At 47.2% G+C, this 144,179-nt stretch overlaps 1 protein-coding gene across 1 annotated transcript; it reads left to right on the forward strand.

The window, feature by feature from the left end:
- The first annotated feature begins 21,187 nt into the window (after positions 1-21,187).
- On the forward strand, positions 21,188-97,990 carry LOC116878511 (transmembrane protein 132B-like). Its single transcript, XM_032876106.1, is given in 6 exon segments — positions 21,188-21,278; positions 93,418-93,674; positions 95,759-95,954; positions 96,852-97,340; positions 97,343-97,460; positions 97,462-97,990. Coding segments are annotated over 6 exon segments (1,680 nt in total).
- Positions 97,991-144,179: the final 46,189 nt, after the last annotated feature.

Consider the following 144,179-nt stretch of genomic DNA (forward strand, 5'->3'; position numbering starts at 1 on the left):
TCACTGGGCCGCTTGTTCTGTGTCATCAAGAGAGATAAGACACTCCGCCCCATCCCACTCACCTCACACAGGTGAGTCGAAACTGTGAACCGGACACCACAACATCAACGAGGGTCCCTTTCCCTCCTACTGAACACAAAATAAAGATGTCTCCAGGAAGCCCAGGCCCTGCCTGATATCCGACACACGTTCACAGGCCCAGGACTCTAGCACCCACCCCCCGACCTTGGACCTGAGCAGGGCAGGATGGAGAAGAGCGCACAGGAGGCACCGGGAGAGGAGGGCAGGAGCACATGGCCATGCTGACCGAGGGAGCGAGGCAGGAGGCTCGTGGCCCCTCTGGCTCATTCCAAGATTTCTCTGCATTACGTAGAAACAATTCCAGAATGACAGCTCTTAATTGGAGACACCAGAGACAGAAAAGAACAAAAGAGCTGATTCATATTGAAATCACAGGGGTGCTGATGGGAAGAAAGTGCTGGGAAGGCCGCCCTGCCCATCCCCCATCCCCCGGTCAACAGGAAATGCATGCCTCGTCCCCAATTAGGAAGGAACAATAAAAGTCCTAATCTCGGGCATAGAGAAGGACAAAATCGGGCAATAACAGCCAAACTGCCTGACAACTTATTCTTAGCTGCCTGGCTCCTGGTGGTGGGCAAAGGGAAGGAAATTCATGCCCAGAAATAGGATAGCAGTGTTCTCTGTAGGAATTTTTGCCAGGCATTGCTAAGAGAGAAAGAAATGGCCTTAAGCCTCCTTCGGATTTCTCTCTGTGTCTTTCTACATGAAATTAGGATCAGTCAGAGCTTCTTGGAAGCCTGTCATAGCCCAGCACCGACAAGGACCTTTCGCGAGAAGTCAGTGCAGAGAGCCTCGTGAACTCCAATTCATCGACACCTGTGGGGTCCTGACTACGTTCCCCGTCCCACCCCTATCTACGACGCAGAAGAGTCTTCCCTTTCCTGTCCTGCTTCCCAGGGCGGGAAGTTCAGACCGGCAGCCCCAGGCCAGATGTGCTCTGCAGAGATCTTCCAACTGAAGGACTTGCCACCATGTAAAAGTCAAAACTCTTACACAAACATCTGGGTTTCCACAAACATCTGTCTTTATAACGTCTGTCTACAAAAGGAGCGAAGAAATAGAAGAACGGCTTGTCCACTTTTTGGTGTGATGAACTTGGACATGTGGTGCACTAATGGTTACTCAAAACACACTGAGCACAATGACTCAGGTTCCTGAGCCGTATGACATGGTGACACTCGCACGCACCACGTGGGGCCATGTGGGCGGATGGCTGTGCTGTGTCTGAAACAAGCAGAATGGAGTCTGGCACGGTGTCACTGGGTGTGTTAACCTGTGCGGCTGTGACTGCCCACTCCGATAGACCCTGGGGACAGGACCCCCTGTGGGACATGGACCCTGCCCTCAAGCGGCAGACGTGCCACCATGCACAAGGATGGGCTATGTGACGAGCCCCTAATACGTGTATCTACCTGGGGACCCACGGAGGCGAGGACCCATGGGGTGCATAAAGGCAGGAATGAGATGATGCATGGAGTAAAGACCTGAGCAAAGACCAGAGGACAGCGGGACGTCCATAGGTGCAGGCGACAGGGGAGGGGAGCTGGGCGCCGGAAACAGCATGAGCACAGGAAAAAGATGTGCAGAAGCTCCATCCTTCCAGGAACCCACGTGGGGTCCAATGTTCTTGCATACCAAGAGATGGAAATTTCCCTGCAGATCAGCCCTCCCTTTCTCCCCAGCTCCTACACCACGTGTTCCAGGTCTAACTTGTCCCGCCTCCAGCCCCAGCGGTAGGCACATGACCCAGGTGGGACTGACGCTCACATTCCATTCTTTGGTCCCACAACCGCTGGATCCAGAACAGACACCAGACCCGATTCCATTCCAACCTAGGATTCTTCTTGACAATGTTCAGGAAGAGCAGTTTCATTCTCCTGGCTTGAATAGGAAGTGACAGGAACCTCTGAGCGGTTGGGGAAGCCATATAGAAGAAAACTACATATTCTTGTATAGAGTAAACACAAGACAGAGGGGATCACAATGAGGGGACAGAGATAACTGCTGAGTTCTCGTCCAATCTGGCTTGAAGTCATCTTGGATGCTTGCTGTTGCTTGACCCAATCAATACATTTTCTTCACAGGCTTAAGGCGGGAAATCTGGTTTTCCATGACTTGCAAACAAACAAACAAAGTGCCCCAAAAATAACTAATGAGGGATTTCAAGTCATCATATCTGCCAGATCCCACTAGCTACCCAACCCCACCCACCCAAGTGATGGTACCTTTAGTTCAATGATGGTACCCTTAGTTCAACGATGGTACCCTTAGTTCAGTGATGGTACCCTTAGTTCAGTGATGGTACCCTTAGTTCAGTGATGGTACCTTTAGTTCAATGATGGTACCCTTAGTTCAATATGGTACCCTTAGTTCAATGATGGTGTCCTTAGTTCAATGATGGTACCCTTAGTTCAGTGATGGTACCCTTAGTTCAATGATGGTGCCCTTAGTTCAGTGATGGTACCCTTAGTTCAATGATGGTGCCCTTAGTTCAATGACAGCACTTTGATCCTGTCTCCCTAAAGCATTGATTCCAAGAAATACGTTCCCTTCTCAAATTCCCTGGGAGGTTCAAACTTGAGGAAAGTGTAGCCACAGAGCCCTTTTGCAGCTGCCGACCATCAACCCTGGAAATGCAACCGATCTCTCAAAGCTGATGATTTTCTCCCGGGGTGACACAGGGCTCTATGTGTCGGTCTCACCCATCGCTCAGAAGATGCTCTGCTTCCAACACTGGCAGACCAGATTGGAAAGCATGATGCTTCTCTTGGGGATGGGAAGGCTTTAGCATGCCCATGCCCTGTCATTAGCACTTTGGTTTCCTATTATTGCAAGTCCGGCAGATTCTGGATGCTGAGAAACTGAATTACTGCAGGGGTGAGTTAGCGCGCACCAGCCCTGGGGTCAGCGTGGTTCTATCTTTATGCCTCTCCAAGGGCACAGCGGTCCTCCCCTGTTGGATGGAGACTCATGTGGGGCTTCTGGGGTTCTGGGGACCTCAATTAATTGACCAACAACACAAGAATTAATCAAGTTAAGACCATGAGTTCACAGCAGGAGCTGACTGGCGAGACAGACACTGAAAGAGGACAGTGTATAGCCAGTCCTATTTTCTAGTCCTGTGAAGCCTTTCAGAGACTCTGGACAAAACCAGCAGAAGATGTCTTCCTGGAGGGGTGGTGTTTTAAAAATTTGGAAAGGGGCACAGCTAGCTGGTTTCTCTGATGCGTCAAGTGTGGGAATGACCTTTTGCTGCTAGTGTGTAAGAATCCCCCCTCACTGGGGCCCCTGGGTGGCTCAGTCCGTTTAGCATCTGCCTCTTGGTTTTGGCTCAGGTCATGATCTCGGGGTCATGGGATCGAGCCCCACGTCTGGCTCCATGATTAGCAGGAAGCCTGTTTAAGATTCTCTCCCTCTCCTTGTCCCCCTGTGTTCTCTGTCTCTCTTAAATAAATACCTTTTTTTTAAGGGATCCCCCTAACTACATCCTGGGTTGCTACACAGGGTAGAGGTTCAGTAATGCCCGGTGATTAAACTCAGAGGCTCTGAAGTCGGCCGGCCACATGGCAGGTCCGGTCCCTGCACTCACCAGCTGGGTGACCTCATGTCGATAATTAACCCCTCTGGGCCTCTGTTCTCTTGTCTGGAGAGGGTGACTGGTATTACCTAACTTGAGGGCTGGTGAGGATCACACGGGTCAACTCGGGATGCAATTATTGCAAGATGACGTATCACATAATTAACACCCCATACGTGGTATGAATATGCATGAATGCCCGCATGAGCTCCTCCTCAGGGAAGTGACTTCTACCCCATCTTGACACGTGCCACAGCTCTGCACGTTTGCCTCCATGCTGTGTGTGCACAGTGGGTGCTTCTAGAATAACAGCCTTCCCCGTGAATGAGGGGAGACTTCCATCAGGGGATCCAAGGACTTGGGTCCAAGACTCTACCCCAGGTCTGTCCCTTTGACCCAGGTCCTTCACCACTCTTTGAGGATTGTCACAAGAGCAAGTCCAGCAATTTGGGGGGTGCCCTAAGCACCTTATTCCATCTCAGAAACACTGAATCATTCATTCATTCATTCATTCATATATTCAACAAACACTCCTTGAGGACCATACATGTACCGGGCACAATGCTGGCTCATAGAACACCTCATGGGTAAGGGACAGAACCTGGACTCCGTGCGCCCATCCATCAGCTAGAGATTCAACCATGCAGCTATGAAGATAGACATGTGCATTCCGTATAGCTAGAAATATAAACACTCACTGACGTAATGGCGGTCAAGCACGGTGTGACTCCTTTTGAGACATTATCTTACATGACCTTCCCCTCCCAGATTCCTCAGTGGGCTTGTTCCATACGCCATTCTAACTGTAATGAAAATGCAAGTACTCATGCTCAGATTAAGTGCAGATTTCCACCTGACAACAGATCATTAGAAGACACAACATGGGCAAGACTAAAATATAGAGATGGGGTAAATTTAACTAATTTTCAGCTTCTCCCTGATCTTATGGATCTGTGATTCTGCTCAACACACCCTGTAAATCCAGACCTGGACATATATTGCCACAGGAAATTTGCCCATGGCCCAAATGCAAGAAATTAAGGAGAAAACAAAAGTAAAGCAAACAAACCAACTGGGTTCTTTGGGACTTCTAGAAGGTGTTCTTTAAAGGATTTTCAAGGATTACTGGAATTATTGGTAGTTCTGCCTTCTAGTCTGGTGCTAGAACAAATTTCTGCATAGAACCTTTCTGCTGGGCCAGTATCATCCCATTTAATGGATAAGGACCCTGAGTTCAGAGAGAGGAAGTGATTTGTCCAAGGTCCAACATAGAGGGAGGCAGAGTCAGGGTTTGAGCCCGTGTTGACTTTCGGAAATCTGAACCAAAGGGATTCACTAAACATATACATTCTCTTTCTTTATAGTGAGCTAGAGCAGCTCCCTTGTAATTTCCACTCTGGGGATTTAAGTAGCCGAATCTATTATCTCCTGAACGATGGCCCCTGGAGGGCTTACAGAGAGCTGTCCTGTCTCCCCCTCTTCATCTCGCCCCTGGGACTCTTCTCATCACCAGGCTGCACCCTCACATGTCCTGAACCTCACACATCTCTGTGACTGATGTCAAGGACCTTCTGCCCTCCGGACGCCCGTTAGCAGAAGACACTCCAATTTCCAGGGCTGCTCCCATGCCTAGAAAGACACAGAACTCTCGGTCAGGGTGACTGAGAGCTGGCATTTGTTGCTGATTTTTAAGAGAAGCCAGGGTACAAGTCATGCCTCGCTTTCCTCTGAAATCTACTATCAGAAAACCATCAGCAGCAGTGTGACGAGAAGGGACAGATGCCCCACAAGCCTCCGAGGGGGAGCGAGAGGGAGTGGTGGGGAGCACAGAGCTGGCCTCTATCCTCGGCTTTGACTCACCACCAGCCCCAGAGGATTCGGACAGGCAGAAGGATGACCCAGGGTGGCCTAAACCTGTAGTTTTTCAAGAGCAGCTAGAAATCCAGGTTATAAGGTGAAACTGATGATATTTTTACATGGTGGCCGCTGATTCAATTTTTTAAATGCAGAACACACGCACATCCACCTCTGGGTTAGACTTGGCCTGTGGTCTGACTGCATGTGACCTCTGTTCTGGGAGCCCGCACTGACTAACACCGGTGGAGATCCCGTCAACCTCATGGCAACCTCTTCTGACAGCGGACCCGTTGGATCTCACCGCTCTCAAAAACAACAAAGCTTTCTCACATGGATGTTCTTATTAAGCTGGTTCTCCCAAAATCCGTGTTATGGAAGACTTTTTTTTTCTTCTTTTAACACAAAAGTAGGACTTTCCTGACCTTGTTGCATTAGGTTAAGTGTCCAGTCTTTGAAAATCCTTGAATTCTTTCAGATTCTAGATTCTTAGCGATTCCCCACAATGACCCTCCACCCTCAAGGTGCTCCCCGTCCCGAAATCAAAAGCCAATTTTGTTTTCCCGGTATCACAATTTGCCTTTTCCCAAATGAACGCTTTCTCCCTTGGCTAAACCTCCATGCACGAAGTTTCCCTCGGCAGAATTTCCAGGAGATCCCGACGATCCTCTCAAGACTATCCCTGGGAACCGGCCAGCCTTCCCTGTGCTTGCATGGGACTGAGAATCCCACAGACCGGGGGCTTCTCTGCCTGGTGCCAATGAGCGTCTACCGTTGGAGGGCCCCCGGAATCTCCCGCCTTGACAGAAGCAGCTCCCCACTCTGCAGACGCGGCCAGTCCTCTAGGAGCCATGGTGAAATGCTCCATGGCGAGGACGGGCCTGATAGCAACAAAAACCACACTACAGCTAATTCATCAAACCTTCTGCATCTACACGGGCCCAGAGGTTTGGAGCAGAACCTGGCATGGCCCAGACCAGTGGTCGAGCAGCTGGGTTTGGTGACCGACAGACTCAGCATATTTCTATGAAGGTCAGGCTGGACTTTTCTGGAAAGAAAGCCCCACCTTCACCCAAGGACAGGGGTGACCAGGAAGCACGTAGCGACTGTTTTCCAAAGCGGTTTGTCTGGGACACCTGGGTGGCTCAGTTGGTTAAGCGTCTGCCTTCGGCTCAGGTCATGATCCCCGCGTCCTGGGATGGAGTCCCAGGTCAGGCTCTCTGCTCAGTGGGGAGTCTGCTTCTCCCTCTACCTGCTGCTCCCCCTGCTTATACTCACTCCCCCTTTTCCTCTAATGAATAAATAAATAATTTTTTTAAAGTGATTTGTCTAACAAGCCAGCACAGAGATACGTTCAGTCCACGTCCCTGAATACAGCGCAGGAATGGACTCCAGCCCTTCAAGGTCCTGACCCAGAGTACAGTCGTCCGGGGCAGGAGAGCGGGGACCCCACCCCTGGGGGCTCTCAGGAGGGAGTATAGGTTTGGGAACCTGCACCAATGGGCCACTTGTTCAGACCCCAGCAGTCCGAGCACACAGACCCAGCCTCTCTCAAAACACGGCTATCCTTGTCACCCTTCAGTGACAGTGACATGGGAGATCAATCACGTGCGCTGTCGAAGGCGATGGGGAAATGAATCATCAGCCCTTTCGCTGTTGTTCTCGGCGATCAGCAATGACGTGGTACAGATTCCTCTAAACTCGGAATATCCAAAGCCTTGGGTTGGTTCCCTCCCAACACCTGCCCAGAGGACAAGGCCTGCCGCAGCCCCAAGCTTTCAAGCAACATCAACTTCCGTCTCGAGGGAGAATTCACCGTCCGAGACCAGGCATGGGCTGTGCCCAATTTGGGTTTCCTAAGGATTCTTCTTGTTTTTTAAATATGCCTCCTAGAAATCTCGTGGATTCTTTACCAAACGCATCTCCGGCTTAAGGCACGGCCTCCTCCAAAGCCTCCTTGGAGAGCTAGCGTACAACATCTCCTTCAGCCCCTCCCAGACCTTTCCCCCCACAGAACGACTGAGGTGAAGTTCTTGAGCCTGAGATCAAGTCCCCTGACCCTCTCAGCTGGAGGCAGGGGAATGTCAGGACAGACAGCACCCGCTCACTGTTCTGGTTTTTTGTTTTTGTTTTTGTTTTTGTTTTTTTCCCCCTAAAACGAATGAATGGATGGGCCCCGGGGACTCCCTTTAACAACTTGAGGGAGAAAGGACAATTCTGAAGCTTTAAGTCCGTTCTCCATGAGGGTCTGTTGCAAAAGGAAATGGCCAACCAGTGTGTCAAGAAAACACTACATGTTCTTGCAAAGAACATGAAGTAATCCGCGGGCGGGTTCCTGGTCAAATGTGAGGTCATGAACGCAGCTCATCAGAACAAAGACACCGGCAGAAATGCCCCAGGGCCAGACTTCCCAAACTGTGAGCTGGATCACACTGTAAGACCTCCCCACCCCATACGTGGCCCTTCCATAAACATGTTGTCAACAGTCATTGAATTCAAAGAAGCAGATTTTTTTAAAAAAATGAAAAAAACAAAAGGACATCAAGCTCATGATTTTCCTGTCATGGAGTGAGGCTGAAATGGATTTCCAAGTTTAAAAAGCACATCCTTTAAGGAAAGTATGGTAAGAAATACTGTGTGACCTGGGGCACGGTCCAAAGTAGCGAAGATGGTTATTTGGAGAGAGAGAGAGACGGAGAATTATTTCTGCTTAAGTCGTGAGGGGTCTCCACCCTGGGGAGTTTCAGGCACCCTCCAGAAGGGTTGGTCCCCCTCTTCTCAGTGTGGTCACCCTGGCTCCAGCCCCAGGAGACCCTGGGACAGAAGGATGGGCCCCCACAGGACTGGATCCCTGGCAGGCCCGTGGCAAGACCCCTTGTACCTTCACGACGTCTTCATCCGCAGACCTGCACTCCACAGCCTCCAACACATCCACCACGGAGCCGTCCTCCTGAATGCCCACGACCTTGACGGGAACCGAGACAGCCTTCCCGGTGAGGACGGCCGTGTTCAGCACCTCCGTGTCCTTCACAGGAGAGGAGAGGATGCAGGTCACACACAGGGAAGCCCACGAGCAGGCAGGGGCCTGCCAGCCAGATGAATTCCACTTTAGCTCACGCCCTGCCACTAAAACTCCGTCTGTGAAGACCAACTCCCCAGGCCTCAAAACACGGAAATTCCGGAGTCAGGAGCATTCCCTCCCAGACCGACCCTAGGAAGCCTGACCGCTAGACCTCCTTCTCCACCCCCAGGGGCAGGGGCCTTGTCATGTCCCTCTAGGACCCTTCCCACCACCCCCGCACCCCACAGCCTGCAGCAGGGCTCACACGCCGGCCAGGGTGCCTTCCAACATTCGCCAAATCTCGACTCAAGGCTCCCTTGGTAAGTGACTGCCTACGCTCAGAGCTTATTAACACAGTGAACATGACCCCGTGTCGCTTCCAATGAGAAAGACACATAACGGGGCACCTGGGTGGCTTGGTCGGATACGCTTCCAATTCCGGATTTCAGCTCAGGTCATGATCTCAAGGTCATGGATTGAGCCCTACATGGGTTCCACACTCAGCACAGAGTCGGCTTGTCCCTTTCCTCCACTCCCTGCACCCAACCTCCACCCCCGCTCACTTGCTCTCTCAAATAAATAAATAAATAAATAAATAGTTTTTAAAAGAAGAGGACGAACAACAGCACAGGTAACAGAAGAGAACTAGTCCTACAATGTCCACCTCTGCCCTCCGGAGCCCACGGACACCACCCTTCCTCTCCCCCAGGCCCAGCAGTCTGTGAGCGCCGGCTTCATGATCTTTTCTCACTTCCTCTGCTGATTCCCGGGGTCCTGTCGGGTCCACTTTTGCGATTTATGTCCTGCCTCTCACCTTCTTGCCATGTCCATGACCACCCCCCACAGAGCCTGTCTTCATGGGGACAGCCACAACGGCCCCCAAACCATCTCCCACGTCCACGATCCCCACGACAGTTGAAGAGGATCTTTTTTATCTCGACAGGATTCAGATCATTTCTCCCCTAGATTGAAACTCTTTGGAAGTGTGCTCTCTTTGTTCTTTTTTTTTTTTTAATTTCTTTTCAGCATAACAATATTCATTGTTTTTGCACCACACCCAGTGCTCCATGCAATCCGTGCCCTCCCTAATCCCCACCGCCTGGTTCCCCCAACCTCTACCCACCACCCCTTCAAAACCCTCAGATTGTTTTTCAGAGTCCATAGTCTCTCATGGTTCACCTCCCCTTCCAATTTCCCTCAATTCCCTTCTCCTCTCCATCATCTCTTTGTTCTTAAGGTAGAGTCCACGCTCTCCTGCAGCGATGATCTGACCCACCCTCCCGCTCTCGCGCCCTTCTCACGTCCCTCCCCATGGGGAGCCTCACGGACTTCTCTCCCACCACAGGGCACTCGAAGCATGCCTCCAGCTTTTCCCCATGCAGAGTCCTGAACCACACCAGCCTCTGCTCCTGTTCCCCTCCTATCTCAGCCTCCGGGCCCACTAGGAAGAGGAATGGGGCTTTTCTGCCCTCCATGGTGTGAATGAGCACTGTCTAGTGTGCCCTGCATGGGAAGAACCACTAATGCTCCCCTTATGTTTCTCTCGTGTTCATGTTTCCATCTCTAACGACTCATTAGACTGTAAACTCCCCAAGCGTCTCAGCCACCTTTGTTCTGATCTGCCTTGCCTCTGCAGAAGCAGGGACGGGATCTGGTGTGTGAGAAGCAGTGCGGAAGAGAGGTCATAGGCACGGGCTCTGGAACTGGACTGCCTTGTTTTGAAATTGGCTCAGCCTGTGTTTTAGTGACTCCATGAGGTCAGGGTTGCTTTTCTGCAGTTCTCTGGACCAGTCCCTCAAGGCAGCAAGATGGCACCCATCACACCAGCCATCTGTCCACTGTCTCAGTAGGGAAAAGTTGAGATGGGGAGAGAGTGCACCTGCTGCATCTGCCCCTTTTCATCAGGAAGTCCAAAGCTTGTCATATGGCCAGGCACCTGCAGAAAAGCCTGGGACAGCAGGTGTCTGTCATGGACCTGGCAGGATGTAGGGGTGTGTAAATGGCTTTTTATCATCCATTACCAGGTCCACCATAAGTTACTTACTTCTCCCTGTGCCTGAGTTCCCTGATCTGGAATATGGGGATAATAAAACTACGTGCTGTGTGGTGACCTCATGAAGATTTAATGACACTATCTGTGTACAAAGCTGAGAACAGAATTCCTATACAATGAGCAAGAAGAGCTCAGTAAATATGGGTTTTGCCATAGACACTATGAGAGATTGGCTCCATGAGTGAATTAAAGAACTACTGGGTAGGTTCACAAAGGGAATCTGGAAGTTGCTCCTTCCATTCTTGTCCAGAGACAAAGTCAGCTGGAGAAGCCTGTGGGAAACTGGGTGATGGGGCTCAGCAGTGAGATCCCCCAAATGTTCAACACTCAGCTCCACCAGAATCAACCCAACGCATGATTGCTTTGGTGATCCCCTGCCCGCCCGGAGACTGTTCTCCGCACAAGCACGGAGTGGGTCCCCCGTCGGCTTTCTCCATCAGTCCTCACCACCCCCAGACACAGAAGGGGTCAGAGAACGTCCCACAGAAGGTGCAGACAGAGGGCGGACGCCCACCAGCCAGTGGCTGGCCAAGCGCCTTCTCGGCAGATGACTTTACCGTTACTAGACCCATTTTACAGATGATATGTTTTTCGCTGATGATAAACTTACAAACAAAAGCGACCATTTGGGAGTGAATATTTGAAAGGTATTCTCCGTTAAAGCTGGAAAAGATAACGAACTTTTTCAAAACGAAGCGTTCTCTCCTTCGGGTGCGTTCCTGATTTGCTCACGTGTTTATTCCCTCATTCGTTCCTGCATCGTGACCTTGAGAAAGGACATTTTCAGTTTTCCCTGTGTGGGGGTCCTGATCCTAGGCTTCCAGGAATGCTGTATGTTAACCCTCACCAGGGCCAAGATGACTGCTTGAAGCCTCAAAGCCGGGGCTCTATTTCTACCCCGAGCACATATTGTGAATCTGCTACATTTAAAAAAGAAGAAGGAGAAGAAGAAGAAGGAGAAGAAGAAGAAGGAGAAAGAAGAAGAAGAAGAAGAAGAAGAAGAAGAAGAAGCAGCAGCACTCCAAATATAAAGATGAGATAAAAGTCCTATAGATGGGCACATACTCAAAACACAAGATAAGGCCTGTAACTTTCTGGGATGTCCCTGGGCATGACAATTGGTAACTCTTCATGTAAAAACCACCTGTCACTCTCTGCCAGATGTTCCTTGACCATTCTCTTTTGGGGAAGATGTTTATCCCGGGCAGCTGTCCTAACTCGAGCTTGACTAAAACTCTTTTCCTTCTCTTTAAAACTAAAGAAAAAAAAAAAAGGTTTATTCCTTTCACATCAACCACCTGAATGGACTTTTGTAGAAAGACTCAATGGTATATAAGACGTAGCCATGTGCCCAAGAATTCCATTCTTCCCAGGGACAAGAATTCCACTCTTCCCAGCACGAAGAAAAATCACTGTGGGAATCAACATATGAACTTACCAAAGGCAGGCTATCTGTGTGGACGTAGGAATATTCCCATCGTCTACAGAGAACAAGAGGCCACCTTGCTTCTACAAGAAAGGGCCAAATTCAACTTGTTTGCTGACTCAGGAGTTCCAGGGGAGACATCTGAACCCGGCTGCTCCTGGAGGGCACAGAGAGAGGGATGAAGGAGGCAGAACCCTCCAGACAGGCAGGCAGCAGGTGTCACAAACAGGGGAATGTCATTCCAGGCTGGAATCTTGGGGTTCACAGAGAGGCCTCGGCGGGGTCCAAGCACCATCCACACAGTCTCAGAGGCTGCAGCCTGGAGACTGGTTCCCAGGGTGGGAATGGTGGGCAGAGTCCGATCCCAAGGGCGGGAGCGTGGGGGACTCTTCAGGACCAGCTGTGGGCCAGCCAGGGTCATGTCCTCTCCGTGACCTCCTCTGCTGCTATCCCAGCATTCAATGGTGAACACTGCTTGCATGTTTCCTGTGCACCCTGGATAATGATTAGACATCCCTGCTCAGCGTTGATCTCCCTGCAGGACTAGGCCCACCCTGCCTCTCTCCTCCTCCTTCTAGTAGCAGCCTGATGGTTCAAGCTCACTGCCCACTCCCACTGCAGGTATCATGCGCCCAGGGTGAGGGGTGCTGACCCTTTCTGCCCACACGGGCCTGTGACCCAAACCTGGCCTGTTCACTCCCTGGAGTGACTGTTTTAGGTGAAACTGAAGAACGAGCCAGATTCCTGGTTCCAGCTGTACCTGAAGCCCGTCATCCCCAGACATTTCAGCTGTTTACTCAGTGTGACTTTGCTCTTGATTTTTGCATGTTTCATGTTGCTCTGTTTTGATGTTTGGAGCGGAAAGCACTGTTACTAATAAAGAATGCACCCAGGCCCCATCCGGCACCAGAGGAACAGAGAAGTCTAACACCGGTCTCCGCTCACCAGACAAGACGCTCGCTGCCTTCTGAGATCACCTGCAGTGATTTTCCCAGACACCGTTTCAAAGAGAAGTGATACTTTACAAGCAAAAACAAAAAACAAAAAACAAAACCCACAGTGCTTTTCTTACAAATGTCTTTGCAATCGTGTTCACCTCTTTCCACTTTCTCACGGGGACTCAGATGTTTACACCTATTTTTCCAATGTGCACAAAGAGCCTGTCCGGGACCCCCCAGGGAACCCCTGTCTACCTGTGGCGTGGTACTACAGTGCTTCCCCGTGTAAGTATTTCACTTAAGTCATCCCATAGTTCCAGAGACTTCCAACAACGCACCATCCACCCAAAGACTAGTCTTTGACTCTGTTCTTATTTGTGCGAGTTCTGAGGTTTATGCCTTAGAAGCAAATGTATGTTCCTTCATGGGGATCAGTTTCCATTCAGATCACATGACATTCTGAACGGAAGGACGGTAGACATCTTGCCATTTCGTACAATGGAGGCGCATGTGCGGGAGCGGTGGGAAGGCCCGTCATACCTCCATGTCAGTACTGAGTCCACCTGTGTAGGCCGTTGTGAGCTCTGTGCCAAGGAGAAGGCACCTGCCCGTGGCAGAAACCCCAGTGAGTAGCTCTGGCACGAAACACCTTCAACAACTTCTCTCATCACCTGACATTCTTCCAGAGGGGGAAAGGATATCGGCCCGGCTTCCAGGAAGATTGTAAGCTCAGCTCTCAGGGCGAAGACAGCCCCTCCTTCTCTCTTTGTGGTCCCATTCTCCTAAACGACACTGTTGTCTCATCCAAGTGGACAACTGAATCCGAGAGGGAGCTCAGAGCTGGGGAGGACTGCCAGAACATGTTGGCTCTCAACACCTGCTTCAGGAGGGGAAGGGAGCCATGGCTGCTTCTTCTGTGTGTGGAAACCGACACTCCCGTGGATTCACTGAACGACCCAGAGCTGACACAAAAGTCAAGGAGAGCACAAGCACCCTGGGCTTCTGTGTCTCCAAGCCACATACCAGCACCGCAGACTCAAGAGGGGAAAACAAAAACAAAAACAAAAACCCACAGCTCTGACGTGATGAGCATCTGGTATTTGCCAGGTCGTTACAGTGATATTCCATCCCACATAACCGCCAATAACACATGCACGGTGTTGCTTCTATTTCCATCTTCATTTTACACGCAACTCGGGATGGGCTGGAAGCTCGGAATGGTAAAGAAGACGGATGGACTGCCCAGGACCTCAGCTCCTGGGAATTCACTTGGAGAAAAACTGTCGGACACGAAGCCCGTTGAGGATGTTCTCTGGGGCGCTGGTTCTAACAGGGAAAAGTTAGAATGTCCCTGAGTGAGGGAGCCGCCTGGTGACCTGGGGTGTGATGGTGACGGTGGCTGCCAGAGCTGCCTGGGCCCCAGGGACTGGCTGGTGCAGAGTGCAGCGCCCGCTGGTTCGTGTGGGATGGGATGAGTGAGCAAGAATGAGCTTCTGACGCTCCAGCTGTTAAATGCTGGGGATCCCAGATAACATTTGTACACACGACTCTGACTCTGTAATATCAGGTTAAAGACAAAAACAAAAGTAAAATCTGGAACAAATATTAAAGATCATTAGTAGGGTTTTTTCGCGGATAAGAACAAGGAATTCCAAACTTTTTTTTTTTTTAATGTGTTCCAGAGTCGAAGGATTTGGTGGACACAGAGCCCCGAATGAGAGCGGGATTTCTCACCGATGGAGAAGCAGGTGCTAGGCGGACCAGACTGGACAGCCGGGAGCCCAGGCCCCCCAGTGCGGGGTTGGAGCTGGATGGAGAGGGACAGATGGACATCAAGATGCAGACAGACAGTAGGTAAAGAAAACACACTCTTTCTTTGTTTACATTGTTCAATTTTATTTTTTAACAGCTTTATTGGGGTGTAAGTGTTACACATGTGTTTGGACCAAGTCAGACAGACAGACAAAGACACCCATGGAGGAGGCCAGAAAGACAGAATAGTGGAGCCTGGGGGGCACGTAGAAAAATGGAGGGGAAGACAGTCAGGGAAACAAGGGGAAGGATGTCAGAGAGAGAGTATGTACGACGGCAAGTTTTGGGCTGCGACCCCTGCATTCTGGTGTCCTTTGTGACCCCCCTGAGGTGGTGGGGTCCGCGCGTTCCCACCCCAGCTCTGACCGCAAGGATCCTCTCTGATTCCTCTCTCAACGCCTCTCACTTACACGTCGGCAAAGCTCTGCCTAATTACAACCGTTACTCGTGTGCGTGAAAAAAATCTCCCTGTACATCTTGGGCTAAATTAAAATTTAATCAAACTTCAGATTGCCGCAGAACCGGTGAGCCCGTGACAGCTGCTGGGTGAAAACCCAAACCTGATTAGATGTCCATTGAGGGACAATCTCCCGAGGAAAGGTGTGGGGCTATTGAGACTCTAGTCCAGGATAACAACTGTATTTAAATATGAATACAGCCTTCTGTGTAGTTTTCTTAGGGACTGGCTGGAGCCTCTGTGGGTGACTGCCGTGGGCAGGGGGGCCTGGGCTGCGGGCTTGGGCTGATCCCTGGTACCAACAGAGGGATGGAAAGTGGAAGGACAGAAACCACAGGGAGGGAGGGAGAGAGACGGGAGAGGGGGCAGAGGAAAGGATGTCAGTGTAAAGAGATAGAAGCCACACAGGCTTACATGAAGGCAGAAAGGGACAGACACAGGCAGAGAGGAAGGCTTGTTGGCACACCAAGGAAAGACATCAAGGGCATCCGGATGGAGACACCAAGTGAGAAGCAAACTGAGCCAGGCCAGCAGCTCACGAGTCTGCAGCCAGAAGGCAGCCAGACCCAGAGCGGCAGACAGAGAGATCTACAGAGGCAGCAAGAAAGACAGAACAAAGGAACCGACAAATCTTACACCTCCCGAGTCAAGAGCTCTTTGCTCTGAACAAAGTCGACGGCCTTGCCGGTGGCTCCATGGCGGGAATGCGGTGTCGTCAGGGTCATTGACCCCCAGGCTTCTGGACCGTCCAGTCGAGGCTGCATGAACTCTGGCCAGTGGCTTCTATGGAAGGTCAAAGCCAGGAGGCCGGGGAGAGCGTCCCTCAGAGGGTCAGGGACCGTCCACTCGGTCTTATCCACCTGGGCTCCCTGGTGGCCACAGACACCGGAGGAACAGGTGCTGGAGGCCCCTGGAAGGGCAACGGCGAGGACTAGAGGGTGTGGCGGGTGCTTGGGACAGGCAGGCTCTCTTCCCACTTTGCATAGCTTATGGGCTGCCCGCAGCACATTGTCCCTGACATTACAAATGGAGAGAGGCAGAGAGACAGCCTGCCCGAGGTCAAGTCAGGAGATGCTGGACCTGGTTCTCAAACCCAGGAGATCATGCTCCTAAACTCTACACTGTTTGGCTTATCAATAAAATAGGGGCACCTGAGTGGCTCAGTGGGCTCAAGTTTCTGCCTTCGCTCGGGTCATGATCTCAGGGTCCTGGGATCGAGCCCCCATTGGGCTCTCTGCTCAGCAGGAAGCCTGCTTCCCTTCCTTCCTCTCTCTCTGCCTGCCTCTCTGCCTACTTGTGAACTCTGTCAAATAAATAAATTAAAATAAAATAAAATAAAATAAAATAATTTGCTAGCAATGCCTAAAACCCATTTAGTACTTGTTCTGTGGGGCCGCTGAGCCAAGCGCTTTCCACGGACTATCTCATTAGTCTGCAGAGAAAGAGCCCTTCCTGACTCTTTGCTTCCCTCCTTTATCTTTACACGTGACTCGTGCTATGTTTTGTGCACTCACAGCCATTTCAAAATTATTTATTCAGTTACTTGTTCACAATCTGTCTCACCCATTTAAATGAATCCTCTGCTTTCTGCTTTCCCAGGACGCTGATCCCATGAGGGGTTCTCTGCACCCAGATTTTCCCGTCCCCCATCGATAGAAAACAGACGAAATACACGACTTACCTGTACTCACAAAGAGCAGCGTGGGTAGGCACAAGACCGGGGTCATTGAGAGAAAGGGACAGCACAAAGGGAGCCCTACAGTTACCGCAGCTGAGCGTCTGAAGGCAGTTTGCAAGCGGCAGCTCGGGGAAGAAGAAACTGCACAGGACCCAGGAGTCAGGCTGAGCCAAGAGACAGAGAGGAAAGGTGAAAGCAGTTAAGGTAACGGGACTGGAAGAAAGAGGCCTGGGGAGAGTTCCAAACACCTGCAGAGAGGTCCCCTTTCTTCTCTGGCTCCGTGCTGTCTGTGCATGCATGGGCTGCAGTTCCCAAGACCAAGAAAAGCATCACCAAACGCCGGAAGCTGGACTGCTTCCCTGACTCACGTGAGGCTGGGTACAGTCCCCATGGAGGGACTGTATCACACTGTGTGTACTGGGTAGAGTCGTCCTTCACAATAGGACCAAATCAGCCCTACAACAGAGGACGCTCTGCACCCGCCTTCGTGAATCTTAAAAACAAGTTTCCAAAGAATAAATGATCTGCAAGTCATTTAACATCATGCTGGAAAAAAAGGCCAACACGGATTAAAAAAAAAAAAAAAAGTGCAGTGGGATCTGTGTCTCAACAGTGTAGAATTCACAAGGTCCAGGAGCCAATAAAAAACATTAAGCCTGAAAAAAAAAAGCATAAAAATATGAACCGTGGCCAGAAGAGAAAATCAATCAATAGAAACAGATCCAAAGATGAGCGAGATAATCAAATTAGCAAACAAGGACCTTAAAATAGTTAAAATAGCAAATAAGGACCTTAAAACAGTTAAAATAGTTACTGTTAATGTCAACTGTATGTTGGAGAATTTAAAGGAAAATAAAGAAAAGCATGGATATGACGAGGTGAGAAATTAAAGGTATAATAAAAGACTCCAACAGAAATTCAAGAGATGGAAAACACAGTATTTGTGTTGAAAAAATGCACCAGATGGGATTAACAGCAGATTACACACTTCAAGGGAAAATAATTTGACGACACAGCAGTAGAAAAATATTCAGAGTAAATATTCCAATCTGCTGTAGAAGCTCAGAAACAGCTTTTGTGTTAATACACAAACAAACAGGCATGGGTAGATTCCAATAAAACTTTATTTACAAAACCAAGCTGTGGGCCAGATTTAGCCCAACGTCTCCTTCCATGCTCCTCAAAACCGCTTCTCCTCAAAGCTTCCCAGCCTCAATCAGTTGCAACCCCAGCCTTTCTGTTTTCCAAGACAACAATCGTAGTGTCATCCTTCTCTTGTACCCGACGTGGAAATCACAACAAATCTTCTCAGATCTTCTTTCCAGACTGTGGCCGCTCTGTACCAACTGCACCACCAGGGCTAGCCCCTTGGATGAAGCTATCACCAGCTCTTGGCTCTCTGACCACAACCCTCCCCTAAGCAGTCCTGGCTTCTGCTCTAATTCCCTGTCAGGCTTCACTCCACAGAGCGGTCACGGCGAACCCACCAAAACGCCTGTCAGATCTGGCTCTTCTCAAAGCCCATCTCACTTACCCACAATATACGATTCTGGAAGGACTTATCAAAAGGCAAGAGCCTCTAGTATGACTCACCCACGTCCGACATAATCTTTCCCCACTATCTTACTTATTCCCGGCATCTCCCCATTTTCCCTTATCCTCACTGGCCTTTAACGTGTGGTTAGGCCATTGATGTTTTCCATTTACCCCTTCAACACCTGTCTCCTGGGCTCTGACTCAGTGTACCGTCCTATGCAGAGAATTCTGCGGTGAAAGCTCCTTCCCACACACTCTGTGTCCAAGACCCCGATATGTCTTTCCAGGGGAGGTTAACCTTGCGTCTTGACACCCACTGACCAACCCAAAATGCAGCTGTCATAGGAAAGATGGGAGGGCAATAAACATAAAGAAGAGAGGAAAGGGGGGAAAAGTAGAGGAAAAAAGGAGTGCATGAGGCTGAAGGTTCGTTCCTCAGAAGCCTGTGTGCATTTGGAAAGCCAAGTGCTGGGACTTGGTTTTCCCTGTCCATCTTTCTGCTGCTACTTTTTCGACAACTATTGCCTGAATGCCCGCCAGATGTCAAGCGGGCTCCTGGGGTGGTGAGGATGCAGAAGCATCGTGACGAACGTGAACTTCTATCTTGGGCCTAACACACATTCCTGCGAGGAGAGAGAACGTTAGCTGACAGATAAGTATAAGATGGCTGTCGCATGTGCAAAGGACAGGTGTGACCAGGCAGGTGGGGAGACCCCGGCAGCGAGTGCCACCCCACCCCAGCAAGAGATGACGTGGTTGGCTTAGGTGTTGGCGATGTCGAGGAAAGGCAGTGGTTGGATTCTGGACACATTCTGGAGGTCAGAGGCACAACGGCTTCCCGGACGGATGTGGTTAGAATGGTAGAAGCAGCGAGAAGGACTCCTAGATTAGTTTTCCAAGCAGCGGGGAGGACGGCAGCTCTGTCTGCTGAGGCAGGGAAGGGTCTGTCTGCCAACACAAAGAATGGAGCTGGAGGAACCTTCTGAACCCTAAAGTTACCAAAAGCTTAGCTCAGCGGACCCTTTACGAATTAGATTTCCAAAACCCCATGTTGCTGGAAGCGGTGATTAACAGGAATCCCACTGTATTGGAGGCTTGTTCTCGGAGTTACAAATGATGCCCTTTGAACTGGAGCTCGCACTGGAATCACCACGTAATCTGGCAGACTGGGAATGCAACACTTTGTTAATTGGCCAAGGAAGAAAGGGCGTCTGGAGCAACGCAGACGGCCTCTTTCCAAATGACTGTTGGGTGGATCATTACTCGAGAGGCACTTGCTGGTCTGATGCTACTGAAGGTCTGTGTGGCCCCCTGGGGGTGTGGTGACATCCAGGAGCCACGTCCCTGAAAGCAGTGGTGGACACCTAATGGAGACCATGGTCATCTTCATAGTGGGGTCAAGTTGTTCCTCATCACAGGAGAGAGCTGGGACTCAAGAGAGGTGGGGTTCTGACCAGCGCAGCCTCTACCTGGCCAGGTGTCCTCGACGCATTGTCTCTGAATCCGGAGAGCAAAAATATGACCTGGAAAACGTGCCCCCCCCCCATGCCTCAGTTTCCCTCGGGGGTGGAGTTTGACTGGATGATCTCCTGTGTTGCCATCCAAATCAAGTATCGTCTGCGAACTCTGTGCTATCGATACGTGCTGCATTGAGACAGGGACACACAGCCCAGTGTCGACAAGAGGCAGGAGGGTAAGTGAGTGATGCAGGGTGGAGGGGCAGGTGTAGACAGAGAGGGAACCATACAATCGGGGTAGCAGTTGTGGAGTCTGGGGCCAAGCTGCCTCTGGGGAGCATCGCCATCCCCATTTGGCAGATGGGGTCCATTTCAGGGGTGTCCAGAGTCTCGCCCCAGCTCACAGTCACCCATTCCTGGAGCCAACACAGAAGCTGTTGTCACCCCAGATGGCTTGGAGGACCCTAGGGCAACACTAAGTCCCTCGAGGTCCTTGGGAAGGCCGTCCGGAGCAGTAGAAATGGCACCTGGCAGGCCTGGCTCAGGTCATCCTTCTGCCTCCTGGAGTCTTAGGAAGACTTAGGAAAGCCTGGTGCGTGATGAGTTGGTTTGTTTCGCTTTTACAGAATAATTTTAATATGTGTCCTTATGGCTTTAAAAAAAATGTAAACACTTCTTTTGAAAATGACATAAAAGAAGGAAAAATGAAAGAAACAATGCTCAAAGAACACCAAAAAATATCATGATCATGGGCTCTTCTTAAGCTTCCTAACGACAGACAACGTGTCCCTTACGATTACATATCGATGGACGCGAGCCCTGACATCAGTATCCGCAGGTTCCTTATTTCCACGCGGAATGTTAAGTTCATGTTGGTACCGTCCGCCCAGCAACGTGGAGGCAGATGAGGCATCTTTCCTTCCTTAGCCTTCCTTCACGGCACTCAGGGCAGCCCCTTTTGGGATCTAGAGAGCTGGGCTAAGGGGTTAAAAACATGAACTGTTTAATTTAGGGCCGAATGGTTCTCCGATAGCTTTGGTTCTGAAAAGCATATGTTCTGTCCATGCTTTCCCCTGGAGGATGGTGGGCGTGGTTGTAGGAGGAGAAGGAGACATAGCAGGCATCGTAGAAACTCTGGCCGGAGGTCACAATCTTCCTCGGGAGATTCTGGCAGAATGTAGCTGGCCTGCCCCATGCTAAACTGCGGGGACAGGCAAAAGTCCGTCTCCATCCAGGAGATTGCACTGGAAGGGCTCGATGGCCTGCCTGGTGTTCCCTGGCCCCATGCACTGTCTGCTGCTCCACACGGGCTTAGAGGGCACAGCTGAGCTCCAGCTGTCGATGCCAAGTACTCATCTCCAAGCAGGACGCCGTTGAGCCGCGTTTCCCAGGTGCAAAGGGGGCCAAGGGAACCAAGCAGGCTGGCCAGGGGGTGCTGGCTGGGGGAGGGGGGGCGTGTTTTTGCCGTCTGTCTGATCACAAGCCTCCTGGGAACAGGACCCCACACCCTGTTTAAAAAACTCCCCTGGTGCCCACAGTGGTGCTGTGGACACCACAGAATAGGGTCAAATTTCTCCAGGAACCAGCCTTGGACCGGGATGAGCAAAGGATGGGGTAGGAGAAAAGTGAGTGATGGAGGCCCGTACCCTGGGCTCATTCCCACCTGAAGGGGGCACCACTGGGCTCTGCTCCACTGTCTGCCTGGGAGAGTCCCAGCCCAGGATTGCTCAACGTCCCATGCGTTCGCGACACGCCCTACATTTTAAGATAAAATATTCCCCCTGGTTTTCAATTGTCATCTCAAATCTTTAAAAGGAAGCAAAGCACAGCAAGGCCAACCGGCACCATCTCCCACCCTGTTTCTTGCTGCCCACGACTCCTAGTGCTACTTCCCCCACCTCCGGGCTCCCCTGCAGGGAGGGTGGGAATACCTGACTGTCACCAGCCAAGGTGACATTTTCCAGGGTGGCAGATCCCACCCCACCCCCAGGCCCACGGCGCCCCCTCCCTGGGTCTTTTCTAAAGGCCCAACTCCTTCTCTCAGGAAAGAACCAGCAGCTTCTTCAGCTGGGTCTCGATAAAGAAATGAAGGCACGACTACTCCACTCAAGGATGTGAGTGGTTTCGTCTGGTCTCTAATTGTGGGACAGAATACTTCCTCCGCCACCAAAGAAACCTCCCCCCAAAAGGCAGGAGACTTCTGTCTCTGGGTGGAATGCCCCTGCTGCCCTCACCAATGCCAAGAAATGAGGTTCCCTCATGCGTCCCGGCTCCCACCCTGGAGCCTGGCACACAGGCCCTCGGTCAGGTGTGTGGAAAGAATGACGGGCCAAATTTAATGGGACTTAACGTTAGATCAGTTTTCGTTTAAATGACCACATGCAACCAAGGGCCGCCCTATTGCGGAGCTCGGACGCTGTGGTCTCTCGGGCGGCACCTGCACACGCGTGTTCACGGCAGCATTGCTCACAGGTGGGGAGACAACCTAAAGGCAGATGTATGAGGGGATAAAAGATGGGACATATGGGAACAACATGTCCACGGAAGTTGTTCATCCCTAAGGAAAGGAAACCCTGCCCCCTTTGACAGCGTGGAAGGACCTGGAGGGCGTCCGCTCAGTGAAATAAGCCAGACACAGAAGGACAAGCGCCGCGTGCTCTCATTCACATGCAGAACCGAAATCAGTCGAACGCACAAAAGCAGAGAGTACACGGCGGTCGCTGGGGGCTGGAGGCTGGGGGCAATGGGAGATGCTGGTCAAGGGTACGAAGCTGCAGTTATGAATAAGACGGATACGTCCTGGGGCTCTAACGGACAGCGTGGCCAGGACAGTCAGCAACACTGTGCCGCACCCCGGAAAGCGGCTTAGAGAACAGACCTGAAGTGTTCCCACCACACGCACCTGTGAAACGGGACCTACGTGAGGTGATGTCAACTAGTTTATCCACAGCTCTGTGTGTCCTCACACCCCGATAAATCGGAAAACAGTATTTTTGCACAAATACATACATAAAGACCTAAAATGAGAAGAAAACCTGCTGCGTGGGAACCAAAAGCTGGCCTCTCGAAGCGTGGAAACAAGGTTCGGGGGAGCCTGCGGTGAGAGTAAGAAGAGAAGGAAGAGGGCTCGGGTCCTGACTTGTTTCCCTGAAGCTCCCCCCGTCACAGTGTTTTGTGATCAGCATCTCTTGCAGCGATTGGTTTTCGAAGCTCAGAAATTCCGCGTCAGATTCTTTGTCTTCTGTTAAATACAAGTAAAAAGGGGAATGTGGCGCTTAACAAGCTGGCAGCACAGTTCGACCTCCTTGCTGTAAAGTAGGGCGTCCCTGCTGTCCACTTCCCCGTGCACGACCCCCGTCTGAGCATGAGCGTGCACGTGGCTGTGTCCAGTAACGGACCTATAATCTCACCCATGGCCCCGCTGGGGGTGCCGCGGTTCTGACTTTTCCTTAGGTGGTTCAGAAGTTTAGCATGAGCGTGCATCGTTTCCCATAAAAACAACGAGGCCTTTCCAGAAAAAAAGCCGCCCATGGGTGTCCATCCAGCGGCAGGGCCGCGGCAGTGCTGGTGGAAAAAGGCTACGACTTTCCAGGCTGTGACAGGTGCGGCGCGGAGCGCAGGGTGGGGCTGACACCGCAGGGCACCTTCGTTCCTCACACTTGGGGAAACCGGGGCTCCCCGGGGAGTGAAGGGCTTGAGAAGGCAGGTGCACAGGGACCTTCCGAGGGAGGGGAGCGCGGGGCAGGGGTGGCCACAAGCTGGTCTGCGCGCGCCATCTAGTGGGCGCCCCGGGAATCTCCGCCCTGGGGCCCTCCTCAGGGCCGGGAGAAGCTCCGGCCCCTCAAAAGTGCGGTTGGTAAAGTGAAGCCGCTTAGGAAAAGGTGTCCTGGGCTCTGCACTAACCTATGCAAAAAAAAAAAAAAAATGGTGCCTTGTCATATGTCCTGCCGGCTCCCCCCAGGGGGCGGAGGGCACGATCATTTACCAGCTGCATCTAATCCTACTGGTCCGTGACCACAGCCCCCCGTTATGAAGTATTTCTGCTCTCACCGTGGCTCTCAAGTGTGTCCCCTTGGAGCACGCTGGTGCGCAGGGGAGAAGGAGCTGTTAACCTTTACCGGGCGCACGTCATGGGATAAGCACTGGGCAATGTTGTTGTCTCACCGTTGATCCTCCAAGGAACCCAGATCATTGTAGGGAATGCAGATTTCTCTCTACAGAGAAAGAAACTGAAGTTCCTCTGGTCCAAGAATGCCTCCTAGACCATGGGGCTCCAGGAGCAGGGCAGAAAGGGAGGATCTTAGCCCGTGTTCCCTGGTGCCGGGAAGGGCTTTCTCCTCCAGCACACCAGTACCCGGGAAGCCGGGCGGGAAGCCGGGTGCAGACTTTAAGCAGAATCCCAGAATTAAAGGAGATGGAGGTGGGATTTCAGAGCAGGTTGGGGTCGGTCTGTGCTCATGAACACCTGCACGTTTAGGCACCGCTTTGAGATAAATAATCTAGTTCACCTGGTACAAATAAAGGTGACTTTTCCTTTTCAAAAAGAAAATTACGTTCTCGGAGTGCAGCCTCTCTACTATTTTACCACCTTTAAGGGTGTGTGTAAAACAGAAGCAAATAAAAGTCTTCATGTAATGACTCTCCATTTTGCCATTCAGGGCTCATCAGCCAGTGAAAACAATTCCCGAGCAGAAGTCGTTGATGGATGTGTCCGTGAGATTGGTCATAAATATTAATGGTATTGACAGAGCCCTAAAAATGTGTCCCGTCACATTCCGGCGGCAACAGAAACACTCAGAATATTACACCGTTGTGTTTCGATGACTGACAGTCAACAGTTTCTTTCATTGACCTGCTTAGTGGTGTCTACGCTTTTCCTTTGTCTTCAGAAATTATCCATCGGTAAAGGTTTTCCCGAGTACACTCGGGTCAACTGAACAGAACTGAACGTCTCGGTGGGTTTTCCCTTCGCTTTCTCTACCCACTTGCACTCTGGCATGAATCCTTTCCCTTCCTCGATTTTCACTGTGCGCCAGGAAATGGCGTCACCTCAAAACGCCAAGCGAACATTTGTGGTACCGAGTTGGCCCAACGTCTTCGCGGGTGTTCACGTGCTGGGTTATTGGCTATGAGTGGCTGGATGGCCACAAAGATGGTTACCGCTGGTCGCTTGCACTGCACATTGACTGGGTGGCCTGAGGCCGAGGAGGGAAGCGAAGGAGCCGGTGTCAGTATGGCCGCGGAAGGCCTACCATGAGTTTGTAGATGAAAAAAACCACAAGGTGGTGCATGGCAAAACTACAGGCCCCACCTACAGGTTGTCCTCCATGTTTTACTCAGGACTTCTCCTTGAGTGCTGTCTGGGTTTTCTCGGTTCTTCTGGGGGGGCCGTGTGTGTGTGCATGTGTCTCACACACTGCATTTTTGTCCTGTTAAGGGGCACTCTTGCGGGGGGCGGGGCGATAGGAATTGTATATGCTTTTAACTACCCCGCTGCTAGAGCCAGCAAGGCTGATGGTCCAGTGGCATTGTGTGCTGCAGTGCCTCTCTTGCTCATGGGAAAATGTGCTCAGAAATGACAACCATCAGTGAGAGCTCCGAGACGGAGTGAGACCAACGCAGACAGTCTCTCTTTTTAATGCGTTCAGTTTTTAGCCTTTGTTTAGCCAGTTTTAGTTGGCCATGTGGCGGTATCTAAATCCCCTCCCCTGCCGAAAGGTGGTCTTTCTGGAATACCCTGCCTCCTGCTCTTAGAGTTCAGTAGCAGCTCTACACTTACTTTATTTTTCCCACATATGCTTTTTCTTTTGGGCTTGTGGGACGTTGCAAAAACAGGACAAAGAATCTCACGTATGCACCTCCAATGGTGGCATCTTCTGCGGCTGAAATACATTAAAACCGAGGAATTAATGGTGGTACCTGACAACTCCGCTACAGCCCTTACTCGGTCGGTTTTTGACTTTTTTTTTTAAACCCAAATTCATGTGTGTGGGGTTCTATACAGTTTAACCCCATACATAGATTCGTGTAAGCACTAGGAAACCAGATGCAGAATTCCCCCGCAGGTGGGAAAGATCATCCTGGTAGCACCCTTCTGCCCCTTCCCCTCCCCCCCATCTGTGCTCCTTCTCTGTGGTTCTCTCGTTGCAAAAATGGAATCTGAATGGAATCTTAGAGGATGCAACCTTTTCAGGTCAGTATTGACTTTTCAGTAAGCACACTGCCCTTCGTGCCCAGCCAGGTGGTTTCCTGCATCCGACCATTCCTTTGTATCACTGAGTGGTACCCCGCGGCATGGCCGTACCAGCGTCCACTCACCCATCCACCTGCTGAAGGACGCGTGGAAGGTTTCCAGTATTTTGCCAGTACCAATAAAGCTCCTCTAAGCATTGATATTCCTGCTTTTGTGGGAACACGTCTTTTCCTTTCTCGGGGGTACATGTCAAAGAGTGTGATGATTACCGGGTTGTAGGGTGAAGGAGGGTGGAGTTTCAGAAGAAACTTTGCAGAATGTTATCGACAAGAGCAATACCATTTACTTTCCCTTTAGCAGCCTAAGGGAGATCCAGTTTCTCTCCGTCCTTACCAGCCTTTGGCGATGTCCCAATTTTTAATTTTACGCATTCTAACAGGTGTACAGTTGTATCTCATTGTGGTTTGGGTTGACATTTCCCTGATGGGTAATGATGCTGGACATCTTTTCACGTGCTTGTCATCCATGTATCCTCCTTGATGAAATATCTGTGTTCACCCACGTTTTCTTGTAGGATTTACTGTTGTTGTTGCTGTTGTTTTCTGTTGAGTTTTGTGAGTTCTTTATCTATAAGGTCTCTTGCCCCAGAATGCTCCTCTTGGCTGATTTTTTTTTTTGGGGGGGGGTGTCTTTTTGCCATAAAGACTAACTTGTAGAGAGGCCTGACCTGCTTACCCTGCCTAAGTTGGTCCCCTCCTTTCTATTCTCACTCACTTCTTTTGGTATGGTTTTGGTTTGGTTTTGTGTCTAGTTTCTTCCGTTCAACACCAGTACAGTACTCATTGGAAATACTGTTGGGTTCATTTGTTCATCTTACGCTTAGACTTGTGATTTTTAGTCCTTTCTCAGCGTGTTGACATTTTTCCGGCATCCACAAGTGAAGACAATTCGAGAAGATGCGGAATTGTCACTCCTCATCCCACATGCCACGCCCCCAGCCCCACCCACTACAGGGAAATAGCACCGTGTCTGCTGCCTTATTGGTCCTTGTTGTCCTTCATGGCACAAAATCCAGCATTCACTTCATAATGGAATAATCTCAGGGCAAACCAGAAGAAATAAAACCACATCAATATTACCACATAAGCAGGGGCTTACATTAGGATGTTCTGGTCTTCAAGGAAGAGAATATAAAATGTGGCATTCAAACAATAAAGAATGTTACTATGTTTTGTGACAAGAAGACTGGAGATCAGGGGACTCAAATAGGGCATATGTGCATGAAACAAAGACACAGAACGGGAGAAGAACAAAATAGTAATAGTAGTTCTTTGTAGTGTATGCTTTCCAAGTTGTCAACAAGGACCTTGTATTTCTTTTCTAAGTTATTATTTTTTTTTCGTTTTGCAGTTATCATGGATTGACCTGCAGGTGTAGGAAATACAGCAGAGCGACCTCAAATACCATTCACCACGCTCCCGCCAATGGTACCATCTTATATAAATATTGCACAATATCACAACCAGGAAGTGGTTATTATTATTATTTATTAATATTAATAATTATTATTACATACTGACATTATTCAAATTTGGGTAGTTTCACATACATTCATGTGTGTGTTTTTGTGTATTTCGTTCTACATAATTTTTTCACCTGTACACATGTGTCTCATCGCCACCCCATGGAAGAACAGCCCATCTTTCCAACGCTCCCTCTGCCCTCCCATGTCCCTAACGCCTGGCCACCACCAATGTCTTCTCTTTCTCTGTAATTTTGTACCTTCAAAATGTTATATAAAGGGAATTATATAGAATGAGATATTTTGGGATCCCCATTGGGATTTGGGATGTGCCACTGATTACTCAACTCTTTCCCACTGAAGACATTTGAGTCATTTCCAGTTTTCGCGTTACAAATAAAGTCACTGTGAGTGTTCACAGGCAGGTTTTTGTATGTACGTTTGCATTTCCCTGGAACAAATGACCAAAAGTGCCATGTTGGATCCCATGGTGACTTGTATTACTTTTTGAACTGCACAACTAAAGTTAAAGAAAAAAAATTCCAAATATAAAGCAGGCATAAAAGTGAGGCATTATTCCGAGGATTGGGATCTATGGATCTAGTTGATCCAGATCCCAAGATTTTAGATGCAAATGAGGGTAATAACCGAATTTCATCTGTAAGGGAAATGGTCAGGAGGATTCATACTGAAGGAATGATATTTCCCCCAAACCAGCAAACACCATAAATAGAGGAAACTTTTCTCAACTCGTGAAAAGACAATTCAGGGGGGAAGAATGATTTTCATGAACCCTTCACTTCCCCATTCAGCTCAATTTCACGGCATTCAGCTGTCTTCTCTGCTGCCGTGAAGACTCCCAGGAAAACAAACAGAGTCACAACGGCCGTTATTACCAGGTTATAGATATTGCTCTCACAGTTTCCGTGGTATATTTAGCTTCAGTGGTATCTGTTCAAAATGAAGACGTGACCACCTTAGCAGTAAATGTGCTTTAACTGCACATGTTTAATTATAAGTTGTCTCCATTTCCATTTAAAATAACTTCACTTCTTATCTTAAGAAAGAACTGTTACCCAGAAAACAGAGAAAAATATCCCCAGCGATGATCGTTACTCAGCTTGCTGAAAGGCTCTAAAAGCAGAGGATCCAGGCGGGTCTTCCCAGCAGGGGCCCCACCACTGCCACTCAGCCATCTTTCAGGGAAGACAGGAGTCACAGCCGAGGTCCCATCAGTGCCCCCGCCCCGTCCTCATAAAGCTGTCTGGCTCCATGGTGTCCTCAGAGGAAGAGGACACCTCCAGCCCCTGCTGGCTCCAAATCAAGGAAGTTTACAACCACAGCAGCCACAGGAATGTTTCCCTCACAGACCCGGACCTCACAACCAGCCCCTTCTCCCCACCGGTGGGATGGCGGTGGGCTCTTCTTGAAGCTCAGGCTCCAGCCTCCACTGTGCACCTGGGTCTCCTGCTGTGGATGGGGAAATGGAAAACCAGCAGAGGCCCACCCTCTACCCTGACAAAGGAACATAATAGAAGGAACTCGGGGGGCTTCAGCCAAGGCAGACACAGGCCCCTGGAATGCCGTTCAGACTCTAGTTCCCTACATGACCTCTCACTCCAGCAAGAAAGGCCCCCTGTGGTGTGAGGTACTGATCCATGTGACAGAGACTCACCATCATAAGTGAAAATCTGCTTGTACCCCAGGATACAGGAAACCAGAGTGTGACACCCACCATGTGGCCTTCAGGGTGAGGCAAACTGCAAAATGTAAACTCAACAGTCAAGTTTAGGGGGCCCATAACCCTTTAGAGGACCACCCTCACTTCTGACCCCAGCAGGACATTCAGAGGGTTGTCCCAGTCACCCTCCAACTCAACAGTTTGCTCAAAGGATTTGCAAAATTCACGGATGCTCTTGCATTCATGGGGATGGCTCTATGACAGGGAAAGTGTACAGATCAAAATTAAGCAAAGGAGAGATACATAGGACATAGACTGGGTGGGTAAACTCCATTGTCCTTTACACGGAAGTCTTATTTACACGGAATTTTGGAATTCTGTATAAATTCCATATTGGAATATTGAAATATATCCCAATATTGGAATATTCTTCTTTGTTACAAAGAAATGTGCTTTCACACTTACCTCAAAACTCTTCCCTTTCGCTTTTGATACACATGTGGATGATGAAAATACTTAGCCAATACTTACTGGTCACTTTCTCAGATACCATTGCAAGTGCTTCAGAGGAATAAACCAATTTCAGCCCCACAATGCCCCCACCAGGTGATGTGATGATGGCTGGCAATGGCCCTCAAAGCCATGTCCGTAGCTAACTCTAATAAGTCGCAAATGTGACCTTCTTTGGAATTAGAGTCCTTGCAAGGGTAATCAGGCTGAAGATCTCGAGATGAGATCACCCTCGACTCTCTGGATGGGTCCTGTAGTGGGCTGAGTGGTGGCTTTTCCAAAAGATACGTCCATTTGGACTCTATCCATGTGATTTTGGAAAGACTCTTTGCAGGAGTGACTAAGTGAGTGATCTTGAGAGGCACTCATCCTGGATTAGCCAGGAGGGCCTTAAATCCCTCAGCGAGTGTCCTTGTCAGAAGAAGTGAAAACACAGAGAAGAGGCCAAGTCCATGTGGAGACGCGGGCAGAGACTGACCAGAGTCTTCCACAGCCAAGGAACACCAGGAGCCACCTTCTTCAAAGGCATGTGTCTTCCCATGGTCTTCCCTCTTCTTCCAAAATCATCAGTCATATGGGATTAGGGCCAAGCCCCATGCCTTCATTTTACCTTAATTACTCCTTTAAAACCCCTTTGTCCAAACACAGACACACTCTCTGGTCCTGGAGGTTAAGACCTCAACATGGGAATTTAAAAGGATGGATGTCATCCTGTAACTGTCAACTTCGCAATTGCTTAAACCCTCTGGGAGACCCTGCGTGCTCTTGAAAACAATGACTTTTCTCTAAGCTTTGTACTTTTTAGTCCTCCTGCTAACTGGGAAATAACAGCGTGCTGTCATGAGTCACTCAGAGTCAAAGTACACCAAATCCCTCAACACTGTTTTTGTTTTTTTTCCCAAATGATTAAATATTACTTTCTTTTGGTTTATAGCATAATCTAAGTGACAGCCGATCCATCAGCTTATCTGCCGATATTTAACTACAGTATTTTGCATTCATCATTCCCTACTTATATCAGTCTTTTAAGAAGAGGAATAACTTAATTCTGCCTCTTGACAGCAGGGAAATTAAATGGTGAGCCATAAAGATGAGTGTTTCTCTGGAAAACAAAACACCAACTGCAGATCTATAAAACCACACCAGAAGTATGTCACCCCAAAATGAGATAAACAAAGACAAGCTTCTGGAAAATCCTCTCATCATACCAGAAAGTAAAGAAACTTTCAGACCTCAAACACAACCTGCCAACGGGTACAACCATTTTGGGGAGGAATCTGGTAACTTGGAAAGTAAGACACATATCCCCAGGAACAGAGGGATTCTACTACTATGTATAGACTTTAAATGTTTGGCATCATATTTTTTACCACAACCCACACTATTAATTAGATTTTGCGGGGCAACTCAGAACACACACATGTGTACATATCCATGCACACACGCAAATCTTTGCAAGCTTGCAGATGGACAGTGTTGGGGAGGAAGAATTTTCTCTGCCCTTCAAGGTCCTTCCAGATGCATTAAGAATCACATGGACATGAGACAGACAAACAAGAGAAAAGGAAATTTAGTCTTATTCCTATGGGAAGCCAGAGACTTGAAACTCCAAAGAAGCAACAGGAGTCTAATGTGAGCCAAAGGAGAGGGGTAGGGCCTGAGGATACAAAGGGAAGACAAACTATTTTCAGGAAGGCAGAGGAGATATTTGGAAAACAAAGTTTGCCTTACCATGCAGATAAGTTTCTTGTAAAGCAGAATCTCTATTAATAGCTCTTTTCCTGGTGCAGGTGGGCATTTGAGGGGGAGGTAAATGAGCTTTTACTTTGATCTGCTTAGTTTTCATTGCTTTCAACGCAAAATAGGCTTTCTGTCAAAGTGGCCCATCTTGGGGCTGCTTGCTCTTATCCCCTACAACAATATTAACTTATCGTGTGGTCTCAGAACTGGACCAACTCCTCATGGTGGAAGCGTAATTCACTGACATCTGGCCTGCAGGGACATCGTGCCCGAGATCACCCTGATGTACTACATCAGTAACACGGTGCTGGTTGGACAGTACAAGTAAAAGATGCCTAGTCAGTGGAGGTCTTGGAAAGACACATATGCTCCCGAGGACAGGAAGCTTTGGGCAGTGGGCGCAGGTGGACAGGACAGCCTCTGGGAAATGGAAGGCAGACAATGGAAGGGTTCATTTCCATCTTGGTTACTGTGATGAAGTTCTAGAACATAGGTGAGGTTCGGTGGGGTGAAGTCCAGAGCCAATGATCAGGAAAGAATTCTTGAGACATCTTTGGTGCAAAATGGTGGTTTATGAAAGCACAGGGACAGGAACCCTGGTCAGGAAGAGCTGCTGCCCCCGGGATGTGAGGAGTGGTCTATTAAATACTTGTAAGTTTGGGGGGGGTAGGGATGGCGTAAGTCTCTAAGGAATTTTGGAAGCAAGGTTTCTAGGACCTTGAGGGGCTAGCTATTGTCTGGGGAAAAGGTTATTCATTACCAGTAATAAAACCTTTTCGTGAGACCCTTTAGATGTATATCAGTGGGTCATAGGCTTGGGAATGATTGTTGACACTATCTTGGAGGCTTAGAGATAAAGTTTCCAAAGGAAGTATTAAAGTAGACTTACAGGATCCTGGCTGGGGGTAGGGGGTCGGTCAGGGTAGGATTGTCCTTTGCCCTTAGCAAAGCCTTAAGGTGGGGGTAGTTGAGTCCCTAGAGGAGAGTCACTCTGCCTGTTTTAAGGGCTTGTCAATAGGTAAGGAAATTTAATTATTTTTCCTCTGCCTCTGTTTCCCACATCAACTGGGCATCTGGGCCAAATTTTCTAGGGCTGCGAGGCAGTGTGCGAGGAAAGGAGTTGGCCACGGAGAATCCCACACCAGATCCCTCAGGAGGTGGTGCGTCCTCCCCTCCTGGTCTTCCTCCCGCGCCCCTGCCAGTGATGCTGGAAGGGCGCTCCCCCCTGCCAGTTCTCCTCCCCGCTCCCAGAGCTCACCACCCAACTGGGTGGCGCAGCGGGTCCTGGGCGCCAGGCCCAGGACGTTGGCAAAGGAAGACGGCCAATTGGGGAGAGGCGGTTCTGGATAGGAAAGGGCACCTAAGGAGTGGGGTGTTGTCGGGAGATGGCGGGGGCGAGGAGCAGCTGGTGGGGTGGGCCTGGGCCAAAGGCGAGGCCCGGAGCCTAACTCAGGAGGGCTGGGTGGGACTGGGGCCGGGCCTGGGAGATGCTTCCGGTGACCATGGGCCTGGAGCCAGCTGGGAGCGAAGTTCAGGTGGTCCAAGCAAGCCAGGGTTGGGGGCAGAGCCAGGGGCTGAATGAGGGTGAGATGGGGCTGTGGGCGGAGCTTACGTGGGCAGGGCGGAGCTGGGTCGGGAGGCAGGGGTGGTTAGTGTACACCTGGGGTAGGGCAGGGCTGGGACCGAACTGTGGAGGGACTGGGCTGGATCAGCCTGGAATCCCGCTGGAGGCGGGGCGTCCCCTTGCGAGGCCCAGGGACTGAAGCGGTGGAGTTAATCCTAGAGGAGCGCGGGCCAAGGTGGCTCCGGAGCCACGTCAGCGTGGACACTGGGGACCTGGGGACGTAGTGTGCGCTCCTAGCGCGTCGCTGGGTCGAGGTGAGGCAGGCGCGGGTGGCTTGCGCTCAGGCTCTCGGGCTAGGGAAATTGCCTCGGATCTCGGGGTGTTTCCAGGAGTAGGGAGCCTGACCTGGAGTTTGGCGAGGGGCGAGAAGGCTGGCGGCCCCCGGAGCGCTGGGGCTCTCGGAGCAAGCCTAGATGGACGGGAGGCTCCCGGGTGCTGCCCCAGAGTTGGGAAGGGGCGGGACCCAGGGGAAAGTTCCGTTGATTGTCCCCCAGCTTTCTACCCCAGGTCCTGCTTAGGTACTGCTGACCGGAGCTCCAGCCCTAAACGTGAGGTCCCTGCCCTGTCCCCGGCTCCGTCCCTCCGTGAGGACAGAGGGTGGAGAGAAGCGTCCACAACTGGGGCTCCACCGCCCCTCTCCTCGCACTGGGGGGCTGGCGATGCAGGACCAAGAAACCCCGGATTTTGCACTTCCTTCTCCCCAACCGAGGGGTCCCAAGAGCCCATCTTGGCCCACGGAGCAAGTAACCCCCTCAGCACTTGTTTCTTGCCAGAAATCTAGGCTCTCCCCCGCCGGCAGCTGAGGTTGATTTCAAAACAATTTGGGGGTGCTGGTGGAGATTGTGGGGTTCAGAGGAGATGGCGTCTGGGGGAGGTGGGTGCGAATCTGCTGAGTAGACCTGGGCTTCCCCCTCCACAGCAGAAATGCGCAGACTCTCTGAGTGCGGGACTTTAATGGGCCCCTAACACAGCACCTAGAGCATTCCAGAGGAGATCGGCTGGTATTGCCTGTTTGCTTCTGCGCATGTTTTATGGGGTGGCCGCAGGGCTTTGGCCAAGGCAGGGCTGGCGGTGGGGAGGATGGAGGGTAGGCCCAGCCTCTGGGTCCTAGGAGCTGTCATCATAGGGACCCCTTCCTGCAGGACACAGGCCCCAGGAGTGTCAGGGTCCGGTCAAGGGTAAGGGAAAATGCTGCCCACACCAGAGTTGAAGGATCCGCAGCTCACAGGTCTGAGCCCTGCGGCCCTGGTGGTTATAATCCACAGGTGTGCAGTGTCTGCTCCTCCTACCCTGTCCCTGGGCGCTGCAGGTTTCCCTGTCCCAGAATGGGCTGACTTCTGAAAGCCAAGAGCTCATCATGAAAATCGCTTCTTGGGGCATCTGGATGACTCAGCTGGTTAAGCCATGGAGTCTTGATTTTGGCTCAGGTCAAGATCTCAGGGTTGTGAGATCGAATCCCAGTCCGGCTCCCTGCTCCTTGGCAGTCTGCTTCTCTCCCTCTCCCCCTACCAGTATGTGCTCTCCCTCCCTCTCTCTCTCAAATAAATAAATAGGTCTTTAAAAAATAAGAGTCACTTCTCTCTGCCAGGAACCTTTCTCCCTAAAGCTGGCCTATACACAGTGAAAGGGACACTGCTAAGTGACATTTAAATGTGGGCTTTGCTTACCCGAAGTCACTAAGCATAGCTGGAAATTCCCTGGGAATCCCCCTTCTTTGAAGCTGAAGATTCTCAGACAGACCAACTACACCCTGTTTTCCCTGCAAATACTCCTCTACTGTTTAAAAATAGTTCTCCTTTTTTCCTGGAACTCCAGGTACACGGGAGTGGGATGGTGGTGTGGGTGAAGGCATTTTTCTTTTTTGTTGGCTTGAAAAGGAAATAGATCTCCAGGGTCCATGCAGAAGGAAGCTGGGTGTGTGAATAAGGAAGGGCCTTGGACTATTTTAGGTGGAGTCGTCCTGAAGGTCCTTGAGGAGGCTGACCTTGGAATAGGGATAGGAATGAGGAAAAAGAATGGGTACCTGGAGGACCCTCCCAGCCAGAGAAATAAAAAATTTTTTGATGTGTTTTTAATGGAAGGAGGTGTGCCTTCCTATTGTCTGGTGGCTGGGACATGGGTGTAATGACTGGAGCCCCACCCTCTATCTTGGACCATGATGTTACCTCAGGAATGGAGGCTTCACACAGTGGAGCACAGAGAGAGCGGTATCTGGGTCTCTGATGCTAGCCCTGGATGATAGCCTCTAGATTTCACTGTCGTGAGGGAGAAATAAATTTCTTTCTGATTAAGGCTCTGCACTGTGGGGTCCTTCTGTGATTCACCACTGAAACTAATCTTGTTGGGTAAACCCGGGAAAAAACCTTCAAATTTTATTCTAACCTAGAGGAAGTGTTTGGAGGGTTTGAAGCCAAGGAATGACCTGACTTATTTCATTCTTTCTAAGGCTTGCTCTGGCTGCTAGCAGAGATTAGGCACTAAGGTTCCAAGATGAGAAGTAGGGCAGTTGGTTGAGGGCTCTATGGCTGTCCAGCAGAAGACAGTGGTTGCATTAATTGATGCAAAAGTGCTACAGGTAATGATGGATGGTCTAACTTGGGATGGATTTATGTGCTGTGTACTTTGGCTTATCAAATGTTTGGATTTTTTAAAATTTGCTTTCTGGAGGAATAATTTAGATGCAGTAAAGCATACCCATATTCAATGTATAGTTAGAGTCATTTAGACAAATACACATATCTAAGGAACTAGCATCAGAATCAAGATCTAGAACATTCACACACAAAAAAAGATGTAGAACATTCCACCACCCCCAAAAGTTCCCTATTCCTTCATGGTCAGTACATGCAGGAACTCTGTCCCCAGGCAAACTCTAGTTTTCTTTTGTCACTACAAACTCCCTTCTTGAGCATCACATCATCATTTTCATGCAGTGTGATATGTCTGGCTTCTTTGAGTCTGTAAATGCATATAAGATTCATGCACATTGCTATGTGACCCTAGTTTACTCCTTTTTATGGCTGAATAGTATTTTATTGCTGGTGATAGATACACCTCCACTTGTTGACCTCTCACATGTTGATGGACACTGGGATTGCTTGCAGGCTTTGACTATTTAAACCAAGCCACTACCAACATTCACGTGCAAGTCTCTTTGCTAGGAGCAGAATTGCTGGGTCTTGAATTAGTGTTGGCTTAGGCTTTAAAGGAGCGACCAAGCTTTATCCCAAGGGGTCTTACTGCTTTTTACATTGCTGCTAATGATCATTGAGAGGTCAGCTTGCCCCTCATCTTCACCCAACCCTTGGTATTATCTGTCTTTTCAATTTTATTCCTTGCTTATGGACCCCTGATTGTTTTCCCCCTGCTGATGTGCCTAGCTGAAAAGCCACATTTGCTAGGAGAGAGGGAGGCCCTGTGACAAGGTCTGAGATGTGAGGAGGGGTTCTTGGGCAGGACTTATGGGGAAACCTTTATGCTGGGATGGTCTTCTCACTCCAAGATGGCAGCACAGAAGAGCTTCCCCTGGGAGAGTCATCCTCTCCACTACACACCCTGTGAGCAGCCCCCAGATCTGGAATGGGCTTCCCAACATCTTGTAGTTTGAGGACCTCTGTAGACATCTCGGGTAGGTCCTGAGCTCTTGGTCCTCTCGACTTTGTGGTTCATTTTCAGAGAACATTCTTGGTTTTTGAAGCTCTGCATGAGAGTCTGGAAATGAATTCCTCTGGGAAAGGTAGCCTATCTTTCTGAAAGCTTCTTTGTAGTTGGGTGTTGGTAGATCTGCATCCACAGCCTATGGCCGAGAGGCCCAAGTCGGGCCGAGATTCAGATTCCTTGGCCTGATTTCTCCAACCATGGAGACAAAGACATGAGAACATAAACATCCCATGTGATCCCTGAGTCATAGCTGTTCAGAAAACACAAAGTCTGAGTGGGAGAGGAGGAAAGAAAAGTCCATGTAAATACACCACAAATTATCATCAAGCAAATAACACCTTAAACTCATTTGTGACTTGCCAACTTTCCAGAGATAATTACATATGGATCTTATACAGTAATTTGTTGGCACTTCCCAGAAGGAATGTGACATTTCAAACGAAATTAAGTTCAGAATTTAAACATCTCGTTTGTAAACTGCTTGTTGACCTAACTCGGTTTCCAAGCCTTCCATGAATGATTTTGTCTTTGTCTTTTTCTTCCTTTCCTCTTTTTTTTTTTTAAAGTAGCTCTACACCCAATGTGGGGCTCGAACTCATGGCCCTGAATTCAAGAGTCACATGGTCCATCAACTGAGCCCCTCTTCCTTCTCTGCTTTAGTGATAGAGAACCAAGGGGTCACCATCGATAGAGACTTTCCTCACCACAACCATATCTTCCTGAGAACCTTCGTGTAAAACATGCAGAAACCTCCTTTTCCTTAGATCAGGTGTCATGAAACTACAGGCATTGCCCAAGTCTGGCCCATCTTCTGTTTTGCAAATGACATTTTATTGAAACACAGTCCCACATTTTCATTTCGCATCTTCTATGGCTGCTTTCCTGCTGCGTTGTTGTGACGGCGTTTTCAAGTTCTCTACTTCTTCAATCCTTAAAGGATTTGGGTTCTATAGTGGGAAGCACAGAGTAGGTGCTGGAAAGTACTTGTTTAATGAGAGAGTTAGAGAGTGTGAGTGCAGGAGGCATTGGCTGGTACATCCATGGAATTGTGCCGTGAAGGCTCTGCTCTGTTCTTGCCGACCCCAGCAAATCTCATCTGGGACTGTCTTCTGTCTGCTTTAGAAGATCTCTTCCCAGAGTAAGTGACTGAGGTCGAGTGGACAAAACTAAGTAGATAGACATTGGTCAAGATATCCAAGAACCTGGGTGATTGTAAACTCAACATTCTCGTTCTCAAACCCAACACTCCATCACAACCTCTGAGACAGGCTTTCCTTATGCAACCTTGTTGGACCATGGGTTTTGGGAACCCTGGCATACCTGAGGAACATCCCCTAAGCCTCAGTTGCAAAAACATGGGGAAGGCATGAGATTTGTGTGTTATTTAAGATGCTGTCCATCAGCTGCAGTTAGTAAAATGTCACCGGAAAGTGGCTGAAATGAGAGGACTTAATTCTAGGATTATTTCATAACAAGAATTTCAGAGGTGATTGGTACCTTGGTTTGTTCATCCAGTGGCCCGGCAGTGGCATCCAGATGTTTGTGGTTTTCCACTCCACAACACCCAAGACACTGGCTGTCACTCATCCACACGTGTCCTCATGATCACAAGATAGCTGCAGCTCTTCCGAATATCACAGACTCACACTGCTCATCCAAAGGCAGGAAGAATGAAGTTTCTTCACAGGTCTGTCTCTTTACCAGGGGAAAACACCTTTCCCCAAACCCTGCATTGGTCTTCCCCTCAGATGCCACAGATTCACAGTGAGTCCTGGATTCAGATGAGTTTGGTAAGGCACATATTTGACATTTTTAGGATTCATAGTTGGGAGCAGGCCCTGTTGCCAAGGATGTAGTCAATAGGTTTCCTTGTTCTCCAAAGGCCATATTTGTTTGGTTCTCTGTTTTGTGCTGCGGCCCAGACCCCCTCTGGTTTGCTGGGGGTGTTGGTCAGGTGAGCTTGGTCTGGTGGCTGCCGTTGGGTCCCACACCAGTGAAGCCCAAGAAGAAAGGGATCTTGGGCTCCTTGTGCCAATGGAGACACACAGGGAGCTGCCACCAGGGACATCTAGATCCAGCTGTCCAGTGGCATCTTTCGTGACGTGTCTGTCCCCTGTCTTTCCTTTGGTTGGTGGCATCTCCAGCAGGATCTTCCCTCCTGGTGGCAGGTAGGCCACCAGCAGCTCCCAGTGTCCATCCTGCTGGAGTGGTCTCTTTAGGGTTTAGGGAGGATGGTGCTCTTCCCTCTCAGGTCTTCTGGCTCTGTTTGGCCCAGCATGGATCATGGACCCACCAGAACCAGTCACTCTGGCCAGCCCACCTGAACGACATGGGCTTAGAGGATGAGTGAAGTTCTCAGGGATGGCTGCTAGGGACGGGGGCAGGCAGAAACGAGAGGGGCCAAGCTGTCACCAGAGTCTTTCCTACCCAGATATTGTGCCTGAGATGTCCACATGGGATTTTCCACTCTACGCCCTCAGGAAATACTGCCTGGGTACAAAATAGTAATATCTGTGGATTTTGTACAGGGCATATCTTTTTTAAAACTATTTGATCAGTAGTGATGTTTTCAAACCCAAAGAACAACACAGATGGTGTTTACCACATTTGTGGGAATAAATTTTGCATTCTTTTTTAGAAGAGATTGGAAAGATTGCATTAGAAAAAGGCATTATGCAACCAAAGTTACATCATTAGGAGAAGTTCTCAGGCGTCCCACATCCTTCTCCTTTCCTCCCTTCCTACCCTTTTCCTCTCTGTCTTGCTGGCGGCGCTAGAAATGCAGAAATGTTTGCTTTGGGATGACAGTGTATGCCTATCTAATACCCCTGTAAAATCCATTCCACAATATTAATAAATATTGCTTCTTTTATCCCTTTTGTCGAATTATGCTATCAAATGAGATGTTAAATGCAGGCTCATGGGATGTGTTCAATGGCTGACAAAGTGAATATATGAATATATTCCTAAAAAAAAAACATTCTGCAGAAGCTGTAATCTCTGAATTGTGACAACCTTGGGTAGAATCGTTTTAATAGAAGGTAACACACAAACTGCCTGAAAAACTGTGATAAGAATTTTAGGAGCTGGTAAATGCAAAGACCCAATGCACTAGGTTAGAAAGGCAGAAAAAGTCTTAACTTAAAATATTTTAATGAACACTCACAGTGAGGAAATGTGAGTCAATGAAGATGAAAACCACGTGATTATAAAGGACAGAAGACTTTAGAAAAATAAGCAAATCTGACAAGTATTCTTTTTTTAAGAGTTTATTTATTGGTTGGAGACAGTGCATGAGAGAAAGAGAGAACCTGAGGAGGGAGAAGGGGCAGAGAGAGAGGGAGAAGCAGACTCCCCAGTGAGCAGGAACCCCCCCCCCCATGGTGGAATTGATTCCAGGACCCTTGGGATCTGAAATTGTTCTAACAGCTAATGCCAAGCCAAGAGAAATGGAAGTCAGCCAACAGATTCCTTGCATGGGAGCTACATACATCCAGATAGCTTGGCAATGGAGTTTTTCCTTAAGTGAACATTGTTGTACCTGTTTCCTGTGTGCTTGGGTAGAACTAGGGGTGCATGTCTGGGTCTAAGTGTGTGTGTGTTTCCAGGTGACCCGCAGGTGCCTAGACCTACAGGCTCAAGAGCTGCTCTAACAGATGCACAGACCTGCAAGTGTTACAAGAGGGGCTCCTTATTTATGCCACCTGCTGGGGCAATTTGTTATTCAGCAAGAGCTAACTGACACACCTGCCGAGATCCCTACCTTCTCAGTTGTTTGATCTTATCAGTATGAATGCAAGACGTTCTAGAAACTATTCACATGTTACTTCATTGGATTATCTAGCTTCATTGGTCTATGATTTAAAGTCCTCATCCCTAATGACTTGGAGGATACAAAGTCTCAAACTTCTAAGAATGAAAGCTATAATGATCTGGATGAAAAATACACCGGATGGCTTTAGTGGCAAATAGATACTAGCAAATTTGAACATATGGTGATAGCAAGTGTCAATAATAAAACAGAAAGGATGTATATGCATAAAATGTTTATATATATATATATATTTTATATACATATTTTATCCACACACACTTTTTCTGTTTTATTTTGAAGATCTGTGTATATATATTTTAACGTCTTATATATAAATGAAGTCACACGACTCTGGAGAACTTCCTGAATATGATTACCGCCAGGACGGTCCTGCTTTCTTTTTCTGCATGAAAGGCGTGAATAACGACTTCACCGTCCACAGCTTGTATCACTCAAACTGGGTGTCCCGTGGTGGTTGTGATGCTTCATGGAGCTGTCTGTGTGTTCTTGTCCAAGACCCAGTGCTTCTTGTTCTTTTTAACTAACCAGTCAAGGTTAGGAGTAGAATTTATGTTTTAGAATTGGGACTTTCCTCTCTAAAGCTAATTCCCCTCCCCGCACACCATGTTGATTGAAATTTTAAACCTTGATCTAAGGAGTGTTGTGCTCCTCCTGCCTTAAAGATAATAAGAATTTAGCCTTTCCATATTGAGTATGGCAAAAAGTAACTGGATTAAAGAAAGCATTCATTTGATTGTTCTTCCAAACCTACGCTGACCCAGAATGTTCAACTCACATCTCACTTGGCTAACAGGTAGGTTTCCATCAGTGGAAGAATACCTTTGAAGTAGTCATAATCTGCCAATATTCATGACACTTGCAATCCGAGTTGTCATGTTCGCTCATCGATATTATCATCGTAAGAATAGATGGGAGTAAGATGTATTTCTAACATGATGAGCATCTCAGAACTCTGTTTCCCCTCACTTTTTAAAAAGCTAGAACTCTCCTCACTGTTTGTTTATCCATGGCCCTTTCTTCCATGTGAGTATGTTTCACATTTCTGATAATCAATCTTCTTGTTATGGAGTTGGGATTATCTAGTCTGGGGGGAACCCATAACTGTGCCTTCATAGGGTCACTAATAGGATAAACAACCCGTTGAGATCTCAATTATTCCTCATTGGAAAGAGCCTACCTAAAACTTCTGGAGGGATGTAATTAGCAGGGATAGTGAATGCAGAGCTGTTTGTCTCTTTCCCCTTGAGTCACAGATAAACACTTGTAATACCCGTTCATTGAAATGTCTCAATGTTAATGGTAACTCATATTAACCAGAAAGACAGTGAACTCCCTCTGCCCCCAGAGATCATCTCTACTGGGACGTGAGACATCAGAAAATCTTGGACAGAAGAGAGACCAGAGCTGGTAGTATTAGCTTTGCTTCTAAAATTTTCTTTGACTGGTCCAGCAGGCCAACTGTCCTCTCACACCTGCATCTTTTAAAAAAAAATATGTATTTATTTTTAAAGATTCTATTTATTTATTTGACAGAGAGAGACACAGCAATAAAGGGAGCACAAGCAGGGGGAGTGGGAGAGGGAGAAGCAGGCTTCCTGCTGAGCAGAGAGCCTGACTTGGGACTCGATCCCAGGACCCTGAGATCATGACCTGAGCCAGAGGCAGACGCTTAACGACTGAGGGGGCCCGCATCTTTTTTTTTTTAAATAAAAAAAATGTATATATTTAAGTTGTACAACATGATTTTATGTATATATATATATCTATATATAGAGATATATATAGATATATAGATATATAGATATAGAGAGAGAGAGAGAGAGAGACAGAGATACATTTTATATGTAGTGAAATATTACAGTCAAGCTAACGGACACATGCCCTGATCTGATTATCAGTTCGGGGTGTATGCTGAGACCGTCTGTGACCTACCCTCTTAGAAAACATCCCGTATTCAATGCCATATTACCACTTGCATTCATCCTGCTACACGTTAGATCTCCAGGCTTACTACTCTTTGAGGTACTGATTGGGTAAGCAGCTGGATTTGACTTCCCTTGTGTGTGCTGTGTGTGCTTTAAATATTGGAGTCCAGGGGCACCTGGGTGGCTCAGTAGGTTAAAGCCTCTGCCTTCGGCTCAGGTCATGATCCCAGGGTCCTGGGATCGAGCCCCGAATCGGGCTCTCTGCTCAGCGGGGAGCCTGCTTCCCCCCCTCTCTCTGCCTGCCTCTCTGCCTGCTTGTGATCTTTCTCTGTCAAACAAATGAATAAAATCTTTAAAAAAATAAATATTGGAGTCCAATGATCTTTTAGGCTCAGATACCATATTTTGTGACAGTAATACATCTTTGAGATGTGGGCTCTTCATAATACCCTCATGCAGTGAGCTCTGGCCTGTTGGACCCATGCCACCTGGACGGCTGATGTTCCTCACGGGCTGGGATGTCCGTGTTCATTCGGTCCCTGTGGAGTTAAAAAGCACTGTGCCTTTCCTAATCTGGGACAGCTGGAGAATACATCAGATGTCGGTTTGCTATGTGTTGCTGGGGCCCTGCCCTGTTCTTGCAGGAGGTGGTCAGTTGCCCTGAGCACGGTCCTGGACATGAGACGATCAAATTCAGTTCCAGGCAAGACCGCGAGAGTGTTCGCTCACTGTGACCAATTAGCGAGACGTCTCAAGGGCATAGCGTAATTACTTATTTTCCTAAATAACCCAGACACGCTCGGACTTAATTACAATAGTTTCACTGGGAAATAGAATCATGGTAATTTCCAGGTTCGTATATCTCATTAATGAGATTTGCTAACTCTTATTGGCATTTCTGTGAGATGCCTTTATGTTTCAAATCATTTCCTAAATTGCTCGTGTCATCTATGGAAGCAAAACATGTCCAGATTTTCTTCTGGAGGGGAAGTCTGTGTGTGGCGGGGACGTTTCAGGGCTGAGCTGTCCAGGTGACAAAGCTTGTGTGAGCGAGCAAAAAAAACCAGGAAATAAGTATGCCCTTTCCCATGAGTGTGTCTATACAACAACAGCATTCAGCTTGTTAACTACCCTTTAAACATCCATATAGTAGGACTTTTTTCACCAGGAGTCTGAAAAGCAGAACCAACCAGCAGCCAAGGGTCTTAAATTTGAGACCAGGCTCTGCCCCTGGGAATCTCCATGACCTCGTCTTAGAGGAGTTATTTTGTTTTGCATTTCTCCGTCTTGTTCGCTTGTAAAAATAAGTGGGCCGTTCATTTATTGAGTAATGACCAGGGGCTGAGCACAGTGCTCATTATTAAGAGAACAGTGGCTCATGTGGGTAGATGAGGCTTCTAAGTTCCTTTATATTTGAGCAGAAAAGGCAACAGACACATAGATGAATAAATGAACGAGTAACGAATCTCGGGTTATTTTTGCATAATTTGATGATGCCAAATGATCAGGCAATGTAATCGAAGTCGACTGTAGGAAGGTGAAGGGGTGGCTTTGGGAGGAAGGTGAGGGAAAGCATCTCTGAGAAAGGTAACATTTCAGTAGCAGTTTGAAGAACAAGCAGTCAGCTATAGAAATTTTGGAGTAAGAACATGGCAGGGAGACAGAAGGGCAGAATTCCTTGAGGTGGAAACTTATTGATTTCTTAAAATATCTCCAGCCATAAATTTCAATATTTTCTGCTCTTTACACTTCCACACAGTGACCCACATGTGGCCCTGAGGTTCTTTATTGTCACTGGCTGGATTTTATTTAATTGAGCTTTACCTTTCCTTCAAGGTATCTTGTCATTCGCTGAATGTGTCTAACTAATTAACCGTGTCTCCGATCCCTCCCCGGATTCTTGGAATTTATTTCCACCATTCTCCATCTGGCATATCCCTTCCCCTTCCTTGCTAGCTTCCTAGTGTGACCAGCCAGTTGATGGGAAAGCACAGAGGGACAGACCTCATGGACACCTGTCAGTAGATACATTCCAGGTCACCAGCACATGTCTAGAAAACATCCAGTTGAAATTTTGTCATTCATCTAGTATTTGCAGCAAGCTAGGACCGTGAGTTGCTCCTGCATTTCTAGAGAGTGTTGGTAAGATCAACCTTGATGAAGATGAGAACAAGGCAGATGATACCTGTCTCACACGCTGGTCCGAGGAAGCATTGCCCCCAGTGGAATGCAAGAAGTGATGGTGGGTCTACCTGGGATCTAGAAATACATCCATCGGTGATTATGCCCTTTTCAACACCATGCACCATCAACGAGAAAGCCATAGTGTCTGGTTGCCATTACGCCATACCTGCTGGCAAAAGATGAGTTCCTTCTCTTTGGTCCACGATTCAAAATCCTTCAGTGGCAACACAGCAGCCAGGTACCAGGTACCCTGAAAAAAGTAATTCAACTTTGTATTCCCCTTAACATAGGAGTTAGTAGCAGAATCTGCTCACAGGGTTGTAAGAGACGATGCATGCCAAGTGCTGACCACAGCCCCAACAGAGGACACCCGTGGTCATCACCCCTGTCATTGTCTTTGTCTTGTCACCATCATTCCCAGTCGTCACATCAACTGGAGCCTCTTCAGTAAAGCATTCTGTGACCCTCCCCCCCATTTAAAATAACAACCCTTGTCTTCCCTCTTCATCCCCTTCTTCTTTATGTGACTTCTTCCCATTTGTTACCAATGACATGTTATGTATTTATTTGATCAGCTGTCTATTTCACAAGATGGGATTGGGAGGGAGACAAACCATAAGTGACTCTTAATCTCACAAAACAAACTGAGGGTTGATGGGGAGAGGGGAGTTGGGAGGGGGGGTGGGGTTATGGACATTGGGGAGGGTATGTGCTATGGTGAGTGCTGTGAAGTGTGTAAACCTGGCGATTCACAGACCTGTACCCCTGGGGCTAAAAATATATTATATGTTTATAAAAAATAAAATTTAAAAAAAAAAAGATAATAAGCTCCATGGTCTTAGGGACCTCATTTTCCTCTCTGTGGGGTCGTCAGTGTTCGGATAAGCGCTTGGCATATTGTTGGTGTTCAGTAAATGCTCGCTGATTAAGCAAAGCAATATTATCCCAGGGTATTATGCCCTCTTGTGGTGTGCCTATGGTTGAGCTGGGGACTGGCCATGGGTTGGGTCAATAATGCAGATAATTTTTAGCTCTTCTCAGCATGTCCCCAGTTGCAGAATGAGCTGAAAAGGAATTGGGATCACTATTGTAGACTGCCATCTCATGGACAAGCCAGTTTCAGCTCTCTAAAGACAATGTCTTTCTGATATGCTAAGCACTCTGTAGAGAGATGGAATTACGCTACTATGGGACGAGATCTGGAGGGCTATTCTGTGAGGTCAGGACCCTCTCCCACCTCCTGGTTCTCTGCTGAGCTCAGATGAAACAAAACCCCAGTCGACACAGGCAGGAGAGATGCAGGCTTGGTGAGACGATGAATCTTGTCTTCTCCATGAAGAGGGAGATATTAGGAAACATGCAGGATCTTTTATTCTGTTCAAGGGCTGATAAATCAACATTGAAAGTAGGAAAAAGAACAGGCAAATGATGAATTGAGGTAGCATTCAGGTGTTTTGGAAGCGTGGGTATGCGGATCACTAATCTGTGTCCTAAAGAGGGTGATTAATCAAAATCCAAAGCAATTAAAAATAATAATACGTTTCTGGATTTAATTTAATAATAATTTGTTGGATTTTGCCTGACCATAGATTCTAATTTGGAAGCCTTTTGTTTTTCTTATTTCAATCTGTGAAATCTCCTGTCTTCTTCAGACTGAGTTTGTTTTCTTAATAAATAAATTTATTAAGATGCAACAAAAATTAAATAAACCTAATTCATTTAACTTTTAAAAAAGTAATATTTTTAGGGAACAACTGAAGGGAGTATTATCTTACACATTCACACTAATTTATTTCTGTTTTGCGCATCGGGAAGTATTAAGTGACTAGGTTCACGTTCCCTCAGTGGATTAATACTTGTGTTCTAATGGAAAACGGAGTTAATCAGAAAACCCCCTCTAGAAGCACAGGATGAGTAGGTCCCAGGAGACTGTCTTTGTAGATTATTAAAGTTTGGGTTTAGATTTTTTTCCCACAAATATCTGATTGGATCATTCTTAATTTCCAGTAAATAATCAGAGTATTTAGCAAGTGGATCCCCCCCTTTTTCCCCCCTATCCCCTTTGCATGGGGGGCTCAGGGGCTTGTGGTTTTCTTAGGCTACCTGAGGAATGCTAGCAAGAATGATACTAGTAACTCTACAGAAGCCTTATGCTGTTCTGTATGTCAGGAAATTCATACTGATACATTGCTAATGCTTATGTATTTTGATACATTGTTAATATTTAAAAATCAAACCTCATTCCACTTTTTCCTAATGCCCCAATCATGTGAACATTTGTGAACATGTCACATCATGGAACATTCATGGTGGATTGGACACTGTGTGTGATCGTGCCGGCCTTTCAGAACCCATTCAATGGATGAGGAAACTGAGGCACTGAAAGATGGAGTTACATAGGCTGAGAGCAAGGAAGTGACTGAGCTACAGTTCATATTCCAAATAATAAACCATATTCCAAATGATAAACCATTGTAAACATTTCCTGCTAGGTATGTGGGTAGGCACCCTAGGGCCAGAGAGAGAATGGCTCTTTGATAAAGCCGCAAGCAGCAAAATTCAGACTCCCTGACTGAAAGAAAAGAACACCTTCTTTCTTTCCAGGTGACTGCTCTGGGGTTCCAGGGAGAAGCTGGAGTTGGCGTCTTGTGGCCTTTGGAGCTGCTGGGAGAGATGCATGGGAAGGATGGCATCTCCAGCAGGAGCTCGGCCCCACCTCACAGATGTTGGAGGGAAAATAAATGAGTGATTTCTTTATAGCTCTGCTCTCTGTGGTGCCATGCGTGGAGCGTTTCCCCATGTGCTAGCAGACACGGCCATTAGCATGTGACGTTTACCTTCTACAGCACAGTAATCCCAGTAGAAAGAGAAGGTTCAGGGACGCCTGGGAGGCTCAACTGGTTAAGCATTGGCCTTCGGCTCAGGTCTTGATCTCAGGGTCCTGGGATTGAGCTCTGCATTGGGCTCCCTGTTGAGCAGGAAACCTACCTCTCCCTCTCCCTCTGCCCCTCCTCCCCCTACTCATCCTCTCTCTTGCAGGCTCTCTCTTTCTCTCTCCAATAAATAAATAAAATGTTAAAAAAAAGAACAACAAAGAAAGAGAAGGTTCAGATGGTTCCTGTTAACAGCCCATAATGCAGGATTTGAGCCTTCACTGTAAGCACATGGTTGGGAGATTTGGAAAAAGTGGAATGAGGTTTGTTTTTTAAATATTAACAATGTATCAAAATGCATAAATGTTAGCAATGTATCAGTGTGAATTTCCTGATTATGATGGTTGTGTGGAGGGTTTGGTAGTATGGTTCTTGCTATAGGAGATATACAAGTAACTCAAAGGGGTCAACCATTAATTTAAATGGATTGGCTATTTGTTTTTAAACAGTTTTTTTTTAAGATTTTATTTATTTATTTGACAGAGGGAGAGATCACAAGTAGGCAGAGAGGCAGGCAGGGGGAGAGGAGGAAGCAGGCTCCCTGCTGAGCAGAGAGCCCGATGTGGGGCTCGATCCAGGACCCTGAGATCATGACCTGAGCCGAAGGCAGAGGCTTAACACACTGAGCCACCCAGGCGCCCCTGGCCATTTATTTTCATTTAGTTCAAGGGAAACATAATTCCTTATACTATACTTACAACTGTTGTATAGTTTTGTGATTATTTCAAATGAAAGAAATATATTAAAGTTACTCACTTATTTTCCCTCCAACATCCATGAGGAAGCTGAGGTCCTGCTGGAGATGCTGTCCTTCATGTGTGTCCTTCCTGGTCATCCTGATGCCAGCAGGCTGGCCCGGCCATGTTCTTCCTGAGGCAATGGCAAACCCCCAGAAGGGCAGTAAGAATGCCCACAGCCTTTTTCTTTTTTCCCCAGACGAAGCAATACAGAATAGAAACCAGCATGGATGTCCTGAAGACTCTTGCTCAGATGTGGTTCGCCAACAGCCTGTCTTTTTGCTTTTGCCAAAGCAAGGCTCCTTGTTGAATCCCAAAACAACGGGGCCTTTTAATGGGATAAATTGGCACCATCTCATGACGGCAGGTGTAAAAGTTGACACTAATGATGCAATCCATCATCGTGCTCTAAGTAGAAAAAGATGGGGTGCATGGGGATGCTGGGGGGATGACATTCACATGCATCTAATATATCCAGAGGAAAAGCTCAGGAAATGAGCAAAGTGTGCAGAGTACCCAGCACAATATTCAACCCATACTTGGCAACTAATATGTTACTGCCTTTATTTTATAATTTCCCATCACCAAAATACATATTTCTTTAAATAGATGTTGGGCCAAGAAGAAAAGGCTGAAGGCAAATCTTAATTCTCCCTATACCTTTGTGATGATGAGAAGAAATTAATTTGTGTGTGTGTGTGCGTCTGTGCCAAGTAGATGGTGGGAGTTAAAAGTCTCCAGAGCATTATGGTGTTGTTTGCATCATTAATTAAACTTTACACAATATTGCTTTCATAAATCTTGAGTAGAGAGTACCTGCAAATTGACTTGAGCCTGATTTTGAGGTGCGGTTGTGTACAAATGGCCTGTATCTGCCTACCTCCTAATCCCGCCACCAGGCATTTGGGTTAAGATTTGGATAGAATGGGTAATAGAAATGGATAAAGGAATATAAGAAGGGCGCCTGGGTGGCTCAGTTGTTAAGCATCTGCCTTTGGCTCAGATGATTCCAGGGTTCTGGGATCAAGCCCCGCATCGGGCTCCCTGCTCCTCGGGAAGCCTGCTTCTCCCTCTCCCTCTGCCCCTGCTTGTGTTCCCTCTCTCGCTGTGTCTCCCTCTGTCAAGACTATTTCTTTTTAAAGAAACGACTAGTATTTGAAAATAGTTAGAAAAATGGAGAGCTTAATAATGGAGGCCAAAATGCCAGTTAACACATCTCCCTTCCCAGATCATCGGCTGTTTACAGCTGTTTTCTCACAGGGTCCCAGTTGGTAGAGAGGAATCTGAGAATTCATTCGGTCTAATTGCATGCATCGTTTTAGGACTCAGGAATGATTTGTACGGAACATAATAAAACCTAATCTTCTTCTTCACCCAAATTTATAGTTGTTGGTGGATGAGAACTTATCACATGTGGAAGGCTCGGTATATTTCAGAACACAAGAACTGCCCACTCATAATCATGCTCAAGAAGCCGTGACTCTTCACTCCAATTTTCTGCCTGCTACCTTAACCACGTGTCTTCAGCCCCACGAACGTGCTAATTTATGGCCTAAAGCCCTCATCTCCTTATTGCCCATTGAGTTTTGAGTCAACCCTGAATTCATAGCCTACTTTTAAAAATTATATATATATATATGTATGTGTATATTTACATGTAAATGTAAATATAAATTGTACATTATTTATATATTTCTTTTATATAACTATGTAATTTATATAAAACACATATTATGTATTATATTATTCATAATATATAATAAATATAAATTATTATTTAAACATATTTAAATAAGTGAGTTTTATTTAGTAATAAAATTATTTATTTAAATATATTTAAAATAAATACATTTTATTTATTAATCAAATAAATCTAGAATTTATACAATTTACAAATTTAAAAATATAAGTTTTAAACTTAAAAATAAAAAAATTAAATTTATAAATAAATTTTATAGTCAAATAAAAATTATATATAATATATTATTTATTATTATATTATATATGAGATATATTAATATATACTATATATTTATATTTTCACATAAGTATACATTGATATTATTTGTATATATTTCTTTTACCTAAATATATATAGTTTGTATAGACTTAGGTAGAATATATATATAAGTATATAGATAGATAGATAGATATAAACATTGCTTACAGGTGGCTGACTATTGTAAAACATTTCAAATGTAAAAAAATGATCTCCTAATTTAAACATTTTGTCAGGAGGAAACGGAGCAACCAAGGTAGTGAAATAACACAAATATTCTGATTTATGGGGTATATTGACTCTGCCTCACCCAATCCAATCTCTTGCCTTCTGAGAGAGATTTCTGAAAAATTATTTAGCTAAAGTAAGTTAACTCCTTGACTTCACCTGATTTATGTTTCCTAATAAAATCCCTGTATTTTTCAACTAGGACCTGAATTTATTATTTCTTTTTCTAACATTTCTATTTCTATTTCTCTGAATTTATTATTTCTATTTCTTTATTATTTACTTATTTTTTATTATTTCTTTTTATTTGGGGGTCTTATATTTTCTCGGTTTAAGTTATTATTGATCAGCTACTAAGCATTGGGCGAAAATTCAAGCCTGATCCTCTGGGCATCCTGGATTTTTAATTTGCTTCCGTGCAGAGTGAGTGTGACAGTAACTTGCTCACGGAGATTTCTGTCGAATGGGGAGTCAGGACGGCACTTCTACGCTGTTGGAGACGGGGAATCGTCTGGGAAGAATCAAGAACCCTTCATCCTTGCGGGGAGCGGAGGGGCAGCTTTTTCTGAGCCCACACTGGGAGAAACAGCCTCGTACTGTAAGCAGACCACATGAAAGGATACAAATGGGAAGAGAAGTCTCTTTCTGGGAAACAGAGTCTGAAGGAAGAGAGAGCTCTGTCCAGGTGGCAATCCATCCAAGTCTGAAAAACAAATGAGAGTGGCACGAAGTTACAAGAGAAGGGGAGGAATCATCCTGAGGGCCAGTGGCCACGGTTGCCTACCGGGAGTTTGGTGCTCATGGTTTGGTTTACTGCAGCACCCCTCCCCCTCCCCCCGCCGCTGGAGGATGGGCGCCGGCTGCTCTCCTTGGGCACATTTGTCAGAACTGTGATCTGCCAGTTCAGATGGAGAGATGGCAGCTCCGTCTTCTGTCTCCTGACATCCCCTCCAAAGGCTCCTGTTTAAACTCATATTAGTCTGTTCTTTGCTGTGTCCTCCAAGTCTTGCTTCCTGGTTCTTGGGGACACATGAGACACCTCTGATGTTGGCAGCCTATGTGTGAATTTCTCTTTTCAAACCCACCTCCACCCTTGTGATCTGGTCCAGAGCTGGAGCTGGAGACAGAGGGGACAGGTGTCTACTTGTCTGGCTTTAGATTTGGTTGAAGCTCCCTGAGGTCTGTTCACTAGTTCCAAAGGGTATCTGAAATGCATTCCATTCAGCAACCTGGGATGGGACCCAAGAGACCAGGGACTTGCTGGGTGCAGGTTAGGACTGGAGGGGCACATCATTTGCTCAGCTGTTGTGGGAGCATTTACTGCAACAGGGCACAGAGCAGTTCCTGATGGGAGGAAGGGCCTCCTTGTCCAATATGCTGACTTGGTTCCTGAGGAGAGGGAGGATGGACATGACTTAGCCTGTGATTATGCTCGTTTGTGTGGAATTCGTAGTCACTATGGACTGAATTGTGTTCCCCTGTCCCTAAATCCGTGTGTTGAAGTCCTACCCCCAGTGTGACAGTATTTGGAGATGGGGTCTATAGGGAGGTGATTGAGATGAAGTCATTGGGGGAGGGCCCTAACCTGATAGAATTAGTGCCCTTATGAGAAGAGACACCAGAGCTCGCTCACTGTTGCTCTCTCTCTTTCTCTCCTCCATTTCAGAACATGGGAAGAAGGCAGCCCTCTGTAAGCCAGGGAGTGGGTCTCACCAGGACCGAAATCTGTCAGCACTTTGATAGTGGACTTCCACTGCTAACCGTGAGAAATACATTTCTGTTGTTTGGGCCGCCCAGTCTGTGATATTTTGTTATAATACCCAGAACAGACTAAGACATTCAGAGAGGAAATGTCTGAATGGATAGGTGGAACCTACCTTGATGAGAAAGAGGTAAGGCTTTTTGCAAGTCAGAAAGCCACATTTCACATGAAAGGTCAGACCACGGGTTCATCCATCCATCCATCCACCCACCCACACATCCGTCCATCCCCCCACATATCCATCCATCCATCCATCCATCCACCCATTTATTCTACAGATCACCCTTAGTCCCCAGTACATGCTGGTCACAGAGTTACTGAGTATACTGATGATTGCATACTACATATAGGAAAGATTCTGACTCTAATTAGTTTTAATAGATCTTCATGGTGGTCAAGAACAATGATGTTTACAGTAGGTAGTGGGGTTAGTTCCTGTCTATTAGAATAAGAAAGAGGTTCCTATATCCTCAAAAGTTATCTTTGATTAGCGCTTACCTGATAAGCTTTTACAGGTCTGAATTCCAAGTAGGTATTTATTTGAGCCTATAACTCTGCAGTATGGCTGGGGCAAATCTACCTTCATGCTTCTGCATAAACTAGAGTGAGCAGCACCCTTTGTAAGCACTGTGGCATAGGGTTCCTGCAGAGCGGGGGTCACACTGGGAGCGTGGACTGTGCAAGCCACCTGTCCATGTCTGCTCCTTCTGATAACACGGGAACGCCAGCACATAGCTTGTGAACATACTGCAACGGTGGCCTACAACAGGGCTCATATGGGACATCATTTCCTAGCACCATTCAGGAGTAAATAAATACACAGTGATTGATCCCAGGGAGCAGACTGAAGTCAGCTAAATGCAAAAGAAGAAGGAGAATAAGTAGAAAGGTATTCGGTTCAATTGACCTGCATCTTTTCAGGAAAACCTTCACAGATGTGCTGTTTCTTAAAGTGAATTGGGAAAACAGACACCAATAAACAAGTCAATGAGAAAAACTGCTGCTGGTCTTTAGCCAGGAATATAGTTCTGGGCGTTTCTGTGCAAGAATGGGGCATGACAAATTTGTAGAGATTCTGCCTCAATCTCTGGTATTTATGATCCGCTTCAAAAGCAGCCACTGTGACCACACGCACTGCAGGCTGGGTAGCTGGCCTCGGTCTGCATTGTTGGTGATGAGTACAAGGGGACACAGAGCACGAAGCACTGCGTTCCTGTTTCACACCTCCTCGAGGGCTGTAGTGTCTGGATGCTGTGTTCTCAGACAATGATGTTCTCTTTGAAGAAATAAGTACCTTCAATGACAGGAGGTAGACAGGTTATTCATCAGGACATGGCGTCATGACTATGACGTCCACTAAGAGAGATGTGACTCTTCTCAGAATTTTCCACCTTCCTCTCATCCAAGCCAGAGAAAATGCCCAACCTCCTCCGCCCTCCCTGCTGGTGGACACAGATGACACACGTACCTCGGTCATCATCTGGTGAACCATGTCTTTAGAGGCATAATGCTAATATGATATGTTCACACTCCCTGAGTTCAAATCCCAGCTCTCCATTGATTACCAGTGTGACCTGGAAACACATCTTTGGATCATATGACCTCAGTGTCTTTATCTACAAAAGGGGAAAATAAGTTCGACCAGAGGCATCTCATCAGAGCACGCTGAAGATGACAAGATACAATTAATAAAATGCTTAGCCTGTAGCAAGCACGTGCAAATGAATAAATCCTGTCATTTTAGGCTTATATGTTTGAAAAACAAACAGAAAGAGAGAGAGGAAGAGGGAGAGGGAGAGGTTTAAGAAATAATATTCAGAAGTTTAACAGGAAAAACCCACAAGCACTAAGCAATCAGAGCAGACACCAGTTCTAAGCCCGTGGTCTGGCCGTGACCCTATGCCTGTGGCTACCTGGGAGGGCGAGGGGAACTGTTTGGTACACCTGTTCCCACATAGCATGCTTCTGATTTTAGCATTAAAAAAAAAAGATTTACTTATTTGAGAGAGAGAGAAAGCATGATTGGGAGAAGGGGTAAAGGGGGAGGGAGAGATAGAATCTCTAGCAGACTCCCTGCTGAGCACAGAGCGCGATGTGGGGCTCGATCTCATGACCCTGAGATCATGACCTGAGCCAGAATCAAGAGTTGGATGGCTTGACCAACTGCACCACCCGGGCATTCCTGATTTTAGCATTTTTAATGGTTTTTATTTTACCTCCTCTCAAGATGACACTTTAGATCATTTATTTATTTATTAAAGAGTTTATTTACTTAAGAGAGAGAATAGCAAGAGAGAGATAGCACCAAAGGAGAGGGAGAAGCAGACTCCCCGCTGTGCAGGGAGCCCAACGTGGGGCTCAATCCCAGGACCCTGAGATCATGACCTGAGCTGAAGGCAACCACTTCACCAAGACTCCCCTCTAGAGGACATTTTAAATTGCATTCATTTTTCCTACTGTAAGTCTCTGGCAGGTAAAGGGGGTCATCTGTATGCATATTTATATATCTACAATGCATACATAGCTTCATTACGATGTAATCCGCATGCTGTACAATTCACCCGTGCAACATATACAAGTCCATTGTTTCTCATATACTCACAGTGATGTAACCATCAGCACAGGCAGTTTTACAACCCTGTCCTCGTCCCCAGAGAAGCCTCCAGCTAGCACCTACTCCCCGTTTCCCCAGCCTGCCCCCCACCCAGCCATGGGGGTAGCTACAAAGCCATTTTCTGTCTCTTGTGACTTGTCTGTTCTGGACATTTCATGGGAAGGGAACCAGACACTCTGCGACCTTTTGTGGCTTCTCTCCCTTGGCATGATGTGTTCAGCAGTGTCTGTGTCATATGTGGCATGGAGCAGGAGTTCATCCCTGCCATTCCTTTCCACGGATGAGCAGTGCTCAGTTGTGTGGACAGAGCACACTTGTTCATCCAGTTGTTGGTCCTTGGACACTTGATGTTGTCAAGTCTGCTGGTGATTCTTCTCTTCCACCATGTTCCTCCGTGGTTCCCATGCCCCACCCTTCTGGGGTCGCCTACTTTACTCTTTCCCACTCTTTCCGTGCCTTCTCCCAAGGAGGGACCCATCCCTTGGCCCACCGCCCGAGTGAGCACCAGGGACAGCTCCTCGAGCACTTAGGACAGCTCCTTCCAGGAGCGTCCCTGGAGACCTGTGGCAAGGATGTGTGTGTGGCGGCTTGCAGGCAAAGTGTGTGTCGGCCTCAGTCCGCTGACACCCCTTCGTGTTGTGGTAGCGACTTCAGTACTTATTTTAGAAGATGCTAATGGAAGAAAGGTCAAGCAGCATAGACACTTGAAAAAAAGAAAATTCACCTCAAACCCTAAGATCCTAAATTTTGCCTTTCCCCTCTCAGAAGGCTATCATTTCAGCCCTCGCCCTGTGGGGTGGCTATAAATGGATCTCCAGATGAATGGGGGTAATGTGCTATAAAAATGCACCAGCATTCTGCTTGCCATTTCTGTACAAATGTGCCAAATTTATTCTTACATATTTAACAGGAGACAAAGGCTCCAAAGTAACAGTGAAGAACTTCAAACCTCTCCTCCTTTGACAGATTGAAGAGGCTTTTTGTGATGAGGCCCCAAAGGTCACAAAATGTTCTTCTACCAAGGCCACCTGTCTGCCCAGGATCCAAGGGAGGACATGGACACCTCAAGGCAGGATGACAGGGGCATCCGTGTCCCAGTGAGATAATGAGACAGCATCGTCACAGATATTTTGGTAAATGTGATCTACGATAGGTTTTACCCCACAATTAGGGAGCATTCTTAAAAACACTAGTACCCTTGAGGGGAGTCACCTATTTAAGATGAATCAAAGGAAGCTGTAGGGTTTTTAACTGAGAGCAGACAGGGAGCAGGAAAACCTGGAAGGACCTCAGCCGACTTGGCTGCCTTTCCTGGTCTCCCCAGTACCATCTCTGCTTTTGGAAGATATTTGTCTCTGGCCAGTGAAGCAACTTGCCCATGGCTGGGGAAGGCGAGGTCCCAATCCCTCTCCGGGGGAGGACAGCTTGCGGATGGAAGCAGTTACTCCACTCAGCAATGAGCTGCCCGGGCCGTAGGAAACCTAATGGGACAGAACACAGTCTAATTTTCTGGGAGAGCCGTGCAGCCTCCCTGTGATTTTATAGCCAATCAGGGCTCCCATCTGGGGATCCCTGTGGGCTGCTCGAAATTCCTGTTTAAGAGGCAGCTCTGAAAAAGCAGGCTCACCTCAGCAGGGGGCAGGAAGGCCTACTGCACCCCCATAGGTAAGGCTGCCCTTGCGATCTGCTCTTCTCCGAGATCCCCACTTTGCCCCGACTTTGCTGCCCGGCTGACTTGCCAAAGAGCAAAGGCTCAGGGGGCCCAGAACAGGGTCCCACAAATCTGTGCACATCTCTGCTACGAGGTGATGCCTGGTTGCTGCAGAGAGGGAGAGACAGAGACATTAACTACATACAGGCTCACAGACGGACCTGCCTTGTGAGAGCACAACAATAAAACGAGCATCTGTGTCACTAACACCCAGCTTAGGGAATGAAGCTTGGCCACTGTGGGTTGGATTTGCCTCTGGACCTGCACACTCTTTCGTTTTCATTGGTTAATGCCTTTATGGTCTGCGTATATTGCCTATCAGATGGTTTGAACTTTAAAAGAAATTCCCAAGAAGGGACAATATTATAACAGAATAAATTCTTCAAAGCAAAGACAGGTCAACAAACTCAATCACAAAACCTTACTTTCCCAAACTATACCATGGCTAGAATGTGGTTCAAATCCAGAACCAAAGTCAGCTTTGCCTCTACTCCTTCTGTTGCATCAGTGATGAGCCCACACATTGGCCAGTGACCTTCCAAGCATCCTAGGACAGACAGCCTGCCAGGGAGATGGCCCTAGGGATTGGGCATGGTCGCCAATGGACAGAATCCTCTCTGTGGTTGGACACAGCATGTGTACATCTAGCTCAGTCCATCACCCTGAGTCTGCTCGTGAGAGAGACTGAGACAGGGACCATGTGAAGTCCTTGCTTCTTGGAGCGCTGAGTTTCTCCCCACAGGGTGAGCAAACTCAGAGGTGGTCAATGCCCCCTGGGAATCTGCAGCAGGAAGACTGATGAAGATGGAAAACTGCATCCTTACAGCCCTGGGGAACATTTTAAGCCAGACTGCAACATTTAAAGTGAATGGGGTTTCTAAACATAGCACATAGATGTACCCCAACCACAGCAACCCCCTCTGTAAGAGAAACAGCAGCTTCTCCTTAATGATGCTCAAGCAGGAGCATGGCCAGGATGAGCTGCCTCGGGCTCAGACCCATTTCATCACTGGCCATTTCCAAACACTCCAGGCAGAGGGAGGCTGAGGGCAGAAGCAGCTCCTCCTGCCTGGGGGGATGTCCGCAAACCCGCACCAGGCTGTTCTGTCCTGAATGGAGACATCTGGTCCACTTTTTGTTTGGTCATTATCCATCCCTGGGGCAGGGGAGTTGGAGGAGGTGGATTTGTTAGAGAAAGCCCGGGAAGAGACGCCCTGGAACAGAGGGCATGCAGACCGTGTTCCTGGTATGGGCAGACCCAGGTTCAAATCTGTCCTCTACCACTTACTGGCTGTGTGACCCTGGCCACATCTCGGAACCTCTCTGATCCTGCGTTTCCCCCGTTGCCAAGTGTAGGTCGGGAAAACCAAGGGAGAGTGGAGAGCAAACCGGTCTCCGTTACAGGGAGTTAGGGCACGATGGAGAGAGTGACAGGGACAGTCACCGTGGTCACTCGTGCATTTGCCTCGTTCCTCGGAATGTGTCATGGCAACCTGTAGATTGGATCAATGTGATATTTTTGCCCAGTGAAATATTTTCTTATTTTTCATTCTTTTGCTTAATTTTAAAAGCTGTGAATTTAGCAATGTTACTTAAAGTCGAGCTTGTTGGTTTATCTTGCAGGGGGAAATGAAGATCTGGCAAAGGCAAAGCCATGTCATCATCTGGGAAAAAACAACCAAATCCCAACAGACACCATACTGACTGGACAGCGCCCTCCAGGGGTCATCGTGATAGTCGTGTCTGCAGGGACAGGTTCTCCTGGAGCCCCATCTCCTCCAGGCGGACACTGAGGCACAGAGTTTAAATAACTCGCCAAGGTCAGACAGCAAGTAAGCAGATGCCTGAAGCAGCCACTTCTCTGGGCCACCACACCCCAACCAGACCCTCCTGCTTCTCCTTGTCGTCCAAATATTTTGCCCCCTGCCTCTCGCAGTTGTAGTTCAGAGGCTGAGAGTTCACAGACTGTCTCTGATTGGGATGGTGACCATCTAACCCGTTTTAACCTCCGGGTCCTGGTCATTATCTCACTCTTTCCAGAGGTCGGAGGGGATTTGCTGACCGTCACTCAGCCAGCCTGGAGCTAAACGGCCAGATTGACTCCTATCGCCAGAGTCCTGGCTCTTTTCCTGCAGAACATTTACCTCCCAGCGGGGAGGACGGCAACCTCTATTTGGAGGACTTCACTGTGTCTAGTGCCACAGGCCATCAGTTGTCATCACGGACACGGCACGTACCCCCTTGTCTGTGGCTGAGCTCGTTCATCTCACACGAGGAACAATTAGGCATTGTTTGGACGGAAGCCACTTGGATTTTTCTCCAGAAGGCTTATTCTCATTTTACTGCCAATTTATCCAGCTTTCTCCTCACAGGCGAGGGCTGATGACTTGTCATTTCCACATGAGTTCCAGATCAAAGGGTGTCGTTTGTAGCTCTGATGACTAATGTCTCACACAGCAAATGGGTGGCTGGCCAGTGGACGCATGGACATACACAAATCATCAGACATCTTTAGTCGTGAGAACAATGCGAGTTAAAACTGAAAGGCAGTACCAATACGCACCATCAGAATGAATAAAGTTTGAGAAACAAAAATGCTATTTCTAGTGCTGGTGAGGATATGGAGAGACAGGAACTTTCTTCTGGCGGGGAGTGAAATAGCTACTTTGTAAAACAGGTTTAAAAAAACGTTGAACATGTATCTTCCCTCTGATCCAGCCATTCCACTTCTAGGCATTTGCTTAAGAGAAATGAACAGGTATGGCGTGTAAAGCCCTGTTCATGAATGTTGACAGCGGGCTTGTCTGTACTAGCCCACACCGGGAAACCGCATGATTGCCCATCAGCAGGTGAATGGATAGTCAAGCATCCGTATAAAGAAATACCGCTAGGCAATCAAAGGAAATTTACTACTGACACACATTACAACATGAAAAGATCTGAAAATAATTGCGCTAGATGAGAGAAACCATACAGAAAAATAGGTGATACCATTTTTATGAAATTACAGTCATATCCGAATAAACCCACAATGGCAGAAATTAGGGCAGGGTTGTGTGCGGATGGGGGAGGGGCACAGACAAGGGTGGGGGGCACAGATGACAGAGTGGCACAAGTCGACTTTTTTTTTTTTTAAGATTTTACTTATTTATTTGACACAGAGAGATTACAAGTAGGCAGAGAGGCAGGCAGAAAGAGGAAGGGAAGCAGGCTCCCTGCAGAGCAGAGAGCCCGATGCGGGACTTGATCCCAGAACCCTGAAATCATGACCTGAGCCAAAAGCAGAGGCTTAACCCACTGAGCCACCCAGGCGCCCCATGAGTCAACCTTTTTGATCACGATTTTGATTTCGGTCGTGGTTTCCCAGGCCTATACATAGGTCAAAACTTACAAAATCTTACGTATTTTAAGCATATGATTCTATTTTATATCACACGTGCTTCAAGAAAATTCTTTAAAATAGTGCTTGACTCGTGGTAGTTATCTGGTACCTACATTGGATGAGGAAATCACCCTAGGATTGTTTCTGTTCCATTTCCGTTCCTCTTTTCTCCTCCTTTTGCTCTCAGAGAACGGAGTACTCAGAGAATGGGACACTTGTCAGTGGGGACTGTAAGGCTGCAGGTGCCCTGCTCCGGAGAGGGGAGAAAAGGCTCTGGGGCCGTTCCCTCCACTGCTCTGTGGACATCCTACTTCTTGAGATAAAAAGGAAGTGCTTGTCCTGCGTGGGTGGCAATCCACAAGTTAAAAGAATCTGCTTTATGGAATTACAGCTCCGAAGATACGTCCTACAAGACAAGCAGAAGGGGATTGCACGCAAAGCACTCACGGTTGGGGGGTCTATGCCGGTGAAGGTCTGGAGATGGGGAGGGAGCTGTGATCCCAGGAATTAGAAGAGGGCAGTGGAGCTTGTATGTGGTGAACACTGGGAGAAGTTGCACAGAATGAGATGAGGGCTGCACACAGGGGCCCGATCACGCAGGAAGGGCCTCCCAGGACCATGGCATGAGCTTGGGTCCTTCCCTAACAGCTGGAAGTCACTGAAGGGTCTTAAGCACGAGACTGACATTATCTTACTTATTTATACTTAAAACAATTGAATCTGGAAATCTGGTTACTTCGTGGCACTGGGTTGGGGGACCGCAAGCTTGGAAGGGGGGGAGGGAGCTTTGGAGGCTGCTGTCCTCCTCCAGGAGAGGGGAGACGGTGTGGCTTGGGCCAGCGTGGTGCAGAGGGACAGGCTAAGGTCCTTCTCCAAGAGGCAGGCATGGGATAGTTCCTCTGTGACCTGAGCTGATCCGAGTATAGCATTGGGGGATTGTGGAGCAGACCAAAGGCTTGATTGCTGCCAGTGATCCCATTTAAAGTCACTCTTGGCCAACAGGAAAGCTAGTCCCTAGAAAGTTTCCAAGAATAAATCATGTTCTCTAAACTATAAATAGGAAGATGGACTTGGCAGCCCTCTGTGACCCATTGCTATCGATGTGGAGATAAATAACGCTGGTTATGACAGCAAGCAGCCATTGACCGGCTCCCACGTGGCATCTAGGTTGACCTCCTTTATTATCAGGCACCTGTCCAACTCCCTCTGTGGCTCTCCAGTGGAGGGACCCCAGAGTGTTACACACACACACCCCCGCACACCCTCTGGTGCTCCTCTCATACCCTGCAGAGCTGGAAATGGGTGTCATTGTGAAGCTTTCGTCCACCCCATCACCAGCAGGAGGAGCTTGTGTGTGTGTGTGAGAACACGCCAGCGATCCACTCGTGGGAGACAGACTTCCGTTCTCCCTCCTCTACGGGGTATAACGCACAGCCCTGTAGATTCTGAATTTCAGAGACTCTGGGTCATCCAGTGGTCTTCACCTAAAAGACCCAGAGGATCTTGGGGGATGTGTGATGTGATGGGAGGTCCTATGCCCTGATGCGGAAATGCATCTTGTTTCTTGTTCAGTTGCTGACTTGCTGTGTGAAGCTAGTACCCTACTAAGTCTCTCTGTTTTAGGTACATGTATGGGAAATTCAGATTCAACTGAGCGATGACTTGGTTCTTTCAGGTAAGAGCACCTGTTCGTTGGCTGTAGACTTATTTACGTTTTTAGAGATTTTTATTTTTTATTTGAGAGAGAGAGAGCAAGCAAGAGAGAGAGCACGGGCAAGAGTGGAGGGGCGTAGGAAGGGCAAGATGGCTTCCCCGCAGAGCAGAGAGCCTGATGTGGAACTTGATTCCAGGACCCTGGGCTCATGACCTGATCCGAAGGCAGATGCTCAACTGTCTGAGCCACCCAGGCGCCCCTTGGCTGTAGATTTATAGCATCTGGTGTCTACAGAGGACTATGAGAGTGTGGTCTATCCTGGAGACCAGTGTAGACATAGGGAAGGGGGAGGATTCACACCCAACTATTTAATCTACTGTTGGAACATATTGCTAGCTTCTCTGACATCTGATATCATCTCTAACCTTCAGATTTCATTGGCCAGAGCTCCTCACTAAATGACTGAAATATAATGTATTTAACCAATTTCTTTCTTACTGGATGGTAACCTTTTTATATCATAAACAATGTTACAGTAAGTGTTTTCTTATGTGTCTTTGTCTAGTCTTCCTGTTATTTCTTTAGAGTGTTTCTTGAAATAAAATTAATATGCACAAATATTTTGAAGGCTGCTGCTGTATGTTTTCAATATGTTTTATAGAAAAGCTGTACAAGATTGCTTTCTCATGGGTAGTGTAAAAAATGCTTATCCATCCTGATGCTGGATACTGTTTTTTTTTATTTTTATTTAAATTCTAGTTAGTTAACATACAGTGCAATATTTGTTTCAGGAGTAGAATTCAGTGAATCATCAATTATATACACCCAGGGCTCATCATAACAGATGCCCTCCTTAATGTCTCCAAAATACTTGCTAATTTGAGGGTTGAAACCTGTTGTTTTTATCTGCTTTTCTTTGATAAATTGTGAGGGAGAACGTTTTGTGATTATGGATTTCTGATATTTTTTCTATTGGTAAGTGGTTAAGTGGTAAAATTGGTAAGTATTAAAAATAATCATTTTGTGCATTTTAGAAATGGTACCCATAGCAAGGCCATGTGGTTAGCAATTTTCCTATCTATGTCTCATTAATTCATTCAACAAATAGGTAGAAAGAGCCTGCCATATATATGGCTTTCATGATTCTAGATACTGGTGATTTCAATGACTAAAACATAAAAATCTCTGCTCTCATGGGACTTAGAATCTTCTGGGGGCAGACAGAGATATGTGAGTAATACATGTGGTATGTTAGATCATGAAGTGCTCAGAAAAAGGAAATACCAGGGATAGCATCTGTAGGGTTAAAAGGAAAGATTGCAATTTTAGAGAGAGTTCAGGAAAATTCCCTCCAAAAAATGAAACTTCTTTCCATCTGAGTAAAGATGAAAGGCAATGTGTCAGTGGGTCACAGGGGTACCTAGGGATTCTAGGTAGAGGGATCAGCAAGTGCAAAGGTCCTGAGGCAGGAATGTATCTGGGGTGGAGTGAGGAAGTCATTGTGGGTGTTCATGGCCATTAAAGGACTATGGCTTTTTCTTTGCAGAAATTAGGGAGCTGTTGGAGAATTTGAGCAGAGAAGGGATTTGTTTTGTTACACATTTTTATAGGCTTACGCTGATTGCTCTTTTGAGGACATACCAAAGAGGAGCAAAAGCGAGACTGAAAGGGTCAGTTAGGAAGCTGTTGGAGTATTTCGGCCAGTGGATGGTAGGAGTTGCTTGGGGCAGTGTGTTGGCAGTGAGAGTGACAAGCAGTACTCCGGTGTTTGGTGTTCGGTATCAGAAGGTAGAGCTCTCAGACTGGCTGATAGATTTACACATGTGAAGGTATGTTTGGTTTGCTTTCTCTTTTTTGTCTGAGTTTCTGGAGAGATTAAAGCGCCACCAAGTGAGATGAGCAGGGTGGAGAGGAGGCGTTCATTGCCCCAAATTATGAGGATTTATGAACTCAGTGACTTTATTTGATTTTTCTTTAAAAATATTTATTTATTGGGGCGCCTGGGTGGCTCAATGGGTTAAAGCCTCTGCCTTCAGCTCAGGTCATGATCTCAGAGTCCTGGGATCAAGCCCCACATCGGGCTCTCTGCTCAGCAGGGAGCCTGCTTCCTCCTCTCTCTCTCTGCCTGCCTCTCTGCCTACTTGTAATCTCTGTCTGTCAAATAAATAAATAAAATCTTTAAAAAAAAAAAGAGTCTTTAAAAAAATATATTTATTTATTTATTTTAGATGGGGAGAGGCAGAGGGAGAGAGAGAAAGAGAATCTCAAGCAGGCTCCCTGCTCAGCGGGGAACCCAACGCGGGGCTCGATCCCAGGACCCTGAGATCATGAACGGAGCCAAAATCAAAGAGTCAGACCCTTAACCGACTGAGCCATCCAGGCGCCCCTGAACTAAGTGATTTTAAATAAAAACCAGGTTCAGTTTAAAAAGTCCAAAGCCCACTGGCTGTGTGTGAACATGGAAAGCCGAGGCGTCCTGAGCAAGCATGTGTGAGCCAGGACCTCCCTCTGGACGCTCACTCCCTGCCCCCTGTCCAGCGGGTTGGTGTGCGTCCAGCCTGCGTACACATGGCCTCGTGCCCGGGCCGCCCTGGCTTGATGCATGGTGTGGGGAGCCTGTATCTATCTCAGGGGGGCAAAATATCCTTTTCTGAGTGTTTTCCCCAGTGTCCTACATTCTTGAAGAACACATAACCTTGCTTCTCTCCCGGTTTCCATCAGTCATGGTCCTTGTGACATTCTGTCACACGCCAACCCCCGAACCCCTTCAAAACACCATCAGATAGTATGAACTTGGCGATTTTCAACTCAGATAGAGACAAGGAGAATGAATGACACCCAGGGTGCGGAGAACTGTGGGCCTGTGGCAGGCTGAGCCCGGCGGGGAGCAGGACCACGGGCTTCCCGGCATCAGAGGGAAGCGGGGGAGGCATGGCCGGACCTCCACTTTGGCTCCTGAAGGGGGGACGCGGCCTCTTCCTCTGCTGATTCAGAGTTTCAGCCTTGACCTCAGAACCTCTGGCCTCCGCAAGGCTGGCATTCCATGCTGCATGATTCCCGGCTGTGAGAAGCTGGTCTGTGCATCGTGGGACGTTTAGCAGAATCCCTGAATTCCACCTGCCAAACGCCCCACTACCAGGTCGTGACAAGCCAGGGGTCTGAAGACACTGCCAACGTGCCCTGGATCACACAATCACAGCCCTCGTTGAGAGCTCCGATCTGGAATAAACCGTGTCCCTGGGTCCCACAGAATTCTGATCTGTGGCAGCCCAGTTGGGGAGGAAGTAAAGTAAAACTCCTGAGGTCAGTAACCAGCCATCATCTTCTCTTCCCCCACCCCACCCCGCCTCCCCACTGGGCCCCATACCCCATAGAAAGGGCTTGTCCTGCTTCCTGCTCCCTCCCCACAGTCACCATCCCACCTTTGCAAGGTCTGCATTGTGCCTACAGTTGGACAAGAACATATTCTCAGGCTGCGAGTTAACTTGGTAGCTTTGCTGTTGTTATTCTTTGGTCCTTTTTAAAAAGTCCTAGGATCAGGCATTTATCTGGGTAATGCCAAGGTCATGGGAGATGGTCTCTACTGCAGAAAGGGTCAGGGAACTGAGGTCAGGCTGGCTAGAGCAACAACTCTTAGGTCGGCAGTGCCTACGTAGGAGGGAAACTTTGGGCTATGGGTTTCAAGCCGTCTGCTGCAAGTGCAGCAGGTCCCCTCCCCCTAGATGGCCACTGGGCCAGGGCATCTGTGGACCCACACCCAAGTGTGCCTGTCTGGGACTGTCTGTCATGCTCTGCACGGTGCCCACACCCACAAGGGCCCCGCTCACCTTAGATGGTGCGGCTCTGGGGATCAAGCCAGGCAATTCTGATCTGACAAGAGGTCCTGGGTTCTAGTTCTGACTCTTAGTGTTTCAGCTAAATGACACTGGGGGCCCCCGGGTGGCTCTGTCGGGTAAGCCTCCGACTCTTGAATTGGGCTCAGGGCGTGATCTCAGGGCTGTGAGATCAACCGCTGTGTCAGGCTCAGCGCTCAGTGCGGAGTCTGCTTCAGATTCTCTCTCCCTTTCTCTCTCTCCCTCTGCTCCTCCCCCAGCTCATGCTCTCAGTCTTAAACAAACAAACAAACAAATAAATAAGTAAATAAATAGTCTTCAGCTACAGGATGCTGGATAAGCCCTTTCTCTTCCCTGGGCTGCTTCTCCTGCCTAGAATTCATCCTTTCGGTAAGATTCATGTTTATTAAACACAACAGCATTATGACTGATGGTTTTCAGTAATGTGGGTGGTGCCTGGGGCATGGTGTGCACACGTGTGTGGAGGGGTGTGTGTGTGCATGAGCATGCCACGTATATGTGTGTTTTTGTAATGAGAATCCATCAGACTTACAGCCAGGCTCGTGAGCTTGGGTCTGGGCTGGTTTTTAGAACCGGCAGAGACGCGGATGGAGTACAGTGTGGGTGGGTGGGTGACGGCACCTGCGACGTGCCTCCTTCCGGTCCGAGGCAGAGCGCACCCGTTCCCACTGTTCCCCTGTGGTGTGAGCATGAGCAGGTGGGCAGATCCTTCCTTGGGGTCTCAGGGAGAACCCCAAATCCCAGGGCTGGGGCCCCTCCTAGGGCAGCGTCTCAGGCTGCCGAAGTCCTCTCCTGCCACCGCTCCAAATGTGCATCTTTTCTTTGTCAGCAAAGGCATTCATCTTAAACCACCGCACTCATCGGACTTTGTGACTTAACAAAAGCAAACACAGCCGTGTTCGGGCGGAGGGCGACAAAAGCCATTGGAAGTGTCGCCCAGGTCCCTCACACCTGCAGGTTTTTCAGCCCCTCGCTGTGACAGAGGAGGACGGAGGAAGTGCGCCCTTCTGTTGGAAACTGCTTCTTTTGGCTTTGACAGAAAAGGAGGGGAGAGAAGCAATTAGCACCGTCCTTTGGAGAATTAAGCCGTGGAAACGTTAGGGGCTAAGAGAGTGAGCAAGGGATGGGTTTATGGATGACAGTTCAAGCCCAGAAACCCATCCAGGCTGTGTAAGGAGATCACTGGTGGGATAGAAGGGCCATTCTCTTCCCACGCCTGCTCTGTAAAGAGGGGAAGCCACGGGAAGCTGGGTGGGGGAGGCATGAGAGATGAGGTAGGAGGTCATGCATGCAGTTCGGAAGAGGAGGAGGATTCAGAGCAATCCCTAAAACACGCGCAACCTGCTCTGAGGCTTTCTGCTCTCCAACGTGCATTTAGATCTGGGGGAGGAAGATAGAGAAGCTTGTGGAAATACAGGAAGGTGCACCATAACTCCCTCCCCTCTTCCCTATCTTTTCCCCCTGCCTCCCCCTTCCCCACACCCAGAGGGAGAGCTAATGTCCCCCAGTCTTTTTATTTTTCCTTTGTTTGTTTTTCCTGCCCTGGGATTAGAAATGTTTTTGTCTGTGAGCAACAGGACAGCTGAGCCCTGCTAACTAAAAATAAAACCCAGGGGTTTGCCTGTCTCGAGGGCAGAAAGTTCTGGAAGCTTCTGTTTCGGCTCTGCGGTTCTGTGGTACAAGGATCAAAGTCTTTGAGATTCTTCATGATGCGGAAATGTCGGGGCCCAGAGCGGATGAGCAAGAAACAATTCCTGAGATGTCTTCGGTGCAAAAAGGTGTTTTTATGAAAGCCCGGGGACAGGACCCGTGGGCAGAAGGAGCTGCCCTGGGCTTGTGAGGAGTGACTCATGATATACTCTGGAGCTGGGGAAGGTAACGACCAAGAGAAGTTTCCAGAAGATTTTCATATGCTAGAGAAGATTCACGGGATCCTGGAGTCCCAGCTGTTGTCAAGCTAAGGTTGTTTTTCCCTCCAGCAAGGCACTGACATTGAGATGGCCCTGGAGAGCGTCCTACTCTGCCTGCCTCAAGCATTCGTCAGTGGGCTGCGGGTTGTAAGGACATTTAATTTTATCTACTTCCTCTTCCGCTTTGTTCTCCTTATCCTTTGCAGCTTTTTCTCATACCTGTTGCCTCATGGTGCTAAGACGGCTGCGGTACCTCTCCTGTGGATGGGGCGTCACCCCCCTCCCACAGAGGGAGCGGATTTTAGGCTGCGCCTTTGAGAACCATGTGGCGCTGACACTGCGTGGACGGTGCGGGGACCCCGCTGAGGCCTCCCTGTGAGCCCCAAGGTGCTGGTGGGCGGGCCCAAAGCCTGCTAGTCTGTCACCCCCAGACAAACCCCGATGGGAGCTCCCCTGTGGCCCCACCTGCCGCCCTCCCCATCTGGGGCCTTCTGCCTGCTTTTCGGCCTCTCCCTGCCCCAGGGGGCTGTTCCCCAGACTTCACCCCCGGAGCTCATCCAATCAGTAAGAAACACACATACTTTTTCCCTAACCACCGAAGAATGTAAACCCCACCACTTGGGCGCCAACCTTGAGCACCAATTCTGACCACAGTAATAGGTTGGGTCAAACAGCTACTATACGGTAAATTGTAATTCAATTGGCCACCCACGTGTGACCTAACATGACTACAATCTCATAGGCCACCTATGTGTGGCCAGACTTTTGCTCTATAGAAGGTGGTCTGTAAGATGGGGAGGGGTCGCCTTCTTCGGAGGCGGCCCTGACTGGTCAGTCAATCAGTTCTTGAGCCTGTAAGCTGGGGGGGGGGGTTCGTTCTCTTTAGAGACGGCCCTGGCCTGTCAGTCTGACTTCTAATGCTTGGCATAGAATAGAGCTTTGCATAACTTTCAACTTGTCTCAGTCTCATTCCCCTGACCGATCAGTCTGACTTCTAATACTTATCATAAAATGAAGCTTTAAATAACTTTCACTTTGTCTCAATCTCGTTTTGTTTAATAATGGACCTAACACAAACCAAATATGCAAAACCATGAACGAGCCCAGGGTCCAAATGGAAGTTAGAGGGGTTGAGGTCTGGGAGCTGCAAAGGGAAGGTCTCGGCAAGGCTGGTTTGGGCTTCTGGCTCCTACCCGGACACAAATACTCCCATTTCCCCCATTTCTATGTCTGCGGGAGGCGGGTGGCCCCATGCACCGATCCTCGTCACTGCTCGTTCATCTCCTGTGTGAGGCCCTGCAGGGCGACCCAGAGCCCCGTGCCAGGCCCCGTGTCCCAGCTGATGATTGGTTTTGGAGAACAGAGTGCTGTTGGCCACATTGGAGAAGAAAAGGTCAGTTCACAGGCTCTGAGACATAGGCAAAGACCGGACAGGGTTGACCTGGCTACAAGACTGGGAATCAAACTCGCCTTGCGGCTGTGGCCCGATGAATGGAGGCACATGTGATCAGAAGCCCTCGGGGGAGGGGCCTTCAGAATTGCTCCGGGTCATTGTAATTTAGCAAAGCAGCTAATGGAGATATTAGACGGGCTCGGAAGTATACCTCCTTGTTATTTCATCTGAAGAAAAAAATAGCAGCCAATAATTACCACAAAGGGAAAAAGTGACCCAGGCCACCGTTTCTGTGGCACACAGGGAGGATGGCTCCAGCAGACCCTTTCTGAGGGCACCTGCTTCCCACGGAGCGGTTCAGTGTGAAGGCAATTGATGGAACAGCAGATAAGGTTTTCAGAGAATTTGTTCTTTTTGCTACCTTCTTGTAACCTTTTCTGAAAGACACCAAGTTCAAAGGCTTTACGGAAAAAGACACAGTTTTCTATCAGATTGGCCGGTGATGACACACAGACTTTTTTTTCTTTATACCTGGCTATTGACCCCAAAAATGTCTTAGCCAAACGCTCCTGAGATCTGAGAGGAGTTTTGCTGGTTGGTGGGATATGCCCTGGGGAAGGGAGGGGACTAGGGCAGGACTTCCCCCACCCCATATCTCCAATTCCCCAGCTCTGCTGCATTCTGCCAACCCCTCGCACACCTCGCCCTCCCATAGTTCTCTGATACTGTTGTATCTACCAGTTTTCTCAAGGGCTCTCTGTTTCAGACCCTTACTTGGTTCTAGGCTGATATAATCAAATTATACCCATCCCTTCCCTTCAGGCTTTGTATAGTAAAGCTGAGGGACAGCTAGAGAAGAGGTGTTCCTGTATGCTAAGAGCTGGTATGGTTTTCTATTTAAAGACACGGCTCATTCTTCCAAAAGGGAAATTGCTCATCCGGGGAGCCTTGAAAATAAAGACAGTATCGGAATGGGGTTTTGAAGGATGGGTAGAAGTTTGCCAGGAAGAATGAAGAGCTCTGAGTAATAAAATGAATAGTGACTCTTAACTGAGCACTAGCTGTGCTTTTCATCTGTTTTTTTTTTTTTTTTTCTTTTCATCTGTTTTAAATGCCTTATCCTTCTTAGCCATTCCACAATAAGAGTTAGGGGAAACTGTCATTATGCCCATTTTACAGCTGAGACAACTAAGGTCATCGACTCTCCCAAGGACAAGGTAGCTCTCGGAGCAGGCAGTTGGTCCCGAGAACCTGGGCTCTCGGCCATCCCAGCACAGCACAGGGTGTTCGGGAAGAAAGAGAGTCAGGAAAGAGAGAGAAGCTTGGCAAGGCACGGATGGCTAAAGGAGCCTGTGTCTCCTCGGCTCAAGGACTGGAAGGTGTCTGCTGGCAGCTGCCCCTGAGACCAGCTGTGTGACTTGGGGACAGATCCTCGGGCTCTGCTGGAGCTTCAGGGATGCAGGGTGGGCAAGTGACCTCACAAGGGTTTGTGAGAATCCGCCTTTTGGGGAGGTCCCCTCTCTTATGCCTTTGTCTCCTGCGTCCTTCCCAACATGGGTGTGCTGAGCTGTGCTGGAGGTCTGTTACCTGCAGAAGCACTGGGAAGGTAGCTGAAATGGGGCGTGGGGTGCCTTATTTCCAGGTGTGGATGGACACACAGAATGCCTTAGTTCCAGCTGTGGGATGGGACATGAGGTGCTGAGCTGGAGGTGACCGGCCTCTCCTGCCTATCTCTGTCGGACATTCTCTCTGTGTCTCTCTGCCTTGCCATCTCTCGGCACTGCTGGTTTTTTCTCTTTGGGTCCTTGGCTCTCTGCCTCTGTCTTGGACTTGACAGCCTTTTTAAGCAGCCTGGCTTTCTCATTTCTTCTCTCTCTCTCTCTTTCCTTCTCAGTCTGCATAAGTGCTTCTAGACTCTGCCTTTTTCCTCCACACCAAGCACCTGCCTCTCCTCCTGCTTCTGTCTCTCACTGTATGGAGATGTGGACGGTCCTGTCTTTCTCCACCTTCCCCCTGATGTCTGTTGGCCTCCCTCTCCTTTCCCAGCTCCTGTTGGAGGGACTGGAAGTCTGAGAGTCATCCAGACTCTAGCCACGTCCCCCACCCCCTGGCTGGACCCACGGGGGTTGTGTTGGCAAGAGCCATGCAGCTGGGTCCCTGCTTCTTCGGGAAGCCCCCCGCTGTGGGCTAGGCTTCTGGGCCTCCTTCTGGAGCGTTCCTCCACGCGCTGCTGTCTTGTCAGGCCCCGCTGTTAATTCAGTGCCCGATATTTGCATGCTAGTTCTGAGGCAACGTGGTGTCCTATTAAATTTTCACAGGGCCTGCGGTGGGTAAGAGATCCCGTCAGCCCACAGAGATGGCTGTATTAGCAGGTTGAGGGTGTAATCAGGCAGAGCTTGACGGAGCAGCTAATAGACTCAGGCACCAGGAAGGAACCTCAGACAAACCCGGGTTTTTCAGGGCTGGCACTGGGGTGTGCGAACAAGCAGGACCTGCCTGCCCCGCAGGGTCCTGGGCACGAAAGTCCCCGGATGTCACGGGCCTTCTAGCCCCCCAGGCTCTGCCGTGTCCCCCACCTGCCCCTCCTTCCCTGTCCTGTTCCGTCTCTCTGCCTCATGACAGAGTAATGTCCTGTGGCCGCTGTTAACAGGTCCACAGGAGGGATGACTTAGCAGAAATGTGCTGGAGGTTGGAAGTCCCAGATCAGTCGGAGCACACCAAAACCAGGGTGTCTGCCGGCAGCTGCTTTCGGAAGGCCCTGGGGCCGACCCTTCTTCCCACCTGGTCTGGTGGCCCCCCAGGTGGCCTCTGGCTTGCAGCTGACACCTCGTTGCCATCCCTGTCCCCATGTGCATGCCTGCCTTTTCCTCTCCTACTTGCACCCAGCCTTCCTCTCCCCCCTCTTCGGGGACACAGAGGAGGACATTCAGGAGTCACCCGGATACTTGAGGACAATTGTCTCCTCTTGAGACCGTGACTCTCATCTCCTCTGTAAATCCCTTTTCTGCCATTAGGAAGATGCTGGTGCATTCTTGGGACTAGGGTATGATGCCAGTTCCGAAGCAGAACAAACTTATTTTTCTAACCCACAAGATGGACAGGACCCAGCACCCTGAGCTGTGTCTCCTCCTGGTGACCCTGAAGACAGAGACCAGAGCTTCCGGCTGCCCTGCCCTTCCTCCTCCTCCAGCAGCCCCGAGGGAGCCACCGGTGACCCTCACTTCCTCCCAGCACCAGCAAAGCGATCCAGCCCCACCTGCGCCCTCTGGGACCGTAGCAAGCCCTTCTCGCCACAAAGAGCAGCTCCAGGCATCCGTCTAGACCTTGCCCTTGAAGCTCCCGGTCCTGCCGTCAGTAGATTTTCCACCTGCATGCACCTGTCCCAGCTTGGGGGGCGGCCCACTAGTCATCGTTCATCATCGGTGTGTGTGGGGATAGACAGGTGCATGGGCAGAAGCTCCGTGCCCAGGAAGACAGAGAGCGCACCAAGCCTTGAGCCTGCATCTGTTCTGTCTTTCTCTTCCTCTTCTTGGCCTCGTTTCCGTGACTCGGTGCGTCTCAAGCCCCTGTGGTCTCCATAATCCTCTGTCCGTGTAGCTGACTCGGCTATCTTCATGGCTCTGTTTGCCCCTGTGTGTGCTCTCTGGCCTCTCTCCACGTTCTCCGAGCACAGGAATTCCCTGTCGTTTTGTCTCCCTCCTCGGTCTCCTATCTGACCGTCTGCCTGCTCCCATTCCTGTCCCTCCCACTCACGTGGATGATGGCTCTGTTCCCAGGGACCTCAGCTTTTTCTCCGCAGCCCAGAATGGGGAGAAGGTGCATCTCTTCCCCGCCCAAGGACGCCTGCGGGATACCTATCTCTCACCTGATACCCTGCAGACGGAGACGGGCTCCAACTCATAGTAGAGCATCAAGGCTTGGCTTTGCCTGTTCCTCACTATCTGTCCGATGCAGAGAGAGCCTCAGCCATGGACTGAATCCACGCGGTTTCTCGTAGACTCTATTCTACTCAGCGACCAACTCGGTGCAAACAACACACTTCACCTCCCACCTAGGTCCCGGGACAAAGACAGCCTTTCCCCATGCGATGTCCACAGAGCTCTGAGGCAGGGCTGTGGCACATGGGCTGCGGTTCTGGCCCCTTCTGCCCTGCTCCCCGGCAGCTGCGTGACCTCAGGTAAGTGACTTCTCTCCAAGCCTCCCCTTCTGTAACATGCGTGTCCTAGCAGCTCCCCAGCGGAGAGGTACTCTGTGTCCACCTGGGCCAACCTGTTCTCTCCATCACCGTGCTGGACTCCGGAGGCGTTTGTCTGGGAGCCTCCCCTTCCTGTCAGGGTCCCAGCCAACTCTTCCTCTGCTTGTCAATATAACAACTCTCTCTCCTGCCCTCCCTTCTTTTCTGGTCATTGTCCAATCGCCGTCCAGCCTGGGGACTCCGATCGCATGGACGGTGACTCCCAGTTTGATAGACGAGGAAGTGGGCCGAGGTCTTGCTGGCTGGGATTACCCGGGAAGCCTGCCACACAGCAGAGCCGAACCCACACCTGTGACCCCTGAGTTTAGAGCCTCTCGTACTGACTCACCTCACCGCCCCTGCAGCGAGGCCAAGGGTGTTCAGCTGGAAGCTTAGGAGCTGGAGTTTATCTCTAAATAGTAAATGAAAATTGTGTACAAGTGGGAAGGCCTGACATGCTTTAGGGTTAAGTGGAAAATGGAGAGACTTCAGGCCAGCGACCACCACCCGCCCCAGGGGACTCAAGGTGAAAAGGGTGTTTGCTATCATGACAGTGGACTGCTTCATGGACACCAAGCCCCTTGAGGGAGGGGCACCCACCATCCCTTGCTTAAGGCTGACCCGGAACTGGCCCCGATCTCTGCTTCTCTCTATAAAGCTGCCTCCTTATTGTTCTTCCTACAGAACAACTCTCTCCGCTTTTTAGTCCGTGTGGCACAAAATGGTCACCACCTGCTCCTGAGTTTAGGTCCCTCCATTTAGAGGAAAGAGCCAAGACAATCCCATATCTGTTGCCTCGAGGCCCATTCTGGGTCAGGTTCCCCGACGGACCCACCAGCGGTGGCCAGGGTGCGTGGGTCATGCTTCCCAGGATGGCTTCTTGGGTCCCCACCCAGCCGCGTGGATATGAGGAAGAGAGAAATTCCTAATGAATGTTTAGAATAGCTCTGCTTCGTATGTATTTAACAAACATGGGCTCACCCCTCACTCTTCAGGTGTCAGGCATGAAAGGTGGTCCTGACCCTCATTGCCTTTCCAGTAGCTTCCATTTTTCCTGCTCCCGATGCCCCCACTCTCCACGAAAGAACATGGATCTTTATTGTTGATTTCGCAGCTTCAAGGTTACCTGTTTTATTATATTCTGTTGTGCAAGGTGCATGGATGGACTTCAGCAAGAGAACTTGGTAAATGATACGAAAAGCCCACTGGCCGGCCAGCCCCCTCGCCATAACCCCTGGGGGGCAGATGGGTGGTTGGTATTATCTAGTTAGTCTTGACAACTGATGGACAGTCTCCACCCACAGGGACAGTGATAATGGGACTTTCCTCCACTTCTCCCGTCTCCCCATATTAGCTATTGTGCCCTTGACACCGTAAGCATGCTTCAAGCCGCACTGAATTTTTATTGAATTTTTCTCTAAGTACTATCTTATTTGCGATGTCTTTCCTCATTTTCTTCAGGGACCAAGAGGTAGCTGGATTTTGAAAGAGTAAACCGCCAGGATAGTGTCTTATCAGAGGCCACAAAAATAGAGTTTAAATGGTGAGCCAAGGCAGACTTCTGAGTTATCTTATGCCCAGCTCGGGAATTGAAAATCACGGTTTAAGGTGTTGCAAAAAAAAAAAAAAAAAAACCTACTTTTTCTCTGCCTGAAGTTTACAGCTGCCTTGAAGTTTTATAAATCATAACTCAAGGCATCTGAAAACAAAAAGCGGTGGGGACGGCGAGGGGCTGTAATGAAGTGACCATGGGATTCAGCTTCCGAGGCCAGTGCTGGACCTCAGGGTTGGCTGTGACTCCCGAGGCTTCCTGGATGGGGGCGGGTGGAGGGTAAAATAAACCACAAGCTCAGCATTCACGAGCACTGGGGTTTCTTTCGTATTTCTCTGCTGATAGATCTTCACAAAATGCAAAACACATTTGGTCAGCTTTCGTGGTTTTTTGCTGCTTTGTTTTAAGTAAGATTTTAGGAATCCCATGTTTACGCTCAAAGGTCCCTTTTTCAGTTAGATAAGGTGACACCGTACCTGCATTTATCAGAGATGGTGACTAGCAGAAGACGCACCATGGTGGCTACGACGGTGGGTGTTGGCCTTCAAGAGTCTGTGTTCCTGTCCTGGCTGAGTGCTCTGTTCACCCAACAAGCTGAGGGGTGGTGGGAAACAGAGCAAGGGCCCCGGCATCTGCTCTGGGAAGCACTAACACAGAACTGGCCTGCGTCATGGTGGGGGCTGGCGGGCATGAGGGGAACGCCCAAGACAGGAATCAGGACTCGAAGCTGGAACCTTGGACAGCAGCTGAGGTTGTTGATACAGGGGGGATGCTGGTTTCCCTGGGAAAACCTCAGCTGTGCTTCTGAGAACGTCTCTCCACATCTGCACTTTTGCCCCAAAGAGAATGACATCTTTTATCCCCAGTTCCTCAGAGTTTTCCTAGTGGGCATCGTAAATACTTCTTTGTGTTTAAGCTTCCTGGCAAGGGTGGATTCTTCCAAGTGGGGAGTCTGTACCATGTGATTGTTGGTTTACTTATCACCTTGCTGCACAGAATAGAAATATGACAGAGTATATGTTCAGGTATCACTTGGTGCACGGATGGATGGATAGATGGATGGATGGATGGATAGATGGATGGATGGATGGATGGATGGATGGTTGGATGGATAGATGGATGGATGGATGGATGGTTGGATGGGTGGATGGATGGGTGGGTTGATGGATGGGTGGGTGAATGGATGGGTGGATGGATGGATGGATGGATGATTGGATGGATGGATGGATGGATGGATGGATGGATGGACGGACAGATGGATGGATGGATGGATGGATAGTTGGATGGATGAATACAATTCTCTCTAGAGGGAAAAAGATCTACACATGTATAACATATAAGATGCTTCACCCTCTTTAGTTCAATTACCCTGTTTTCAAATTATCACTCCAAATGATCTGTTTGTTGACAAGTAGCCACTCATTCCAAGTTTAATAGCAATGAAAGACAAATCATATGTGTGTAAAAGAGAAGGAAAATAGGCCTTACCACATTGGTTGTTGAGAAGGTCAAGTTAGCAGTATGAGTTCATGTGTCACATCCTTTCACACCTGTTCCCTCTAAACCCTGTATCCTGGTATCTGTCAGGAGTGGACCATGAAAAGATGGGGTGAGCAGGACCAGAATTTCAAGAAAGCTTGAAGATGGCTGTGTCATCCTCGCTGTGTCCTCACATGGGCTTTTCTCTGGGCACACACACCCAGAGAGGTCCCCAGTGTCTGTTCCTCTTCTTAGAAGGATCTTATAATGATCTGGTTCTCTCAGATTGAGGTCCTTCTAAATTCAATGGATCTTAATCACCTCCCTAAAGGCCCCCTCTCCAAACACAGTCACAGTGGGGGTCAGGACCTCCACATATGAATTTGGGGAGACAATTCAGTCCATAGCTCCATCCAAATCCGCAGTGAGCTCCTCTACCCACGGACACATAGTCTTCCTTAGAACATCCCTAGAGACAGCGCTGCTATGGGAAAAGTTAAAAGAGGAGTGGACTGGTATTAGGAACATCTTTGTTGGAGAGATCTGACATGGGCTTCAGATGTGGCTAGGATCCAGTGTGCTTTAGCTTCATGGAAAGATTCTGTTCCAGGCACAGCGATGTGCACAGGAACTTATGAGTTACTACATGGGATATGTATGTGTCCTGCCCCTGGAGGCTTGTAGCCAGCATAATGGTGAGAGCAGCTGATACTTTTTGGAGCCCTCAGTATGTGCCAGGCACTACTCTACGCATGTTGGGACCTGTTGACTCATTGAACACTGACAGGGTTTTGATGTAGGTAATAACAGCCATCATGTGATGCTACAGGTATGGAGTTAGAGGTCCAGGGACAGGAAGTCACTTACTCCAGGTTGCCTGGCTGGCAGATGCCCACAGGTGCTTGAAGGCTCTGGAGCTGCCCCTTACCACACTGTGCGTTCCTGAATTTTCACTCTGTAAGCAGAGGTTGTTCTCAGAACCTAGTAGCAGAATACTGTTCGTGTTGCTTCTCCATCAGCAGGATCTGTTAGTTGGAATGGGCTGTTTTGGGTTTTCAAATCACATCTGTGTTTAATCGCATCTCCTCTAAGCCTTGTTTCGTGTTCTGTTTGTTTTTCTTTTTCCTCAGTTTCTTTGAAGGTCTTTCCAGGAAGGAAGAAAAATGTGATTTCCAGGGCATGATTCTGTTGTAACCTTTGAGAATATATCTTTCCACAGAAGGCTGGGATCCTGTTTTTATATTTATTGTTAACTGTATTGTTTGCCAATGATCCTTGGCTTCCAGAATACCAGAAGCTGGTCACCTGTCATCAGCTGGGTTGTGGATTGTTTTCCTCATTCTTGGAGAAAGAGAGCTAAGACCCTCTTGCTGCTCCACAAGGCAGTGCCTGCCGACTTGCTTCACAATCATAAATTGTCCAGGTTCCCAAAATCCGCTGGACAGAACACTAACAAGGTGCTGAAAGACTCCCCAAAAGTTGCATTAACATTTTAAATCCTTTCCCATTGCAGGGAAGCATCAGTGTTCAAACTACACTTACCACCAGGTAAGGTAAGGCTAGTGTTTCCTGGTGGATGCCCTGTCTGTGGAACTCTGTAGTTAGCTGCTGTGTGCTCAGAAATGTACAGGAAATTGGTCACTAAGTAGAACCTGATACCACCCCTCTGGAGAACATCAGCAGCTCCGTTACAACAGCTGCCTTTCCTGGGTTAATGTGAACTAAATCCAAATCCAGATGAGCTCTCCTACCGAGAGCTCCTAAAATGGGTGCCTTTATAGGACGGATGACCTTGAATGTAGACCTATCAATGGGCACGCTGGAGCCTTAGGAACTGAGGTGAGGACCTTAGGGAAGACTCTGCCTGCCAGTGCCTGTACCCAGGTGGGAGGCAGTAAGCACTGGTAGGTCTACCCTAAGGTCTTAGATTAATTACGGTATTTGGGTTGCCTACTGTGGAAACACAGCCCAGCAGACTCAGGCGTACTCACAACGGAAGTGTCCTGGCTTAGGGAACTGAAAACATGATTCCTTCATGCAGAGTTGGGCCAAGGGTCTCTCTGGTTTAACCAGACTTCATCTAGAATTTTTCATTCCTGAGACAAGACCTCTGTCCATGGAAACAAAGGACCATGCTTCAGTCTCAAGCCAGCTCCGGCTCCCTGCTCTGCAAGGGAGCTTTTTCCTCCTGACCTCTCCCACTCCATGGCTGCCCTGCCCTGGGCTGGGATCAGCCTGTGCGGACCCTTTTCTGGGCTTCCTGGGCCTGTTTTATAAGGATGAGCGTGGGAGAGGCTGGCCCTTCCTTGAGATCCCACCATCCCAAAGGCAGGGATCATGTCTTACTTAACTCTGCATTGTCTGTCTCTGTGTGACTACCACTATTACCATTATGGCTATTTTTATTACAACTAGGAGCTCCCACAAGGTCGTGCTAACACTCTATGGTGCAATTTCAATATGCACGCTGGCAAACTCACCCATGCACTAGAGTACGCACATGCCTGGAAATCCCTTTCATATTAGCAAGCACGGGGCGTCAGCGCCAGTTTTAACCTTGGCTGTGACTCTTGGCGCATGACTCCGAGGATTTTTGCCCCTCTTGGCCATACTTGCCAGCACCTCCTGCGAATGACTGGACGTGCATTTCCTTCCCATGGCCCGTCCCCAGGAGCTGAGAACCTAAATATAAAACGTCAGGCAGTTGGGAGGTTGCTGCCCAGGTTTGTTTTTCTTTAAATCTGTAATTTACCACTTGCCACTCCTTTCTGGCTGGAATTAACAGCATCTATTTCCTGTTGTCTGGACTGGAGAGAACGCTTCCTTCTTAACCTTCTGCTCCTGCTGGGTAGATGGTGATTTTCGTATTAATTAGACAGATTTGTGGGTTTTTTTTTTTTTCATTAGTGTTTTGACGACTTCTGATAAGAACTGACATTCCTAATTGAAATCCTTTCATGTGGCTGTAAACTCCCCAGCTTCTATCTGGGCGCAGGGCTTCTCCCTCTTCCTGGGAGGCAGGGACTGGGGCTCTCTGGGCTGCCTCCAGCCCCTGCACCTGTCTCCTCGGGAGAGCCGTGCTCTCCGACACCACCCACCCCGGGCCCTTCCTGCCTTGTTCTATTTATAGATGCATTCACTTTGTGCTCTGTCAGAGCAAAGAAGACCTTCCTTTCTCTTTTGGCGCTTTTATCTGAGTTTAAACGCCTGCCCAGTGCACTCAGTCAGCTTTCCATCCCTTCCTCCTGGTTCCTGCAGAAGTTACTGTATTAACTCGGATGCCTTCGGTTCTCGAGGGCCAGAGCTGTGTGCTGGCATCGGACGGTTCCCCACCTGAAAATCGCCACCTCCCCACCCAGTTGGCCCTTTGCTCAGTGTGGCTGAGGGACGTAGAGACTCGTAAGCTGTCTGAGCTCCTTGGCAGGTGGCCTGAGAGCCAGGGGGCCCATTTCCACTCTTGGTAAGTTCCAGGAGCAAATCCATCCTTCCTCTGCTCTCCTTCCCCGCCTGGAGCCCAGGGGACTGTATATTTACTCTCCTGCCTTTGAACCCATCTTTTCCCTCTGAAATCAGATTGTGTAGACATCCCAAGCCTGCCCCTCCCCCACTATCTATCTACTGCCATGGCCCCTGGCATCTCCATTTCTTCCCTAGTTCTATGCCCATATTTTAACCTCAACATAGAAATAAAATGCTCTATGCCTTTTCTATTTCATCTTGCTGCTGATGCATTTCAACAGTCTTTAGAATCGTGATTATATGTGGGTTAGATACCCCATGTAGATGTCTATATCGCACAGCTCAGAGCCTGGTCCACAGGCCATGGGTTTGAGTCATGGTGCTGCTGATGGAGTTTTTGAATGTTGGTGAGTGAGGCCCAGAGCCAAGAGCCAAGAAAGAATTCTTAAGACATCTTTGGTGCCAAAAAGGTGATTTTATCAAAGCACGGGGACAGGACCCGTGGGCAGAAAGAGCTGCTGACCTGGGTTGTGAGGAGTGGCTGATTCTATGCTTGGGAGATGGGGGAGGTAGGGACAAAGGGAGGTGTCCAAAAGCACTTTCATAAGCTCAGAAAGACTGTCAGATGCCGGGAGCCTGGCTGTTGCCAAGCGAAGGTCATCTCTCTTCTAGTATAAGACACTTACATGAGGACAGCTGGGAGCTTTCTGGAGGAACCTCGTACTCTTTCTATTACAAGTCCTTGTCAATAGGCTGCAAGTTATAAGGAAACCTAACTTGCTTACACACCCTTCTGCTTCTGTTTCCCACATCACTCAGGAAGGGGAGAGTCATGTGAGGGCTCTAGGAGATCGAATCTGTGGGCCTCCAGAAGTCAGGTTATTGGTAAGAATGGCTTTTCCTGCAAGACAGTGAACTCTGTTAGTCTGCCATTTGTCTTTCCTTCCCTTAGCATTAGGGCGGCCGGCAGTGCCTGAGGAATATCACACGTGTCCCACCTGGGAGCGGGGAGTGTGGTGATCGTGGGCTATTGGCCTGTGCTTTGCCCTCAGCTTTGCCTTCTGTACCCTCGTCCCACTACACATGACGGTGACCTCGGGCAAGTTGTCCCGTCCGTCCAAGCCTCTCCTTCTTCATCTTCCCAATGTCCTTGCTCTGTTCAGTTGACGCATCTTATTTGCTTTTGAGTTTTTATTTACCGACTAGTTTGAGGCATGACTCTCAGGTGCCTGGTTCTTTCCCTGAGTCCTTTACATCGGTTACTTAAAGGGAAGGCTGCCATAGCCCTTCGGGACACAAGGGATAGCATCCTCCTTTCACAGTGACGAAGGCTCCGGGGGTAGACCTGCCCACGTCATCTGGGTACCAGACACATAAACTGAGGTTGGCGTCCCGATTCGCCCTGCCCCAGAGTCTGAGTTTGGTCAGCTGTAAGCCACCACCCGAGCTGACGGGAATCAAGAAACCCTTGGTGAACCTCAAGGACTGTTTCGTCGGGGCGTGTATCTGTGGAGCGCCCTATGAGTCGGGATGGTACCCCAGCATCACAGGAGGCACCAGAGGACCCCAGGGAGCATGCCGAGCCCCATCAGGGTCTTTGAGCCTCTGGGGAAGTGTTTGGAAAGCCAGTGGATGCGTCCACTCTGGGGGCATTCACACGGGGTGGGCTTCTCGCTTCCGTGCGTTGCTGAAGAGGTAACACAGAATGAGACAGAAGCGAAACCAAACCAAACCAAAATCAAATGGGAAGCAGTTAGAGGGACTTTCTCTGTAGAGACGACCTCCCGTGAGACTGAATCAATACAAAGCTATCATATTGTGCATTATACACAGTTTCATTAAAAATTCAGTGGCCACACCGATCAACGAAGCTTCGGGGACCCAGGCCTGTCAACACAGAGGTCGCAAATTATGGAGAAGGAGACACCTACTCTCTGGGAAGAAGGAGTTCTTTCAAGCCCAATCAATAGTCCACACCTGCAGCCTGCTAAGCCCTGGAACATTGATAGGGCTGTTTGCAGAAGCCAGGGCTAATAAGCTTTGCTGTTCTTGGTTTAACTTTGAAGATCGGCCTGTAACATGGACCGAAAGGGAGCAAAAGCAGGAAGGAGAGGAAGTGGTTTTCATATGCATTCCAGGGAAGACCGTGTACGGATGAAAATGGACTATTTGAACATGGAAACTCTCCCTTTGTAGGGCAGGTGTTTTGTGGGCTGACTTGCAGAGATAAGCAGGTAGGTCTGCCTCACTGGGTGGAGTGTGGGTGTCAGCCTTGGGGCACGGCCTTCGCAAGGACTATCGGGAACCTTGTTGTAAGTGATGACTTTGCGCTAATTCAAGGTTTCTCCATCCTAACAGGTGAGGTCTGATAACTGTTGTGAGGGTCTATCCCGTGCATGGTAGGGATTGGATCAGCTTCCCCAGTGTCCACTCACTTGATAACAGTGCCAACACCTTGCCTGAATTGTGACAATCCAAAACATCTCCAGACCTTGCCCAACATTCCTCTTTACACTAGAGGTAAAATTATCCCTGGGCGAGAACCACTGAAATCTACTTCCAAGGTGGCGAAGAGGGACAAGATCAGACCTCCTAAGCCCATATATAGAAGTTTGGGGCATTAGGGATGATAGGAACCAGAGATAAAACTGTGGCCACTTTCTGTGGGTTTTCTTGTTTCTATGCATTAACTTTACCTCTCCCAACAAGCTGCTGAACAAAATAAAGACTGTGACCACAGTAGCTTCAGGCTCTTACCAGTGCAACTCTATGATAAGGAAAGAAAAGAATCTTTTCCAACCAAGTTCAGTCCAAAAGCTCCCGTGGAGGGTTCTGGTCTAGCTTGGCTAACACATCTTACAGCAAGTGACTTCTGAACTGTCTGTGTTGGAGGGATCTAAGGCACTCTGTTGGCTCACATGATCTCCTGTTGGGCAGGGCTTTCCTGCCAAGGAGAAAGGAGGAAACTTTCCTCATCCATCTATCCATCCACCCACCCACCCACCCATCCACCCAACCATCCATCCAACCATCCATCCACCCACCCAACCACCCATCCACCCAACCATCCATCCAACCATCCATCCACCCACCCATCCATCCATCCAACCATCCATCCATCCATCCAACCATCCACCCACCCATCCATCCAACCATCCATCCATCCATCCATCCATCCATCCATCCATCCACCCATTCATCCACCCATCCTTCTATCCTTCCATCCTTCCAGCCAGCCAGTCAGCCAGCCAGCCGTCCATCCAGCCCTCTATCCGTCTATCCCTCCATCCATCCCTTATATACTTTGTGCCATTCCTTGTCCTGGGTGTGGAAGATGTAAAAATGAACAGCTCATTTGGGTCCCGCCTCCAACAGGTTTTCGGTGTGCTTTATTAGATGTTCAGCTAAAAGTGGGACAGAGAGCTATATCATCTCGGCAGGTTTGGGAAATGACTGAGAAGAGTCTGGAAGTAGATATAGGAGTTAGGAAGGAACAGAGGAAATTTGATTAGGAAGGCATTGAGAAATAAAGCATTCTCAGCATTGAAAAATCATCAGCTAGTTGTCATTTTTGTTGTTGTTTTAATGTCTGATCTGCTTGGGGAAATTGGGAGATGCCAGTTTTCTTGAAGCACAGTTATCAGGAGAGGTGCTGGGATGTAATGCAGAAAGACAAATGTGAATCTGAGCACAGGACTTTGGAGTTTACCACCTGGTCAGAGAGGAGTCACTGAGCATTGGTCATTGGGAGAAAGTTTTTGAAAATGAGCTCTGGGAATAATGAAATTCAGGCAGTAATGTAGATGTAGATAAGAGAGAGGAAAGGTATTTCTGAATTTCTCTTGCAAGGATCAAAATAATCCACTGGAATCCTTAAAAGGAGACCAGTGAGAAACACTGGTGACATTTTTGTTGAAGAGTTAAGGACTCAGACTAGAAAGAGCCTTAATATCCTCAAAACTTCTCTTCCCTGCATCCCGTGACCATGACTGCAAGGGCCATGAGATCTGGATCCTGTCCGCATTTCCGACTTCCCTGCCCAGCCACTACACTCCTTTACCTCCCATAGCTTCCTTTGTAGCATTTGCCACCAACAGACATTCCCCTTCAACTAGTGTATCTGCTTGGCTCTGACCATCTCCCACAACAGAACGTGATCCCTGTGAGCTCGCATGCGTCTCTTGTTTGCTCTGTCTCCACGTCTAGCACAGCATCTGGTTCCTACAGAGTGTTCAATAAATATTCACTGAGCTTGTTCATTCATCCATCCATCATGCATTTATTCAATCATGAGTCAGTCATGCATATACCCAGTCATATGTTCAGTGCACCATTTAATGACTGCCTTCTCCAGTTGGCTCATTAAAAAGAGCATTCTTAGTTGATATGTGGGTATTGGAAAGAAATAGTGTCTAAATTGATGAACAGAACCTGATAGATATTTCAGTCGGTGGTTCTGTGCCACAGTTTAGATTCTGCAAGAGGTCCCTTATGGGTAGTGAATTCCTCGCCAGTGGAGAATTCTTCCTTTTGACAGACAACCCAAAGAAAGAAGATACTGAAATGTTTTCTTCTGGGTGGGTAGAGGAGTCTGGATTGGAACCGCTCGTACGTTGTGTGGAGGGTTTGTTCTCAGAATCATGGCTGTTGAAGATGTAGGAATTGGGATACCCAGACATTGCTGGTGGGAATGTTAATTGGTGCTGCTCCTTTGGAAAATGGTTTAAAAGATCCTCAAACTACTAAAGGTAGAGTTCTCATATGACCCAGAAATCCCACTCCTAGGTATATATCCAAGAGAAATGAAAATAGAAGTCTGCACAGAAACCTGTGCATGAATGTTCATGGCAACATTACAGTATCAAAAAAAGTAGAAAGAACCCAAAAGCCCATTTTCTGATGGTTGCATAGGCCCATTTGGTCTATCCACATAAGAGACCACTCAGCTATAGAAAGGAATGAAGCCCTGATCTATGTTACAACATGAATGAACCTTGAAAACGTTATGCCACATGAAAGAAGCCAGGCACAAAAGGGCATATATCGTATAATTCTGTTTATGTGAAATGTCTGGTATAGAAAAATCTGTCAAAGCAGAGAGTTGATGAGTGGTCTCCAGGGGTTGGTGGGGGAGGGGAATGAGGATGGAAGAGTACAGTACAGTGAGTACATGGTTTCTTCTGAGGGTGGTGAAGATGTCCTGAAAGTGGATAGTGATTACTGTACAACTGTGGATCTGCTAAAAACCCACTGACTTGTATACTGTACAAGGAGAGTTTTAGGATATGTGAATGTATCTTAATTTTAAAATGTTTTAAAAATTTAAAAATTTTTTTTAATTTAAAAATTTTGGGGGCACCTGGGTGGCTCAGTGGGTTAAAGCCTCTGCCTTCGGCTCGGGTCATGATCCCAGAGTCCTGGGATCGAGCCCCACATCGGGCTCTCTGCTCCGTGGAGAGCCTGCTTCCCTCCTCTCTCTCGCTGTCTTCCTCTGCCTACTTGTGATCTCTGTCTGTCAAATAAATAAATAAAATCTTAAAAATGAATGAATAAATAAATAAATAAATAAATTTAAAAATTTTTTAAAAATTTAAAAATTCTTAAATTTTTTAAAATTTAAATTTAAATCCTAATTTTTAAAAAAATCACAGCTGAGGGGTGCCTGGGTGGCTCAATGGGTTAAAGCCTCTGCCTTCGGCTCAGGTCATGATCTTGGGGTCCTGGGATCAAGTCCCACATCGGGCTCTCTGCTCAGTAGGGAGCCTGCTTCCCCCTCTCTCTCTGCCTGCCTCTCTGCCTACTTGTGATCTGTCTCTTTGTCAAATAAATAAATAAAAATCTTTAAAAAAAATCACAGCTGACTTCTCATGCACAGTAAGTAGTTTCCATGAGAGGACTATGGAGGATCTTAGGACATGGTCCCCTTTTGTCCATAAGGGGAGACAGTGTGCACAGATAACTATGTGGGGCAGGAGTACTAAGGATCATTACCACAAAAGAAAGAGAGTTGATTATAGGGAGAAGTATGGATACTGAATTTTTTTTTAAAGATTTTATTTATTTGACAGAAAGAGATCACAAGTAGGCAGAGAGGCAGGTGGAGAGAGAGGGGGAAGCAGGGTCCCTGCCTAGCAGAGAGCCTGATGTGGGACTCGATTCCAGGACCCTGAGATCATGACCGGAGCCGAAGGCAGAGGCCTAACCCACTGAGCCACCCAGGCAGCCCTGGATATTGAATTTTTAGTTTGAAATGTTGATCATGTGACTTTTGGCTCTCATGCAGAAGACATGACATCATCAATCATTGCTGCCAAGAAGCATCTTGGGAAATTTGTGTTATTAGGATTTAAGAACCTTCAGAGCTTTCTAAAGAATTTGAACTTGAATTTGTGGCAAAAGTGATAGAGGTAAGACACACATGCTATAGCTCCCTAGCACCCATCCAAGGAAGACATCACTAACTGATCCTTGCACACCTCTCCCCCAGAATCCAGATCCCTTCTCAGGACAAGTCCTCTTCCCTTCCCTCGCAGGGCCTGTGAGGATCCATCAACATTCACCAATGTGATGAAAACTTTCCCATTTCTGTTATAGTCTGTGGGAGTCAGGAAAAGTGTCTAATAGAGACTGGAGCACCAGATCAGTGAGGGGCACATTTGTTCTAGATGGTTTTGTACCTATCTCTATTTCCTTCTCTGGGTATTGTAGTCACATTGTCAAGGAGAGCATATGCTCATGTCTGTAGAACAGCCATTCTTAAAGCAAATACAGTCCCAAAACTTGCTTTGTTTGGCCAGTGTCATGTCTTACTGTTTTCCTAATAGTGGCCAGTATTGAAATCTGATAGATTTCACTCTCAACCTGCCTCTTTTGGAAAAAGAGGTCCTGCCTTTTTTGGGAAAAAAAAAAAAAAAGTATGCCTAAAAAGGCAGAGCCAACATTCCTCCATGGAAACAATTCATTCTAGGTGCGCTGGTCGCTTCCCTTGGGTGAAACATGCTCATTCTAGTTTGGCTGGTCTCAATATCCCTAGATACATTGCAGCCAACCTGGCGCTATGCTATTGCTCTGGGCCATGAAGGGCTGTGTTGTGTTGTGTTGGGCTGGGTTGGGTTGTGTTGGGTTGGGTTGTGATGAGTTGTGTTGTGTTGGGTTGGGTTGGGATAGGTTGTGTTGTGTTGTGTTGTTTTGTGTTGTGTTGTGTTGGGCTGGGTTGGGCTGGGTTGGATTGGGTTGGTTTGTTCTTGCTTCACTAGTCCAAACAGTACTTCATGCCACTCCATTATTCATGAGAATTTATGGGTAAGTTATCTTCTTATAAATTAAATTATACTATGGTTGTACAGATAATATGATGGTGAGTTGGTTTTGTATCACTAGCGTCAATCTAGGTGTTCCATAAAGGAAGAAACCACTATAATTTCACCCTGGCCATATGGGGAGGTGGCAGGGCTCTGGGAACAGTGGCTGTGCCACACCACCTAATCAAGGGTCATGGCAACTGAGGAGCTCAGTGCTTCAGATAGAATTTTCTCAGGCAGCTCAGAAAAAGTCTCTTGTAGGCAAGGATGTCATTAACCTCTATTCATGGCAGAGAGAACACAAGCTCCATCAGTGGTACAGCATTTTGTAATGCTGAGCCCATTGCTTCTACATCAAGAATTTCCCCCGAAACATGAGGATTTGGCTAGATTCTGAATTCCTGGTCCTCTTGAGGAAATAGTCAGTGAGAGTAAGAGTTTGGAGGGCCAGCCTTCTGCAGTGAGGGGCATGTCTTGTGTCTGCTGGGTCCTGTCCGCTGGGGTCTTTCAAAGTTCCTCTCCCAGTTCTCTTTGTGGACTAGGTGGTCATGAGGCCACTGTTTGCACTGACTTAGGTCCTGGGACTCACAGGAATAAACTGTTTCTATGAGGCCACCAATGCCTTATGCTGTTCTTAAACACTGTGTGACTCTCCGATTTCCCAAGTGCTTTTTTTGTTCTAAAAGAAATTTCCTAAGTAGCTTTAATAGAAATTGCAAAAATCCTGCAGAACTTTCTCTCTCTGATTTTCCGCCTTGAAAACCTGTTTATCCTGCCAAAATACCTTATGTGCTTTTGTGTGCATATGTGCCACTAATTTATAAGCAAACATCGAACATCTAAGCTTTGGCTTCAACATCTGTGCCAATGGCGGCTAATTACCAGTGTCTCTCTCCAGCAGGCTCCAGGAGTGCGGTCGGAGCAGGCACAGGAGGCCGGGCAGGGCCATATGCTGGGCTTTCACCAGATCAACAGCTCCTAATCCCTTCTGGGGCACCGTTTGATGAAAATGAAGGGCTTGGATCTTTTCCTAAGCTAACAAGCGTCGGTGGTGCTTTTAAAATCCACTAAGTCAAGAGATGAGATGCGAACACGAAAACATTCTGCAGATAAGCGTATGCTAAGGCTTTGTACTGAGCTGTAGTCTTGGCCCGGGCTGCTCTGAAGTTTCTATAAGGTGTGAGTTTTGGAAGATACTTATCTAGAAATAGCAAAGCATTATCGGAAGTATTTGGGGGCAGAGATTTTTCTCCTAGAGGAAAAAGACTAACTTGTTGGGTTTCTCATGGTGAGAGCCCATTAAATAGAATGCAGAGATGTTCTATGCCATCTAATGGAGGCAGACTGAGAGAGGTCTCAGGAGTCTTTCATGAAGATGTGTGTGTCCAAAATTAAGGTGAACAGTGGATGCTTCTTGCCAGTCCGAGGTGAAAACAGCCAGTAAATATGTTCATCTTACAAGCCCCTATGGGAGCTTTAGGGAGATATAATTAAAAACAGTCTCTTCACACCCACTCAGAAAACCTCGCCAAAAAGAATAGGGGAGAAAGAAAATAATTGTATTATGGAATCAGTATTAAACCAGAATGTGATGTACATCAGAGCAATTTGCTAAGAAATTGCATAGACAGAACGAAATTCTGCCATTTTATAGAGCCAAGCAAATCTAATCCATTTCATAGGTGTTCTTCCAATAAATCAATTTCTTCTTATTTTGAAATTTTATTTGCCCATACAGAACCCTGATTAGTTTACTAATTATTGCAGACTCCATACGTTAAGTGCTTGGGAAAGAGAGTGTCCGACCTGGTGACCTGGGGACACAAGCAGGCAAGGGAGAGCCTAGTTGGCGCAGGTTCCCTTGTCAAGTCACTGCACTGAGCTGGCGATCCCGGGCCGTCCCCTGGGGAGTTTAGCTGCAAGACCACGGAGATGGGTCATGAATTTCTCCCTGGCTGCTCATTCTTCCAGGTCCCAGCTACACAGGCTGCCTGAGAGAGAAGGGTGTGTCTTCTGTCCTGTGTATTTGTGCTGAGGAAGTCACCCAAACTCCTTAAGAACCAGGTTTTGCCTCCAGGCGGCATGAGTTCACATCCTGACTCTGTCTCTTGGTAGCTCTGTAACCCTGATGAAATGGCCTCCCTGAGCTTCACTTGGTGCATTACAAAAGAAGAAGAATACCAATTTACCTTATACAAGCACCATGAGGATTAAACGGATACAGTACGTGTTAAGTTCTGAGAACCTTACCCCGTTCCCCATAGACTGATGATTCTTAGCCCTGCTGGGATTTCAGCGGTCATTTGAATACAAGGCAAAACCAAAAATCGATCTAAGGGCACCTTAAGCGGCAGAGACTAAGCAGCATTTTTGCAAAACTATGTAAAGAATATTAAATATCCTTTAGGTTTGCACGAAAAAGGACTGTTATCTTTTTTTATAGCACTTGCTTATCTTCATATAGGTGTGTGCATTTTTCGTGCACGTGTGAGAAACAGACCATCTGATTCTGTCGCTTTTCTTCCTTGATACGGAGCTTCACATCTGTCAGGTTGAAAACAGTGCGTGGCCGGGTCCCTGCGATTGAAACAGACAGATGGATACAGTGGCAAACTCAAGGCTGGTTGGGAGTGGTGCATTCAGGTGAAACTCCTGCTTTTCTTCTAAGTAACCTTGCGATGTTGCAAGATGCAGATGCCAGAGAGGGCATGCAGGGGTGAGTCCCAGCTCTGCCGCTTATGGCTCTGTGACCCTGGGCTCGTTAATCGTGCTGCCCGGTCCTGGCTTCTTCTTAGGCACTTGGGAATGATGATAGCCCTTCATATTCCTGTTCGATAACCCAAGGACTCTCTGTAACATAAATATGGATAAGGCATGTGCAATAAAACATTTATGTTCTATAAAATAAAATATACATGAAATACACAATAACCCATAAAGCATGCCGAGAATTATACCTATGCTATGGAACATAAATATACATAATGAATATATCGTGCATGTAATGTGTATGGATATAACACTTACATGGTATATATATATATATATATATATATATATATATATAACATGCATTAAGTCCACAATAATTCATTAAAACCTACAAAGTATATGTCATACTACACATACATACTCTATATAGTACATTACTATATATCATTATAGGTTACATTTTATATTATGAATATAATTACTATATATATACTACACGGACATACTATACATACATACTATATATAGTATGGTACTTTATATAATATTTGTCATTATAGGTTACATTTTATATTTAAGAATATAATTATTATACATATATGCTACACGGACACAGAGTAGATAACCAGTACAGCCCCTCTTCATGTGACAATGTGCGGTGGTAGATATTCACATGAGACGATGAATGGCACAGACCTAGCAGTTAGGCTACTACTGACCTTACAAGGACAAGTCAGAAGAAGGATCACCTGCTGAAACTGAGGGTAAGGGGGGCAGATGAACCGCCTGCCACAGTCCTAGAATCATTCTTGCCTCCAAGAAGCCAGCTCCTTGTAGTGAAGAATGATACTGGAAACCCAAGGAGCCTGGAGACGTCAAAGGGAAGCAGTGAATGGGATTAGAAAGATGTGCGGGGAAGGGCAGAGAACCTCAGGGGGGATCACACGCTACACGTACGAACACACATGGAAACATCTGTCGCTGCGGGGGGCCAGGGAGGGGCAGGTGGAGAAACATGGCTGGGAGGCCATGGAGAGCAGCCCAGGATCCTGACCCGTGGGGGATGCGTCTGCCCTCGCACCTACAGGGCGCCTGGGTTTCTGCAGGCCCCTGCACCTGAGGCTGTGGGGGGCGGGTGTCTCATGCTGGTGCAGGAGGCTCAGGCTGGGAAGTGGGGGGTGCCCTTGACCGTGGGAAGAAAATCCGCTTCCTGAAGGCTGAGCATCTTCTGAAATACCAGCTTCCTGAAGACAAAACGTGTCACTGCTACTGAAACTGGGAGGGGCAGGACTTTAGAGAAACGATGACCGACTACTTGCTGTTTTTCAGAATAAGGAAGTTTTTTGTTTGTTTGTTTTCTGTTTGGTTTGCTTTTGCCTTTCAGAGTATCACCAGTGGAATACTTGGAAATCAACTTGGAATCTCTTCTCGGACCCTGGACTGAACCCCGGTGGCCCCATTCTCTCTCCCTACCCGTCCTGCGCCTGCCCTGGGGCTGGGGAGGAGATTGGGACCTGCAGTGAGCCCTCCCTGTCTGCTGAACTGATCTTAGCAGGTGGTCTGACGGTCTGCCTGAGGAAACCAGAGGCAGATGGGGTCGGGGGAGTTGGTTACAGTCACATCACATCCTGGAGATAGTCAGGACCTGCCTAGTCTGCCAGAACATCCGGTGGGGGTGACCTTGAAGCCAAAATTCCCCCACACCTTGCTCCTGCAACCGAATCTTTTCCTTAAATATGTTTCATCTGGTCTGGAAAATATGTATATTATATATTACACTGAAAAATTTAGAGCGGTAGATCTCATGTTAACTGTTCTTACCACCAAAGTTGTTGTTGTTGTTGTTGTTGTTATTATTATTGTTTTTTAAAAAGCCAGGTTTCTGACGTCTGCTGACAGATTGGGAGCTTTGGCTTCTCTGGGGCTGCATGCAGGGCCAGGGGACTCAGGTTGGGAGTGAGTGAGCCAGATTCCCAGCTCCCTGTCCCCGCTGCTCCCCTTACCAGCTGTTAGCCTGTGTTCCCTTTATCCAGACATTTGATCGGGAAACGCAGTGGCCCACGTTTGAGCAGCATGCTTGCCGCTCCTTGGTTGCTAACATTGTCACAAAACACAAAAACAGCCACATCAATTTGCTTTTATAATAGCTCTTCCGTAACAGGTGTGGTGAAGTCTATAAAGAGACACCCGGTATAAACACCCTGGAGGGAGAAAGAAGAAGAGGAAACGTCCCCAAATATCATCATCAATAAGTGATTTTTGTGGTTGTTTTTGTCTTGACTTTAGAAATAGCTATCAGCTCACGGAACCAAGCGTTTCCGAGGGAATGAATTCCCCAGCATGGGGGCTTAATGAGAGAGCCGATAAGTGCCTGGGGCTGCAGATCTGATTTTTTTTTGAGGCAGAAGAAAAGCTGAAATGAGGGGATGAAGTGCTACCCTGTGTGTAAACAGAAAGTGGATTAGAGAGGAAAGCGTTTATGTCCTATGAAGTCTAACAGCCACTTAAGCGGCTATGATTATTTGACAAGACAGTGTGGGCTGCTAACGGCTGCTCTGCTCTTGTCCCTCACTGCAGCTGGGCGAATTTCAATGCTAGAAGAGAAGGGGGTCCTGCTCCGGGACGGAAGGTTGCTGGGCACTCTGGGGGACCCATGGCTGGAAACCAGGTAAATGTGCAAAGTGACAGAAGCGATGGTGGCCGCTGATGTTCCCCCCAAGAGCCGACGCCACTCTGGACACTGCCTGTGACACAGTGCATTATTAAGAAATATGCATGTGGGTCTTTGTCTGTGGTTCCTGGCTCGGGGCTCCCCAAACCCTCGGGGTTTTCTAAGCGGGAGGAGCAATTTCGAGCGTCTTTTGTTGTAATAGGTGTCCTCAGTGGGGAGTCATAAAGGTGGGATGGGTGTTGTGTTATTCCTAAGGAGCCCCTTTCAACCACACAGGTGCAGGAACCATCCTAGCTCCCTGCCTCCCGGAGCTGAACTCTGCCGGGATCTCCCCTAGCACCTGTCCTCACCATGTTGCTAACACAGTCACTCTCAAATTCTCTCGCTCATGAGCGTCAGGTGCCAATTTCAGGTCAACCAACAGGGCTCGTGCCCTTCCCCTCCCTGCGACAACCTCAGCAGAGGTGGGCACCCCCGATTTCCCAGGGGAGGAGAATAAGGATCAGAGCACTCATGTCCCTTGTCTGAGTGAGGGTGGAGGGTGCCGTGAGGCTAGTTTGCATGTATTCTTGAGCTCAAGCTACTGGTTCCCAAACTGCTGCCCCTTGGAATCACCGGGGCTCTTTGAAATATGTGGATTCCTGGCTCCGACCCTTAGACACTCTGACCACATTGCTGTGAACCAAAAGGGGACCACGGGATCACCCCAGGGCGTTTCCACCGTGCAGCAAACCTCCCTCCTGGTCCTCCGGCTGCCTACATCTGCCACTTGAGGGAAAACACGTTGAAGGCAAGAGACAACGTCTTTTGATTCCTGAATTCTGGGCGAGAAGCCACAGATCTGGCACCGGGGAAACACCCCACATGCCCGATGGCTGAAGATGTCGTCAGTGCATCTGTGGGCACACACGTTTGACCAGACGAGGAGCCGGGTCCTGTCATTTCATGACCATAGCCCCACGGTTGCTGGAAAACTGAGGATAAAACACCCTGATGAAAAGTAGGCTCATTCTGGTTTGTGCTCCCAGCCCACCAAGGGGAGGACGAGGAGAAGAGGGGCAAGTGGTGCTCCCTGCAGTACCAGCACACCACGGTGCGCGTCCTCACCCAGGTCGTAGCCGAGGCGCCCAATGTGAGTCAGCTGAGCTCCATGCTGGCCCCCGACTGGCAGCTGGACATCACCGACCTCATGGCCGAGTTCATGAAGGTGGAGGAGCCCAGATTCATGCAGCTCCAAGGAGGCAGGACCCTGGTGGGCCAGGAGCCGGGGATGACCACCGACGGTGCCGGTTTCATGCACTGCTTGATGCTTTCCCCAAATTCTCAGCCCACCCTTTGCTTGTGTCCAGATACGTTAGTGTGAGTCGGTTCTGTGCAAGTGGGTTGTCTGCACATGGGAGGGAGTCATGAACGCAATACACAGAATTCATCAGCCTGTAGACGGCACATTCAGAAATTCATGTCTAACCACAGAGAAGCTTCTGCAAATTAGAGATGCTCTTGAGACCGGATTCGCACCCTTTCCCTAGGGGATGCTACTTCAAGACACACAACAAAAGCAACCTTACATCCTTGGTATTAGTAGCTCTCAACCCCAGGGCACTCAGCGACATCTGGCCAACATCTGGCCACATTTTGTTTATCGTAGCTATTTACGCACACAGAGTTCCCCAATGTCATGCTTTCTCTTTTCTTAGAGGATGATTGAAAATATTTCTTAGTTAATTTTAACAGGAGGGCTGTGAAGAGATTATAGAACAGATTATCTTTACAAAGTGTTTAAATATTCCTTGTCACGTCCCAATTTAGGGCTCACCCAAATGTGATTTTTGTACAAGCTGCTCTATTGGTACGATATTAGTCCAGGTCTGAATCCCTCTGGTTGCAAATTGATGTTTTATGAGCCGAAATGACTTTTAAAGGCCATTAAGATTCCTTTTTGTGTTGGATTTTCCCCAGCGAACTCAATGATGCTTCAAGGATCTACAATTATTACATTATAAACATCTACTCAAAGAGCAAAAATTAAGCAGGGGAAGAAGGCAAGACACCATTTCTCTAAATATTTTCAGTAAAAAAGGTTGTCAAAATATAACTACTAGTTTTGAGGAAACTGTTACATTTTCTGTGCTCTAATGGGCCAGCACCAACAGGGAGATAATATTCTTTAATTTGGGGGGAATTACCACTAAATTAAATCAAGCTCTTTGAAGAAAACAAATGACTAATATTGTATAAATCAAAGGAAGCAAAATATATTAGGTGGGTCTATTTATAGTTCCTTTTTAAAAAGATTTTATTTATTTGACAGAGAGAGAGATCATAAGTAGGCGGGGGGAGAGCAGGCTCTCTGAGCAGAGAGCCCAATGTGGGGCTCGATTCCAGGACCCAGAGATCATGACCTGAGCCTAAGGCAGAGGCTTTAACCCACTGAGTCACCCAGGTTCCCCTATAGTTCCTTGTTCTTTAATGGAGGGTGTGTGATTAAACATTAAAAAATGCTCTTCTAAACCATCTGTATTTCAACCAGTTGTCCTAGTCCAGATCATCTGTCCTAAGATCATCGGGTGCAAATCTATTATCTGACATAAGTCAGGTTTGTTGACTTATTGCTCCTAGAGAGACCCCATGTGGAGGAAATGTGGGAAATTGTTTTGCACAAAAGAGATAGGGTCTGATGGGAAGCCAGCAAGGGCTGAGGACAGGTAAGACTAGTATGAAGCACACTGTGGGCAGCTGAGCTGCCGGCGTCCATCTGGACCGTGCTGTGGACCCAGGGTCCTGCCCGCTAGTGAGACACATAACTCACACACATGGGGAATGTTGCATTATCTGAAATCCGGCATCGGAGTTAGAAATCAGATCTGCTTCTCTGTGTCAAAGTGACTTAGGTCCTCAAGGCAAGAGAGGGAAGTTCATTTTGCCTGACGGCGGGATTTCAAAGAGCAAGGTTTCTGATAATCTTGGATGTTAGAGAACAGTGTTTCTCGGGGGGTAAAAAGGTAGCAGTCCCCCAAATAAAAAGTATTCTGACACTTCAGCAATAGCTTGTCCCTGGGAGGAATGTTTCCTGCTAATGTGGCAGCTGACTTCCCCTGCATCTATCACCACAGCTAGATAAAGGGAGAGGTAGGTCCCTGCTTTTTTTCTTTTTCTTTCTTTCTTTTTTTTGGATCTGAGCTAGTTCCTACTTTCTGAAGCTTTCATTTAGCACTGAGAGCACACTTTGGGGTTTCAAGGAGGGTGGCAAACAAATGACCTGCTTACAGAGCCCCACTCCTTTTGGTAGGCATTTAACCTTTTTCTTTCCTTTTTTTCTCATTACTGATGTGTGCGACTGACCCTGGAGCTTTCTTGCTTCCTTCGAAGGTGCTCTCGCTGCTGTCCGACTCTATCCTGGCCGAGAAGATGGTGATCGTGCTGGATGAGAGCATCACCATCGCAGACCTGGGTGTGCAGCTGGTGGCCGGCTTGTCCCTTGCCCTGCAGCCTCACAGAGTGGACAAGAGAGCCATCGTCTCGGCGGTGTTGGCCCAGGACGTTATCCAGACCCCGCAGCAGGTGGGATTCCAGAATCTTTGAGTCCCCGGTCATTCGAGATCACCTCCCTCACTCTTACATCTGCGGAGAAGATCAATAGAGCACTCGTAGCTAGGACAGGAGACCCTTGAAACTCTGTTTTCTCTCTCCAGTCTGTCTGTGTCTGAGAAAAGTGCTCAGTACTTTGGGGAGATTGTCCTCTTAGATATTTCACACACTAACCATGTGTCCCAATACCACTCTGCAATGGGTTATCTGTGATGGGGGGCTCTTGGTAGACTATGACCGAAGGTTCACGTCTTCTCCTTTCCAAAATAGGTAATAATTGGTCCTTGCAAATTATATTTCTATTATTTAAAGAAGTATGGCTAATAGGCACCAGACATCTATTGTTTTATATTAATTATGGACAACTTTAAATCTCTGATCCATCTCTAAACTTGTAGCAAATCCATTGAATTATACCAAGGTCATTGTGTCCTTCAAGCATGCCAGTCCCCATAATACATCTTTTCTCAGATACTTCAAATGAGCATGTCTTTCTAATAAAGGTTGCGTGGAGTGATATTCATCTTGAACAGCAGCATGATTAGCTGCACCTGAAATCGATTCAGAAGCATCCTGTGATCTTTCAAACTCTTCGGAAAATTCAAAGTCGAATTCCGTTATATGACATTCACTAAGTTAATATACACAGGACTACGGTAAACAAATTTGCTCCTCACACCAGTGCAGTTACAACCCATTATTTATGCCAGTTAAATGTATGATAGCAACTAATCCCGATTTTAAAACACATTTATTGTTCTCCGTCTGGGTATTGGAGACATATCTCATAATAAACCACATATGTGGTTTACAAATTTGAGTATGTGCTTATAAATTTGAAGGAAATAAATTGTAACATAAAGTTTTAATTTCATTTTTCTTAGTTGTTGGATTTTGGTCAGTGATGGTTTGGTGATACCCTTAGACATTTATGACCCCAAGGATTTTTCAGTTACTGTGTCGTCATTGGGTGAAATGGTGGTGTCTGTCCAGGCAAACCTTCAGTCTAGATGGCTGGTGGTTGTCGCACAGGGTGAAGGGCAAGGGCCCTTGATTAAACTAGAAATGATGATTAGTGAGCCCTGTCAGAAGACCAAGAGGAAGAGCGTTCTTGCTGTGGGTAAAGGAAATGTCAAAGTCAGATTTCAACCAAAAATTGATGAGCACCAAGGAGGCACAAAAGACATTGAAGGCATCAGTGGATAATACAAAGACCACCTCAGTAATGCCATAGAGCGTGAAGGGAACCAGGAGGGAGCAGATCAGGAGTGGTTCCAACATGGCGCCTCTGTTGGCCATGAGGAACGTAGCAACAAAAGCACAACCGCATGGTCTCCGCAGGAAGGAAAGGATAAGTCACTCAAGATGGCAGTTCAGATGCCTTCACAAGCTTCCCCAGTCAAGGGAAATTACCAGAAACCAGTAATCTCAGTGACCTGACAGTGACCTCAAGGGGGTTGACTGACTTGGAGATAGGCATGTACTCTGCTCTGTGTCTTCTGCCTGGCCATTTTGGTCTTCTTGATCAACTGTGTGACATTTGCTTGGAAATACAGACACAAAACATTCACCTCAAGAGAGCAAGACAACATCCCCCATTCCCATGACTGGGTCTGGCTTGGGAATGAGGTGGAACTTCTGGAGAACCCCCTGGACATCACCCTCCCGTCGGAGGAGGGCACGACCATGATAGACAGGGGGCTGCAGTTCGAAGAGAGGAACTTCCTTCTCAACGGCGGTTCCCAGAAGACCTTCCACAGCCAGCTGCTCAGGCCCTCTGACTATGTCTGTGAGAAGGACCTGAAAAGTGAGCCTCTGAATCCATCAGGCCCAAAGCAGAAGCGAGTCAAGTTTACGTCCTACACCACCATCCTCCCGGAGGACGGCAGCCCGTACACCAACTCCATCCTGTTTGACAGTGAGGACAACATCAAGTGGGTGTGTCAGGACACGGGGTTGGGGGGCCCTCGGGACCTCAGAGACTACATGGAAAGGCTGCAGGACCCCATGTGAGCTCCTTTCTTACATTCATATTAACCTCTATGCCTTCTGTTTTTGGAATGGTGGAGCAGCGAGTTTGTTCAGAAATAGGGAGTGATTTAACAAAGCTTTGTTTCTGAGCAGGTGTCAGAGTCCCGGAGAACAATAGCAGCCGGGATGTAAGCCAGGATTTGATTTGCCTCTAGGTCAATTACAAGGAGATATTGGGAACCTCCTGGGACAAGATTTTTACCTGATTTCTGGGACCAGCTCAGTGATATGTAAGAAGCCTAGAACTCATGGATGTTACCCATTGTCTCAGGGCAAATGGCCACTGGGAGTTGGAAAGAATTTGGGAGTTGATATTTCTATTCTTGGGTCTTCATAAAGCACAGTGGACATCATTTGTGCACAGCCTGAGAGTAGACATATGTAAAAGATAACTGAATGTAACCCTTATTTGCAGTGAGTACTGCTCTTGATGCATGTATGCAAAGGTGCAGCTGGGTGCCAGGGGTGTGCACTGCACAATAGTAACAGGGAATGTCTCATTAAATTCTGTGCCCTCAGATCCTCATTCCCCTCACCCTACTCCATGCCCTGCGTGTGTATGGAAACTAGTTTCTCTGGCTTCCGGAATTCTTTTGCAAATATTATCAAGGGAAAAAAAAAAACAAACAAACAAAAACAAAAACCAAACTAGTCCTGTCTTCAAGATCTGTTGATTATTGTACAAGTTTTATAGTCCAGGCTCTGTCATGTCTTGCCGTTTACTGAGTGTCCATGCTGGACATCGGTTTTCTCCACCTATCATCACATCACTGTTCGGGGCAGTATGTAAATTCATACCCCTAGTTTATCTGTCCTGGTTTTCCTTGTTGAAATGTCTTATATCTGAATTGGACAAGAGGTTTTACTGAATAGAAGAGTGTCAATAAAGGAGTGCTATTTAACAAATGAGTTGTACATGAAGTTTTCTTTTTCACATGAATTCTGGGGAAATGTTGACATCACCAACACGTTTATTTTGTTTCCTCTGACCATGGTAACTTCATGGGGGACTGATGGGGCTCACTTCTTGGGGGTTCCAATCTCTCAAACTACTTTGGGCTGTATTTATGAAAGCACTGTATATAAGCATCAATTTTTTGCACCCAATCTGAACTCTAAAAATAGTATTTATGTGTACAGAAAAGGAGTTGCCAAGGAAACAGTTGCAGATGAAGCTTGCCATTTGTGTGAGTAAGGGTAAAAAGAGATAAACAGAATGATAGTCCAATCTAACAGTATGTAGACGTCCATCCATCCGATGACCAGGAAGATATTCAAAATTACTTTTGTGGTAGAGACAAAAAACTCACAGGATGTCCAGAGGAGGGATGTGAATAAGTGGCGGGGGCACACATGCACGCGCGTGCACACACACACACCCCCACCACGGGCACACACACACACACATCGCAAAAGCAAACAGCTATTCCAAGATCAAGCTATTGTTAGGAAAAACATGGCAGCTCTGGATCAGTGGCAATGAAGAAAGAAATTTCATATTGCACGATTCTTGTATAACTTATAAAATGGTATTGGAGGAACCAGAGGAAATGATCTGAAGTAAAAGAACTTAAGGGTAGGAAGATTAAGTACAATTTTTATTTATTAAGATGAAATAGCTTCTTATTTGGATTTGGGGCTAGAATAGCCCTTCTTAGTCTTGGCTAAGCCATTTATCTCCAAGAAACAAACTCTTTGGAAGGTATAATAAAAATTCTAATTTTTCTTATTCTTCATTGATGGAACAGGTAACAATCTGTTCAAAATAATAGCAACAACAACGTACTTGATTCTGTATACTTCCATACAAGAGAAGTGAATGGTAGCAGTGGTCCAAGGGTGGAAGACAGGAATTCAGATTTTTAATTTTTTTTTTTTTTTACTTTTCAGCTGAATCTGTAGTGTTTTATTTCTTTAAAAGAGGCAGATCGTAAGCGAAAATGACAAAGGTAGCATCTTAAATTCCTGTGGCCCTTACGGTTTGGCACCTCATTATTATTCTATGGTTTCAAATTATTTTGTCATACAAATTTCAATATGAAAGAAGGAGTTTAGGCCAGCACCCAGCAGAGAATGACTGCTTCAGAAATGCTGCTATTATTCTGACACTGCCTTTCAGATGCAACCCTCTTATCTTAACCCGGTTCTCCCTCCCGCCTTTGCTCTCTTACCCATGGGATGGACAGTGTCCTGTCCCATTTGCTTCCCTCGGTAGAGTCTTGCATCCTGGCTGTGCTCACAGCGAGCTCACAGGCCAGCAAGGGTAGACTTGCATATCTAAAGACCAACTCTAAGAAACAGGGTCCACAGGAGCAGGAGTGGAAAGTTGCTACAGAGTGATCTCAGGTGGCTCTGTGACCCCAAACGGCAATGACTCGGGTATTCCCAGTAGAGCACGGCGTCCTCTCTGTACCATCCTCCCTGGGAGGGGTGGTCTACACCAGCTCCCACTGTGATCTTCCTATATGCCTTGTCTGTAGCATGCCTGAGTGTTTATAAACAGGGACACTTCACTGAGCCTGTCCCCAGGAGCTGGAGTTCTGAGTCTTCTACATGTTATTACTGGGGTTGAGAACTGAGGCTGGCAAAGCTTGGAGAATGAAGCCAGGAGCCAGCCCAGAGTCATTTGATGTAAAATTAAAAGACACTGCACTGTGGGCATTGTGCCTCTAAGGCATTGTTTTCAGGATTGTCAAGGACATCGGTGTCTATTGTAAACTATGTAGAAAACATACGCATATATAAAGAAAAAAATAAAATGGTCAGAAATAACCAGTTACAATAACAACAAAGATTATTTTAAAAGACTTGCAATTGTTGGAAGATCTTCTTTGTTAGCCTTGGGGTAATTGTGTGTCTTTTGCTGGGTTTTCTGCAAAGGAGGTGGCCCCATGGTGCGTGTGGAGAGAAGTATATGCTAATCCTAACATCATTATTCAAATGAAGTCTGCACCTTCTCGAAGTTGTCTTATCTCCATTTGGATCCTTGACATTTGGCTTCAGCATAACGGGAATTCTCTTCTGAAATAGAAGCATCTACACTCAAGTTACTGGAAGAGTCATGCACAGTCAGCCAGGCCTGTCCCCTGGAAAGGGGACTTTGTTGGGTTGGGGAGCAGGGGGGTTTGCATGGTGGGTGGAGAGCCAGCAGATGTCAGCTCACAGGGGAGGGTCCTGCTGCAAGCAGCCTGAACAGCGGGCTCGGCTTGGTGCAGGGCAGACTCAGAATGCAGACATGTGGCAGTGCTGGCCATCAGAACTGGGAACAGAGCCACCCCTGAAAAGGACTTTGTGAAGAGAGATGATGTGCGGACGCTCAGTGAGACACAGTCGCTCCCGGGCAGTCACATCTGCTGCTTTTGCTAAAACCCAGTCACCATAAAGCCAAAAATTGGACTGGGGCTGGGATCCCCCTTACCAAACTGCCCCCCTCTCTCCTATGTCTGTGGGGGGTGTCATATTTGCTAAGAAGCAAAAGCATAAACATTTTGGTTTGAAACCACAGGGACTCTAAATTTCCCTGAACTTTGGCATCGACGCTCATCAAGTTAATACAATTTCCCTGGCATTGTATCGGCTCCGAAAGTTTCTTGCTAATTAGAAGCCATGGGCTATCTTCACTCTTGTTTCCCACCCACATAACAGACATTGCATCCCAAGAAGCATAACCCAGCGTGGAAAATGGACGTGAATGATGATTTCTGAAATGCGCCTCCCTGGGGTCCTACGCCGTTTGCCTAAAATGAGCAGGATTTTAGTGGTTGAGATACTCGAATTGTGGGTCTGAAGAAACAATTCCATCCAAAGTGTGGTATAGATTATATGCCTTCCAGTACTCCAGGATGGTGTAGTTTGGGTTAATTCTGGTTAATTCATCTTGAGAGCAGCCCAGTGTTGGGCATTCTTGAAGGTGTAGAAGGTGCAGAGTACCACCTAGAACACTGTGCATGCAAGAGGTCTGTCCCCTTGGTCTAGATAGGGACACTGTTTTGGAGACCAGACCATGGGGAGGGGACTATGGGGAAGAGACAGTGGAGTTGAAATCCACAGACTAAGTTCGGGAGAGATTAAGAACAGAACACACTTGACGTTTTCCCTGGGGGTAAACAGCACCCAGCAGCCCCCAGAAAAACCATGTGTATGGAGAGAAATTGACTGCCTCACTTTCATTTTGCAAACGGACCAGGTTAATCCGGACTGAAACCATCCTTATGCCTCTCCAGAACACCTGGGAACCAGCATCGAGGCAAATGGAATGATGTGTTATTGGCTTCACTGCCACTTCCGTGGCTGAGTTTTACTGTGACGTTAGGTAACGTGGAAGTCTGCTCTCTGCGTGTTTTGAGTGAAATGCTGGTTTCACTCCCTTTCCCCAGCAGGTTGTGGGGGTGGGAGCGCAGGTGGGGCCGTCAGGGGGCGACCCCATCCAACAACAGTAGCAGAGGGACGTTGCACTGCAACTCAAAACGGTAGTGAAACTGTTTTCTCCTCCACTCAAAAGCCTCGACCCACTTCTCTGTCCCTGTAAATGAGGCACAAGTGCGTTCTGATCTAAACGGTCATCCCCCAGTCCAAGCACCATCTGTCCATAGTCTACAAAGAATGCCAGTTGAAAAGGATGGGGAAGGGGAGTGATTCTCCCCTATTGACTTTGGAGTCGTGCTTTGGGATGAAGTCAGGGCTCAGGAGAAGACATTGCTGGTCAGGCTCAGACTGCATGGACGGAAGTAGCTGGGTTTGCTGCCTCTGCTGACGTCCAGACCAGGCTCCTGGGAGTCCTCACATTCCCAGCAGGGCTGTCCGCCCACCCAGTTCCCCCTCCTTCAGGGCTTCGGCAAACAGGACTGACCACATTGGGTGGATGCAGGTTGTCTGAGGTCGGTAAACTGGTCCTACACTTCTGGTCATCCAGTAGTTGGCATCGAGGCAAAAACAAGCATCCCTAGGATGTGACAGTTTTCCCATCTAAACAACTGGTGATTTTCTTTGCAAATCAGAAATAGTAAGCATGAACTAAAAGTCTTTTTTTTTAATATTTTATTTATTTATTGGACAGACAGACATCACAAGTAGGCAGAGAGGCAGGCAGAGAGAGAGGAGGAAGCAGGCTCCCCGCCGAGCAGAGAGCCCGTTGTGGGGCTTGATCCCAGGACCCTGGGATCATGACCTGAGCCTAAGGCAGAGGCTTTAACCCACTGAGCCACCCAGGCGCCCCTCCCCTCTTAAACTGTAGGACGCATGCATGCACGTGTGTGTTCATGTATGTGTATTTGCACGCACGTGTGCATAGTTTGTGTACTGTGTGGTCTGCATGTGTTTGCGGGTGTTTGTGCACATGTTTGCCTGTGTGCTTGTGGTTGTTCATGCGAGTGACTATGTGCATGTGGTTGCTCGTGTGTGCTGTGTGTGTGCCTGTGTTTGTATGCATCTCTGCGTGTGCGTGCACATGTCTCAGCATGTGTCTATGTTTGTGACAGGGCAGGGCATGGACCCGAGACCCCAGGAAGCCGATGCTACCAGGCAGGCAGAGCACTTAAAGGCTTAAGAAGAGTGCGAGAGAGCTGGGGATTCTGGTCAGATCTTTGAAGACTGGTCTAGCCACCCCAGCTGAAAAGACGGTGGGTGCCCTTGCCAAGGTCTCTCAGCCATATGTGCCCTTTTTGAAACTGACCGTGTCACCCTGGCCATTTTGGCAAATGCCGCACTTTGCTTTCAGGATGAAAAGAGAGATCTCCCTGGGAACCCAGGGCTTGTGTCGCTGGATAGGTCTTAATAAGTCCCCTCAGCCAAGCCTGCTCTTCCTCCGCACCCCACAGGAGCCCACGGGTAAATGGGCACGGGCAGGGGAGGGTCTTTGAGGAAGAGTCTGTGAAGCCTCGTGCCTGCCCCCCTCAACAGAGCTGGCAGAATATGAATCAGAAAACTCCCACATTCCCGACCCCATTCTTCCCCCAGCATTATTTCAGAACCATCAAAAATTATCTTTCACTAATAGCTTCATCCGCTTTCCATTTTTCTAATGGAAAGCAGGAGAGCCGAGCCACTGGCCGCGGAGAGTTTCTCCCGGACCTCAGTGTACGAGGAGGATGGTTAGCATAATTGCTTTCCAGAAGGGAAGAACATTGGCAATGAGACTCAAAAAGGAACAAGCACTTTGTTTAGAAGTTTGTGTGCAAACTCCAAATACTGCATTTGAGATTTTTTTTTCTGGTATTGATGTTCTTAGTACCTACTGAAGATTTCTTGCTGAACCTGTATAATTAACGTGCACTATGATGGTAGGGGCGTTGTTTGTTTTTAGAAATCTTAAAATACAGAGGAAAGCACAGGGAAGAGTTTAATATAAACCCTTCCTTCGCTGGAGACCAGGAGGTGGGAAATAATCATCCATGGGCTTTAAACTCCACTGGGAAAATAAACGTTCTCAATGTAGGGAGGCTGGAATGTTATCAGTGGATAAAACCAGTCGACGTCTGTGTTTTAGGAGAAGCACGGAAATGACTCTGGTTTTAATGGTCAGTCTGGGCCATTTGTTTAGATGAAATACGTGTATTTTATTTTAGCTGCAGATTGTCTCTGTAGAGACAGCAGAGGCTAGGAGTGGAAACCGCCTTTTTGTTCCTTGGGATAAGCTGCGTCTGATAATGAGGTGGGTGTGACTTTGAAATCCGGGGTCTGTGTGAGGCTCTCACTGTTCTACCCATTTAAACGTGTTTTATTTGTTCAGGATGGCTTAGGTCACTCCTGACTTGCCACCGCTCCCGTTATTTCTTTGGCCCCAAATCACATAAAAATGGGGGTCTCTCGCAATCCTGGTATTGTATGGCAAGACTGGAATGGAACAACCCATTCCTTTTATGAGGAAGTCTGACCAATGAATGAATGTACCAAAAGGGCAGGTGTGGGTGCTGCTTATAAAATGAACATTACCCATGCCTCTCCTGCCTCCTGACAGGGGGCTTTTCTTTCCTGTTTCAGTCCTGTTTTAGAATGTCTTGTGACTCTGGGTCCCAGGGCTTCTTGACACTGGGGTGGGCGTGTCCCATCTGAGAACAGTGTGGGTGGGTCTGGGTGGACCAGAGCTGGTGGCTGTGTCCACACCGCCACCACCCCCAACTACCTGGCCTTTTAGTTCTTTCTTCCGTTTTGAAGATCTTTACCTGCACATCTGTGCAATGGAGCTGGTCCTGCCCCCCACAGCTGCCCCCCAGACGCTGGGCTGGGCAAAACCATGGCAGCCAAACATGCACTGAGAGAAGCCAGGGTTTGCTTGTGGAAGGACTCAGGTGCTCCTTCGTGGCACAGGACACAGGACCACCACTGTATGGCCTGTGCTGGTTTCTCTCTGGTTCTCCACAACCCTTTAAAATACTCATCCTCGGGGCGCCTGGGTGGCTCAGTGGGTTGGGCCGCTGCCTTTGGCTGGGGTCATGATCTCAGGGTCCTGGGATAGAGTCCCGCATCGGGCTCTCTGCTCGGCAGGGAGCCTGCTTCCCTCTCTCTCTCTCTCTCTCTGCCTGCCTCTCTGTCTGCTTGTGATCTCTCTCTGTCAAATAAATAAATAAAATCTTTAAAATAAAATAAAATAAAATACTCATCCTCCACGGAGAGCCTTGTCTAGGACTCCTGGAGGTATACTGCAGACCACTTCTGGAATTCCAAAAGCAAATTAAAGGTCCACCACTCCCAGTGGGTGATGTGGCGGTGGGGGGCGGGGGGGGGGGGGTGCTGGAGCGGAGAGCCTAGCCACCTGCGAGGTAGGCACACCCGCAAGACGCAGCAGGGACCGTGATGGGAGTGGACGACCAATTAACGCAGAAACGATCAAACCCAGGGAAAGCCACTTAATATTTCATAGACGATCCATGCTGTTGGCAGAAAAGGGACAAGTGGCACGTTCATGGTGACAACATTGCTTCTGTCTGTGATCGCTGTTTAAACCCTACACACTGATGCAGACACCAGCTCTGTGCTCAGCCACGGTCTCAGCGCAGTGGATTGGTTCTGGACGTCTAGGGAGCTTGGGGAGGGGTCCAGACGTGGAGCTCCTGCCGACCTCTCCCGGAGGTCGGAGTCCGGGACAGCGCACGCCTCCCAGCTGCAACGTGGGACGACACACGCCGAGCATCGCCAACAAGGGGGTTCACCTGCACTTTGCATCAGAGCCTGTGTGGGGGCGTCAATGCACAGGTAGGAACCACCGAACCAGGCCTGTGTGCTTGAACTCGACTTCAGCCTGGCCCTAGCTGCAGACGGGGCTGACGTCGCTGGGCTCACGTCCCCCAACCTCTCAGCAGCTGGTTGGTCCTTCTGGCCTGGCCCCGCCCCGCCCCTTCATCTGATTAGCATAAACTAGCAGGTGTGATCTAAGGGGCCCAGATGCACTACAAAGACAGGGTCATCTCAGAGGAAATGGGAAGCATTTAGGGGGTCCCCCGCCCCCCGCGCCAGGAGCCGAGGTAAGGGACAGACCTCACTGTGGACAAAGTTAATTCTTCGGTACACAGTGGTTTCTTATGTAAACCTGAACGGAAGGGCGAATTCACCGAGGGTCAGGGGGACATTGTCTTCTCTGCAGAAATTTGAACGAGACTGTGGAGATACATACTTTGGTGGAGGTCCCCTGTCACGAGCAGTGCTCATGCTTGTCCGTCAAACGTGGCATCAGGGGATGGCTGGGCTCAGAATAGATACTGTGCTGTGGACAATGTCCCAGTTAGGACATCATTATGGTGTTCTCTTCTCTCATCCATTGTGACCCCAGGGTGTCCGAGTGCCATGCAAGGTTTGGTCTCTGTCTCCCCGGTCCCGAGGCCACTGAAGCCACAAGGAAGAGGACCCGGTCACAGGGAGAGGTTGACTTCAACCTTCAGGTTATCTGTGAGACGCTTTCCCACGGTCCCTTTGATTCTTCAAAACCTGTGGAAGCAGTTAGGTCAGCGTATCAGTATTTTGTTCTCCAGATGGGAACCCGAACAGTTAGAAATGGCCCACCAGCCAAGGGCTCTGGCAGAAGAACCAGAACTAAGATTCCACACTCCCTCGCTTCCCATGGCTCATTCCCCAAACCCCAAGTCATGAGCTCATCCCTGCCCCTGGGACTGTGACACAGCCCGTGGGAACTTCTCCCCTCTGACACAGAGTGCAGGGGACCACTGGCTATCTTTCCCTGCGTCCTTCCAGAGCTCTGGCAGGAGTAAGGCTGTGGTCATCACTACACGTGGAAAGCAAACTGTAAGTTAGTCCCTTGGGCACTAGAAGCATGAACCCTCATCATGCTTCTCACCCCACATTGATGGAGGCTCGAGGAGAGGCGCTGGGTTTGCAGGTGAGTTGGGAGCTGGACTGGGCTCGCAGACCTGGAGACGTGGAATGCAGCAAAGACCCAGCTCTAGTAAATATTCAACCGGCAGCACTTGCAGTGGCCGTCCATTTAGCATGATGTCGTGAGCTGGAAGACTGAGCACCCAGGAGCCGCTTGGAAAAGTTCAGAGCAAGTAATTAAGACTGCATTTGAATAATGTGATGAACATGCTTATTTATTTATTGTCGAGCTGCTTCAAGACACCCGACAACGTTCCTCCTTGCGGAGTGCTTGGCATCGTGGGACAGCTGATCATCATTTGGGGGAGGAATTAGAAATGTTATTTTTAACTCCCCATTATTAGAGGAAACACGCACATCTGGAGCCTTGTGAGGAGTGATTATTAGCCGTTCAGCTGAGAAATAGCCTGGTGTCCACAATGCATCGTTTTCTAATTATTTTGTTATTTTTCAATGCCTTAAATGCTACAGGCATATAAAATTCAGCTCATTTAATCTCTCTAAATTATAGTTTCTCCATCTGCCATGGTCTTACAGTTTAATAAAATCATTACTTTTTATAGACCCAGTAAAATCATAGAAACTATTTAGGGGAGATAGGATTTTTTTTTAAAGGAAGAATAAACATATCTGAACTGGAAAATAATTTTCATATTTGTCTGCAAAGGGAGTTAGGGGATTTTTACAGGGTCACTTATCAAGCTGACAAAAAGAAATGTACTTTTTATATTTTTCTTATGAGAAGTTTGGGAAGACTGTGGTATTGGGTAGTGTTTTCCACTGGAAATAGAAAATAAGGCAGATTCTTTGACCCCATAATTCAGTTCTACATCCCTAATGGCTTTGACTGCACTTAGCGATCTCTCTTTATTAAAACTGTCTGCCTCATACAGTCACCTCAGGACTCTGAAATGCTGAATAGAGGCATGGAAGGGGTCTGTATACTTTGCTGAGTTTACAGCATGAAGTAAGTCAAATCTTAACATGTGCATGGACAAAGTGTTTGACATTGGTGCCGGTAAGGAGAGGGCAGTGGTGCTAAGGTCATGATAAAGCACTAAGAAATGCACTGTCCTGTTCATGTCTTCTTTCCTTCTCCTCCTCCTCCTCCTCCTCCTCCTCCTCCTCCTCCTCCTCCTTCTTCTTCTTCTTTCTTCTTCTTCTTTTTCTTAATGACTTCTGGAAAAGCTACATGGGAACTCAGAATATGCTCTTCAACTATGTAAAAATAGATTCACCTATGTATTTCTAGAATTTCACCATCAGAATCTCAGGTTCATTGGGAATCACCCAATGCAACTTTGATTCTTTGCCCAACAACTAACACTCAAGTAGAAGGATTTACAAAACAGGGTTTTATTATTTCACAGAACAGGAGGTCTAAAGCTGGTTGGTTCAGAAGCTCTCAGATGTCTTCAGATGCCCAGGACTTCCCCATCCTTCCACTCCAGTTTCTTTAGTCTATTGGCTCCTTTGTCACCTCATGCCCCAAAATGGCTGCCAGAGCTCCTGACATCACATCCTATTACGACCATGTTTAAAAGCAGGACAAACTCAGGTGTCTCTGTAATTAATGAAAAATATCAGTATAGACGTTATTTCAGGCTCCCCCCACCAGACTCCCTCTCTGGTAATTTTGGCAAGGATTCAGTCACATGCCATTGACAAAGGAGGTCAGAAAGACTCTTCAGATAGGGAATTCTGTCAACAAAATTGGGAAGTAGAGTAGTTGGGGACAGGCAATAGAGAGAGACTTCTATATGTTTTTAGACTCGATGAAAGCATCCTCTGCTCTAAATCCTTTGACCCACAGACCTCACTAATTCAAATACCCTTAATTTGAAATTCTTGGTAATTTAGACAAGTAAGAGTTATAAATTAAGAAAATATCTGGTAACCAATGAAAAGTTGTCTTAAATAGTATAAAATGACAAAAATACAGAAATATCACAACTTCTTCCAAGGGGTGGATAAACAGACCCACATTTATTTTCTGATAAGATTGTGTCACGGTGGTCTTTTCTAGTCATTAAAAAGGTCTGAGAAAAAGTAAAATTTGGGTTTAATGCTTTTCAACCTTCTTTGCAATACTGTCGGTACCCTATCAACAATAATTACTTTTCATCTCGAATCTAGTAATTCAAATTGAAACTAATGGGAATTCATGTTTCTTCAGTTAGAGTGGTGTGAAATTGCACTGTACTTGTGATTTGAATTCTTTTTTTTTATTATTTTTTTAAAGATTTATTTATTTATTTATTTGACAGAAAGAGACACAGTGAAAGAGGGAACACAAGCAGGGGGAGTGGGAGAGGGAGAAGCAGGCTTCCTGCCAAGCAGGGAGCCTGATGTGGGACTTGATCCCAGGACCCTGGGATCATGACCTGAGCCGAAGGCAGATGCTTAACAACTGAGCTACCCAGGCACCCCATGATTTAAATCTTTAACAGAGTTTTCCTCAAAAAGGAGGTACATAAAAATCCATAAAATGGGAAATTTGACTTTGTTTTCACTAATCGGCACTTGGTCCCAGTGTGCCTGACCCAAGACTTGTCAGCTCTTCTAGAACGGCAGGTTTACAGTTTTGGGCATACAACCTGAAATCCAGGAAGAGGAAAATAAATGGGAAGGTGGAGAGGGAAAGTGCGGGCCAGCCCCTCCCACCTGGAAGGATACGCACCTGTGGGATGTTCTTCCCCAGGGGACAGCCTCACTTCCGCTGCTCTCTGAACCCTGATTACCACTTCAGATACAACAAGTGATGCCTAGGATGAATTCTTCTCCACATGGGATGGATGGAGCATCTTTCTGGCAAAAACAGGATATAAACTAAGAAAAGTGCTAAGTCATTTTACCGACCCTCTCAGGTCTTGGGATTGCTCTAATTCTCTAACCTTGCATTAATTACCTGTAAAATATAATCATATACATGCACACCATCTCCCAAGTGTCAGTTATTCAAGAGTCACATCGAGACCTTTGCCATACCCCTCCTTCCCACACCCCCTTACACCCCCTTTCCTTTCTACACTGTAGGGCTTCAGCTCATCCCCAGGGTTTCTGTTTTTTGTGGCTGTTTTAAGTGGGAGTTTAAAAGAAAAACGTAGAACAGATAATCAATGCGGCCCATTCTATTCATTGCCAACCAAAAGCCTTTTTTTCCTCTTTCTCTGCCAACCAATCCCAGTTTGGAACCAAGGACCGGAAGTCCGACCCCCAGTCCTGAGGAAGGAAGCCGTGCACCTGGGCCAGACAGGTACCATCTCCCGCCTTGCCTGTGATTGGTCTGCGCATGTGGGACCCTCCAGAGGCCAGAGAGGCACAGAGGGAAGTCAGGGGTGCAACTTCTTGGGAAACAAATAAACGAAAGTGAAACAAAATAGACAAACCGAGAAAGGAAAATAATAATAATAATAAAACTTTCCAGAACGAAAACCAGAGCTTTTCAAAAAGAAAAGAATCTTTTCTTTTTTTCTTTTCTTTTTTTTCTTGACATGTAAGCATTTCATGTGTGAAGCCCAGAAAGAAAACCAGAGCTTTTCAAAAAGAAAAGAATCTTTTCTCTTTTTTTCTTTTCTTTTTTTCTTGACATGTAAGCATTTCATGTGTGAAGCCCAGACACCAGGTGTCCAAGGAAGGAAAACCAGAAGGTGGGTGCAGGCTCAGACCTAGGACCCCGGAACCCGTGCTTCCCCACACCACCTGCCGTGTGAGCTAATTGTCATCTGTTCATTCAGCTGCTCCTTGTGGTTACCCATTCCAATGGGTTCAAAGAAATGTCCATTTCTACTTAGATTCTGATGCTCCCCCGGGGTGCTGGGTGTGATGCTCATTCTGCCTGAGCATTGACTAATAGGAAAACCAGTAGGTGCCAGAGACAGCAGGGACATTCCATCCTCGGGATGAGACGTTCTCAATGTAATGACAAGGACTGTTGGAAGAGAACTGAAATGAAAAACCCGATAGGAAAGAGACTTACTGCTTTCGGGCATCACCTAAAGTTGCATCGCCCATCCCTTGTGGGGGCAATCCACACTTTGGAAAACACCGATAAAACGGGTATTTACCAGAATCAATACTTTTGCACGTCTGAGCCTAGTTTAAAAATAGAGTATGAAGCAGCTTTTTGTGGGTGGGAAATATTGAGTTTACTCACCCTGATTTTTTTGAATAGTTTTTGTTTGTATGCACCCGAGATGAAGAAACACTATTAAAACACTGTGCGTAGGTAAGCATGGGTGTGTTGTGAACACATAGGCACTCGCTCATGAGTTCTGTTATTTCAGTTCCAAATTTAATAAGAAATCAATAGAGTTAATGATGGCGTGGACCACTTCAGGCGGTCTTCGGAAAGAACGGTAATTATGGCAGGAGTTAACAAATGAATTTTGAAACAAAGCATTGTTTTGATGTTTAAATCTGCAACAATGTGTGTGCTTGGAGATTTATTGTGGAGTGGTGAGGTGTTGTCGGAAGGACAAAAGAGCTGGCACAGAGCTTATATTTTTTGCATATTTTGCTTGTTTTAGAAATTAATCTAGAGGCAGGCTTCAGGTTTTCCTGATGGGTCTCATTGCACTGGAGACCTACTTCTCTCTCGAACCTACTTTTTTTTTTTTTTTTTTTGGCTAATCTTTAAACAATACCTTCCTCTTTTCAATCAATACCTTCCTCTTTTTAATTTGTTAGCATTCCTACAATTTTCCCCATAATTGCAATCATATTTGTACCATTACCTCTGTAATATTTACCTTAAAAGTCTTATTTTACTTAAATAAATGTATTTGAAAAGGAATTTTCTTTATGAATGGAAAACCGACCCCTTGTCAAAAATAGCAGGTAACTATGGAAATAAATAAAATAAATATAAAACACGGTGACCTAGATGCTGCTACCCGTACAAGGCTTTGAGCCTGAATTCTGCTTCCTTGATGTCTAAAAAGGAGATTCTGGAGAATGAGGAAGGATTTTAGATATACACACACCAAACAGACACCTTTTCCTTGATGTGGCTAGAAGGACACAGAATCGTGGAAAGTGAGTCTCTGAGTCACCGTGACACCTACTGTCTCACCCAGAATGATGCCTGAGTATCTGGAGTAGAGAAAGTTCTCCCCCTTTGGGATGGGCCAAGTTGGGGGGCCCACAGCATCATCCCCTTGCCCACCCCAGGGGATGGATGGGTGACCGGCGTCATCCTGTGGCGGTACAGGACGTGTGATCCAATTTGGGCCAACCAGACATTAGGAGCTGTCTTCCGAGGACTTCTGGGGACTACTTTTGATATTGATTGATTTTATTGGTTATTGATAATCATTGTCCTGCAAGAAAGCTCTACTGACGTCTGCCTTCTCATCCTGTGGTAGAGTTCTGGCACGAGGATGGGAAAGATGGCCAGGATCCAGGACCTTGATGACAAAACCAATTCTGAATTCACCTCTAGCCTTCTAAAGTAAAAAAATACATATGCTTCTGGTTTGGGGAGCTGGGGGCTGAGTTTTCTGTGTCTTGTGCCTGGACACATTTACAATCAATAAGCTTGTCTCTTGCTCATTCCCGGTGTCTGACTTCCTTCATCCTGTGATCCCATACTCTCCACTAGCACAGTCTTCCTTTCGCTGTCCTACACAAATCTCGGCCTTTTAGCTTCAAAAAAAAAAAAGGGTGTAAGGAAAACTTAAACGAGTTTAAAATCTCTTGGGATGAAACTCTGATAAAACACAAATATTACAGAAAGAATGGGAAAGACCTCCTTTAGGATGTTGTCTCAGTGTGGCTCTTGTAGCTGCATCAGGAAAGCAGCTCCTGCGATTGTTACAAAGTAACAGGGTTTATTACTGGATGTGGACTGTGGGCGGAGCAGGAGGAGGGAAGGTCTGGAAGCTGCTTGGGGAGGATGGGAGGCGACGTCACCCATGACGTCATCCCGAGGCAATAGAAAAAGGCTGGAGAAGTCTGACTAGATGTTTGAGCTTGTCCAGAGCACTGGGAGGCTCCCACACTTCTCTGCTTCCCAGTCATAATGGCTTTTGCCTCATTTTTTGTCTTGTTTGATGTGCTGTCATTGGAAGAGATCTCCGAAAAGTCATCCTTAGGATTAGAAGGGGGTAGGGGGTGGGGTTAAGTTGGCAAAAAATCATGTAGCAGAGATTTGCAGGTACTAAGGGAGGGGAAAAAAACAAGTCTGGAGCCTTCTTCCTTCCTTCCTTTATTTTACTTTTTTTTTTCCATAACATATTGGGTCATGTCTTATACTTGGGATGGTAGTTGATATGAGCTGAGTCATCTTCTGCCCAAATTCATGCTGAAGCCCTAACTCCCAGTGCGATGGTATTTGGGAGGTCATTAGTTAGATGAGGTCATGAGGGTGGGGGTCTCGCCATGGGGTTAGTGCCTTTAGAGGAAAGGAGCCCAGAGAGTTTGCTCCTGCTCTTTCTCCTGCCATGTAAAGACCCAGCAAGAAGTCAGCTGTCTACAAGTCAGGATGAGAGCTCCACCGGAAACTGAATGAACTAGAACCTCCCATTACACTTGGTAAAGACTTGCAGGGACCTTAGGTTTTCCTGGGGGCACCAATTACCTAACCATTTTAGAGGTCCACTGTTCAGAAGCCCATTTGGGGCCATTCACATGCAAAATGCTATGTGATCCCAGGCTAGGCGGGTGCTTGGAAGGGGTGAGTTGTTTTTTGTTTTTTTTTTTTGTTTTTTTTTTGTTTTTTGTTTTTTGTTTTTAAAGAAAAAAAGAAAAGAAACAAAACATTGTACATCCTTTTTTTTCCCCCCACTTCCTTGCTTTTTTCCCCCTTGAACTTAGATTTTTGTGGCATCGATTTCTCTCTAAATTCTGCAAAACCCCACCAAGAATGACAGGTCTGTGGTGGTCAGCAGCAACTTTGATGTTTACAGATTAAGTGTGAGGGAATTTGGAGCTGTCACCTAATTCTGGATTTTTCTCTATTTTTACAGTGTCTGTTTCCCCTGGCAGTGAGCTAGCTGCACTGAGATAGCCCAGGATAGACTTAACTGTGCATTAGCCAAGGGAAAATGCACACTCCTTTCAAGTAGGAGGATGGTAATCAGACTTGGGCGCTCCTCCCGGCGCTCAGGAGAAGGAAATTGAACACAACTCTCAAGCAAGGTTTCTGAGTTTGCTCCAACAATTTTACATTTTCACATGAGAGTCTCTTGCAGCAAATACCAGGCTTTAGGTTCAGAGGAAACAGACAGAGCAGAGACACCATCAGTCCACAAATCCTGTTCTGCTGTGGAGGACACAGCCTGCTGAATCCTGGGTGCTTTCAGGTTTCTGTCTTAGCACGTTCCTGACACCAAAGAGCTGGGGGATTGCGCATATTAGAGGAGAAACACCTCCTGAATGGGATAACTGAGAGTAGGAGGCTCCTGTCACTTCCTGGATTCCTTCTGGAACTTTCACAGGAGCCTGTGATATCTGTCTTGCTGCTGCGTTGCGTCTGATGCAAGGAATAGGTATGTCGGGGGAGCGCTCAGCAGACATTTTTCTGATTCTTCCGTCTTTTGGTACTGCTGGTGCAGGTTGGGGGGACGGATTCTGCCAGTCAGAGCTGGAAATGAATGCCACACTCTTATGAGAAACAAAGCGAAGGACAGGAAACGGAGATCTTTTGGCCTCAGAACAGTAACTCTGTTGTTGGAGTTAAATGTGTCTGACTTGGACGGAGACATCCAGCTGCAGACCTCCACCTGAAGTCGTCATGGCTCCCAGCAGCAAAGAGAAGCATGTTTAGCAGCTAGGCTAGTGGAAGAGAGAGGAAGAGAGAGAGGAGAGAGAGAGAGAGAGAGAGAGAGAGATTGGTAAACCAGATGTCCCAAGCTCCAGGGTCTGTGTATTTTTAGTGCCCTGGAACTATTTGTGGGTATTGACAGATTGAAATTCATAGATCTCTCCAGCTCACAGATATTGTGAAATATTTCCAAAGTCCCCAAGTTAATTTATAACCAAAGACAGAATTTCAGTCACTTATTCTATACAGTTGGAAAGGCAGCTAGTGAATCCATCTGGGCTCCTGAGGGGCATTTTGAGGACATTTGGGGAGAATTACAAATACCTCTGATACTGTTTCTCTCCACATCTATAACCAGGTTAAGAGGAGGCATCTGGGATTCGGGCATCTCACATCTGTCTAACAACATTCCCTCAACGTCATGGGCCCATGGCCTTCAGACATGATCGTGTGACTCTGAGTGGAATTTAAGGCAGTATTACACCTAAGAGAGAGATGAAGAAGAAAATGCATACAGGTCATTGACCCAAGTGACTTAGTCTGCATCACCAAGAGTAGAAATTGGAGCTGTACTTTGCAGAAAAACAGAAAACAGCCCCTAGGAACCGCATTCCTGCTGGAGAGCCCGTCTTCCTCTTCTCCCCGCTCCGCAGGGCAGCCCCCGCCCCTCCCACCCGCCCATTCCCTCCAGTGTGCTCACAGGGGCTTGTCATTCCCTGATGTGTCCAGTAGTTGCCGCTAAGAAAAGAACATTGTCACCATCCATGGAAAAGTGAAATAAGAGTATTTCCCCGGGGACCATAGTAAATGTCGCCGCGGTCTTTCAGTGATAAAAAGAAAGCTGATGTGTTCCATACATTCTCTCCCATTTTAGGCTGACGGCTTCTTTCTCATGTGTCAACCCATTCCATGTGGGAGCTAACGAGAGTGAAGGTTCTGGTAAACTTTAGAAGCAGCCAACATATGGACATTCGTGGAAGATAAATGACTTGGAGGAGCTTGTCTTTCCTACTAAGGATATGGTTTTCGTTTGATTTTCCCATTATGAAGACTCATACTCCAAATGGGAGAAAGCAGTTACCTGGTGTAAGCCAAAAGGGTTACGGTCATGAGGAATGAGGTCAATACTCGTGTTGGCCCAGAGCCTTGGGGGTGATGGTGATGGGTTCGGTTATGATCTGTCCCGTGAGGTCTTCATCTGTGCCCTGAATCCCAGCCCTGCTTCCCCACCAAAAGACGGGGGAGGAGTAGGACCACCAGAATTAACAGTCTCCTCTCTGCCCTAACCCGTTCTGTACTGGACCCAACTGCTTTTGAAGGACCCTGCAGCTTAGGAAAGAAGGGATGGACGGATGGGGCAGGGATCTCAGATCTCAAGATTCATTAAAATCGATCAGCTCCAAGCGAAATAAGTCCATCAGAGAGAGACAATTATCATATGATCTCACTCCTATGTGGAATTTAAGACACAAAACAGAGGCTCATAGGGGAAGAGAGGAAAAAATAAAATAAGATGAAATCAGAGAGGGAGACAAATCCTAAGAGACTCTTAATCCTAGGAAACAAATGGAGGGTTGCTGGAGGGGAGGAGGATGGGGGGCCTGGGGTAACTGGGTGATGGGCATTAAGCTTTTCTGTTCTGGTCTGCGTGGCAGGGGCTGATCCTGGCCGACGCTGGGTTCCAGGGTTCTGTGGGTTTAACTCACAGTCTGCATGGGTTTAACCCGCAGAGTCAGTGATGAAGGCGAGAAGCTTAGGGCAGGGAAGCAGCCAAGGCATTTTTCTTGGCACCTGCTCTCTGGGGTCTTTACAGTGTTGGATCTGCCCTCTCATGTCCATTTCCCCCCACCTCTCCGAAGTCCCGACACCAGCTGGGAGATTTCCCACACTGGCTCTGGCTCTGGGTGTGGCCTGTCTTTCAGGGTTTGGACCTCTTCTCAGGGTCCCAGACCCTGGGCTTGGTCCCAACAGCCCTGACGGTTTCTGACACTGTTGATCTCCAGTTTGCCTCACTTTCCTGTGGACTGAGCTTTTAGGGCACCTCTGTGATTAGCTCCCATATAAAATGATCTCTGTTGAATTATGTGGACAGGTTCCCTTCTCCTGATGGGACCCCACAAACACATTCCTGGCTAGGACGAGACGTTCTTTGTGAACAGTGGCAGCAATTATAAAAAATAAATATGGAGGGGCGCCTGGGTGGCTCAGTGAGTTAAAGCATCTGCCTTTGGCTCAGGTCATGATCCCAGGGTCTTGGGATTGAGCCCTGTGTCAGGCTCTCTGCTCAGCGGGGAGCCTGCTTCCCCCTCTCTCTGCCCGCCTCTCTGCCTGCTTGTGATCTCTGTCTGTCAAGTAAATAAATAAAAAATCTTTAATAATAAATAAATAAATAAACAAATAAATATGGAATGGTTCATTTGGTTTTTCATCCAATGTTCATCCCTTGGTCATTTGCTTTGGGTCAGCCATGGGAGACAGAGGTGAGGGAGACTCCGGTCCCAGCTGGAGACACTCTTAGTCACATGAGAAATGCAGTCGTGAACCTAAGCAAGTCATAAAACATGTCGATGGCCAATGACCAGTGATAGAAACCAAACCCAGCCTGTCCTCACTGGCCCAGGGTCTGAAGGTGTTTATGAACAAAAGAGAAGTCACTTTAGATACCCGCCTCACTTATTAGTGACCCACAGGACATCCATTCATGACCACTCATTCCAGAGCCAGGAAGGAGGAGGCCCTGGACACATGGGGTCATGCCCCCATCTCTCCTGCCCACCCTGGGCGGCAAGGACACGTGGACACAACTCTTCTGACAGTGAACCCTTGAGGTCAGGATCTCATCTAGGCTCTGATGCCTGCCAACCGTCCCAGTCAGTGCCCTCCCACCCTCATCCCTCATGGGCAGCCTACCAGGGTTTGGACACTTCTGCAAACATCTTCTTTCACTATTGTCTTAAAATTGTGCAATTATATTTTTTTTTTCTCTGAAGCTTTTTGTAAGAGTATACAGAAAATCCGCACCCCTTGACTTTTATAAGTTCTGCACACCCGGAAGAAATCCAGAATGTTGCCAGGGCTCCAGAAGACCCCTCAGATCCCCTTCCTGTCACTAATTTCCCCGAAAGTCACCCAACTACCCTCCCTTCTAACACTCCAACCTGACGGAAGAGTGAGCCTATGGCTTGAACAGGCACCTCATCAAGGAAGCTAAGTGGTCAGGAGACCACGAAAGGCTCTTCACTTTCCCCAAGGAACTCTGTGCAATGTCACCGCACCTGCCAGGATCGCTAAAGTGCATGGGAGGAAGACGCAAAGTATTGGCAAGGGTGTGGAGTAAGGATACTCCCTCCTCTGCTGATGGGATTCAGCTTGTAAGGCCCCTTGGCAAATTCTTTGGAAATATCTGTCAGAGCTGCATATGGGCATACCCATGACTCCAGGGTATACATACACCCTAGAAATACATACACAACTCCCCAAGACTCATACCCTAGCCCCAAATAGGGAAGCATCCAAATGCGCCTGGACCATAGAACAGGTGGACACACTGTGGTCTATTCCCTAAGTGCAAAACGGTGCAATACTTACAAGGACCCAAATTGTTGTGTGCAGTCAAGGAGGGGTGCGAGGGCCTCTGAAACAAAGAAGTGGGGCCAAAGAAATCATGATGTAGAATTGCATTTAAATGAATACATGCTTAAAGGAAATTTTATACCTCTATCAGAAATGGAAATAGGTATCACTAATCACACACACACACACACACACACACACACACACACACACATCTTCTCCAAATAGGTAATAAATGCAAAACAATGTCACTAGATTCCAGTTTGATTGCCTGACAAAGTCTCTGGCCTGAGACCACTTTTTCCTCATTAAAAACGTTTGTTGGTATTAGAGAGGTGTTCAGAATGTATTAGCATCACACTGAGAATTTATTTGAATGCAATGAAAGGGATGGTTCTTTTTTAAGCCCTGGGTGGTGATGGCAGCTGCATGTAAGCCCCACTGCTGTGACGTGCAGCCCTCTGGGAATGCAGCTGGTCACCCCAACTTCCTGGGGATGGTGAGGGTCCCCAGGTCCAAGGCCCTCTGTCTCAGATAAGGATGCATGTTCCTGACAAAAGACAAATGAGGCCATTGAAATGAGCACAAATGATTTCTAACCATCATGTAACCCTACCGTAAACCATTATTTCTGGAAACACAAAGTAACAAGGTCTTTTCAAAGCAGTTTTAACAAAGTCCAACTTTACCTTGGGTAAAGGAAATGGATGAGCTCACATTTGATGCTGTGTTAGGCTTCTTCTTGACAGTTCATTTCCCCATAAACTTTGTCCTAAAATGAGAAGACGTCTCTACTTGCCAGAAGCCCATGTCCAAGAGCCACCAAGGAGCAGGCTCCAGGCAGGGGCATGGTCAGATGACACCTGTCATCCTAACTTTTGGCTACTCTGCCTGTTGGATTCCTGCTCAGGTCTTTGCTCCTCCCATAAAATGGAAAGTCAGTAACATCCATCAGACTGTCGTGTCTCTCTTCCAGTCTTCAATTTATCTTTTGTGTGTGTGTATGTGTTGCTTTCCCCCTGTTTGGACCCCTAGAATAAGCTTAGGGAAATCCTAAAATTTCAGTTTGAAAGCATTTCTAAAAACGAGGCATTTTTAAGTTTCCTCAGATAAAATAGCAGCGATTTCCATAACTGCTCCTTACTATTTATATACCAGTCTGGGGTGGGGTTGGGGCGGGGGAAATCTCCTCTTGGGAATGCCCTTTTCTATCTTATATGGAGATGTGATAATGGGGTGAGGAATTTAAAGGTGTAATTTGCAGCTTCAGGAGTAGAGCAAAGAGAAGAGTAACCTTCATCTGAATAAAACATGCTATGAATATATGATTTCGTAAAGGAAACTATAACCTGCTCAAATATCACATATCAACCCATAGACAAGCAGACTTGGGTCCGCTACTTAAAAAATAGAAATAATTCTTACATGAAAGAAAGAGCGCTGAGAATAGAAAGAATGAAGGTGGGGCACCTCGGTGGCTCAGTCGGTTAAGTGACCAACCCTTGGTTTCAGCTCAGGTCATGGTGTCAGGGTCGCGGGATCCAGCCCCACACCGAGCTCTGAGCTTAGCTCAGAGTCTGCTGGAGAGATTCTCTCCCTTTCCTTCTCCCTCTGCTCCTCTTCCTGCTCTCACTCTCTCTCAAATAATCAAATAAATCTTCAAAGAAAAAAAAAAAGAAAGAAAGAAAGAATGAAGGTGGTCATAGCAAGCTCCCTGACAGGTGTGTCAGTAACTAAAAATCAAAGAAGTAAACTGCGGGGTACAGTCAGTCCCCAGCGCACAGCCAGGGCTCTGTGAGTGTAGTTCATTATGGTTGCCATCCCGATTCTGCCTTCTGGTTGCTACACTGAGTTACTCCAAAGGGGTCACCTTCTCGCTGAGGAATTCCTAACTGTGTCCTAAAATTGTGTGCCCACCCTCCAACCACACTCCCTCCCCCTCCTCCTCACTTTGCTCTTACCCATGGCCCTTCTGTTCCTGAGATGTCCTTACTAATACACCTGATCGTTGTCTGGAGGCCCCGCCCCAGAATATAAGTCCCCTGGCCGGTGGGGGGGGGCATTTTCCTCTGCCTTTTTTCATGTTTTATTCCCAGGCCCGAGGTGGTGCTTGACACACAGCAGAGGCTCTGGGAAGAGTGATTGTCTTCTTAATTAATATAGCTAACTGTCAACTCCAGGCCAAACCATCCACAACTCTTGAGAGAGGAGGACAGTTATGATGGGACCTTGTTCCTCCTAAGCAATCCATCCTTCCTCCTGGGAAAAGTTCTCCAGTCAACAACTGTACCTCCTTTTATTGCATCCAGCAAAATGACCTCTTTACCACCCCCATCAATCACCTTGTCTGCATTTGGGGGCTGCTGGTCTAAACTTTCACCCGCCTTCCCATCCCCAGCCGGATCTCCCTGTGGGAGGTTCTCCAAGATCACCATCCGTGCATCCACGTCTGCCTGGGATGACGCATCGTTAATTTCTGGACAGCCAATTGGTGATTCAAGTGTCCTGGAGAAGTAACGTGTGGCCATTAAAGACTCAGGTAGGGAGGCTTCCAAACAGGATGAGAAGGAGATCCAAACTGTGCCTGGTGCCCAGCTGGGAAGTGGGTAGTCCATCCGCCAGCCCGCTGATGCTGTCACAAGATGGGGTGGCAGGGGGAGGGGGAAAGGGGTGAGCCTCTTCTTTGTAACAGGCAGTTTCCGTGGGGGTCCCCGTATGGGAGACCACATGTACCTTACCCTACACAAGTCTTTCTCTTGCTGGGCTTGGACCCCCTCGGATCCTGTCCCTGGAGCTGAATGCAATCTCGTCCAGCCCCTCCCTCTGCTTCTGCTTCATCCCTCCAGCTCAGTTTCCTCATTTATAAAATAGACACAATAATAGCATCTGTTATTATTAGCACCCGCTATTAAATGTCTTAGTGCCTCATGCTTGGATCTGGCTTTGATTTGTAACTAACTATCTAAGTGTAGGCTTTTTTTCTTTACGATTTATTTCCAGCTTTCCTCTCTCTGGGTCCCTTCCCCCATCTGCCCCGGTTTCTCTCCTTGCCATAGCATTGGGTCTCACATATCATCTCTGACCCCAAGTCCCCTGGATTTCGGACTTCTGCTCCCTACAGCTCGCAGCTGTGGGGGTTCCAAAGGAGGAACAATCTTCTTTTCTAATCCTGGCTCCCACCTGAACACAAAGTGAGAATCATCTTTGTGTTCAGTCGTGGGTTTGGGGTAAAATGTACACATGTCAGTTGTAACTATTCCAGAAATCCAGAATTTCAGCCACCTGGGAGATCAGATGGACGGATTGGCTCTGCATGTCCCTGGAAGCGTAGCGGGCCCCTAGAGGCTGGGTGCAGACCCCTCCATTGCACATGCCCCTTGCACATCCCAGCGCCTGTGACTCCTGCACTAGAAGTCCCACCCCACAGTGCGGAGGCCTCATCAGTGGCCCGACTGCTACCAGTCTTGGAAGGGGTGACGCTCTCCCAGGCACAGGGCTGGATGAAAGGCATTGGTTACCCCGCAAATATCTGTTAAGTGAAGGAAGGAGTCAATGAGTGAATAGATGTGTGCACGACACCTACTCCAATGAAACAAGACTTGCTCAGGAATGAAAGTGGGTCCATTACAGGTGCCTCCTTTTGGCTGCCATGGCGCTGGGCCACCTGGATCTCCATAGGTTGCCACTTAGCTGCAAGGGGTCTGGTGAGCTGACAGTCTCCGCCTGTCGCCCTCTGGATCTGCTGTGGTTTTCCCTCTTCCCAGACAATGAGCCAACGGCTCAGCAAATCACAGCAGGGGCACAGAACGGACCAGCTCTGCCCCGTGCCCAGGACTCTGCCAACAGGCAGACTCTGCTCCTGGCCGTCCCGCTGTGTGGACTGAAACTCTCACAGATCCGTTTCCGGAATCCTCTCTGGCCAAATCTGCTTCCTCCCACTGAGATCTTCTGAGGGCTTTGCCCTCCATGAACTGCTCATACTCCTAACTGCCTCTCAACATCCACTTCCCAGAGAACCAAATGGACAAAATGTCCTTTCCCATTGGTACCTCTGAGATTCTAAACCAGCAAGGATGTTTTGAAAAACAAATATTGGATAACATGTCAAGTCTGGAAGCCCAGCCGCTACGGCTTCCTGGGAGCCACATGCCCATGTCCTCTGGGCTCTGGTCATCGCGGGAAAGGAGACTGGAGGCCTGCCAGGATTTTGTTTAGTTTCTGCTCTGGAGATTGGGAAAGTTCCCACACCCTGGGCACGATGAATGTTGTAGCCACCAAGTCTTATCTGCATGATGAATCCAAGCTCCCTGGTCTTGACCTCTGTGCATCAGCTTCTCTGAGGAGCTGGGAAACTGGACTCTTATGTATGATTAAAAAAATGCTCTCAGTCCTTTGGGGAAAAAAATTGGAAGACCACATGTTCAAGTAGACGTGTTCCATCTTCTCTTGCAAACAAGGACGATCTGGCAACACTGTCTCACATTCCTGTCGGGCAGCAAGTGCTGGGGGTAGAGAGGCGAGGTTGTCTTCTCAAAGGGCACCTTCGGTGTGCCCACGCCCCCACTCCTCACTGTTTACCCTGACATCCAGGGCAAATGGGAATTGCATTCAACACAACGTTCATACTGTGTTATTTCAAGTGGAAGCATTAAGAGGAAAGTCAGACTTATTTTGGATACTATGTCTTTACCCAAAGTGGGAAAATGAAAGGTAGATGAAGAGGACCAGTTATTTCTAGAGAAGTGGGAAAGCCCTTGCTGGTTTGGGGAAGAATTATATGCAGATCAGAAGTGCTCCCAGCACGCTTCACTCCTTACCACCCACCTGTATGTCATGACTTCCGGTCATCCAAGTTCTCTCCATGAGGTGGACACTGACACTGTCTTCAGGCCAGTGATGAAATAGGGTCATTCTAAATTCCCTGAGCGCAGTGGCCAGGCACAGACATGGATGGGGACACAGGTCAGGTCAAGGTGAATGCTTCCTCATGCTTGATCTGGTCACTTTTCCAACCCTGAATGGGTCAAATCAAGTCTCATTTAGGGAAATTATTTTATTTGAATGCAGTGCTAGAATATGATCCCAAGATGAGCTTAGGATGGCAGCCATCTCTTTGTCTAGAGTCTAGCCAAGATGGTGTGTCCTCTGTCTCAACTTTGCAGAGTTCCTCGTGTCTCAAAACTTCCAAAATTGAGTATTTGGCTGAAGCCTTTATTTCATCCCATCTATTGATGAGCAATAAGGAAGAAAATTAAAGTTGGGTAAAACTGAAAACCCTTCTTTTGCTAATGAGAGACATCTGTTTATTGATTTTTTTTTTGGTAAATGTACATTTGCTTAATAGGTACTTTTTTTAAAAAAAGAAACACCAAGCAAAGGGGTGCCATGACTTTGAAAAATTTATCAGAGTCACAGCCATTTGTTGTCATTAAACATACATTTAGTGAAGCTGCTGCTATTTACTGGGAGGAGGAAGATAGAGGGAGGCAGGAGCAGGTTTGGGAGAAGTTCAGGGCTTAGTAAGGTGCATCTCTGTGAGAGGCAGAACAGTACCCCTGACAGATGACCATGTCCCCGGGAACTTAAGTGGGACTTCGCAGAGGTGATTAAGGTTCTGGAGATGGGAAAACTATCCTAGTTTGTCCACATGGGACCAAACAGAATCACAGAGCTCCTCATAAGGGGGAGGTAGAGAAGAGGGGAAGATCAAAACAAAGGTCACAAAGAAGACAGAGCAAGAGCCCAGGAATGTGGACAGCCTCTAAAACCTGGAAAAGACCCCAAAACCAATTGTCCCCCAATGTAGCCTACCAACACCAGGATTTTAGAGCTTGGGATCTCCAAAACTATCAGATAATACATTTGTTTCCTAAAACTGCTGAGTCTATGGGGGTTTGTGTTAGCAGTGGTCAGAAGGGAATCCTATGCCTAAACACACAGCTTCCTGGATACAAGGAGAGCCCAGATTAACACAGGGCACTGGAAGAAGGACTGGGGTGCAGCCATTCCCAGCAGGCTTGAGGAATGGGATAATAGCAAGAAAGCTTGCCAATGTGTCATGTCCACCCTTGTCTTCAGTAAAAGCTTTCTCAGGTTCAAGGAACAGAGGGTATCTCCTAGGCTCTGGGGTAGCCTGAGGACACAGGCAAACATGCTACCTTCACTCTTCATCTCTTATAAGTAACTGCGGATTTGCTGGACAACATCCTTTGAGCTTTAAAAGGAAAGTAACATCCTATGAAACAGATCTTTGTTCTTGCATCAAAAACTGATGAAAAGCCCTTTCCCTCTCTTGCTCCCCTAATTCTGGAGCAAGCGTGAGCTCTTTGGTAAATTTAAGTTTTTCTCACCATCTGTATTGTGGACACCCTATACCAGCCCAGTTCCTCACCATCACTGACACATCTGGGCACTGGTCAGCTGGGAATTGGGGACAGTTTCTGTCTACCACAGGATTTAGGGACACTGGCCGGCCACCTGCTGTTTTTCCCAGAATTTTATGATATTCTATTTTACTCAGTTCAATGCAAATAATTTCTTAAAAACAATGACGTGGCACCAGGCCTGTGCCTGGCTTTGTGTTCGGTGCTAGGGACGCAGCGATTCTCGTGGTTTAAGTGAAGAGAGAGCCATGGAGGGAGGGAAGGTCCTCGGACTTTCAAAACCCATTCTGTTCGGCGTGGTCACTGGCTCTTCGCTGGGGGTGAACTTTTTGGAAGTTGTTCTATATTTCTAGCAATTTATCTCTGGAGTCTCCATTGAGTAAGACTGAATGTCTAGTACATTAGCCAGCCTCAATGTGACAAGACATCCTCAAATTTACAGAGGGCTGTCCACCACCAGATTGCCATCAGCTCTCCCTGGCCATCATCCATTGCTTATAATTAATTACAGATCTTAAAACCAAGGCACCCACTAGAGAGATAATAACTAACAGGAGCCTTTCTGTTGGAGTCTCTGTTTATGTGTGTGAATTCCCTTCCTGTCCACCAGAGAGCTCCTGGACTGGGTCTTGGTATGCAAATTCTAATTGTCATTCTTAGATCTCCTGGGCCTCTTTTTTTCCTGCACCAGGCAAAATTTTTATTTCTTGATTACTGTGTATTATTCAGATGCAAAGAGAGACAATTAGATGATCAATGGCCTTGGCCTGGATAGAACATTAATTATCATTGGGGTAAATGCCAGAATGCCTTCAGACAGCATCAAAGAAACAGCTGTTTTACTGTCAAGTTTAAAGTTTTGCATACGTGGAAGAAGAAGAAGAAGAGGAAGAAGGAGGAGGAGGAGGAGAAGGAGGAAGGGGAGGGGGAGGAGGAGGTCTCCATTGTTCAACCACTGAGCTAGAACAGGGCCAGCTCTAGGGACTGGCTTTCTGAGACAGGGTGTTCTGCTAACGGCTGAGGAAAGATGCTGGTGCTAACGTTCTTGCGATTTGTGCTTTTGATCTAAGGGCAAAGCTATGTGAAGGTGGCTGATCTTGAAAAGTCAGTTCTTACTGCATGAAGATACTCACTAAGGCTACTAAATAAGACACACTTGATTTATGTGAACACAGTAAAATTTCTAGTTCTTCCTTCCTTTAGGGTGAAGTCCTGAGCATGTTCCCCTCCTTCTCTGACCCTCACCAGCCCTCATCAGTAAACTGAGGGCTGGATAAGACCCAGGTCCCCCAAGGAATGGGTGTCCTGGCCAAACCAAAGCTCTTGAACAATTATGGTGGGGAGATTTTGCACCTGTACCCCCTCTTGGGGTTTCATGAGGTGTAATAAAATAGCAATGATTCTGAAAAGCTCTGCTGGACACTGCTGTGTCCACTTCTTTCTCAAATATCTGCTAGTCATGTAAAAAAGTACATGTGAATACATGCCCACAACGTGGTTATTTGCCTCAGTTAAACACCTGACTTCTCGTACTGATCTGAACACAATTATCTTAGCTTTATAATGGCCTCAGTCACCAAGGCTAACTCTCAAAGGGCAGTCTGGCCAGCAAACGGTGGTCCCAAATGGAGCTGGATGGTGGGGATAGAGCCCCTAGTGACATTCTATCTGCAGGAATTATTAAAAGGCTTTGAATTTACCAGAAGCTTAGCCAGCTGAAATGCGATAGAATACCACTCTTATTAGCAGGAGAGTACCTGAGACATTTTTTCCCTCATCACTCTCATTCATTTAAGGGAATGAAAATTTTGAAAAAAATGTTTATGTCCATAAAAAACTGTGGCCAAACCTGATACATCAGAACTCTTTTAAAAATTGTTTTTCAGGCAATAGCTTTGGGCAAGGCTTTTCAATAGCTTTTTCCATAGTTAGGATCTGGAAAAAAAAAAAAAAAGTCTTCGTCTCACTCTGGATTTTTAGTGACCACATCCTTTTAAGGTGAAATCCTAATTTCAGGTAACTCCTGAATAATGGCGCATTTTGGGTTTTTTTTTTTTTTCCTTTTAAGGGGCATTCAGTTGATGTCAACATTGCATTCATTTGAATTGAATTCTCTTTTCCATTTCCTTGTGTCTTCTCTGTCACTCAGGCCTTGAGGACATACTTGTACTCCTAAATCAGGAATGATTTAGGAGTTTGGGGGATACAAACTATTTGGACCCTGGGTTCTGTAATATTTCTTTTCTCTGTGTTATAATACCTAGAAAAGTAATATCAAAGCCATCCTTAGAACCCCAGGTTCTATGGGATTCTGATTGAGTGAGCAATGACCCAACACAGCTATCATCTGTCAGGAGAAGCTTCATACCTGGCTATTGATGCTGAATTTATGTTGCTGAACATAAAGTCATAAAAAGTCCCAGTTGGACTGTTTTATCAAAAGGTGTTTCTTTATTGGTCTCTCATGAGTGATTAAACTTCAAATTGGCATCAATTCATGGGGTAAGTGGGAAGGGCCGCTCGGTAACTGGGACTTAATTGTATCATCTGGTCCATTAAATGGCATTATCCGAAGTGATTTCCCGGATACATCTAAGGCATGTACCAAGTGGGAACTCTACTGTCAAGCATTTGGGAAACTACTTAAACTATTCAAAATGTCTCTAGATCTTGGCAATTGAGAAGTCAGTAAAGTGTGTTTAGCAGTGAAACAGCTGTTCTTCCTGTTCCAGCATTAAGAAATCGCTTGCAGAGGATGAATGTTCAATTAGAACCAGAGAGTTCCTTTTGTGGATCTCTCCTGGCAGGGCTGCCATGGACAGCAGCTCAGGTTGTTCACTGAGCAAGAATATCTGGGTGAAGGGGCAAGGAAGCACTGAGAGTTAGTCTTCATTATATACAATTGAATAAAAGTTGGTTTCAAATTCCTTCCCACTCCTATTGACAGGTGGGGTCTATGTCCCTGAATTTTAAATCTTGACCGACTCTAGAACTTTGATCATTGGTTATAGGGGAAGTGACTCTGTTTCAGATTTTTCAGCTTCAGCATGAAGGGGAACTTTAACTGTGCCTTGCTTGAAACATCTGCCCTTGCTGCTGAGGGCTGCTCCCAAGGATGTTAATGCCCCAGCACAACCTGTTTGATCTAGAGCATGAGTCAGCATATATTTCCTCTAAAGGGTCACAAAGTACATGTTTTAGGCTTTAGTAGACACTTATAATTTTTGTTGCTTCTTGTCCTCCCAGTCCTCTTTTCCCTTTTCCTCTGTCATCATAGCTGTTCTCTACTCCTCTCCCATCTCTTCCTCCCACTTTCATTCTCCCCCTTTAAGCATTTAACAATGTAAAAAAAAAAAAAATAGGTAGACGCACGAGCAAATAAATCTGTGTGTGCATCTTTACATACATGGAGCTGCTCAAATGCACAGATATAGCTGATAGCCATTTATTGCCAGAATAATGACAAAAACAGCCATTTTTAACCACTGGACACATTAAATATGATTACTTCTGGGCCCCATGCTTTGTGTTTCCTATTGCTGAGACCATCCACCAGTCCCGTGGAGTGAAGTACTGTGACTATTACCATTTTGCAGGTGAGAAAACTCAGGCTGAGAGAGAGGGGGTGAGTTCCCCAAGGTCTTGGAGCATACAAGTGATGGAGCCAGGACGGATACCCATCTCCTTCAGATCCAGAGCTGGTTAAACCCAGACATCAACTGACATAAGTCCATAATGGCCCTGGTCTGCCTCCCACCATCAGACACACAGAACCAGGGTGTAGAAGCTTAAGCCAGTCAGATCTAATGGTTTCCTTGATTATATTTGAGCCCATTTTGGAAAACATTATTATCTACTGGATAGGCAAAGTTTTTGCAGCTTTTTGAACTCCTGTGACAATTTCTGCGTGCACGAGAGGTAGTAAGTGATTCGTATGTGGAGAACATTAACAAAAACAATTGAACTAATAGTTTCAATTGGAGAGAAGGGTCAATTATGGAGAGCCAGAGATCGTCAGAGAGAAACATTTTGGTGTTCACACATTTTGTGCTAATGCGACAGATGATTTGCTCTTTATAGCTTAACAGAGAGTAAAGTAAATTACCCATAAAAGCAAAGAAAAGATTTTCTCTAACAAGGAATGTATTAAATATGCAAATATTTGAATACATCATAGAGCAGACAATAAAATGGGTTTGGTGCATTTCTTTGATGGAGGGTTTATAACACTGTTACAGAAATTTTGGCTGGTCGTTTCATTTTAAGGTTTTACTCCATCAAATTCTGCAGCCTCTGCTTTTACTGATTCATACCATAATGGATGTCATGATGGATACTTAAACTTTGATGGCCAGAATTTGGGGGTTGCTGAAATTGTCTTTTTAAATAAAATATATCTAGACCTTCCTTCCTTTCTTTCTTCCCTCCCTCCCTCCTCCCACCCATCCTCCCTTCTTTCTCTCTCCCTCCCTCTCTTTCTTCCTTTCTCTTTTCTCTCTCTCTTTCTTTCATTAGAAGCAAGTGCGTTAATTTGCACTTGAGACCATTTTGCTCACATTGGTAACGACTCTCATTCACAGCTGCCTTCCATTAATGCTAGCTGCAATAAAGCTAAGTCTTACAACATTAGCTGTTGAAACGAAACAGGCATATTTTTAGCCAAGGTACAGCCTGCTTGTCTGCACGGTGGCTTGACGCTCTGCTCCACATAGTCACTTGGGGCCCCAAACTCCTCCTACTTCATGGCTCCTGCATCGTCTATGACGTTGGTCCCCTGTGTTGGTCAGCAGGTGGGCAGACAGAGAGAGAGAGCGAGAGAGAGAGCAAGCGATTGTCTGGGCTAACCCGGGGAGCGGTATAACCAACTTCTTTCCGCAGTCCCCTGGGTAGAACCCATGCCCGTGATCCTGCCCAGCAGCCATGAGGACTGGGGAGTAGAGTCCGTGCTTATATCCATGCAGAAAGGAGTTTTGTTTTTTTAAGATCCGTGTATGTTTTGTGAACGCCCAACACGGAGAATCCATCTTCTCCATCTAGAATGCAGCAGGAAGCATCACAACAAACTTCTTTACCAGAATCACTGCCATGAGGGGCCCTGGGGACCGAGCGACCGTGCACTTGTGTGTTAGACTAGCATGGCTGTCAGCCACCTGAAACAGCAGACAGGTGAGGTGCAAGGACTATTTTGTGCGTGTTCTCCATCAACCCCAGCATGAGACGCAGGCTGCTCCTTGATTTCCACAAAAGCCTCCTTCACGCGGGGAATGTTGTGAGGCCGGAGACTCTCCTGAAGCCAGGAGGCAGTTGGTGAGGACGAGAAGAAAGGAAGGGTTTCTCTGTGCAAGGCCAACAGCTTCCAACTGAACATGAGGCGAGCGTGTGTGTCCACCTGCCCTTAGCGTGCCTTTGTTTCTCTTCAGTCGCGGAGACGCCCTGCCTGGCAGGGGAAAAGGAGAGGTACGTTCCTGGCAGGAATTTTGCTGTCTGCTCTTGGGAGGATACAAATTTCACGATCTTATTCATTCTTATTTTTTTCTCCTTTCATAACGTCTTCACAGTTGCCTTTTTCTTTCCTTTTTAAGATTTTATTTTTAAGTCATCTCTACATACACCCAACCTGGGGCTCGAACTCATGACCTTGAGCTCAACAGTCACACGCTGCACGGATGGAAACACCCAGGTGTCCCCAGAGTTGCTTTTTCAACCCCCTCTTCCTTACTGGATTGGAAACTTTACCTGCCATTTCTGTTATTTTCGTTGTTGGAATCTCGCCTTCCTAACCCTAAGCGTTCATCATTTTCCTAAATGCGGTTTGGCTGATGATCGATCAGTCCCAACGCCAAGGGCCACCAGATTCCTGGGGGAACAGGACGGACATCCAGGGGTTCCCCCCAGATGCCAACAGCCCTGGAGAACAGGCTGTCTTCCTCCTACATTTATTTTAGTTTGTTCTTGATAATAGGTCAAGGTCAGTACGTTCTACCAGGTCACCCAGAGAGTGGGAGCCCCTCACATTCATGCACCCCAGCTCACCTGGACGGCTCGTTGGGATGGCGCTGGTGAGCCCCACGCCCCATGTTTCCCACCCAGGGGGCCCGGGGTAGGGCCTGAAGATCGGTCTTTCTAATACATTCTCTGGACATCCCTGTGGCTCAGAGGACCATGCTCCGAGAACCACTGCATCAGAGAAGGCCCTTCAATGCTTTGGCTCAAGATCATAAACCTTAAAGATGCTTCTGCAAAAGCCTGCTTGGAGACACTTCCTTTATACGAACACTGTTCTTTAGGCCTTGAAATAAACAGAGGAAAACAAAACGGATTGCGTGTCCGGATGTCTCTTACTTGGGAAGCAGGCATCTTAAATCATCCTACCTGAATCCCCCACTTGCCGAGCCCCCTGGGACCACCGACGCGGGAGTGGGCATGAGGGCACGGGTCTGTGGAGTAAACTTGAGCAGGAGTCCTGCACCTGCCAGCATCTGGCCAGCTGTCCCCACCCACCGCTCCCGTTTCCCCCTCTATCCTTTATTTGTCCTGCCTGCTGATACCTTAAAAATAAAAATAGCTTGCCACTTTTTTAGTGGCCCGGGAGGAACAGGCAAAAATCACTGTTTACGTTCAAATTGCCATCCTCACCAAACATGGACCTCCTGAATTTTTTTTTTTAAAGCCTGAGTTAATTTAACTTCCATAGGCATCAGGATAATTTAGTGCAAAATTCAACATGTTGATATCACTCAGTTTGCTTTAGAGTGATTTCCAGGCCCCCAGAATTTACCGTCAGCCTCTTGATCAGTCCCGAGTGATTTCCCACACTTTATAGTGCCTTCTACTCAATGACACAAAGACATAAAAAGTCAGCACTGTGTACTCACGATGATGAAGTCACTTTCCCCCACAGGTTTGGTGCCACTAGAAAGAAAGCCAACATTTATGTAAAACACAATGAAAACTTTTTTTTTTTTAAAGAACAAGCAAGAAAATGATGATCTGTTACTTTCTTGGCCCAGGCTTGCTGTGGAAATGTTTCTCCCTCACGTCAATAAACTTGTAAGACCTGAGTCCCGTTTGTAATGCTGTCTCCTGTGGTCTAATAGGGCAGGACAAAGGCTGGAGGAGGCATAAATGTGTATGTCCCTTTTGAATTTACAGTATTGGATGGGCTTCTGGGCCACCCTAACAATGATTAATCCCTGGGTCTCAACATGCTACTTCTTAAAATGTTTGATGGTCCAGACCAGAAAACGGGTAAAATTTACATTTTGTATACAGAGCCATCTCAGCAAGGAAATAATAGAGAACACTGGTTGTGTGGTTTGGCAAACAAAAATCTCTTTTTACCTTGACGTTTCAAATGATGACTGTATACTATAATTCCTTTTATCTTTTTTCTTACTATTTTTATTTCCATTTACTACTATATTCCTGTTAGCACTCTCTCAGTCTATGTAAGATGACAGTGTCTCTGTAAGATGGTAGACTCCTGGTATAATTTAAAGGGTTAATGCCAAATGAATCTCATGGAAGTAATAATGCTTTTTCACTCTCAAGATATCAAGAACAGCATTTTAGGAAAAACTCCTCTATTGCATTTTTAAAATCTACTCTTTGCTTGTTGGCATGTTTTATAAAAAGAGTAAGAGGGAGAGATTTTTAAAATATACTCTTTGCTTGTTGGCATCTTTTATAAAAAGATTAAGAGGGAGAGACAAAGAAAATGAACCGAAGCGGGGAATAATTATTATCAGATTGAGATCATTCATCTCTGTGAATTACGTGGTTAGGCATCTTTAATTTTATATTCAGTATTTGATTTTTCCAAAGTCACACATTATTTCATTCTGTCAACTTTACCCTTTCTCTAATGTTCCAACCTAAACTTTTTTTTGTTTTCTAAGAACTCCCTTTTGGGAGGTATCTGGATGGTTCAGTCAGTTGAGCATCTAATTCCTGATCTCTGCAGCTCAGGTCTTGATCTTAGGGTTATGGGTTCAAGTCCCATGTTGCGCTCTACACTGTGCAGGCTACCTTAAAAAAAAAGTTACCTTTGTGTACTTTACTAGAAAGACAAAGCTTTATCTGAACTGTACCATGATCGCTCATTGGGAGTTAAATGAAATGCCGCATGCTAAGAGGAGTTAATAAAATAACACAGAAAGAAGACCCATGGCCCCCAATCTGGATGGCATGAGCCAAGTATGAGACGAGCCACTCTCCGCACCCAGGGGCCCGCGAAGCGATTGCATTTGTGATGTCAAACGTCCGGGTGTTTGCAAGCATCCTCACGCTGGGATGGGTAAATTAGACCCACCATCTGGCTGTTTGGGTGAAATTTACAGTATTCATATGTACACATTTTAAGAGTGTCATAAAGACATCTCCAGCCCTGCTCAGTTGTCTGGTTTTTCGAAGCAGCAAGAAATGATACAGGAAATGGGATGGTATTTTTAAAATGACCTTTCTCTACACCATAGCTGCCTGTGATTTACAATTCCAGAGCTCTTTTCTGGATCTAAGTTCTGGCATTTAACCCACCTGGGCTGCAGGGTTTTTTTTTTTTTTTCCCCTAAATTTCTCATGTAGTAAATTAATAGCTTTGTTCTTGTATCTGTAGATAGTGCCTTGAAGTTCTGCATAATGTTTCTCTGTCTTGTACTTTTAACTGAGCTCTAATTTTTCCCCCCACTGGGAATCTGGTCCTGGAGACAATCCCCTCAGTTTCTGGACAAGGTTTTCCACTTGTAGGCATGCTCTGAAATGCCATCAGATACAGAATCCCATGTCTGTTAGGGAGAGGCCCCTTTTGAACACGTCTTGCTCTCATTTCCACTAAAGGACATAGGGGAGGCAGGAACACCAAACCATGGCTGATGGGCATTGAGAGGAGATGGGGCTAATTGATTCCATAGCCAGAAAGGCTGGCCTTTGTTTTGCAGAATATTCTGTTTGTGTGTGGATCTGAGGTTGGAGCTTCAGGTCTTGAACCTGGCCCTTAGGACTGAAACATTGTATCCTTATTAGCTATTCTGTTGGCTCCCAGGTTGCACCTGTTTCTATTTTTTTCAGCCAGGCTTTCTGATGCCTTGGTGAGTGCATCTCAACGTCTTTGCACACCCCGGCTGGGGGCCAAGTTGCATGGGGAAGAGCATCACTTCTGGGTTAAAAGCAAAGCAAAAAACAAAAACCAGCCCCCACAAAACCACACACAAAATAAAACAAAAAATGAACAACAACAACAACAAAACCCCCAAACAACAACAGACACCAAGCATTGCAGAGTACTGTGGCAGCTAAGCAAAGTAAGCAAAGGGTTGCCAGATCCCATTAGAGAAGTATACAACTTCTTCACTGTGGGTCATGGGCGGTTTTAGGCATCTAATATATCTAACATTGTATTAGGTTCTCTTGGAACATTGCAACTAATTTTAGCCCTCTGTATTCTACCCTTCCAAAATGAGTTCTGCATTTTTGGTATCTGAAGCCGAGCTCAAGTGAGACATGCCCGTGTGTGTGTGTGTGTGTGTGTGTGTGTGTGTGTGTGAAATGTCATGACATGGGGAACACTGGTTCTTTTATCACTTTTGTGTGCGCCCAGGGTTGGTCTATGGAACTACTTTCTACACCTACTTGTTCTCTTTTTACATGAATTCCTACTGACAAGCTTTAAAAACAGTTTTGTAGTTTTTTGGGTTTTTTTTTTTTAAGTCTTTTTCCTGGTCATTCTTCCTGCTCTGTGCTGTCACTTTGTGCCCAGCACGCTCCCTTGGTAGATCCCAGCCTATGGCACTGGCGTCTTGTGTAGCTCTGGCCTAGAAAACAGCTCCCGTCTTATTTCAGGATGGAATCAGACTCCCTCATTGCTATCATCCATGCCTAGCACACAGCTGTGCCATGGAAAATGCCCATTTGATATTCATTTTTAAAAAAAGATTTTTATTTATTTATTTAAGAGAGAGAGAGCACAGCCTGGGGATGGGGGTGGGCAAAGGGAGAAGGAGAAGCAGGCTTCCGGCTGAGAGGGAACCCGATGCAGGGCTCGATCCCAGGACCCCAAGATCATGACCTAAGGTGAAGGCAGACATTTCAGCGACTGAGCCACCCAGGAATCCCTTGATATTCATTTTAGATATGAATAACTAAAGTTCCTGTGATTGGTACAAAGTAGGAGGCAATCATTCCTAGAACCCAAAGGACTCCTGTTCTCCTAACGAGCGCAAATACGAACGCACGGACTCCATGGGCTAATTATGCCTTCTAAGGGGCTTTAACCTTCCTGATGCTTGGCCGCATCGCTTGTGAACACATCACCGCACACCAGAGACATCAATTTTGTTTGCTCAAGAACTCTTACCCATTTACTCTGGGGGATCCTCCAGCCCTCTTCTTCTAGATGGGTCTTCTAGACAGATCTGTGTTGACCCCCTCATTGGGAAATCTCCCATCCAGCACCACCTGGGGTTTGCTGCCCAGCACAATGCTGCCAGAGTGGGCACACACTCGGTCCACACTTGGTTTCCTCCGCTTCCCAGATATTCCCTGAGCCTAGGTCAGCCTCATTTGCAACTGCGTGACTTCATTTGCATCTCCAAAGGACCAGGGGCCACCCCTTATTTCACTGGTCATTGCCAGATATTGGCGTGGACAATTGGGAGTCAAGGGTTGGCTTCCTTCGGTACCCTGCACGTCATTTCTTGGAGAAACAAAGGACTTATATTATGAGGAGGAAGTTGACAGGCTGGTTTGCTGCTTCTTTCCCATTTGTTGGAGAATGACTCTTTCATATGAATAATCGTATTATGGAGAATAGACCCAGCGAATCCACAGCCAGATAGCAGTGATAAGACACTTTAGGAGAGCAATTTGCATGGCCAAAAGGCAGATTCTTTTTCAAATATTTTTGCCTAATGAAATCCGGATGATTTATGTTCCTCAGTTTGATTTTTACAACCTTCAGAAATCTCCTTAAAGTTACCAAATGACCCCATGCCCACCCCACAAAGTCTTTGCCTTCGGAAATGTATAATGAGCCTCTTAATATCTTTTATTTGAAAGGGAGTTCTATCTAGTAATAAATGTTTCTGATTGCTTCATTCCTGCCAAGTATGCCGACTTTATTTATACCCCATAAGATATTCTCTCGAAACATCTGAAAACATAAAATTCTTCATAGGCATATCAGGTTATTAATATTGCCTCCTTATAAATTCTAGTCTCCCAAACTGGCATTTATTAAATACTTAAAATATGATTTTACACTGGAACTGGGATTATGCATAAGGCTCATGTTTGATTTATTTTTCTTTGAGATTAAAGGTGACAGATGACAGTTATGAGCTGCTGTTATTTAAAATATCTTCTCTCTGTAGTTCATTCACTGTCAAATTGACAAGTCTAAGAACCAAGAAAAACATCAAGTTGGAAGGGGCGTTGTTGCAGATGCCAAGTGTACACACACACACATACACACACAGAGGAGACGCTGCTTGGCGGAGGGGGAGGGCAGCAGGAGAACAGAGAAAGGAGGCTTCCCATGTGTCCCCTGAATGACTGGAAAGGGAAATCACGGCTTTATGTAGGGTAAGGGAAAAGAGAGAAATAAAGTTACTAGTTGTCGCTTATGTTTTTATTCCTGGATTATTTCTGGGGCCCTGGTTTTTCTGGTTCATTTTCTGTCTGGTTCAAGACCATGCAGTCCCGGTCCTGTCTGGGTGGGCAGTGTCTACTTTGGGCTCCAGCAACAATGCTGCACAGCAGGGTAGTGATCTCTGGTGTTCAGACTCTTGACTGTGTGACTGTGGGCAAGGCATAGGGCTCAGCTTGCGTGCTTGGGAAGGGATCAAGGACGCCAGCCTTCAAAACCCTACAGGAAAGTTGTGGGAAACCATGAGTCGTTGAAAAACATAGAAATAGTTAATACTAGTAATAGTTTTTTGTACAGATGGCTTAGATTATTCAAGGGTTCTATGCATGAAAGCTGTGACCTTTCCCCAAAGCCCGTCTATCTCCCCACAGCGCCTAGCAGACAGCCAATAAATATTAATAAATGTTCACACATTTTAGAAATTTGCAAAATTTACCTTTTATTATAATTTTAAATTAAATTAAGCTATTTAAAAATAAAAAATTATTTTTCTGAATTTATAAAATTTATAAATATTTACTAAGTAAATATAAATATGTATATGTATGCACAAAGATAGATAGATCAACCAAATTCTTAAGTTTTATGAAATACAGAAATGTCCACTATGTGTGTATGTGTGTGTCGGGTGTGTGTGTGTGTGTGTTAGGAAAGACAACACTGTCTACGCTGACAGACAGACCCAGAACCACATTACAGCTCTAATATGATAAAAATATATTTCTTGCTCCTGTGAAACCAAAAGCAGTCATGCCTGACAATCAGGGGCCTCTCCTTTGGGTGGTGTGGGCTCTGCCATCTCTGATTTGTGGGGTTTCTGCTCATTCTTGTCTCCCTAAGAGAGGACAAGCAGACCCCATCCATATGCATGTACAGGTCCGTGGCACATCTCCCTCATTCTCACACTGCACTGCTGAGAGCAAGACACATGGCAACACTGTCCCTACTTGGTGGCTGCTTCCAGCCATGACACTGCTCTGGAAGGGGGAGCACGGTATTTAGTGGACAGCCCGCCATCTTGGCCACCATGATGTGTGTTTCTTGAACCCTGGGTCAGGTCCAGTTCTCTGCTTGAGTGCCGTCCTGTCTGTGTTTATCTGTGTATGTATGTGTGAGTGTGAGTCAAGTACTAGGATCTCTATTTTTTCCAAAGTTGAAAATATATAGTTCGCCTAGTAGTTTCCTTTCAAGGATACAAATCACTTCTTTTCCTTCTCCACTGATCCATATCCAACTTCTGAATATACAGAACATTCACATTGTGTTCCTGATTTGTTCCATTTTGAGTATTTATTTCTTTTAAAAATAAAAGCATATAGCCATGGTGAATAAGATTTGGGAAGAGACGTTCTTGAGGATTTCCATGAAAACTTTTCCTTCACCTACCCACCCAGACTCCAGGCAACTCACTTGTACTCAAGAGTTAAACTTATTGAATTAAAATAAATACATTTTTCAGTGTGTAACATTGGTTGGGATTGTTGGTTATGTTGGGTGGACACAAGGGCTTTGCAGAGTCGGAAGGAAGTGGGTAGTCTGGATGAAACAGGTGCAGGTCATGGCTGCCCGGGAGGCTGAAACCCTGTGGAGATGCTATTCTGGAAACTTCTAGAAAAGCAACAGACTGGTACCTGGAATGGACTGGAAGGATGTCCTGCTGCTTTGTCCCTGTCCTAAAGCGGCACCTCCCTGGGTCGTGGGCACATGCACCAAACACCAGTGAGTGTCCACCCACCCAAGCTTTGCTGGTGGTTCCATTGCTGGGTGCAGGAGAAGTCAAGGGGCTGTTGGAAGAGAATTTGCTTGGAGAAGTCACAAGGACAACAGAGCGGGACGTTGTCCAGATGTTCACCTTCTTCTGTTCTCCACTCAAAGCTGGACACTCTTCGAATAACACAAATTAACAACCTTCAGAGTCGAACATGCCAAAGAGTCTGGCCTCTCTTTCCTGTTCTTCTGCTCAACATGGGTCCTGCTCCTCATGGGGTCAACAAATCCCCACATCACTGTTACTTCAAAGGAGGAAAACAGCTAATCTGCAGATACTATTGATTTGTGATCTGTTGTTATTCTTCCAGAATTAAAGCAGAAACCTATCGGATTATAGCAATTATCAGTGAGAACCCACGGTATTGATCTCACTTATGAAAAATACGATAATTTTGAACTTGATAAAAACAAAACAAAACAAACCCCAAACCTGAGTGAAGCTTCTGTTTTTTACTCTTTTAGACATTCCAGTTTTAGCCTCAATATCTTCCACTACAAAGAAGATCGACCAGACACTGGAGAGTTTTGGGCTTAAGTCCACCCATGTTACTTTGGCACATTTAGCTGAGGATAGGACCTGAAAAAATGTATGTTGATTATATTTTACAGGTTCTCATGAGATAACAAAGGGCAAGGGCCTGGGAACTTTTTGCATCTCCCTGCTCTGGGTTAGGATCAGTTTACCTCTGTACCCAGTACCCTACTCAGATAAGAAACCAAATTCCCAGTGGCTTCCTTGGGCTCACTAGGCTGTTCCTGATTGACTGGCCGTTTATTCCAAGCTCCTTATCATTCTGCAGGGCCCACACCCCACCTCCCCTCCTCCTCCTCCTGCGATCTAGCTGCCCAGTGTCACCAGCGCTGTCCCTTCCTTTCCTTCCGCACCAGGCATCCAGGCATCACCCTTCCCTGGAGCTCCTCCTTGCAGTGGCCCCTGCCTCTCGTCCCGCATTTCCACTTCACCTGCTCTCCTTCCGTCCTGCGCTCACAGCCCACTTGATTTTCCTCCAGGTAGTAGACATATTTGGGGATTCCTACCTGTTATTTAATTACATAAAATAATTAGACCATTTATAAATAAGAAAAATGGAGGGTGAAGAAGAGATGTGGATTCTTTGAAAGCTGAATTGAATGCATTGGAAAAACCAGATAAAAGACTAACTGCTAAAAATTTATTGTGTCAAATGAGGCATAAGAGATGAGGATGATTTCCAAAAAATCAAAAATGTGGAAGGACTTTTCACTCGATTGCTTCACGAAGTTCTCTTACTACTTGCCACATTAGAAAACCAGAAGAGGGAATTAATTGTAGCAGGTGCGAGTGTTGACCCTGAACAATGCAGGGGTTACAGACCCTGACCACCCTTCCCCCACACACCCCAAAATCCACGGATAGCTTGTGACTCCACAGAAATTTAACTACTAATAGCTTACTATTGACAGGAAGCCTTACTGATAACACATACAGTCAATTAATACAGATTTTCTATGTTCTATGCATCACACACTATATTTTTACAATAAACTGGAGAAAAGAAAATGTCATTAAAGAAAATCATAAGGAAGAGAGATCCATTTACAGCACTGTTCCATACTTATAAAATATTACCTGTAAGTTGATCCTCGCAGTTCAAACCTGTATTATTCCAGGGTCAACTGTATTCCATTCTGCCTTCGTGCAAAATCCACAGGTCACAGGATGTAAGCAAATGGTCACAACTCTGTTTAAATAAAACTTTATTTACAAAAACAGGCTGTGGGTAGAATTTGGCCCTTGGGCCGTAGGTTGCCAATCTGTTTATAGCAACTCTTACCAAGCTGGGAAGACACACGATTTGGTCTTTGAGGTCAGCCACCTCAATGCACATAAGGAGGTGCATTCTGTTTAAAGTTCCTCTTGCATCCACACACTCTCGAGAGGGTCCCAAATATTCGCGAGTATTCCGGATATCCACAGATCCCAGCATATTTAGAAATGAGTCCGTGACCCTCTGCAGAGTAGGAATGGCTGCATGAATGACAGTCTGTCCTGAGAGACCTTGTGGGAGAGGGACCAGGACTGGGCCACACGGGGGGCTTTCTTCCTGCACCAGGACCACACCAAGATGGCAGACGTAAGCCTGGGTGTCGTGGATGGCCCAGAACCAGATTCTAGATGATGAGATACATCAAGGGTGATTCTGTTTGTGGGATCATGTGTGGTCTTCGAGTGTGACATGTGGACTTCCACACCAGGTCAGGGATGTGACATTGGTCTGCAAAGGCACTGGCTGGCCCAGGCAATGAGCATTATATTATCCTTTAGAAAATTACATCACAAAAGTACTCTGGTTGCTTTAACAAAACCCACATCTGACAGTCTGGCTTTTATAAATCTTTATTTTGCAGAATTGCCTTCAGATAAGAAAGAAAGAAAAAAGTGCATATATTATTAACATTTTTTTTTTAATTCAAAAGTAGACCCCACCTGATGATCTGTTTTAAATTGCAGGAATAACACGCATCACAGTTTGTATATATTTTCAGTACGTAATTATTACTATTGCTTTGGGCCAATGGATTCTTTGTAAAAATGTGGTATAAAGTAAGTGTGATTTTTTTTTTATTCAATAAACACAAATTACAAACATTCTTTAAACTGCGTCTCCATGAACACCGCTGTGCTAGGACAGCTGCTGAGACACGGGTGCAGATATGCAAGCAATGTCACTTTGTTACAGTGTTACAAACAGAAGGCTAATTGTATCAGCTGTGTTCTCTCATTGGCTTCCCCTAGCAAGCCAGGGAAGAAGGTAGTCTGACCCATTCACATCTTCAAATAAGGAAAAATGAATCTCTTAAAAATTAAACTTCATGTGTAAGCCTGATGATTCACAGACCTGTACCTCTGGGGCAAATAATACGTTGTATGTTAATAAAAAAATTAAATTTGGGGCGCCTGGGTGGCTCGGTGGGTTAAAGCCTCTGCCTTCGGATCTGGTCATGATCCCAGGGTCCTGGGATCGAGCCCCACATCGGACTCTCTGCTCTGCAGGGAGCCTGCTTCCTCCTCTCTCTCTCTCTCTGCCTGCCTCTCTGCCTACTTATGATCTCTGTCTGTCAAATAAATAAATAAAATCTTTAAAAAAAAACTAAATTTCATACCTACTAAGTCAAATTGCTGGGAGAGATCTCCCAGCCTGTCTGACCCACAGATATCCACTGAGCCACCCAGGCACCCCGATAGGACTTATTCTTATATAAGTTGCAATGGTGTGATGGAAACCTTGTATCTCAAGGACAGGGAATGTTAATGAGGCAAGAATGTCTCCACAGCATGGAGTCAATGCTTCCCTTGTATCTGGAAGCCTGGACCAACCAGAGCCCAGGGGAGGGCACAGGGTGGTGCACAGAGCACAGGCAGCACAGAGAGAGAGAGAGCACGAGAGAGGGGCGCCCCTTCATCTGTGCTTGGGAGAGGACAGCCTGGACCCTACAGTCCTGATCCAGCCCCCTGGGGGGCAGGAGAACATGAAACTCCTGGGATCACCAGTCGGAAGCACTTGCTAGCCTACAGCCGGTGGGCACAGCTCACGGAGACCCAGGCCCTGGACAGACACCCCCGACCCATATTTTGTGCTGTCATTCTCACGAGCCCCACTTGGATGACAGGCGTCTGTGGCCATTTCCAGATCAGGGACGGTCCACAGCTGCCTGTACCCCGGTCCACGGAGAGATGCTTGAAAACTTCACTATGCAGCCACGGTGCGGCTTTTGTGTTCTTAAAAAAGGGTATTATTTCCCAGGGCTGAGCATTCTGGCAAAGCCTCCGATCGTTTTCCGAACAGGAAGAGCATTTTGAAAGTTTAGTGTTGTTTGAATCAAATATTGCCAAAATAAAACATTTCTCAGCCTCTCAATTACCGAAAAATGGTGTTTCTCCAAACGACATATCCTAGCAGGCCGCATTCTGTTTTCTAAAGAATATTGGCTTTGGTTTCAAATGTTTTCCAAAGGAAATGCTGCAAACGTTCTCTGAGGATTAAGCGACTATTTCCCCCGCCCTGAGCTGATCTCCAGCCAAACACCGCAGAGCGAGCGGTGCTGAACTTGGAAGGAGGGCAGCGCCCCCTGGTGGGGTAACTGGGACGGCTTCCGCCGGCGCCGCCCGGGTCCCTGAACCAGCAGCATCTCTCCTGCGGATGGCCTGAGGGAGCTCTCAGCCCATGACCTCCAAAGATGTACAGGAAAAACCCAGAATCACCATGCGCTCAGAGTGGATACAAAATCAAGCGTTCACCACCCAAAATCAAACTAATGATTTTTTTTTTTTTTTCTGAATTAAGCCATGTACATTATGTTTGCCCTTTCTGCGACCCCGGTGTGCAAGCCAGTGATTGTTCTAACCTCTGCTCATTTCTTTATAATTTTAACTTTTTGATCTTATTAAAAGTGTTGCTGGCAATGCTCCGCCACTGGAGAACGGTGAATGAAGTTAGGATTATCAAAACCAGTAATTAGAGGCAGATTCATTTTTATGTATTTGGTAAAACTTGCCATGTGATGGAATTAAACACCTTGTCACATCTGAAATCAATGATAATTAGAAATGATGGATTATTTGCAAGAAAGCCACGCAAAAGGAGGTAGAGTAGGCCCAATTCCAAACTTTGGAATAAATGCATGAACAATTTAATATCGACCAATTATATATGAAGTCTGCTCAACATGTCAGCACTGCCGGGGGCATGGGATTTATTAGACTAAGTAACGTAAGGTAGGATGGAGTAGAGTAAGTCTTTTTAATGAAATAATGGAACCCATTAGGTTGGGTATTATAAGTCTAAATGTGAATTATCCTCTTTATGGACACTCTCGCTTTGAGTTGTGTGTGCTGTGCTTAAGTTCTCATGCTGCAAATGCAGCCCTGAGCCCAGGATCGAAACACCCACCAAGAACGACAAATCAGATTTGGAAAAGTGGTCATCCACTTCTGCAGAGAAAGGGTTTGGGGATGTGGGGAAGGGTACTCAGGTGTCTGTAGCTGCTTGGTAATATCCAATGCTGGGATGTTAATTGCCGTCTTCTGTGAGGAGAGGAGTGTTATCAGTAAGCCTCTTCCCTCTGTGAGAGAGAGTTCATAATAAAATACTAATGAAATGTCAGGGAACAGGATGCCCAGCCACTAATTCATGCAGTAACTGGGTATGTTTGGGTGACAGAGGGCCTCCATGGTAACAGACAGAGCGGCCGGGTAAAGTCCTGCCAGGGGGAGCCTGGGTAGCTCAGTCTGTGAATCATCTGCCTTCGGCTCAGGTTATGATCCTGGGATCGAGTGCTGCATGGGGGGGTGGGGAGTCCTTGCTCAGTGGGAAATCTGCTTCTCCATCTCCCTCTGTCTCTCTCTCTACCTCAAAATAAATTATACACACACACACACACACACACACATACATATATATATATATGTATGTATATATATTTCCAGAAACATCTAAGTGCTCAGCCAAGACAGGTGTTTGTGTAGAGAAGAGATCAGGACACTGTTGATGAGATGCTGGCATCTGAGCATGGGGTGGGAACATCTGGGTGGATGCCAAGAATCTTCCCTAATCAGTCTCCTGCCTGTCTATCCAATCTTGGTTTCTGCTCTCAGAATTGGACATCATGTTCCCCGACAGTCATTTCACAGGCTGCGTTCATGAGAAGTAGCGTTTATAAACAACCTGCACAAAA

This window comes from Lontra canadensis, unplaced genomic scaffold (genome assembly GCF_010015895.1).
Source record: "Lontra canadensis isolate GAN:19392208 unplaced genomic scaffold, GSC_riverotter_1.0 scaffold58, whole genome shotgun sequence".
Taxonomy (NCBI): domain Eukaryota; kingdom Metazoa; phylum Chordata; class Mammalia; order Carnivora; family Mustelidae; genus Lontra; species Lontra canadensis.